The sequence below is a fragment of the Triturus cristatus genome, chromosome 6 (genome assembly GCF_964204655.1).
Source record: "Triturus cristatus chromosome 6, aTriCri1.1, whole genome shotgun sequence".
Taxonomy (NCBI): Eukaryota; Metazoa; Chordata; class Amphibia; order Caudata; family Salamandridae; genus Triturus; species Triturus cristatus.
This window is the reverse complement of record NC_140589.1, coordinates 113,753,666-113,897,844: the sequence shown is the minus strand read 5'-3', so window position 1 is coordinate 113,897,844 and position 144,179 is coordinate 113,753,666.

Sequence of the window (144,179 nt, the reverse complement as noted above, 5' to 3'; positions counted from 1 at the left end):
TCGCGCCAGAGCAGGGGCAGGTAGCCCCTGAACCGGTTTGAGCTGGCATATGCACAGAGGAGCCTATTGCTCCCCCAGTGCAGGACTTCAAAGCACTCTAGGAGTGCACCCACCCAGCCCCAATACACTAAATCCTGTCTGGAAGGTGGTGACACCTCCCTGTGACAGGATGCCTATTGTTGGGCCTCCTCCACTGTGTCAGCAGCAGGAGGGCAGCCCAATGTCTGTACTGGTGGCATCCATTTTGTGATGCCAGGGCTCTTTCAGGATTCTACCGTGTTTCCACAGTAGGTACATGTCTATCCCTCTAGAAGGGTGGGATCATACTCCCACACCAGTTACTGGTGTGGGGGTATGATTCCAAAGCATTTGACACCAAACACGACATGTTTTGATGCAGCCATTCCAGAGTTAGCATTTACCGCGAGGTTATAATGCGCTTAAGAGTATATGGTTTAACCGCATCCACAAACAGCTACAGAGAATAGACTCTGAGAGCTGCAGAGGGGCCCTGCTCAGGCAAAGGCACCCCCTCACATGAAAACCAAGCACCCTGCCCTCAGAATTGATAGGGCCTGCCTTAGGGGTGACTGATAGGTTGATATGTGTGTGTGTAAGGTGAGATATAGGGAACCTATACCTCAGGGAGGAGTGCTAACACTACCTCACCCAGGCTGCAGTAGCAGGCCTGTGGTGTCAGATTTAGTCTGCTTCCCAGGGGTGGTATAATACATGCTTCAGCCCCTGGTAGGCCTATGAAGTACCTATGCCCTTGGTACCTAAGGTACTATATACTAGGGGCTCATAAGGTACCACAGTATCCAATCACTAGTGCATCTAACATGCACTCCAAGTTGTTTAGAGAGAGGCCGGGGCCCTGATTAGCAGGGTCCCAGCCAGACTATAGCCAGAAACCAGTGTATATATCAGAAAAAAAGTGGGGGCAACATAAGTGCAGATCCTACTCTCCTACACTTCCCCACGTGGGGCGGCTATTGCGGTGCGCCTGTGACTTATTCAATTTAAATACCTTCACCGGGTTTACTTTACCAGGGTTAGGCTCTGGAGGGCGTGCCTGGTGGCTTCCCCAGAGTGTCTCCATTGCGGGCAGGAAGAGGGGACCCTGATACATACCATATAGCACTGCACAGCGCTGGCTCGCTTCTGGAGGGGGGGTGCTAGCTTGTCTCTCGGGGGTTCTGGGGTGGGAGCTTCCGCACTCACCGAAACTAGTTCTCCATGTGATGGAAGGGATTGGGGGCAACATCTATAAGCGACATCTCCTGCTCCTAGGCTTCACATTAGCAAAGAGAGATATAGCTAGGGCCTGGAAGGCATTGGTTGCCCCATCGGTCTCGTCCTGGAAAAATGGCCTAGACTTTAGTATGGGCCTCGAGCTCCCCATGTTTGAGGCTAGAGGGTGCCCTAGGAAGCACTATAAGATCTGGAGGCGCTGGGCGGATTATCGAGGTCTGGAGCTGGAACCGCCGACGGGGGACCGGGGTCGTGACCCAGAGTAGCTGGTTGACCTCTCCCGTTCCTTGCATTTCTGTATGTGTGGCTCATGATCCATAAATTGATAATGGTATTGTGGCTGTTGAGCTCTTGTGTGGACTGATTGTAGCCTGGGTCAGCTATATGTTGTTTCGGACTATGGACTCGGGGGGACGGTGGGTGGCTGGTTGGTTGGTTAAAGGAATTGATTTTATCTGTATCGCCTTTCATATTCTCCTATTTGTCATTATGTAAAACGGTCAAAGTCCTTGTCTTTTGTGTCTCTCATGCGGCAGTTGTCTGTGGGATTCAGAGGTCAGCATTATACGTGCTATTTTGACAAATAAAAGCTGTTTAAAACAAAAAACTGATAAAAAAAGATTTTAACATAAAAAAATGTCTTTTACCTTTTTATACTTGCACTGCTGGCAACTTCTTCCTGCCTGTTCTCATGCTTGTTTGTAATAATTATTTTTGTTATGGGGGAGCGGGACATAAATAACGGGGGAGTGGAGGATGGAAAACAGTAATTTAATTAGAACACGAGCAGCGGACAGACACTAGGGGAGAATCAACAGATGCTAGATTCCAAGGGCAGACAGACGTGATGCTTAGGTGGTGCGCAGATGCAAAATGGTGGTGGTGAATGATGTTTGGTGCTCAGGTGGTGACACTATATGGTGTGGATTGGAGGTATGTTGTGGATTTGTGGAGTTGAAATAGGTTGTTTTGTGTGTAATTATGTGGTGTGTATTGGAAATGTGTGGAGTTGAATTGTGTGGCCTGGAACAGTGGTGTTGAGTGAAATAATGCTTAGTGAAATTGTGTCATGGTGTGGAGTGCATTTATGTTGTTTGGTGGTATGTGGTATTGAGTGCATTTATGTGGAGTGTATTTATGTTGCATGAGTACAGTGCAATTATGTGGCGTGTAATTATGTGGCACTGAGTGGTAATATGTGGAGTGTATTTATGTTGCATTGATCAGAATGTAATTATGTGGCTTGTAATTATGTGGTATGTGGGGTGTATTTGTTGCATTGACTAGAGTGTAATTATGTGGCGTGTAACTATGTCACACTGAGTGGTATTATGTGGAGGGCATTTATGTTGCATTGAATACAGTGTAATTATGGGGCGTGTAATTATGTGACACAGTGTTATAATGTGGAGAGTATTTATGTTGCATTGAATAGAGTGTAATTATGTGACGTGTAATTATGTGATACTGAGTGGTATTATGTGGAGTGTATTTATGTTGCATTGAGTAGAGTGTAATTATGTGGTGTGTTTTTATGTGGCACTGAGTGGTATTATGTGGAGGGTATTTATGTTGCATTGAATAGAGTGTAATTGTGACATGTGTTTATGTGGTACTGAGTGGTATTATGTGGAGTGTATTTATGTTGCATTGAGTGGAGTCTAATTATGTAAACCAAGCACCCGAGTGGGACGAATATGCTCAGACGTGAGTCCCGTGCTCTCCATGCCACTGGAATCAAGCTATCCTGGCTGAAGAGGGGTGAAACTCCGAAACCGGTCCTAGGATGCTTGGTTCCAGTCCAGGGAGGACCTGGCTTGGCAGTTCGGGCTGGGCTGTTCCCATGAGGCACAGGGTCAAGACTGATTTGCATATGGCTGAGTGCAAACTGGAATGGCATGGTGAGCAAAAAAACTATGGATTTAGGCCCAGATCTCTGTACTGGGGTGAATGTATGACATTGTTCTGCATTCTGTCCATCAACTGTTGTTTTTGTGAGTGTAATTATGTGGCACTGAGTGGTATTATGGGGAGTGTATGTTGTATTCAGTAGAGTGTAAATATGTGGCATGTAATTATGTGGCATTGAGTGGTATTATTTGGAGTGTATGTTGCATTGAGTGCAATGTAATTTTGTAGCATATAATTATGTGGCACTGAGTGTTATTGTGTGGAGTGTATGTTTTAGTCAGTAGAGTGTAATTATGTGGCGTTAAGTGCTATTATTTGGAGTGTCTGTTGCATCGAGTGCAGTGTAATTATGTAGCATATAATTATGTGGTAATTGTTGTGATACCCCAGAGCGCACTCCATCTATGCATGCACCCAGGATCTGGGGATAACACCCTCAATTCTGCTCGAGTTTAGCATAGTGCAGAACACAAGTCACCTTAAAAAATAACACTACATCACAACGCAGTGACAATAGACTTCTGTTCCCTGAAACCAGACATCACTCCGATCACTCATGAACTTTCCTTTACCTTTGCATAGTTCTCCGCTGCCTTTAGGGTAGGTTTGCGCTCTATGGATAACACGTATGTACATAAATATTGAACCAAAGCCATGAGGGCGGGTCAGTGCTAGGTATGTCATACACACGTGCACTGAGTGCATTTCACTTGCACAAGCATTTTGCAGAGCCTCTCGTTGGGTGGATGCGGTGACCACGTCTCTGTGTTGTTGGGTTTATTTCATTTACTGAACTGACTGCCTGTTCTTACAGAATACTAACTCTGGAATGTGGTCCAGAGTGACTGAATCATTTGACTCGATTTACAGTGAATTCAAACCAAATGCGTCTAATTAGTAAACTTGTGAACTCGAGAGAGAGGAGGGGGCTTAGTTCGAATAAAGGACAAGAGATGGGAAGAGATAATAGAACATTATAAGGAACACAGAATAGCAGGTTTAAAGAACAGGGTGGAAGAAAGGGTGAAACCGGGGTAAGAAAGGTCCCCCCCTGTGCATCAGTTTCAGGAGCAGACTCAGGACTTTTAGAAGCTGCAGCATCCTGCGAGTGGTGCGCGTGCACTCGTGTGAAATCTGACACAAAACAGATGGCACACCGCACGCTGCTGCTCGTAACCGCAAGCTTTAGGCCAGAGCGATTCCAAGAGGTCGTTTTCTAGGCTCAACCTAAAAAAAAAACTCCGTAGCAGCCACACTGTCCAATGGTGCATCACATGCAAATGAGGCTTGAACCGCACAAGTGGAGACAGAGTTCAGCATGGGCTCGGGTGGTGATGTTGTGTAATTTTGACGTCATTACGAAGCGCCGACTACAAGATATAGAACACATTTTCCTAGAGTTATTCTTAGAAAGTCATAATTTTATTTAGACTCAGGAAGGCGAATATATATTATGTCGACTTCCAAGAATACAACAAGAATAAAGAGCTACAATTCCATAAGTCCCAAGTTTTCAGATTCCTTAAGTGTGATGTTATGTCAATGTGCCCCCCGGTACAAAAATAAACAATCACCTAAAGCTGATATTTTTTTTAGCTCGAATCTGAACATATTTGAAATAGCAACTATAAATAGAAAGCACTTTTAGCTGTGTTATAGAGCTGCGTTAAAGATCCCTGACTAGTAATTAAACAAAGCAAACACAAGGAGATGATGGACAGAGCGCTGAAACTTTTCAGACACTCACCCCCAGTCGCAGATCTGGGTTGAATCCATCATCGTTCTTTAGCTCACTTCGCCACCCCAGTTCAGACCCCACAATTTGCAAATCAGTCATGACCCTGTGTCTCATGGGAACAGTCCAGCCCAAACTGCCAGGCCAGGTCTTCCCTGGACCGGAAACTATTCTTCCTGGGACCAGTTTCGGGGTAACACCCCGCATCAGCCAGGCTAGCTTGAATCCAGTGGCAAAGTGAGCAAGGGACCCATGTCTGGGCATACCTCGTCAATTTAGGGGAACAAACCAAACACAAGGAGATGATGGACGGAGCGCTGAAACTTTTCAGACACTCAACCCCAGTCACAGATATGGGTTAAATCCATCATCATTCTTTACCTCACTTTCGACACCCCAATTCAGACCCAGCCATATGCAAATCAGTCATGAGCCTGTTTCTCATGGGAACAGTCCAGCCCGAACTGCCAAGTAAAGTCTTCCCTAGACCGGAAACAAGCATCCTGCGACCGGTTTCTGGGTAACACCCCTCATCAGCCAGGCTAGCTTGAATCTAGTGGCAAAGTGAGCAAGGGACCCACGTCTGGGCATGCCTTGCCAACTTAAGGCGAACAAAGCAAACACAAGGAGATGTTGGAAGGAGCGCTGACACTTTTCAGACACTCACCCCCCCTTTACATCTCTGGGTTGAATCCATCATCGTTCTTTAGTTCTCTTCGCCACCCCAGTTCAGACCCAGCCATATGCAAATCAGTCATGACCCTGTTTCTCATGGCAACAGTCCAGCCCGAACTGCCAAGCCAAGTGTTCCCTGGGCCGGAAAAAAACCCAGATGGATTTAGGTCCAGATCTCTGTACTGGGGCGAATGTATGACATTGTTCTGCATTCTGTTCATCAATTGTTCTTTTTGCATTTGTCACCCAGAGTGGGACGGGTATGCCCAGACATGGGTCCCGTGCTCTCCATGCCACTTGAGTCAAGCTATCATGGCTGATGAGGGGTGAAACCCTGAAACCGTTCCTAGGATGCTTGTTTCCAGTCCAGGGAAGATCTGGCCTGGCAGTTCGGGCTGGACTGTTCCCATTGGGCACAGGGTCAAAATTGATTTGCATATGGCTAGGTTCAAACTAGAATGGCATGGAGAGCAAAAAAACGATGGATTAAGGCCCAGATCTCTGTACTGGGGTGAATGTATGACATTGTTCTGCAGTTTTTTCATCAATTGTTCTTTTTGCATTAGTAATTAACCAAAGGCAGAAAAGTAATGTTACAAATGAATGCATACAATTTTCTTTAAAATTTCTGTTTAGTATTGTGTTCAGGCCTTTGCAGACTTCTAAAACAAAAACAAATGGGCGGTATTTTTGTGTTGTAAAGGTGGCAACCCTAGTTACATGTCATTATCTTATTCACATAGCTGCCATGTTTACCGCTTGCTCGTATGTGACATTTCCATGTTTTCAGTGCACGTGTATTGACATTTCAATTTTTTTGTTGTTGGAGTTTTCTATAGGGCAAACTCGACCCGAAGGTATTGGTGCACTTTACATGAGCACCAGTTACATTACAAAAGGACACATTCATTTTTCAGTAGGCACAGGGAGAGTAAGTGATTTGCCTAGAATCACAGGACATTGAGCCTACGCCAAAACTCAAACCTGGTTCCCCAGCTCCAAAGTAGGCAGCTCTGGCTATAAAGTAACACTTTATTTAAAATTAAACAAAGCAGTTATGTCTCTTTAATTAGATAAACTACAGAAATTGCTCCTTTTCTATAATGGATTAGCCTAGAAATGTCCTTAAAACAGCTTCAACATCATTCAGTACTTACCATTTCCAACATGACCTGCTTGTAAATTTGTAAGGGAGCTCTCATGCAAGCAAAAATGCGTTGTTGAGAAATTAGGTTGAGTGACCCGCCCTCTAACAATGTCAAAGATAATTTAAAGGGCATCAAGAAGCAAAAGGCAGTCAGTGTCCTTGTTTACCTTCAGATTAGTGGAAACTTTATCTGCCTTGCCCAGATGCTTTTCAGCAGTGCAAGTGTAGTAGTCAAAACTTGGTACAAGGTACCTTTACAGAGTGCAGCTTCAGATAACAGAGAAAAATGCCACTGTTAACAAAGTTCAATTGCGCCCTTGCATTCTTACAACAGGTTCTGCCACCTGTCAGAATTAAAAGCATAAAGCACCAAATGGAAGAACAAGTTACTTACCTCAGTAGCGCTTAATCTTGTAGAGACTATCTAGCTGCATATATTGCTTACCTTCGAATAGTCCCTAGATTCCAGACTTGATCCAGAAAATCTTGAGCAGTGCTTCTGTGCACCAGTAGATGGTGTGGACTGGCTCCACGCCAGATGAGATGCCAGCGGTGCCTAAGTAAGCACCACACCAGCACGCTGAACTCAGTTTCTATGTGACTGTTTCCACTCCAGAAGCACTGAGCCACATCATGGTGTTGTGACTGGTGTGTCAAAACTACAGGCTGACAAGGACCTCTGTAAGTGTAGAACCTCTAGTTCGCAGACCGCGGAGGATGGGCTTAGCACAAAAAGAATTTTGCCAAACAGTTTTATAAAAAGTAGTCCAAAAAAGGACGGCGGTAGCTAAACTCTGTGTGCATTAGGGGTGTCCCCTAAAAAACTTGGGGGGTTCAAACCCTGTAGTTCCGGTCACAGGCAGATGTCTGTGATTGTCCCCCATCTAGTTTGCTTATGGTGCTTGGAGCCTGGCCACAACTCCAAGGCCTTCCCAGACTGCCACGCAGTGATCCCCAAGGAGGTCTGGGAGCATGCCTTGAAGCTCCTGGTCACCATTAACCCTGCTGGTGATTGGTTCTTTCTCCCATCACTGGTGGTATCAAAAAGACGTTCCCCATTTCAAGCCGAGGATCTTCGTTGTTGTCCATGATCCTGCACTGATGATACTTGGCCAGCCCAGTCCACTGAAAAGATACACACACAAACAAATGACTTAGTTAAATCATGTGTTCAGTAATACATAGCTTTTAATCTACTGCTGACAATGTGGCCATTCTACCCAAAAAATCTCTATTCTATGCTGTGATCTGAAAAGGATGTGAATTAGAAGTAACATTAGTAGCTGGTTCACAATATAGATGAGGTTTTACCCATTCCAAGTATGTTGAAGACCTATGTTATGGAGGTGTGAAGAATGCACTATCAGCCGGGAGGGTATCCTGGCACTGAGCAGGTGTTAGACAAGTCAAACATAGGGCCAAATGTAAGTACTCAAAAAGCTAGGTCTTTAGTTTCTTGTGGAATTCAAGAAGTGAGGAGGAGGCTCTTCTGTGTAGCAGCAGGCTGTTTCATGCTTTAGGAGCGATGTACGAAAAGGCTAATCTCTGTTTTCCTTATGTCTAGGATGTGTGCAAGTAGGAGCTTGCATGAGCGGGGGTGTCTGGAAGGTTTGTGAAAGCAAATGCCACTGTTGAGGTATGCTGCACCAGTATTATTTAGTTCTTTGTAAGTGTGGGTGTGGAGTTTGAATTGTGCTTGTTTATGTATGGAGAGCCAGTGGAGCTCCTGCAGATGTGGTGTGATGCGAATGCGTGATTTTGGCCGCCGAGTTCTAAATGGTCTGCAGCCTTCTGGTGGCTTCTTTTGTTGATTCCAGCATAGAAGGTGCTCCCGTAGTCCAGCTTGCTTGTTACGAGAGCATGTGTGGCAGCTCTCTGAGTGTTAATTGGGAGCCATTTGAAAATCTTCCTCAGCATCTTCAGGGTATGGGAGCCTGAGGCAGCGATGACGTTGACTTGGGCGGTCATGCCGAATTTTTTGTTGATGCCGATCCCAAGATTCTTGGCATCCCCCATGCCAAGAATGGGTGCCAAGGGGGTGGGGTGGATGTTGGTCCTCGCTCTGTGGTGGAGTCCCACAGTGAATGGCTCTTCCCAAAGAATACGATTTCGGGCTTGTCAGTGTTCAGCTTCAGACAGCTGATCTTCATCCAGTGGGTGATTTCAGTCATGCAGGCATTGAACTTGAGCCGGGTACTAGGCGTCTTGTCCATGAGGGAGAGAATGAGATGCGTGTTGTCGACGTAGGAGAGGACTTTGATGTCGTGAAAGTGGATGACAGAGGAATCGTGTATTTGTTGACGAGGTTTGGGCTCAGAGACAATGCTTACGGAACCATTAGAAATGTAGCTTCACAATAAGTTTCACACACGGTTTGTCTTAAAGTAAACATTTTTAGCACCAGCCTACAAAGCATTGGTAATGATGTAGAACTGGTATATATTTGTGGACTAACAAAGTTTAGCACACTATTCATTAAAATGTGTGAACCTACTAAATTAAGCATCGCATACGTATGCTGTTTAGGCAATAAGGTAAAGGTACATGTTGTCAGGACTTCCCTAGTGCCAATAACATGTAAGTAGTCAAGATAAAGAAAACAAACAATAAACATGCATGTTATTAAATATGAACATCACAGACTTTCTAGCAAGTGCATAACATGTTAAAGAGTATAAGTTATATTATGAGAAAGTTCACAGGCAGCTTTCAGGACCCTCTGGTACAGTGGTGTCATGCGGGGGTGTCATGTATTGTATTGTGTTGCAGCATTTATATAGCGCTTACTACTTCTAAGTGGGGCATTGAAACGATTGCCTAAATGGGTAGCGTGCTTCATAGTAGGCTGCATGGTTGGAAGGATGTTGTCTTTGTTTTGATCTGATGTGGAAAGTGTTTCTATGCTGTGCGTGATGACCACCGAGATGCAGTTATGTTATGGGATGCAGCGGGGTGGAAAATGAAGTGTGAGTGACAGACCTGCAGTTTTAATGTCCTTCAGTGTGCTGGTACCTTTGAACAGCTCTGCAAGTCCCTGCTAATTCTAATGATACATCAAATTAGCTGGTCACTGCACTGGGTTGTATAATTTGAGATTTTGTGTATAGTTGTGGTCCTGATCTGGCATGGTTGGATAGCGAGAGCAACGGAGATATCTATTGGGATGGGTATTTTTATTATCAGCCCATATTTGGGTATCTTTGTGAGCTGTAAAGAAGTGGTCAGATTGTATAAACACTCAGGACATGCAGTGGTGAACTATACTAAAGTCCTCCACATTGTCCAGCAATGTTACAGATCTCGGCAGTTATTCCACGACTAAATTTGGTGATGTCTGTTTTTGGCTGTACAGTGCTGGTGATACTCAACCCTTATAGCAGTTATGTCCTAGTTAAAGTTAAGGGGTATGAGTTATAATTAGCTTCTGACTGCTCTGTATTATGGTTTTAGTATTATTGTGGGCCATAACCCTTATATAAGCCAGTACATAACTATAAAGTATATGTGACAAACCATAGGTCAGCCCTTTTAAGCTTGCCTGCCTATTGAAAACAGTTTGCTGATTGAGTTGTTTTCAGCTCATGGGTTGTAAGCTAAGGATTGCACTTGAAGGTGTAACTGTTTTCTGGACTCTGTTGCTGGGATGTCTGTGGTGCATTTATCTAGAAGATAGACATGTTTTCAACTGTCTTCTGAAGTGTATATGCTCATGGGTGCTTCAAATGTTGGCTGGTATTGAGTTCCAGAGCGAGGCAGCTTGTTCTGAGAAAGCAGTGCCTTCTACGGATTTCTTATGGTAAGGTGGTATGATATGTGGTACAAGCCTGAAGCACGTTTGGGTGTATCGCTTGAATTTAACTTGTAGGTATAGAGGTCCTTTTTATTGGGAGGCTCTGTGGACAATGCAGAGTGCTTTGAACATTGCCCTTCTAGCTATAGATAGCCAGCGGTGCGATTGCAGGACTAGAGTCATGTGTTCTCTTGGGTGACGTTAGAGATGAGGCCTTGCAGCAGTATTGTGAATAAGTTGTATTTTGCGTATGCTGAGTGGGTGTGTGCCAAGGTATAGGCTGCTGGCATAGTCAAGCTTGGAGATTATGAGGGTGAGAATGGCTTGCAGTTTATGATAGTTTGCACAGCATGGGAAGATGCAACCTAGTGTTTTAATTGAGTAAAAGGCACTACGTAACATTGGCATGCAATACTGAGGATAGGCTTGAATCCAGTGTTACTCCTAAATTTCTAATCTCTCTTGATGTTTTTAGAGGGGTGTGAAGTTCCTTAGGACATATAGTGGTAGGCTGGTACTTGTGCCATTGTCTGCAGAGCATAATCTCTGTCTTTGTGGTATTGAGCTTTAGATGGTTATTCATCATCCATGTGTTTATGGTACAAAGGCAGTCATCAAGTTGTGAATTGTAGAAGTCTTCGGTGCTATCCATTTTAAAAAAAAAAAAATGATTCCTGGGACATCTGCATAGTTGTAGCGAGGCTGGATGATTTAATCAGAGGATAACTTCGCCAGATTAAGATGGGGCAGCCAAGGGCAGCTTACAAACCCCATTTCCGTTACCCAGGGGGCTCATCAGGGTTGTGTTCTGGCTCCCACCTTGTTCTCTTTGTACTTAAGCAACGTGGTACATTTTCTGTCATTGCCCGCTACGGACGCTTCACCTTTGGCTAGAGTAATAATGCCTACTCTACTTTTCCCTGATCCCACACTTCTAGTGTCCCAAACTCCAAGTAGATTGCAGCGATTACTGAACCGTTTTAAAGGATTTTGCTCTTTGTGCAGCCTAGTAGTAAATGCAACTAAACCCAAGTACATGACTATCAGCCAACATAAATCATTCAAAGGGAGGATGGTACTGGGAGGAGCAGAGCTACAAAAAGTTGACGTCTTTGATTATTTAGGAATCAGGATATCATCCAAAATGTTGTTGAAAATGCACATTGATAAATTCTCCTTAAAACATAAACAAATTGTGGGCGCAATACTGAAAGAACATTTTTTGTTTTGCAGATTTATATAGCACTGTGGGAGGGATGGGCGGAAATAGAAGCTAGGAGGCTTTAGATGTTTATCAATGGTTCTGGTTTATTTGTAATTTACAGGCAAACCAAGAGTTCTTCTGGTATGGATGTCCTGGTGGGTGTTTGGAGGTCTTCTTCAGTATATTTTGGTTTCCTGGTGATTCCCTTCGGCTGTCCATACCCCAGTTTGCTCGAGAGGAAAGGAACAAAAACAGGATGGTGAGACTCAGGTCCTTCAAAAATATCCTAGCTCATAAGATGGGATAGGGTCCGTCACCACACCACATTGTGTTTGAACAGGGGGTTAATGCCAAGTTATCGTGGCCCCGGGCTTAACAGGATAGGGTCTGTCACCACACTACTTTATGTATGGAAAGGGGTAAATGTCTGGTTAACGTGACCCCGGGCTCAACAATCCATTCCACCCCGCCTTCTTTGGTGGGGGGGAAAACGAAATTCGAGTCTCTCAAAAGTTTAGAGAGAGTTTCACCAGTGACAAGTAATACCCCCAAGACATTGGTAAACAGTAAAGGAAAATAATGGTAGAACCCACAATAGTGGTAGAAACCAATAAATGACCTCAATAAAGAAATAACGTTAGGCGGCCAACTTGGGTGCAGTATGACCACCTATGCACTTCCTCCCCGTACCTTAATAAACTCTCCCCTCCTAATACGGTGCCCTCATTTCACCCGGTTCACTCACCATCCTAGCCGCAGCTCCCCTGAGCTACGGCAGCGCTTTCGCACCTCCTGGGGGAGGGGGATTCCTCCACTCCTCACTTCACTCCTCTCCGTCTTCCTCGTTCTCGATTCCTTCATCGTACCGGTTTCTCAGCTTTTCTTCCCGCTTCTCTTCTCTGGCGTCCTGCTGGTCCACCTCGCTATGTTTCCCGGCTTCTTCCACATTGAACTCCTCAGAGTCTTACGTCTCCGCCTGTTCCTCCTTGGCGCCCCTTCCTGATTGGTCTTTCTCCCTAAAGCCACCTCCTTCTTCCTGCAAGGGAGAGGTCGGGAGTAACTGATTAACCCTTTCCGCCACTTGGCTTTCCAATGTCTGCATTCTCTTCGATTTCCAGGATAGGTAACAGGGGTTCGGGGTCCTCCTTATATCCCCCTTCCCTAACTTTCTTGTTTACAAGAAAAGGGTTCAGGGGATACCTAGAGAGATAATCAGCACTGGTTTGCTCCTTTTTTAGGTCTCGTGAGCCAAAGGCTCGAAGAGACATTTTATATCTGGGCTTTTCAAAGTGCTGCCGTGGCCTAAAGCTACAGTGCACGTGAACGTGCACGCGCGCAGCGCCATGTGTCTTTCCTCCGTAGCGATCGTAATCACGATCACTTTCACTTTCGCGGGCTCCTCTGTTGCTGGCATTCCCCCCTCCCTTCTCGCCCAGCCCTTCTTGTTTCATGTGCCCTGACAAATGCCGTCGGGAAGACTTATACGCCACATACCCTTCTATATTCTTAGTATTACTGGCCCTAGGGGCCGCTCGCATCCCGTCCCGGCTGCACTCTTATTATGCAGATTAACCGCGGCTTTAATGCGCCCCCACCCGGTCCATTACTGTTATGGAAATCCTGGCCCGTGCTCATCTTGTGATAACGCCATCGTCCTCGGGGACACCGTCGACCGCTCCGACCCATCCTGCGGCGCGTTATCTGGCCACCCTCCCATGAGACCGGGACACAATCTTTTGCTTCCTGGCGATCTCTTCCGATCCACCGCGTTGACTCGAGGTGCCTCTGTTGCAAGCCTGCTGCCTGCAGCCTCGTCGGCCCTTACAGCCCCGGGACATGGCTTGATAGCGCCAAACACCACCGTTCTGGCTCCAGGTGCTAGTGCCGTCCTGCCTATGTTCGTCGCCTCCTCGCCAGCGTCCCTGCTTCTTTTCCAGCGCGTCAACTTCTTTCACGTTCATTCTCCTCCCCCGTGGATGTTGGATTTACAGTGCTATGAAGTGGCCACAAAACTGGTAGCAAGTGGGCTATAAAAATCAGGTTCTTGCAAACTTCAATTCTGTTGTAAGAATAGGATTTACACACGGGCTCCAGTGTACATTGTGGTAGTTTTGTTAGGTAAAATATGGTATTCGAGGAAAACGAAAGCCCTTTGAAGTATTTTAAACAACCAGGCATAAGTGTGCCGCGCTTTATGTACGAGTTGCAGCTTCAGAGCTGCATCTCACTGTGCTTTTCCATCACCAGCGGCACATCACAGCAGTCTGCGAGCCCCCACAGTAACAATGTTGTTCCTGCTTACAATTCACATGCTTTACTTGATCTTGCATTGCCTATAAGTGTTTGCTTCTTCCAGGATGTTACTTTTTTTTCCAAGCAGTATATTACACTTATCTCCCCTCCTCATAACCTAATTTCCATTGACTCGTTCTCCAGCACCGAGAGGTCATACCAATGGCAACAGGCTATGCAAATATGATCCCTCCACTTCAAATAAAAAAGTACAAAAACATTTTAAACGCCAACAGCTCTAACTTTAAGAAATGCGAGACCTATTTCATTGCAAATGCTTGTATACATAAGCGGTCAGTCAGGAAAGTGGGGCGGGGTGGGCTGCAGCCTCGTGCATTCTGTGGAAGGCAAGGGATGTAGTGCATTGTACTGCAGCATTTGTATAGTGCCCCTATGTGGCTTGCCTACATCTCGCTCTCAGCTGCCTCCAGGAATGCAAATATGGAGATATTAATCTCAGACAATAATGCCGCATTATCCTTTCCGAAACGTTTGTGTTGAGGCTCAGTTAATTAAGTCTGCAATTTAAACAGGTATTGCCTGATTGATTTTAAAACATCAGCAGTTTTTAAAATTCGCTGTACCCCATATATGCGACCTAAAAGCCTCCCATGGAGTACCACAGTGTTCCACAGACCCTACATTCAACTCAAAATAATCCACAATTGTTATTCGAATTTCTTTAGTGAAAACCACATACTATAGTGCCTGATGGAGAAAGAGAGGCACTATGACAACAGTTCCTTAAGAGAGTGGGCAGCTCCAGCACCACTGGGGAGTAACTTAATAGTGAGTTATTATAAGAGTCTTGTATAGCGCTCAGCTACCCGCACAGGGTTTCTTGGCGCTTTGGCAACAGGTCGGGTCTGGCAATTACAACGGAATCAGACCATCCACACTGCTACACGAAACACTGCTGCACGCCGCACACTACTGCACGCCGCACACTGCTGCACGCCGCACACTGCTGCACGCCTCACACTGCTGCACGTCTCACACTGCTGCACGCCTCACACTGCTGCATGCCGCTGCACGCCACACACTGCTGCACGCCTCACACTGCTGCATGCCACACACTGCCACACCGTGCTGCACGCCGCACACTGCTGCACGCCGCACACTGCTGCACGCCGCACACTGCTGCACGCCACACACTGCTACACAAAACATTGCTGCACGCCACACACTGCTGCACGGCACACACTGATGCAACCGGCACACTGCTGCACGCCACACACTGCTGCACACTGCTGCATTACTCACTGCTGCACGAAACTGCTGCACGCAGCACACTGCTGCACGCCGCACACTGCTGCACGCTGCTGCACGCCACAGTGCTGCATGCCTCACACTGCTACACGAAACACTGCTGCACGCAGCACACTGCTGCACGCAGCACACTGCTGCACGCCGCACACTGCTGCACGTCACAGTGCTGCATGCCACACACTGCTACACGAAACACTGCTGCATGCCGCACACTGCTGCACGCCGCACACTGCTGCACGCCGCACACTGCTGCACGCTGCACACTGCTTTTATGCGAGTTTATGCTACTGACATTGTAAATGACAATGCCTTTTATTTGTTTTAAAACCAAAACATAAATAAAAGGCATTGTAATTTTACAATACCAATAGCTCAAACTCTTATAAATGCGAGACCTATTGCATTGCAAATGCTTGTTTTCTATGATACGTGGTGAATCTAAAAGGTTGTAAGGACAGCAACCACCTTAGGATTCGATCATTATGTGCTTTGTTTCGGGCGAGCCACTCCAATGGTGCATGGTCTGTATATACAGTGAACTCCCTTACATCCAGGTAGTATCTCAGAGTTTCAATGGCCCATTTGATGGCTGAGACTCTTTTTCTATCACTGTAGTTTTTGTCTCGGGGAAACAGTTTTCGACTTATGTAGCTTATAGATTTCTCATTCCTCTGGGAATCACGTTGGGACAGAACTGATCCTATGCCATACTCTGAGTCGTCTGTTTGTAGGATGAAGGGGTTGGTGTAATCCGGACTAAGAAGTACTGGGTTGGTTGTCAGGGCCTGCTTTAAGCTAAGAAATGACTGCACTGCCTGTGGAGATGGTTGTTTAAGCTCTCTCTCAGCTCTTACTTCTTTCTTAAGAAGGGCCGTTAAAGGAGCTACTATTTGGGGAAAAGAGGGTGTAAATCTCCTACAATACCCCAGAATACACAGGAAGGCCCGGAGATCCTTTTTTGTGGCGGGGAAGGGCAGGTTTGTGATGGCTGCTACTTTTTCTTCTTGGGGCTTAATGTATCCCTCCCCTAAGAGATACCCAAGATAGTTCACTGATCCACCAGCCAGATGACTTTTGATGGGGTTTATGGTCATGCCTCCTTCCTTTAGGGCTTTTATTACTCGGCATAGATTAATTAAGTGTTTCTCCCAGGAATCACTGTAGATGATTATGTCATCAATGTAGGCGGGCAAGAACATATTACAAGGCTTAAGTAAGTATGTGGTTCATCAGTTACATCCTCAGCTTGGTAACAAATGGGCCACATGACTCACAATAGCCAGCTATATGCACTAAATATGCCTCTAAATCAACACCCATCGCTATCTGTCACTCAAGACAAAGGTAGTGTGGAACTGCTGCGGCAGGTGGGCCTAGTAGTAATGGGGGATCTATATTTTAATGGCACATTCATCACTCCTGAGGATCTCTCATATGTAAGTAACCAAACAATGCTATTCAGATTTGCATATCACAGACTCCGCGAGACAATAAAAAAAACGTAATCCCACCTATCCAAATGAGCCACCCACACTAGAGCTGTTACAGCTGATAATCACAAACCCAGACAATACTCACATAGTGGCGAAACTCTATAGGGCTATGCAAGCTGAACTAGGTGAAGGAACGCACAGGGCTCAAGAGAGATGGAATATGACACTAGCCGCACCACTGGAAGATGAAGAATGGCAATCCTGTTGTGCACTAACCGGATTACTCACTCCCAATGGTAATTTACGTATCATACACTATAAATACATATACCAAGCCTATCACACCCCTCTAAAGCTGCAGGAACATGGCCTACATGATGAGAGGCAAAATGCTGTAAATGTGGGATGGAACAGGCAGATTTTGTGCACCTTGCATGGTACTGTATCAAAGTCAGAATGTACTGGGAACAGGTAGTACAATTACTGGGGGAAATGTTAAACTGCAAAATGGAATGCTCGCTGAAACTTTGCTTACTGGGCTGTTTAACGCATTTGAAATCCGCTAAGAAAAAATGTGCTGCTATCGCATTGCTCCTCGCAAAGAGAAGAGTTGCAATGCACTAGGTGAGTAAAAATTCTCCCACAGTGGAACGCTGGGTAATGGACTCCATATACTACAGGGACAATTTCTTATTGTATGCAGAGGAGCTGCCGTCAGCTGCCAAACCAACAAACTTTTGGGAGCCACTCACCACTTACTTACGAGATCACCCTGACCTATTAAAAAAGATGTACAATGTGATTTGATGGAATAGCTACGATCAACTACATATGCTATTTGGCTATAAATATGTAAACTGCAAAAAGATGTACTGTGCACTGCTATGTTTTTCTGACATGCTTAGAATGTTTGTTATCAATGTTCTGTAATAACCAATAAAACATTATTAAAAAAAAGTATCTGGTTCATCAGTCTCTGAAAGGTGGCTGGGGTTCCATGCAATCCGAAAGGAAGCATAGTGAAGTGGTAGAGTCCCCCTGGTGTGGAAAAGGCCGTCTTTTCTTTGTCTTGTGCTCGCAAAAGTACCTGCCAGTATCCCTTGCATAGGTCCAGGGTACTGATGTATTGAGCCTTTCCTAACCTCTCAATCATTTCATCTACATGTGGTAAGGGGTATGCATCAAACTGAGATATTTTATTGAATTCTCTGAAGTCTATACAAAATCTTATGGAACCATCTGGTTTGGGCACTATTACAATGGGGGAGCACCATTCACTATTGGAGGGTTCAATGATCCCCATTTGTAGTATGTTTTGTATTTCCTTCTCACTGGCATCCCGCTGGGACTTGGGTATCCTATATGGTCGTAACCGTACCCTTTTCCCCGGGATGGTGTAGATGGTGTGTTGAATCAGGGAGGTTCTCCCTGGAGTCAAGGAAAACACCTCCTGAAAAGACATTAATCTTTGCTGTCATTCCTGGGAGGGTTTCCAGTACGTCTGGTTCAATACTGGCCTGAAAGGAAGGGGTTTGGTTCTGGGTCTGTCTCAACAGGGCTGGTCTGGCTCCTTCCCATTTCTTCAACAAGTTAATGTGATAAATTTGCGTGGTGTTTTTATTTGGAGGGTCCAACTCCAGACGATACGTGACTGGAGTCACTTTCTTAAGGATTTTAAAAGGACCCTGCCATTCTCCCAATAACTTATGGTCGGAGGTCGGCATCATCAAGAGAGCGAAGTCTCCGACATTGAGGGATCTTTCTGCACTCTTCTTATCATGTTGTTTTTTTTGTGCCTGTTTTAGGTGAGTTTTGACTATCTCCCTTATCTGGTGTAGGTGAGCTTTTAGGTTCCATACATACTCAGGGAGGGGTTTTTCCTTTGTTGTCCCAGTTTCTCAGCATTTCTTCCTGCTTCTCTTCTCCGGTGTCCTGCTGCTCCACCTCTCTGTGTTCCCTGGCTTCTTCCACGTTGAACTCCTCAGCTTCTTCCGTCTCTGCCTGTTTCTCCTTGGCTCTCCTTCCTGATTGGTCTTTCTCCCTAAAGCCACTTCCTTCTTCCTGCAAGGGAAAGGTCGGGAGTAACTGATGAACCCTTTCCGTCTCTTGGCTTTTCAATGTCCCCATTCTCTTCGATTTCCAGGGTAGGTAATGGGGGTTCAGGGTCCTACTCTCGGGGTCCTCCTCACAAGTGCGAACTCGACCCAAAGGTATTGGAGCGCTTTACATGAGTACCAGTTACGTTACACAAGGACACATTCATTTCTTGGTAGGCATGGGGAGATTAAGTGATTTGCCCAGAACCACAGGATGCTCAGCCGACGCCGAGGCTCGAATCTGGATTCCCAGCTTCAAAGTTGGCAGCTGTAGCTGTGAGGCTACATCCTCCACCCAACATTGTGCATCGCATAGTAAGCCAATCACTCCAGCCCTGCAGCTCTACGATTTGAAGGCAGTGGGTGCTACCATTTATGGAGCAGAGCTTTGAGGGTTCCAAAATTTTGCAGATATATCTAGATTTGAAAACACGTTTTTGAAAAATGTTGTCTGTATCCCTTGCAGTACACCAATATATCTGTTAAAACATGAGGTGGGGAGGGAACTGATCATAGACAAAGCAAGAATCCGACTTGTCTTGATCTGGAGGAGGCAGAATACCATGCCGAAACTAGCTTCTTTTGCTGCAGCCCTGTTATAGCTGAGCTGGACAGATTTCATAAAATAGATTTTGTAGGAAAGTGCCTCTTTTGGACATGGTTAGCCCTCACTTTGCCTGGGAAATGATGTAATTTTGATTGGAAGTGCACAGGATCCCTGCCAACCAGGTCCCCTGTGCCAGATCTCCTTCCCTAAACTGTACCTTTTGTTTCCACAATTGGCACAACTTTAGCTCACATATAAGTCCCTAGTAAAAGGTACCCCTGGTACCAAGGGCCTTGTGGTTAAAGAGGGTCCCAAAGGGCTGCGGCACAAATTGTGGCACCCAAAGGGACCCCTCATCAAGACATGCACACTGCCACTGCAGCCTCCGTGTCTTGGTGCAGACAAAACGGAAGAGTCTACATGGCACACATACCTGTGTGCCATGCCCACAGACACTGCACAAGATATAGGTAAGACACCCCTCTGGCAGGCCTTATCCCTAAGGCAGGGTGAACTATATCTCCTGTGAGGGCATATCTGCCTGAGCAGATATGTCCCTGCAATATCTTTGTCAATTCCTGGATATTGTAAGTGATCAGGGAAGCCATTGTAAATACATGGGCTGGACACTTGTCATTATGAGTTCCCCAGCTCCACGATGGCTTCATTGAAGTGTGGGATGTTTGGTACCAAACATCACAGCATAATTAATCTGCACTGATTCCAGTGTCAGATTCATTAAACATTGCACACAGAGGACCACTGAGAGGGGTCGCCTAAAACCTACCAATCCCTAGTGTGGTCACTGACTGGCCTACGGCAGCTTGCTACCACCAGACAGTGTTCTGAACTCATTGGGAGAGTGCCTACGTGCTCTGAGGGTGAGAACAATGCCTTTCCTGTGTGGAGGTGTTCACACATCCCCCTGGTCAGCAAGTGCCATCGGTGGCGGGGAGCGTCAAAGGCCTGGCTGCCTTTGTAATGTTGTTACACTGAACAACCTGGGTCTAGTACTGGGTCAGCAGGGATAAACAAAAGGCAAAACCACTCATTCTAACATCTCTTGGTTAGAGAAGAACCCTTTAGGGAACAGAACCCATCAATCACCAAAGAATCAGTGTATTGTCATCATCTGGGTCTGTCTCTCCTGTCACACCACACCAGAGCTAGAGAGAACAGCCTGGTCGCGGGTCAGGGGAGAAGGCGTACAAGGGTTGTAAACAGTACCAGAAATGACAAGAAAACAGTGGGTTCTCCTTCGTGTGAAAAGGGGTTCAAAAAAAGTGCAGCGCTAAATCAAAAAATGTGAATAAAAATGGCTAGAGAAACTCAAAAGTGCTTTAATCGGTAGAGCACCTCTGCCAAAATTAAAAAGCAAAATGGCAATTTAGCATAAATACATCGTCATTATGCTCATTGTCCATAGTATGTGGTCGACATGTTTCTGCCCACTGGGATCTACAAAGTATCGAGGGCATTCATCAGGACCTTAATATTGCTGCTACTATGAATAAGTAAAATTGTAAAAGTATATTAAATTACAGACATTCCTACCACCGGTTGAACTCCATGGATGTAAAAACCGGATACCTAGGGAAGTGGAAAAACATAAATAAGGAGATGCGAAGAGCTATCCATGTTGATAAGACCAGCAAACAACAGTATAAATATACCGCCATACAAAACACAAATTTTTGTGTTAGTAACATCTAAAAGTGTATTAGATTGCACTTACCCTACAAATGTGGGTGATACCCTCACCTCAACCTGGCTCTACTCAGGGAAGGGGGCCCCGCTCTGATAAAGGGGAAAGGAAAAAAGAAACACGGCTGTTGTAAAACATGCCTAGATCTTTATGTTCCCCATACCAAATGACTAAGAAGTATAAAGTTTGTCCATGTCTCTAAAATAGGTGGAGGCACAAAGTATGGCAATAAAGTACTAGTCAGGGTAGAAGGCCTCTAACCAGATAGAAAGAAAGAGCCCAAATACTCCATCGAACAATGTAGTTAAAGGGCCATTGAAAAAATCCAGAGGGTTATTGTAAAAACACTAATGTTAAGGACTCTTTAAGTTGTTCTAGAAAGATTATAAGGCATTACAAGAGCAAAAGCCAAGCTTACCTCTCCGTCGGTACCCCAGGGCGGTCTATGAGTAAAGACCAGAGGTACCGACCCGAGCAGAGGGGGAGTGTTTTTATAATGTACTAGATTGTAAACAGGTGAAGCTGTTTAAGCAAGGTGGCTTGAGAAAAGCCTGCAATGTTTGCAGCAGCGCGAGGACCCCAAAGCCGATAATAGGCACCGCGCATGCGCTAGAAAGTGATGAAAACAGATGAATCAGTTGCAGCCAATCTGCTTCGGCAAAGCGCGTTGAACAGACTGATCAGCTGGGCGGCTTCGGCAAAGCCTGCAGTGTTTCCAACAGCATTAGGACCCCAAATGACAATGGCAGAGTACTGCGCATGCGCGGTGACCGCGACGTGGTGCGCATGTGCCGTGCTAGAGACATCGGTCTACCACATCTCCGATAAACACAGCGCATATACTGAATGTAAAATTGAATGCGCATGTGCCGTAATCGAGGCGCTACAGTGATACATCTCGAATATAGTGGGTTCCCATTCTAGATAAATGTAAAGGAATTACGGTAAGCTCCAGCACCAAAAGCGGCCAAAGAACATAACCGCTATGGTCGCTATGTAAACTATATACATGAAGGGAGTTCCCAAAGCATAACGTGAAGTCCCCCACGAGGATAACATCTCAATCAGACAACCTCTACAAGTGCGTGCCCTTCATTAAAGCGTGTTTAAAGTCGATGGGCATGCGCTCATATCTATTTCAACATAGAGAGAGATATATGTATGTGGTGTGTAAGGTTTTGTCAGGCCAACGAAAAGAGAAGAAGGGAACTATTATGACTGAGTTCCACGCGATAACCATTATGATACGTTCAGTATGTTAGTGAAATGGGGTTCAATAAAGAATTCACAAACATGGTGTATTAGTGTTGAAGACTCTCCAATTGAACGTATCACACTCTATTCACACCATATTCACAGACAAGGCAAAGATTAGGAGGTGTTGACCAGGGAGTACTGGATGAGAAACGTACTCCTGATTATCACTAAGTTTAAAGCAAAAGCCAGGGAATATCGTCATTAAGTCCTGTGGTATCTGAGTGTAAACGGTACACCCATCTCTGTTCTCTACAGAGGAGAAACCGTTGGATATCCATGATGTGTTGGGGAATATGGGGTTGCTCCAATATTACCCACCGAAGATCTGTTTCTCTATGGCCTGCCAAGATGAAATGGTTGGTAAGTTTGGTGGCACTCTTTTTGCACCGAATGGTGCTCTTATGTTCTGCTATTCTGAGTTTAATTTTCCTCGATGTCATTCCCACATAGTTCATTTCGCAGGGACACTTGATAAGGTAAATGACCCTCTCGCTGTTGCAATTAGTGTGTTTATCAAGCCGCCAGGGTCTACTTGTGCCAATGTCAACCTCGGTGGTATGTGATGTCTGGGGACACACCGAACAGTTCCCACATGGAAAGTGACCTTTAACAGGGGGTAGGCCCCACAAGGACAGCTCCGCAGATCTCTGGGACGCTCGAGGGCGTGTGTGTATCAGCTGGTCTTTGATGTTCTGGCTCCTCTTGTAGGCAAATAGAGGAGGAGGTAAGGTCTTCCCTTCAATTTTGACCACTCTCCAGTTCTTAAGAATGCTCTTCTTAAGGGCGTTAGAATGGCTGGAAAAAGTGTTGACGCATGTTATCCGATTCTCTTCAGTGCTTGGATCACGAATCCGTTTTTCCAGGAGAGCCTCCCTGTGGTTGTTCAGAGCTCTCTTCATCGATGTTTTCACTGTACTCTTTGGATATTGCCTATCCAGTAATTGTGCAGAAAGTTGATTGGCATGTTCGTAATACTTGGAGTTGTTGAACAATTGCGTCGAATGCGGAGAAATTGCCCGAATTCTCCGCATTCGACGCAATTGTTCAACAACTTCCAAGTATTACGAACATGCCAATCAACTTTCTGCACAATTACTGGATAGGCAATATCCAAAGAGTACAGTGAAAACATCGATGAAGAGAGCTCTGAACAACCACAGGGAGGCTCTCCTGGAAAAACGGATTCGTGATCCAAGCACTGAAGAGAATCGGATAACATGCGTCAACACTTTTTCCAGCCATTCTAACGCCCTTAAGAAGAGCATTCTTAAGAACTGGAGAGTGGTCAAAATTGAAGGGAAGACCTTACCTCCTCCTCTATTTGCCTACAAGAGGAGCCAGAACATCAAAGACCAGCTGATACACACACGCCCTCGAGCGTCCCAGAGATCTGCGGAGCTGTCCTTGTGGGGCCTACCCCCTGTTAAAGGTCACTTTCCATGTGGGAACTGTTCGGTGTGTCCCCAGACATCACATACCACCGAGGTTGACATTGGCACAAGTAGACCCTGGCGGCTTGATAAACACACTAATTGCAACAGCGAGAGGGTCATTTACCTTATCAAGTGTCCCTGCGAAATGAACTATGTGGGAATGACATCGAGGAAAATTAAACTCAGAATAGCAGAACATAAGAGCACCATTCGGTGCAAAAAGAGTGCCACCAAACTTACCAACCATTTCATCTTGGCAGGCCATAGAGAAACAGATCTTCGGTGGGTAATATTGGAGCAACCCCATATTCCCCAACACATCATGGATATCCAACGGTTTCTCCTCTGTAGAGAACAGAGATGGGTGTACCGTTTACACTCAGATACCACAGGACTTAATGACGATATTCCCTGGCTTTTGCTTTAAACTTAGTGATAATCAGGAGTACGTTTCTCATCCAGTACTCCCTGGTCAACACCTCCTAATCTTTGCCTTGTCTGTGAATATGGTGTGAATAGAGTGTGATACGTTCAATTGGAGAGTCTTCAACACTAATACACCATGTTTGTGAATTCTTTATTGAACCCCATTTCACTAACATACTGAACGTATCATAATGGTTATCGCGTGGAACTCAGTCATAATAGTTCCCTTCTTCTCTTTTCGTTGGCCTGACAAAACCTTACACACCACATACATATATCTCTCTCTATGTTGAAATAGATATGAGCGCATGCCCATCGACTTTAAACACGCTTTAATGAAGGGCACGCACTTGTAGAGGTTGTCTGATTGAGATGTTATCCTCGTGGGGGACTTCACGTTATGCTTTGGGAACTCCCTTCATGTATATAGTTTACATAGCGACCATAGCGGTTATGTTCTTTGGCCGCTTTTGGTGCTGGAGCTTACCGTAATTCCTTTACATTTATCTAGAATGGGAACCCACTATATTCGAGATGTATCACTGTAGCGCCTCGATTACGGCACATGCGCATTCAATTTTACATTCAGTATATGCGCTGTGTTTATCGGAGATGTGGTAGACCGATGTCTCTAGCACGGCACATGCGCACCACGTCGCGGTCACCGCGCATGCGCAGTACTCTGCCATTGTCATTTGGGGTCCTAATGCTGTTGGAAACACTGCAGGCTTTGCCGAAGCCGCCCAGCTGATCAGTCTGTTCAACGCGCTTTGCCGAAGCAGATTGGCTGCAACTGATTCATCTGTTTTCATCACTTTCTAGCGCATGCGCGGTGCCTATTATCGGCTTTGGGGTCCTCGCGCTGCTGCAAACATTGCAGGCTTTTCTCAAGCCACCTTGCTTAAACAGCTTCACCTGTTTACAATCTAGTACATTATAAAAACACTCCCCCTCTGCTCGGGTCGGTACCTCTGGTCTTTACTCATAGACCGCCCTGGGGTACCGACGGAGAGGTAAGCTTGGCTTTTGCTCTTGTAATGCCTTATAATCTTTCTAGAACAACTTAAAGAGTCCTTAACATTAGTGTTTTTACAATAACCCTCTGGATTTTTTCAATGGCCCTTTAACTACATTGTTCGATGGAGTATTTGGGCTCTTTCTTTCTATCTGGTTAGAGGCCTTCTACCCTGACTAGTACTTTATTGCCATACTTTGTGCCTCCACCTATTTTAGAGACATGGACAAACTTTATACTTCTTAGTCATTTGGTATGGGGAACATAAAGATCTAGGCATGTTTTACAACAGCCGTGTTTCTTTTTTCCTTTCCCCTTTATCAGAGCGGGGCCCCCTTCCCTGAGTAGAGCCAGGTTGAGGTGAGGGTATCACCCACATTTGTAGGGTAAGTGCAATCTAATACACTTTTAGATGTTACTAACACAAAAATTTGTGTTTTGTATGGCGGTATATTTATACTGTTGTTTGCTGGTCTTATCAACATGGATAGCTCTTCGCATCTCCTTATTTATGTTTTTCCACTTCCCTAGGTATCCGGTTTTTACATCCATGGAGTTCAACCGGTGGTAGGAATGTCTGTAATTTAATATACTTTTACAATTTTACTTATTCATAGTAGCAGCAATATTAAGGTCCTGATGAATGCCCTCGATACTTTGTAGATCCCAGTGGGCAGAAACATGTCGACCACATACTATGGACAATGAGCATAATGACGATGTATTTATGCTAAATTGCCATTTTGCTTTTTAATTTTGGCAGAGGTGCTCTACCGATTAAAGCACTTTTGAGTTTCTCTAGCCATTTTTATTCACATTTTTTGATTTAGCGCTGCACTTTTTTTGAACCCCTTTTCACACGAAGGAGAACCCACTGTTTTCTTGTCATTTCTGGTACTGTTTACAACCCTTGTACGCCTTCTCCCCTGACCCGCGACCAGGCTGTTCTCTCTAGCTCTGGTGTGGTGTGACAGGAGAGACAGACCCAGATGATGACAATACACTGATTCTTTGGTGATTGATGGGTTCTGTTCCCTAAAGGGTTCTTCTCTAACCAAGAGATGTTAGAATGAGTGGTTTTGCCTTTTGTTTATCCCTGCTGACCCAGTACTAGACCCAGGTTGTTCAGTGTTACAATATTTGGTTAAGGGGATTCACAACCTGCTGGTCTTTAAAACCTTTCCCTTGGACCTTCTCCCACGTTTTTTGTTGATACTGCCTTTGTAATGTGACACCCGCCTCTCCTGTTAGAGGGAGTAGGCCCCCTTCCTGTCCTCACCCCCTTTTTTGGCGAGAGGACAGACAGGAATTCTTTGCAAGATTAGGAAATGTGCCCCCCCCTCTGTCAACTCCACCCCTCAGGTGCTAGAGGCGAGGTGAAGTACAATTTTCAGTTCCCACCATCTTTAAGATGGTGGAACTTATCAAATCAGGGCTAGGTCTATGTTCCCCTCCCACAGGTGGTGGGCATACTAGAGGGTGTAGACATCCTAGGTAAGGGACCCATTGGTCACTACCTGTCACTCCTTTGAGACACCCCAAAATCTAGTATTTAGGTGGCATCCCCAGACTCTGAACTTCAGTTCTGATGACCTATGAAGAGCCGGACACTAAACAGTCTCACCAGCAGAGAAGACTGCAGAAACTAACTGACTTGGCCCCAGCCTTATCGGCCTGTCTGCAGCCTGTGACGATCCTGCACCATAAGACGGTCCGTCCTGCAGCCCAGTGACCTCAAAAGTCTTGGGAGGATTGCCTGCCTTCGACAAAGATCAAGACTCCAGATATCAGCATACCTGTTCACCAAGCAGCCATCTTCAAAGAAAAGACTCTGTCACCTGAAGAACTGCAAAGCCTGCCCCCCAGTTCCACCTTTGCACCCGATGCCTCTGGCCCGAGTCCAAGTGGCCCACCGGTTCCAGTGCGGTTCCCCAGCGCTCCAAAGCCCGAGTACACTGTGAGCTGACCGCTCCAGAACTCCTTGACATCACCTCTAGTCACAGTTTGAGTGGACTCCCATGGGTGGCACAATACCTGCTGCAGCCCATGGGAGACCCCTGCTGTACCTATGCCCTGGGTACCTCAGAACCATATGCTAGGGATTTATAAGGGTATACTTGTAGACAATTGTGGATGTACCAAAGTACTTACCAGAGCCAATATAGGGGAGAGCGCACAGTTGCTACGGTCCGGATTAGCAGGATCGCAGCAGCCTACAGTCAAAACACGCTGACACCAGGCAAAAAGTGAAAAGCAAAAAGCAGATCCTACTTTGCTATACCCTCTGCAGGGCTTGGACCAAATGCCCAGAAGACCAGTAGTTGAGGCCTCATTAAATGGCAGCAAGGGTTCCAAAGTCGAGACGCCAGGCTGTAGGATCTCAGTCAAAATATTGGTCTTAACCGCCAAAGTAGGAAACTGCAGGTCCAAGATCTCTAGGGCCCTACGTATCACCATGGCAAAGGAAGCACCCTCCTCCATAGCCAAGTTATGAGGCAAAAGCATGCCAGGCTCTGGAGGGGTATCCAAACCACTGGCATCACCCAGCTCCTCGTACCAGTCCATTTCTTCAGTATAAGGCTAAACTTCTAAGGGGTCCTGCGTCCCCTCCCAATCTTCCTCCATTTCTAGCCCCGCAAAATAGGACTGAGGATGCAACAGAGTCCGAGGGCTCTATCGGCGCCGGCCTCTGCTTCGGTGGACGCCCGGCCGGCTCTGAGTCGTCGGGGATGAGAATGGGACTGACGCGGCAGGCAGGTGCTGGCGACGTCCTGAGTCTCTGTGTCGAACGTGGCATCGGGGAAGGTCAAGGAGGTGCCGCCGGTGCCGGTTTGGATCCATGAGCGCCGGGGCTGGAGCCGCCATGGAACCCAATGGAACTCCTTCTGCTGAGCCTGTGGGCCCGAAGGTGCGCCAGGAGGGTCAGGCCTCCAAAAATGGAAAACATGGCATCATAAAATTCTTTCAATTGGGTGGAAATCGCTCCCTGTCCTGGAAAAGGAGGGAAACACAGAGCCGATCCGGCATACGTTCCCCAGAGTAAGGGCTCAAATGTAGAGACTCCTTATTGTAGTGTAGTTCCTATATCGCTGATAGGCTCTGTGCAGTGGAATAACATACACTATAGATTTGACATAGGACTAAGGTCAGTATGTCTCTATCGAGTACATTAAACTTAATTACTTGTGTGTGCCAGCTAACTCAGAGGTCACTCGAAACCTTTTGAATATATAAGAAGGGATTAGTCTCTGACAACCGCATAAACATGACAACTTTGTTTCCCTTTCGAATCGGAACAATCTCAGAATCGTGAAAACAATAGATAACAGTTTCACTCAGTCAATCGTGCATGCTTCGTTTCTACAGAGTTGCACAGAAATAGAGAGACGGGCGTTTCAATAAAAGAGTTTATTGAACAGTCTTATTTCTCATGAAAGAGATATGAATTGCTACAATCGTAAGACAGACTGCGATGTACAATATGTACAAGGTTAGCAGTAAGATAAAATAATACTGCAAGAGCACGGTTTATAGCTATGACATATATTAATCAAAATACATACATAAATAACTTAATGCTAAAATGTGATACTCATCTGATGCTTCTAATTTGCTCTACCCCAGTGTACCTAACCTAAGTGCAGTACGAGGTTTGAAGTAGGTGTATTTTCTAAAGTATAGCTAGCTATATTTTAGTTTAGCCAAGAGTTGCCAAAAGTTTCTTTAAGTTCTAGTCAGCTCCATACCTGAGAATGAGAAAGGTTGGAATCTCTTTTCTGGACTCGATAGTCTAACCCCCCACAAGGGAAGTCAGAGAGCACTGGAGCTGGATTCTCGGTGGAGGATGGCAGCGTCAGGTCAGTGCCTCAGGCTGGAACTCGATCTCCTTCCGAACTTGCCGTGGCAAACTGCGTAGTCTGGGTTGGATCAAATCCTCCAGGAACCGCAATTTGCCAAGGCAAGTGCTGGTATATTTATACCTTGAAGGTGTCTAGGAATGCCACTATTGGCGTAAAAGTCGGGCAGAGGAACGTTATGAATGAACCCCTAAGGAATAGATGTTCATGCATACTTAATGAGTTCTTGGAGTAATCAATTTTCAAGCTGAGGGAAATTCCTAAAGGCTTAAGGGTCTGGTTTTCCAAGAAGTCGTTGTGACGTGGATGGACGGATGTAGGTGGCTATGCCTGTATTTGGTTTGTACGGACAATGTCTAAATAAGGGCCGGATTTCTATGTCCAAATAAGGGCAATGTGAACTGTACCTATATAAGGGCATAAATCGGGAAACCTATATACGGACTCTAAATCTGCACACAACACCCACTCCAGTTTAGTATGAACGACGTTACTAAATCCTAAACATATCTTAAAATAGGGTATCGCATGGGTTTGCTAAAATAAGCTAAAAACATATCTAAAACCAATGTTCTGAAAATACATTACAAAACCATTGCTATGCTTAAAGTGTTGTACATTTTAAAGGCAATGTTCCATTCTAAGCATAGGATTACATTGGAATGCTAAATTAATGAACCAAAATATATACATGTGATGAAATGGCTCGTAAATACAGAAGAAAAAAGGAGCCGAAACCATTTCATATCAGGTTACATAAGTCAAATTGTTATTCATGACAAGGTGGCATGCTGTCCCTGGAAGTGTTTATCAAAGAATTCTGTTCTCTATGAATAGTTCCACTATAAACAGATAACTGTGCCAACAAATGCAAAAAAAATACAGATTTGGAGAAAAAAAATTATTCATAGAAAAAAAAGGTTCCAAAGTCAGTAGCATGTCTGAAAAAGAATGAAGGCCAAATTCAGAGTCTCTCCGGAACACTGTGTGCTTGAATCAAAAGTCGATGTGTGGGGATGGAGAAAACATACCATTTTCTAAACTTGTAGACAACAAGTCGTCTACCGTTGTGGGTGAGAGTTGGAATACCTCGTGTAGAAGATCAACAGCACAGAGATGCGAACTATCGCCTTCAGCATTGGAAGCATCAGCAATGTCCGTATTGGATGTTACCTGCGCGCCTGGTGTTTCCTCTCGTACCTCAGCAGTAGCGTGTTGCGTCTGTGAGATCTCAATGAATTCCGCCATCAGGATTGGTAGCCGCTGGGGACAACACATAGCATGGGCCGTTATCGGGTTCAGCAGAGTATCGATATCCGTTGGCATGACTGATGGGAGTGTCAGACAAATGTCCAGCACGCATTCTTCACCGCATAGCAGGCAGCGTAGAACAGGTAAGATGCAATCTTACCAGATTGGTCTGAATGACAGAAACCAAGTGGTGTTTAATTCTCGTAGACGAGGTAAACCCAGAATTTAGACGATGCGCTCACGACACCTCATCTTCAATAGAGTTCTTTCCATGGCGAACTGGGTGTCGCTGGTGATTTGGCTTGACATATCGTAGCAGTAGGAGAAAACAAGAGTATCCCTGCAACAAGTGTTAAAAGGAGTGGCAGTCCGCCAAACACAGAGTGCACGAAGTTTAGAAAAAAAACGATGACTGCTTGAAAAGGTGCTAATAGTCCTGCACACATGGTTGTAAATACATGTACAATACCGCTCGTATCAGACATGTTTATGATACGACCTAACATTTCTGCGAAATGCACAGGCCAGTTTGTATACAAAAGGGTATGTATCTCTGCAGAAGTCCTTGCGACTTGGAGGTCATAGGTTTCTTTGGCAGAGGTCAAAGGCACAGTTTTTTTGTAAAAGAATGGCTTTCATTCTGCTTAGATTATCAATTCGTATAGAAGAGATATTCAGTGAAGGCCATAAAGGCGACTCCCTGACTATGTCTATTTGTGGAAACAAGACTTGCATACAGCAAGTGACCCTGGATGTAACCGTTACTAGATATGGGATACCTGGCAGCATGCCACAGCAGCTGTGATCATTCAACATAATGTAACTCCCATTTGAAAATTGTTGACCAAAGATTGGATTAATCACTGCTGCCGGTGAACCGTGCAGGTGGCAGGATAAGTTTGTAGTGGAACCGTCACAGGCCCCGTGTAAATTAATACCCTGACAAAGGAGAGAACCGCCTAGTGCGTGTTCACAGTTTTCACCTCTAAGAAACACTTCACGTCCCCCACTCCAACATCTGTGTGTGTAAGTTAAATCCCAGGATGTCTTGATGTATTCTTTACTCACCCTTTCATATTTGCCTGCTGGTATATTTTTTAGGCAATACTGAAAATGGAAAGTCGTAACAGGCAGAGTAATCTTACCATGTATTATCCACTCAGTAGCTGGTTTTGTTGCCACTGTGAATGGTAATTTCTCCAGTTTTTCAATGCTCAGCACCGTATAGTCTGCTCCCCTTTGTGCCATTTTGATCAGTCTATCAGTGAGATTGAATTCTGAAAACAGTGACGTAGTGTTGATTAAACGCCAAGGCACATAGCCAGAACGTAGGTTTTGATGCGTCCAGCCTTATAGCATGATAGAATGTAGCGGAGACTGACCATGTTGCAACATGACCAAGTCTTGTTCCATGATGTCTATGACTGAGGATACAATGCTGTCCAAAGAATATATCCTGGACGACAGAGTCGTTAACCCATTGTCTACTACAGAGAGAGATTTCTCAAAATTAATACGGTCAATTTCTCGTATTCGTTCTGCAGTCTCTGCTTGGGTGACCTTCCATGCTTCATTATAACCAGCGCAGATACCGGCATATATGAAACGTTTCTGACGCGGTTTTCTTGGACCTAGCAAGAATTCCCTAAGGTCTGCGCCTTCTTGAAGTAAAGTTAAGTGTTGTTTTACATCCTCTAGTGTAGCTTTCTGTAGCCAATCAAGGCAAAGTTTCCCTACACTGTAAGTTGTTACTAACCCCGGATGCTGTCTTTCGACATAACGTGGGTCTGGCCTATGAAAGGAAAAACCTTGAGTTTTGTTCAGGAATCTATCTTTTTTTTTTTTTAACACACTTTATTATTTTTGTTTTGTCGGCAGGGTATCAACCACATCAGCATTACAGGTATGCATTTGCTAATGATCGTTAAAATAAAAGATAAAATAAACAATATAGTAATAAGAAAATAAACCAATAAAAAGGAGGAAAAAGACACAAGAAACAGAAAATACATTGTACCCATTATGTACAAGCACGGTCTTCGGAGCGTACATATGCAAGTAAAACCTAGTCTCGTCTCACTTTCAATTTAGAAATATATATTGCCATTCATAGGGTACCTACATACCTAAACCATTCAAATAACCTCCAGGAGTAGAAGATACTCTTAACATTTAACATAATAACCCCCCCCCCACCCCCCACCCTGCTCCTCGGTCTCTAAATCTCCCTATAGTACCAGTGTATAAGGTCCCTGGTCATACATACTATCATGTGTCAAGTGTCGTGTGGTGAATCGTTGCGGCCCTCTCGATCGCCGTAGGGCAAACACTGCTAGGGTTATCCGTCTAGTACTTGCTGGGGTCAGGGGCCGTGCCACTTACTGTGTGTGCCCTGTTCCCGTGGGGTGTAAATCCACATTTTTTAGGCCTAAGAGCATTACGTCCCAGGCCATCGCCATGGGGTGCTTCCACATTCCTTTCTCCTCTTCCCGCGTCAACGCAACACTCTACGCCCCCCCCCCCCATAGTACCACATCGGCCTGCCAGGCCGCTAGAGTGGGGCACCTAGAGGCCTTCCACTGTCTAGTAATTGTACGTATCGCAAGGATCAAAGAAAGGTCAAGGAAGCGCATTTGTGCTCGTTGAGTCTTGGTGCGTTTACGTAGTCCTAAGATACAGTCCAGGATGTCGTCTTTCACTTCTATATGTGTGACTCCGTGTAATGTCTGTCGAATGCTTTGCCAGTACGGGCATAAGCGTGGGCAGTTCCAAACCATATGGGCAAATCCCACCTCTTCAGAGCGACATCTAGGGCAGGTAGCTTGTGCCGTCGGGAACATAAGGTGTAGCCTCTTCGGAATGAGGTAGGCTCTATGTAGGATCATCGTTTGAATGAACCTAAGTTTGGCGTTACGCGACACTTTCTTCGGGTGTTCCACCAAACACTCCCAGTCTTTGTCCCTGAGCTCCCTGTCCGAATCTTCCACCCATTTAGCACGGAGATCGTGCAGCTGGGTGCCAACCTGGGCCCGGATTCCGGCGTAAAGCCATTTTATTAAATGTCCCCCTGCCCCCATATAGTATAACAAATGTACCAGTTCGTGCTGTGTCGGTTCCGCACGTTGAGGAGCCCACGTGTGTTTAATATAGTGTACTGTCGTGGCGTGTAGCAAGTAATGGCGGTCTGTGGTGCCCGTGACCCGCACAAAAGTGCGATGGTCCAGGAGAGTACCATCCCCAAAGAAGAATCCCACTGTTTCTACCCCGGCTGACTCCCAGACCCGCAAGCGATTTGTTGTCAGTCTGCCAGTAGGAAGAGGTATACCCAACAGTGGTATATTTGGAGCATATGGGATGTACTTTCCAGTGTACTGTAGGGCCTTTCTCCAACAGTGCAGTGCTAGTAATAGAAGAGGGGGGGCAGTGCGTGGTATCCGTGTCCCAGGCAGGAGAAGCATATGCAGAGAACCTCGTGTCAAGTCGTCTGGAGTGTACCCTATCTCCTGGATATTCCGCCCCGCCATCCAGTAGGACAGCCATTGTAGCTGACTAGCCAGGTAATATGCCTTAAAGTCAGGTACCCCCAATCCTCCTTTCCGCGGCGATAATTGCAATTTCTTAAGGCTAATCCTGCGTCTGCCCCCTCCCCAGATGAGGTCCAAGAGAATGGAGTCAAGTAGGTTGAACATGGCCTGTGGTATTATTAAGGGCAAATTGACAAAGTAATGTAATAGCCGGGGGAGCACCACCATTTTTGAGATGGCTATCCGACCCATCACTGACAGTGGTAGCGAGGTCCAGAATGCCACGCTAGAGCGCAGAGCCGTAATGGCCCTCATGAGATTACCATCTAATTGGTCCTTATGTTCTCGATAGACTTGAATCCCAAGATACTTAAACGTGTGGTGTGCAGTCGATAGTGTAGCCCCACCAAATGGGATCGCGTCTGAGTGGACGCCTTCCCGGAAGTAAAAGCCATATGATTTCCGATAATTAATGGCCAATCCCGAGATATTTTCAAAGGTACGGAAGAGAGACGGAAGTGGCTCGATATCCGAGTCTAGATCCCGTATATAAAGGAGGATATCATCCGCATAGATTGAGAGGACATGAGTATTACCATCCAACGGTATACCTATGTGGGGTGCTCTGGCTCTCAGCGCTATCGTCAGCGGTTCAAGCGCTAAGACGAACAATAGGGGGGAGAGAGGACATCCCTGCCGGGTGCCTCTATGTATAGTGTATGCATTAGAGATATGATTACCGGTGCATACTCTAGCCGTAGGGTCCGTATAGAGTAGCCGCACTAGTTTAAGGTAGTCCTCCGGGAGTCCGAACCGCCGAAGAGCCATAAGCATGTACTCCCAAGCGATGGAATCAAATGCCTGCCTCAGATCAAGGGTCAGGCAGCCTGCGGCAGGGTACGCGGCAGCGCCTGCAGTCATAATATAGTGTAATCGTCTAGTGTTTAGAGATATATTGCGATTTGGCAAAAATCCAGATTGGTCCTGGTGGATAAGGCGACACAGCAGCGGTTGTAGGCGGTTAGCTAGTACCTTACTTAAAATTTTGTACTCGGTATTCAAGAGGGAGAGCGGCCTATAATTACCCATGATAGTGATATCTCGTCCAGGCTTGGGGATTGTTATCACCGTTGCCTGCATGGTGGACTTCGGCAAGCAACCTCTCTCTAGGGCCACTCGGTACATTTCTTCAAGTTTCGGGATTAATGTATCCTGATATGTATCATAGAATTCAGGGGGTAGGCTATCCTGCCCCGGAGCCTTATTATGGTTAAGTCCCTTGATCGCTGTCCGGATCTCCACCTTGGTAACAGGCCCTGTCATTCCTTTACGGGTCTCGTCCGAGAGCACCGGCAGGGTGAGCTCTTGAAAAAATGCATCCCGTTGGGCAACATCGAGTTGCGTTGGGGCTGCGTATAACTCACTAAGGTAAGCAGTAAAGGCCAGATTAACCTCGCCCTGTGTAGAGACTAGGCCACTAGTCGGGGTCATAATCTGCGTGATCGTGGGTGGCTCTGGGCTGTCCCGCACCAGGCGGGCCAGTAGCGCCCCAGCTCTGTCAGCTTCAGCATGTTTACGCTGTGTGAAGGCTTTATAGTCAAGGAGGCGCAGGGTCTCTAGAGTCTCGGCATGCTTAATGCGCGCCTCTTGTAGGGCCTCCGCCTGCTGGGGGTCAGTCACCGCTTGAGACTCTAGCGTGTTCAGTTGGAGTTCAACGTCCACAAGGCTCTGATGTGTCTCCTGTCTTGCTCCCACAAGTTGACCCATTGTCGATCCTCTCACCACCACTTTCAAAGCGTCCCAGTCCACTAATTTGGAGGAGGCCGTACCCCAGTTGTCAGTGAAATAATTAGTGATAGTCGTTGCCATCTGGGCTCGGAACGGGGCATCCTCCAGTAGCTGTGGCCAAAGCCGCCAAGTGGGGATGGGGGTAGGTGTTCGGCCCCATTGTAATGTGAGCTGTATGGGATTGTGGTCAGAGAAGGTCTTCACTAGGTATGTTATTTGGCTTATTTGGGGAAGCACATTGTTGGAGCAGAGAAAACGATCTATTCGTGTATGCAATAAGTGTACTGGTGAATAGAACGAGTATTCCTTGTGTGTAGGGTGCATGCATCTCCAGGCATCAGACACCCCCCACCCATCTATCCACGAGTTTAGGAGTTCAGCCTGTTTGCTGCTCGCCACACCATTTACTGGTGGGTGAGAGCGGTCTAACTCTATATGAAGGATGGTGTTACAATCTCCCCCCAGTAACCAAGGAATAGAGACCCATCCCGCCAGGGCCATACCCAGCCTATAGAAAAACTTGTCCTGATCAAAATTCGGAGCATAAAAACAACCCAGTACCACCGGCTGTCCATCCAGTGTGCCCTTCAGCAGCACATATCGACCTTGATCATCTATGCGCCTTTCCGTCTCCACAAAGGGGACCCCGTGCCTAATCCAAATCGCTGCCCCCCGTGCAAAGGCTGAGTAGTTAGTGGAGTGGATATGCCCCCTCCACTTCCTACGTGTCTTGTGGGCCTCCGGCTCGGTAAGGTGCGTTTCCTGAAGAAAAGCAATGTGGGTCTTGATCCTTAAGAGGTATGCATGTACTCTGTGTCTTTTTTGTATGGCTCCCAGTCCCCTGACGTTCCAGGATACTATATTATAGGTGCCCTCGGTTCTACGAGAGCCGGCCATGGCGACGATATGCATATGGACTCCCTTCTGCCCAGGGACCTGGTATCTACCGTAGACCTGGAGAAACCCACCCCTAAACTATGTCCCCAACCTTCTGTGGCGCAGCCTAAGAACTGTGCTGGGCCTAACATAACGTAACAAATCAAACAACAAAAAAGAACGGTGCGTTCGCTAACTTGGGGCCTTGTGGTGAATACGGTGGCAGACACCTGGCGGCTCTACAGAACCCAGGGGAAACATCATACACAGAATTACCCGTCAGAGTGTCCCGTCCGGCATAGGCAATCCCACACCCCCGTCCGGAATTTTCCCCTTCAGCTCGCCCTATGGCAGCCCATAGTAGGCCACACCATAAGCGTCAATATGCGGAGGGGGGCTTCAAAGAACCATAAGTAAATAAATGAATACATTAATGTAGAGATAGAAATCCATCTATCCAAAGTACTACAAGAAAACATATTGACGTTGGAGTAGTCCCTTATCCCCCACCTTCCGGAACAACCCCCACTCCATCAGAGAGCGGGAGCCCATAACCCGGCTAACTCCGAGCTCCCCTCAGCCAGCAGCCTGTCCGCGGCAATACATGATTCCAGCAGTGCTGTGGATCCTGGGCACCACTGTGCATCAGGAGGAACCTTCAGGGCTTGGTCAGGTGTCCATCAGCTCATCCACGGTTTGCGGTGTCACCGAGGGAAATAAGTTAATGCTGTATTCGGAGCCCGAGTGGGCAGTATCCTCCTCCGTATCAGACTGCGTTTTATTGGTGTCATCACATAGGATCTCCGCCAACGCCTCTGCTCTACCAGCCATTTGTTGTTCCCTCGGTGGGCCCCGGCCCTTGCCGCGTGGTGACCCTCCTTGCTGTATGCAGCGTCATGGGTGATTCCCGGATCGCTCTTGAACCACTCGCTGTAGGCCGGAGGAGCCGTTTTGACTAGGTTCTAAGTTCAGCACTTCCAGCCAATCTTCCGCATCTTGCGGGCTATCAAAGAAGAATGTCTTTCTGTCATGAATAACTTTCAAGCGGGCAGGGAAAAGGAGAGCATAAGACAGTTGGACCAGTTGCAACTTTTTCTTGACTGGCTGAAATGAGGCGCGTTGCCGTTGGACTAATCAGGAATCTATCTTGACAGCTTTTTGTTTCTAAGGGCCAGAGCAACCATTATTTCCATTCAGGATCTGATCTGTTGTGATGCAAAATATTATGTACGTCGACCTCCCCCTGTGTAGTTGTTTCACTTGTAGGTGCAGGTATAGACGGAGTGTTCATGTCTTTTATCTTGGCTATGCCAAGGCATGATGTTTGTTGGGCAGTGTCGTTCAAAAACATAATTTGCTCAGGTATGATACAGGCTCTAAACAAAGCTTCTATTCCCTGTACTTGCCAATCTTTAGTACCCCAGACAGTTTTTCTCTCAATGTTGTCTTTCCAAAAGTCATAACCCTGTCTAGACAGTTGGGCAATAAAGGCTGCAGAATAAATCTGTTTGGTATTCGATACATACTTTTCATTTCTGTCTTATTGATATTCTTAAAGTAAAATGTCTCTGGATTCGAGATATTAAACGCGGAAAAATATGGAAATTTCATTGCAAATGTTTTTGAGCTAACCTTTGGTGGCATAGGACAATGTTTTCCCATTGGTTATACATTAATACATTTCTATACACAAAAGAGACAGAAACTTGAATGCACCAAATCATTTAGTCAGGTCAAGGTTATTAATATTCTTCGGGTGCCAAGGATCATGAGGTTAAATACCCCTAAACTCCCTTAGGATCAAGATCCTACAATATGTCAACAAATCACTGCGATCCAGCACTCCACAAAATTGTTTTATGATCATATAATATATCAGTCCATTCAGCAGGTGTTGTTTCAAAATTATTTCTTTATTGGGTTCTTCTTCTCTTTACAAGTATAAAAGACACATACAGCGTAGCCGACGCATTTCGTCCCAGAGGACTTCTTCAGGGCTACAACAAACAGATACAAAAATATCTTACAAACATGTTTACATAAATATATACAATTAAAACATTATTTAATCCTATTGCTCTATATATACATTTTTCCTATACAGAAAATACTAAAACACCAGTTAATATTCTGCAACTCCTTTGTGCATACATCTTTCAGATAGCTACAAAGATCCATGGTTGACCTTGAATTCTACACCTGCCAGTTTGAAAGTTATCCTAATTTTTGTATTTATAATTCTTCCTTTGAGTCACTTTCAAAGAAAATACAGTTCATTTTTGCAAGACCATTTTCTTTCGAATCAAGTGAAGGCATATGAACACAGCTATTACTCTCTTCTTCAAGTACCAAGGGTGTTTTTCAATTTATAAAACCCATTGATATTTCATACATCATACAAATGTTATTAATATACATGATTACACATCTAAATATCTCATTGTCTTCCATCTTTTCTAATACTATTTTTTAATAGTCGTGAATATGTTATATGCTCTTACCAAAATTCTGAAGTATAAAGAGGGCTTTATCTTATTCCCCTCCAACATCACGAAATGTGACTAAGCCTTCCTCTAGTTGGCCAGACTAAGTAGGTTGCCTTAATATAGAGAAGAGAAAGAGGAAACAAATATATATATAATATCCTGTCCATTAAGTGATTTTGTATTGATCCCTTGTTACAAATGGGTTGAAAAAACCTTGTGCATACCTTTTTTGTTTTATTTGATCGTTCTTAGTTCTTCAAGTTGTTTTTCACCCGTGTACAATTAAAGTAATATCTACAATTTATAGAAAAAAGGAGACAATGGAAGCTGAAAGGATGTACCATTACTGCTCAAAAATTTCTCAAAACGAATGGACAGAGGGACAAAGTCTTTGTAGCTGAACTAAATCTCCCATTAATTCAGACTAAACGCAACAAAAACAAACACAGTGTCCTACCAATTGGGTGCATTCAATATGATCTTAGATCATTCTCCTATTAATACAAGACCTTTGATATTATCAAAATTGAAGAGTTTCTATATATTTTATTAGACCCATTTAATCATCATTAGGGGAAATTGTAATCAAATTCTTTTTTTAATTGTAATGCTTTTATGATAAATTTTTATCGAAATAAAGCCTTTGACTGACTGACACATGGCACAGCGTTTAGTTTAGTTCCATATTTAAATAGCTATAAATCCTAAATGCGGTAAGACTTACCAATGTGTAGAAGCAGATTCCCTCCGTCAAGCGGTCCAGGCAATAATGCGCTTGGTTTGTAAGTTGCTTTAAATAAACATACAAACGCTCACCTGTATCGAGTTAAGATTGTAAAGAGGTATAATTGTTAAACACGGGGCCGCCATCTTGTAACGGAGTGTTTAACATCAATAGTGTGTTACCGCTATACTTCCCAAATAGTGTTATACTTGGAGATGATGACCATAGTGGTTACAACAATACAGTTGTTCATAGTCTGATGAACCTTGTAAATATTCATTATTAGTAAATGCAGTTGCCATCTCTAGATCAGACATCATAATATTAACAGTCTCGAAGTCCCAATCATTATAAAAAGGTATTGGAGGTAATAAAGTCACTTAATGAAATTTTAAATAAATGTGGAATCTTCAAAAGCTCTGACGGACCAAAAATGTCATATTCGGTTTTGTCCCAAACTATACCATATGGTATAGGAATCGCTGTGATGTTCACTGCTGACAAGTCTCTTGCTTCACGATGGGATGATTTGTGTGGCTGGAGAAGTAAGTTCACTCTTTTACTTGCTGTGTCCATTTGAATATATCTTCCATTAATCAGCATACCCAGAGTTATTACCAGAGCTAACCAAAATAGAAAAAGAATATTCCCAAAACAATCCATAGTTCAATCCATGGTGAAACCAGATAAATCATTTTCAGTAGATGAAAAAAGTCTGTTACTCGTTCTTTGAAAGTTCTTTGTACTTGCGTCGTTTCAGGCTCGCTGGGATCCTCAGAAAACGTATCAAAGTTCATGAAATAGCCAGAAGCAGTTCTGTCAATGGTTGGAATTGCATCCGTATTTGATGAAATTGCTGGAACCAGTTGATCACTTGTTACTTCGTTGTAAATAGGTATATGTGGACGAACTGTTGGGTCTCAAGAGGTACAAGGTCCATAGCATTGTTGCTTAGTCCTCTATTTCTTACTGTCGAATCTTCAAAGGTGACGAGTCTCTCAGTTTGAACCTCTTGGATTGTAGCTAGAGGAGTGTGTCTGCTACATTGGCGGAGTCCACTTGGCCTACTGTTCAGTATTGGCCATATAGTGTGGTTTGATCAGGTCGATGGACACAAATCTTTACTCCTTTTTACCAGCAAGGGGCGGCAAAAGTACTGTTCTTGATCCGTGGATTGCTAGGACAGGTACTGGTTGTCTGTAAGAAGGCCCAAATTCCTTCTTGTCCGTGATGTTTTCTCTGACTAGATCCCCAAGCGTTGGGATCCAGACGGACCTTGCTGGGACGGACGGATTTTCTTCAGTGGTGTTTAGCTTCTGGATCACGTTGCTCTGTTGCTTTCTTAAATCATTTAAGTCCTGTAAAACAGCCAAACGATCTTTGATATCAAATTGTTTTCCACCACTGTGCCTTTCATATCTAAGTCCGGAACCAACATTCTAGTCCCAAACAGGACCTCATATGGAGTACCACCCCTTAGAGAACTTTTTGGCAAGTTGTTAAGTGCGCGTTGGACCCCATATAAATGTTTGACCCACCCATCACCCGAACCGAAAACCCTAGCTGTTATAGACTGCTATGTGTCTCAGTTTTTAATTTCCACAACAAAATTTCCCTCAGGATGAAACTGAGAAGAATACCGCAATGCTACGCCCAGGCTGGCCATGGCTTCTTTGTAAGCCCTAGAGCTTAACGCAGGACCCTGGTCAGAATGTAGTGTGCCTATTGTGTATGTGCCGATAAAGACTCGCAAATCTTTTATAACAGTTGGAGCGTCAGCCGAGCGCTGAGGCCACATCCATATGAACCTAGACTTAGTGTTTCTGGGATTGCATTTGTCCAAGAGGGAAACATCCTTTACCACGCAACCATTACAACGCGGTATGGTTACATCGTGGTTTTTACAACGAAAGTCGTTACACCGACTTGCACTGGAGGGCGCTCTAGACTAAGGAATAGTGTGCATTACTATTCCAACACCTTCCCTACTGTACGTAGACTGGAGTTGGAATAGTAATTCACACTATTTCTAAATCCAGCGCCCTCCAACGCAAGTCGATGTAACGACTTGCGTTGTCAAAACCACGATGTAACATACCACGTTGTGATGGTACGTGTTGTACCATCATACATCCGTCCAAGAGGACGCCTGCACGTAGATAGTTTAATGCTGTCTAATAATGGTGTCTGAACTGGGCTGGCTATGTTGTAGTCAAGTATCTGGTGGCGTTCTGTACTGCGATCTCTATTGCAGTCTATGCAGTTATTAATGAAGATGTGAATAAAAGTATTCATCCCTGGCCACCAGTACATCTCTTTTAGTTCCTAAAATTATCTTTGAGATCCCCTGATGTATCAGACCCTCTCCCAGATGCGCTTCGTAAATCAAAGCTGCATAACGTTCCCTGTTTGGAATTTCTCTATCCCCCACTCCAGGGATTCGAGCAAACGGAACACCATTCGCATCAATTATATATGAGTATTTGAGTGGAAACCTATTAGGTAATGCCGCACTGCTGCCTTTGCTTGATGCATTGACAGCCGCATTATTTCGCTGTCTAATTTTGTTTTTGAACGAGTGATTGCAGCTACGGAAGCTGTTTGCACAGCCCCTTTCACGGCTTCATCAGCCAATGAATTCCCTTCAACGTGAACGCCATCACGTTGGTGACTCAGAGTGTGCATCACGTGAGTGTTTTGTAGTCCGTTTCGCAACTGAACTTCTTGTTCCCAAAGCAATTTGTGCTTGATTGTGCCACCTTTTGCATCTTTGAAACCATTTTGAATCCAGTTCTGTAAATATTCATTGTAAGATTGAACACAGTAAAAAGAATCACACACTATGAGTTTGGGAAATTCGCGATCCGTGTTTTCAAGTGCCATCTTGAATGCTTGTAGTTCAGCTCGCTGAGCTGTACAATCTCCTAGAGATTGGGTTTTTGTGACCATTGGTCCGAATTTGCCATCTCGCATGCGACCTTTAACGATAGCACACGCTGCACTGTCAGCTTGTTTACTCCCCGTAGCGGGCTGTGCAGATCCGTCAGTATAGATTATAAATTCGTACTGGTCAAGAGGGAGAATTTCAGAAGGCAGAGAACATTCGTGTTCATATTGCAGGAATGCTTGTGTTTTTAAATATGGATCAAAAACGTATTCAACATCAGTTGCAGCAAGAGAATTAACCCTTTGTATCCATCTTGGATGTAAAGCTTTTGCATTTGGAATGCTAGCCTTTGTAACTGCCTCTAAGGCTGGGACAGGAGTCACGACCATAATGCGTTTCCCCTGTGCTAGGGCTCTTTCTTTTGCTACAGCGGTTTGAACTGCTGTCAGATTTTTTTCTTTAGAAGTGAATTTCATTTCTGCTTGTGTATACAAGTGGGATTTGAATGCAATTGGTACTTTTTTCATCTTCGTTAAAAGTTAAGTAGGTGAATCCGCATTAACCTGGAATTATTCGGATCGCTAAGTTGTGTACGTTTACGCGTGTTTGCAAGTGTTTCGTTGCTAACATGTCTGTTTGGAGTGAACCCAAAATTTCTGTGTTTTTTTGTGTCCAATGTGTGATTTTAAAATCAGGTTTGAATAATTCATAGAGAGGTTTAACCCTTTCTGCGTAATTTAAAATGTAAGTTCTTCCAAAATTCAGGAAACCTAGAATAGTCTGTAAATTTTTCAACGTTTTCGGAGGTTGGAGCAGCGCACACTATTCTAAAAAGTTGGCTGCCAGGCTTTTGCCTTCACTTGATAGATCATATCCTAGGAAAAGAATGTTGAGGTGGGCAATTCTTGACTTCTTAAAGTTGAATTTGTAACCCTCTGAGGAGAAGCCCAATATTATGGTGCTCACCCTGTTTGAGTGCCTATCCAGGTCATCGTCGGTCAGATAGATATCATCGACATATGACAATGCCTCGTCATCATAAGTTTGTAGTAACTCTGTTACTCTTGCTGAGAATAACCCTGGGCTGTTCTTGAATCCCTGGGGCAGTCGACAAAATTGACGCTGAGTACCCATTATTGAGAAAGCGGTCAAATATCTGCTTTCTAGTGCAATATATTGACAAAAGAAACCATTTGAAATGTCTAATGCGGTTTTATATTTTTTACGCACAATGTTATTCATTAATGCTGTACTATGTGCATTTTGCACTGCAAATGTTTTGCAACAAGAATTTGAGTGTCTGTAATCCAAAACTAGACGATATGGTTTGGAGACAGGAAACAAAGGATTGTTCATTGATGAGGTGCATGTTTCAATCACCCCCTGATATTCAAGTTGATCTAAGATCTCCCTGACCTGTTTTTTAGCTTCTTGCTTAAGTGGGTACTGCCTTTGTACAGTTGGTTGATTTTTTAACTGTATTTTATGGTGGGGTGAGTCCTCATCCCAACCTACATGATTTTTATTCAGTGCTGGGGCTTGGACTACTGCCCATTTCCTGGCTAATGTATATTTTAAATGAACTGGAATATGGTTGGAGAAGGCAGGCATAATTATGGCCTCGCCATGTGGGCACTCCCTGACAAACTCTGGTGGCCAGTCCTGTTCTGCTAGAAGTATATCATAACTTTGAAAGATGCTCCCAAAAGAGTCCTTTCACTTTTGTTGGTATGTCTCCCTCCATCCGGACTGTTATTTCATATAACCTATGTGGAGAACGAACCCTGGTGTCTACAGTCTCAACGTGTATGTCTTCATTCAAGTCCAAGGTCTCCAGAAGTCCCTTCAGGTCCTGAGTTGGGTTCTCAGTATTCTCTGCATGTCTGATCTTCAGACCTGCTACCTTTTTTTGGGGAGAATTGAGATTTTGCTTTATTTTTCTGAACGTGCTGATCGTCTTTGGACTTCACGCGGTCTTCCTTGTTTTCTGACCGTCCTCTTCTTTCGGATATCTGTGACGATTTCTGAAAGGTACGAGAGGAATGTGTCATTATCTTGATATCTGTCCGCTTTTCTCAAATTATCCCTATTCCTGAGGTTGTACCTCCTTTCAGAGGGCTCCTTTTGTGGAGGAGACCTGCCTTGGGAATGAGAACGCTTCTCTTTGGAATTCGGTTTGCTATTTTCCCACTTCTTTTTAGAAGAGGTAGGAGTGTTTTTAGTAAAGACCTTATCAGGACTTTCAGACAGTTGTGATTTAACTGGTTTCCCTCCCAAACTGTCTGCCTAATTCCTCATAGGATTTTTCAATTATTCTGACTAGTTCTTGAGGTTGTTCTGTTACATCAAATTCCCTTAGTTTTTGGCAGATCGCCACTGATGCTGCTTCTCCTTTAATATTAGATAATATTAGATAATATTATTGTTGAGACCTGGTCGAAATTTTTAAGTAGCTTCATACCTAAATTCAGAGCAGGCTCTGCCCCATATTCGTTTTGAATCTGTTTCAGGACATCAGTTATTACCACCATAGATGGAACACCATGTGTTTTTGTGTAGATAGCAGCAAAGACTGTGCCCCAAGTGGTGCAGTCTTCTAGATGTGGTGTGATCCCCATTGGTAAACAGATTGTTAGAATTCTGTGTTTCTCATAAGGGCTAGTATTAGGGAATACTGCTTTGATTTGAGTAATTTTTTGAGCTATCCAGAACGGAATTTGTTCACGTTTTGTGGGCATTTTTCCCATGACTGCGTGTAAAGTCTGTGGAGTAATTTTTAGCGTATTCCCCTGATGAGGGGCTGGATTTTGAATTGTTAACGGTGGTTGGACTGTGAAAGTCCTCATGACATATTGAACCAATTGTCTATAAATTTTGATCAGCTCCTTGAGTTGAGCTAGTAATTCTACATCTGACATTTCTTCAATGTCAGGATGAGGTGTGTAGCCGGCTAAAATTGGCCATGTTGCTCCAGGGCTACCTAGCGGACTGAGCCGGGTAAAGTGATTGTAATGTTTTAGGGTGCCTTTAAACCAGAGCTCATGCTCCTGGTATGAGAGTGGAATTTCAATATCCTCGAAAGGAATATATTCTTCAGGTTGTTCATCTTCTTTGTAGAAGTGAAACTAGTGTGTTACTGGATTTGATTTTGGAAATACCATCCATGAGTAGAATACCCCTGTCTGGTGGGATTCATGTGCCTCTATCACGAAAACTGCTCTACCACCTTTTGGTGTTAGACCATGTTTTATAAGTTTTAGAGTGATGGCTCTCCTTAAATTTGGATGGATGATTATAGCATCCTCGTCGGTTTCTTGAAATCCTGTACGATTAAAAGCTGCTGCGACTTGGTTGGCTACAGCCCCACCAGCATCGGTGTTTGTGCCGTTTTCCGACATGTTGAATTGAAAAATGCAGAGCAAGTTTCAAGGGAACAAAGATAAGGTGCACAATATTTTGGAACACTGTATCCTTCAATGTTCTACAAAACCAAACAGCTAAAACATAGGACTTTCGTCCTACTCAGCTATGGCGGATATTATCCCTACCCACTCCAGACGTCTTATGCAGTTTTATGAGTAGAGGATCTCTGAGAAAAGCACGACTGAGTTACTTCAGTATCTAGCGTTAAAGTAGTGCCTTGCCAAAACGTTGGGCGCCATGTAGTGTAGTTCCTATTTCCCTGATAGGCTCTGCGCATTGGAATAACATACACTATAGATTTGACATAGGACTAAGGTCAGTATGTCTCTATCGAGTATATTAAATTACTTGTGTGTGCCAGCTAACTCAGAGGTCACTAGAAACTTCTCGAATATACAAGAAGGGATTAGTCTCGGACAACCGCATAAACATGACAACTTTGTTTCCCTTTAGAATTGGAACAATCTCAGAATCGTGGAAACAATAGATAACAGTTTCACTCAGTCAATCGTGCATGCTTCGTTTCTACAGAGTTGCACAGAAATAGAGAGACGGGCGTTTCAATAAAAGGGTGTTCGAGCCATATGAGCTGCAGATTATACACTGTGCATAGATCGCCATCTGGTGTTGGGCCCGGATGTTTGCAGTTTGTTTTTCCTCTTGGAAAGTCTTTGGAAGACACGAGGTTGGTGACTCCTCCTTTGGTTCGTATTGCGCATGGGCTTCGGCTCCATCCTCAGATTGTTTTTTCCGCCATCGCGCTCGGATGTAATACTTCGCGCTCCGGTTTTGAACTTTTCCAGTTCAACGATCGACGCAAAAATCCTCGGTCATCGAGATCCTTCAGATAATAAATCATCTTAATCTCCTTCTCTTCGGCACTTCTTCGATTCCGGTCGTCGACGGCGGCCTTCGGGCCTATTCCGGCTCCTGTCTCGGCTGATGGAAAGAACTCCCTTCAAGAAGTGCCCTCGATGTGGGTCCAAGTTTCCCCACACCGATCTTCATGAGGTGTGCAACCTCTGCCTCTCCCCTGAACACGAGGCCCGAGACTGTCCCGCCTGCAAGTCTTTTCGCTCTAAAAAGACTATTCGAGATCGACGGGCTAGACGCAACATGGCGCACTCCTCGACCTCCACTCCAGTCGACATCTTCGGGGATGACGTCGAAGCTCCGGGACAGCAGAACATCGAAGAAGACGACGACCTAGTCAGTGCTTCCGAGGTCGACAACTCAGATGTGGAGGACATCACCCTGGCGCAGAGGGTCGTGAGTACAATACCCCCACCCACACCAACGCCGATACCCAAAAAGGCTTCGGTCACACCTTCGCCTTCGGGCCTAGGCAAGACCAAGGATGCTGCTTCTCACACCCCACCTTCGGGCCCGGTAAAGAAGCCTATTAAGCCTTCCAGCAGCTCGGGCTCGAGCCAGCTGACCAGCGGTACCGAAAAACACCCTTCGGTGTCGAAACCTGCCCTTCCGGTGCCGACCAAGCATCACAAGGCCCTCGGCACCGACACTCCCATGCCGAAGCCCTCTTCGGCACCGACCAAAAAATCGGAGGTCCCAAAGAAGCACGGCTTAGACAAACCTAAAAAGCCGTCGGCCCCGAAAACTTCAGCGCCGATCGAACAACCAGTGTCGCCAGAACTTTTTACACCGGATCCTCTGCAAAAGACACTCACCAAGGATCCAAAAACTGGACATTTAACATTGTTTTCAAAAAAGAGACACTTGGACACACCAGCTCCACATCCACCACCAAAGAGGAAAGACACTGCTACCTCCCCTTTCAGAGTGCCTTCCCCACCTCCTCCACCTCCTCCACCCTCCCCACCTCCACCCTCTCCACCCATGCCTCATCGTTCCCCAACCTTGTCTCCTGTCCCAGATGATTTAGGAGACCCTTATTATGATCCAGCAGATGTGCCACAAGACCCCACCCCTACTGGATCTCCAGACCCATGGGACGACTATAACAATCCGGACATCCCAGATGTCCCACAGGATGACCTTTACCCATCTAGGCCATCCCCACCTGAAGATTCGTTAGGCTTTCACCACCTACTACAAAGGGCGGCACACTACCACAGGGTGGAGTTACATACAGACCCAGTTGAGGAAGATTTTCTCCTAGACACCTTCGATAATACACATAGGTCTACTGCCATTCTACCTATGTTAAAGGGAGTAATCAAACATGCACCGGAGGTTTTTAAAGACCCAGTCAGGGCCAGGGTCCTAAACCCCCGTATAGAGAAAAAATACAAAGCCGCCCCCACAGACCCTTCATACATTAAAGGCCCTGCACCATTGGATTCCCTAGTGGTATCTACAGCTAGGAAGCGCTCAAATTCTCAGGCGTCAGGCGAAGCACCACCACCTGACAAAGAGTCCAAGCTCCTAGACGCGTCAGGGAAGCGCACTGCGTCACAAGCCGCCAATATATGGCGTATCGCCAACACGCAAGCGCTATTGGCCAGATACGACAGGGCGCATTATGATGAGCTAGAGACCATCATGCACCATCTCCCTGAAAAATACAAGAATAGGGCTAATGAATTGATCCAAGAGGGAAAAACAATAACTAATACCTCTATACGCTGTGCCCTAGATGCAGCAGATACAGCCTCCAGGGCCATAAACACCAGTGTCCTTCTCCGTCGCCATGCCTGGCTCAGAGTTTCAGGTTTTAAACCTGAGGTACAAGCCTCTATATTGAACCACCCATTCGACCAAGATCATCTATTTGGCCCAAAAGTTGATGAAGCCCTCGAAAAGATGAAAAGATACTGACTCGGCGAAATCCATGGGAGCCCTACAGTCACACACTCCTAGGCGCTCTTTTCGCCGCTCTTCCTATCGGGGCACGGGCAGGGGCTACTCCTCGGATAGTGCATCCACATCATACAAATCCCCTCCTCAATCTACCTTCACAAAGGGTTCTCAAAGAGGCGGATACAGAGGCAATAATAATAAGGGCAGAGGCAAGACAAATACCGCCCGCTCTGCCACACCGCCTACCCAATGACTTTCCCACGCTCCCTCCAGACCATTCCACTCCGGTCGGGGGCAGAATACAACATTTCCTTCACGTCTAGGAGATAATCACCTCAGACAGATGGGTGACCCAAATTATTCATTCAGGGTATTGCCTAGAATTAACATCTACCCCCCAAACATTCCACCCAGGCAACGCCCTATGTCTCAAGAGCATGCTACGTTATTAAAACAGGAGGTAATCTCCCTCCTGCAAAAACAAGCCATAGAGCAGGTCCCCATCAACCAACAAAATTTAGGGGTCTACTCCCTGTACTTTCTGATTCCAAACAGAGACGAGACTCTACGACCTATCCTAGATCTCAGACCTCTAAATACGTACATACATTCAGACCATTTTCACATGGTAACCCTTCAACAGGTTCTTCCACTCCTCTCCCAGAACGACTTTCTCACCACTCTGGACTTGAAAGACGCATACTTTCACATCCCAGTACACCATGCTCACAGAAAGTACCTCAGATTTGTAGTGGACGGGCAACACTACCAGTTCAAGGTGCTCCCGTTCGGGGTAACAACAGCACCAAGGGTATTCACCAAGTGCCTAGCAGTAGTGGCGGCACGCCTCAGAAGACAGCACATTCACGTCTTCCCATATTTGGACGACTGGCTAATAAAAGTCACGTCCTACGAACAATGTGTGCAACACACCGCCGCTACAATCCAACTACTTCACCAGCTAGGCTTGACAGTGAACCACCAAAAGTCCCACCTGGTACCATCACACACAAAACAATACCTCGGTGCTACCATAGACACCTCAAAAGCCATAGCCTGTCCCAATCCTGCCAGGATTGCAAACATACAGGCTCTGCGTCAGAAATTCATATTTCAACACTCTCTCCCAGCAAGAGTGTTTATGCAACTGATAGGGATGATGGCCTCTTGCATTTTCATAGTGCCCCATGCAAGACTCCAGATGCGTCCACTCCAAGAGTGTTTAGCACGCCAGTGGAACCAGGCCCAGGGGCAACTGACAGATCTGGTGTTGGTAGACGGTCGCACCCATCGCTCTCTGCAGTGGTGGAACACCACAAACCTTTCCAGAGGTCGACCGTTCCTGGACCCGGTTCCACAAATAATCCTAACAACAGACACATCGCTCTCCGGCTGGGGAGCTCATCTGTTACATCTCACAGTACAGGGCACATGGACGCCGCAACAGAAGTTACTCCACATCAACCATTTGGAGTTACTCGCAATCTTCCTAGCCCTAAAATCCTTCCAGACGCAGATTTCAGGCAAGGCAGTCCTCATTCGCACAGACAACATGACTGCCATGTACTACATTCAAAAACAGGGGGGCACACACTCTCCACAGCTCTCTCAATTAGCACAGAGCATATGGAGATGGGCAATTCCACAGAAAATCTTTCTCCTGGCCCAACATGTCCCAGGAGTCCAAAACACCGTGGCAGATCTGCTCAGCAGACAAACGCAACAGATTCACGAATGGGAACTTCACCCACAGGTTCTTCACCCATTCTTTCAGAAGTGGGGGCATCCGCACATAGACCTATTCGCCACCCACAAAAACAAAAAATGCCCAAGCTTCGCCGCCAGATATCCACACACATTGTCCAAAGGCAATGCGATATGGATGAACTGGTCAAACAAATTTGCATACGCTTTTCCACCTCTCCCACTAATTCCATTAGTGGTGCGAAAGCTACAACAGCATTCCCTAACACTGATCCTAGTAGCTCCAACATGGGCCAGACAACCGTGGTACACCACACTGCTGGAACTCTCGGTAGTACCACACCAAAAGCTACACCTCTCACCATGCCTCCTAACCCAGAACCATGGAGAGATCAGGCACCCGGACCCAGCTCAGCTCAACCTTGCGATCTGGCTCCTGAGGTCCTAGAATTCGGATACCTTAACCTTCCCCCTGATTGCATGAATATTATCAGGGAAGCTAGACGCCCTACTACTAGGGCATGCTATGCTGCAAAGTGGAAAAGATTTGTAGTTTACTGCCACAACAACACAATCAACCCTCTAAATGTGTCCATACAGCATATCATATGCTACTTGCTCCATCTACAAAGGTGTAACCTAGCATATACATCCATTCGATTACACCTTGCAGCAATTGCTGCTTACTTACAGACCAGGCAGCACCTATCACTTTTCAGGGTGCCTGCCATCAAGGCCTTTATGGAAGGCCTCAAAAGAGTAATTCCACCCAGAGTACCACCCTCACCTGTCTGGAACTTGAATATAGTTCTCACAAGGCTAATGGGAGTATGGGACCCCCTTTCGAACCATTACATAAATGTGAGCTGCAATTTCTCACATGGAAAACAGCATTCCTAGTGGCCATCACTTCCCTTAGAAGGGTTAGTGAAATACAAGCACTCACCATACAGGAACCTTTTCTTCAAATGCATCAGAACAAGGTTGTACTCCGCACCAACCCAAAATTTCTACCCAAAGTAATTTCTCCCTTCCGTCTAAACCAGTCGGTAGAATTACCAGTCTTCTTCTCACAACCTCAAACAGTTGCGGAAAGGGCTTTAAACACACTGGATGTTAAAAGGGCCTTACTTTACTACATCCAAAGAACACAACCTTTCAGAAAAACCAAACAGCTATTTGTCTCTTTCTCTCCACCACATAAAGGCAACCCTATTTCTAAATCAGGGATAGCTAGGTGGATTGTAAAATGCATACAGATTTGCTACCACAAAGCAAAACGAACGCTATCTGTTCTCCCTAAAGCCCACTCTACAAGGAAGATAGGGGCTTCTATGGCTTTTCTAGGAAACATACCACTAGATGACATCTGCAAAGCAGCGACATGGTCAACACCGCACACTTTCACAAAACATTACTGTGTAGATGTGCAAACCAAGCAACAAGCTAGTGTGGGCCAGGCTGTACTAAAAACACTGTTCCAAACAACTGCAACGGATGCCGGTGGTCGCCGCTAGGGTTGGGTACTGCTATATAGTCTATGCACAGTGTATAATCTGCAGCTCATATGCCTCGAACGGAATATGCTACTTACCAGTATGCATCTGTTCTTGGCATGTAGAGCTGCAGATCTATACACGCCCACCCGCCTCCCCGGCTACCTGTATCTGTTCCAGTCTATCTTATTTAGATACAACACACCTGGGTTTCTTTACTGTTATTACTACGCTCCATCTTTCCCTGCTGGCGAAAAACAATCTGAGGATGGAGCCGAAGCCCATGCGCAATACGAACCAAAGGAGGAGTCACCAACCTCGTGACTTCCAAAGACTTTCCAAGAGGAAAAACAAACTGCAAACATCCGGCCCAACACCAGATGGCGATCTATGCACAGTGTATAGATCTGCAGCTCTACATGCCAAGAACAGATGCATACTGGTAAGTAGCATATTCCTTATTAAACAGTCTTATTTCTCATGCAAGAGATATGAATATGAAACAATCGTAAGACAGACTGCGATGTACAATATGTACGAGGTTAGCAGCAAGATAAAATAATACTGCAATAGCATGGTTTGTAGCTATGACATATATTAATCAAAATACATACATAATTAACATACTGCTAAAATGTGATACTCATCTGATGCTTCTAAATTGTTCTACCCCAGTGTACCTAACCGAAGTGCAGTACGAGGTTTGAAGTAGGTGCTGTTTCTAAAGTATAGCTAGCTATATTTTAGTTTAGCAAGAGTTGCCAAATGTTTCTCTAAGTTCTAGTCAGCTCCATACCTGAGAATGAGAGAGGTTGGAATCTCTTTTCTGGACTCGATAGTCTAACCCCCCGCAAGGGAAGTCAGAGAGCACAGGAGCTGGATTCTCTGCGAGGAGGATGGCAGCGTCAGGTCAGTGCATCAGGCTGGAACTCGATCCCCTTCCGAACTTGCTGTGGCAAACCGCGTAGTCTGAGTTGGATCGAATCCTCTGGGAACCGCAATTTGCCAAGGCAAGTGCTGGTATGTTTATACCTTGAAGGTGTCTAGGAATGGCACTATTGACGTAAAAGTCGGGCAGAGGAACATCAAGAATGAACCCCTAAGGAACAGATGTTCATGCATACTTAATGAGTTCTTTGAGAAATCAATTCAAGCTGAAGGAAATACCTAAAGGCTTAAGGGTCTGGTTTTCCAAGAAGTCGTTGTGACGTGGATGGACGGATGTAGGTGGCCATGCCTGTATTTGGTTTGTACGGACAATGTCTAAATAAGGGCCGGATTTCTATGTCTAAATAAGGGCAATGTGAATTGTACCTATATAAGGCCTTAAATCGGGAAACCTATATACGGAATCTAAATCTGCACACATTATTTGCCTCGGGTGGCGGTCAGGGTGAAGTCCAAGCATGCTTCAATTGCTTGTGTGTTTTTGTGGTGCTTCTTACCTGACCCTTTTGAGGACTTCGAATGGGAGGATGTAGACTTGGAACCCCCGGAGTGGTGCGCTGACTTTTCTCTCGAGGGAACAAGACCTCTGAGGAGACCTCTGAGGTGCCTGATGCCTACCCGCTAGTAGCTTTAGGGACAGCTCCCTCAAAGCTTTAGCTGCCATGGCCCAGCAGTCGAAGCACAACTTTGGGTCGTGGTCACCCTCCAGGCACCAAAGACACATGCGGTGGGGAGACGTGACAGACATGGCGCGGTAACAGGCGCCACACGGTTTGAATCCCAAGGTCTTTTTAAACATGATGGAGTACCTAGACACCAATTAAAAAATGTCGACAAATAGTCGAAAAAGGTCTGTCAAAAAATGACAAAGTGTGTCTCTCTTGGGCAGATCTGCGCTGGCTGGCGTGGAAAGAAAAGCACTGACACCAGCGTACCGAGGTGGCACCGTTATAGACACAGATGTCATGATGACGGACACAATGCCAACGACGTCATGCGGAGTCGACTGATACCACCTATCAGCACGTAGGGGTACTGCTAAAGAAATACCTTCCAGATCCAGTCTGACGCCAGGGAAGTTCAAAGGTAAGGAATTTACAGCTAGATGTCTTTATCAGATCTTTAGTTTACTAGGGTAGGGTACACACTACACTAATACCATGTCATCTATTGACGAATCCAGTCAGACTCAGGTGTCTGGGTACAGTGCCCTTAGCTTCCAGGAACTACGGACACTGTTTAAGGCTAGAAAACTAAAGACAGGTGGTAAACCTACTAGGTCTTTTCTCATAGAGTTACTCATTCAACATGACCTCCAGAATTCTGGAAGGCCACGTGGGAAAAAAAGACCTTGATGAGGAGGATGACCTTGCAGGAAAAGAGCAAAAGGTACTTAGTACTGCTGGCTCTGTCACTGGACATGGCCATGATGAGTCAGAAGAGACTCCTATGGACAACCATATACCTGCAGAGGGAGGTACTGATGGTACAGAAGAGGGCCACAGAAGTAGTCCCATTTTTTTCTCCCCCTGGGTTATTACTCAGGGTTCCTAGGAGCAACAGGTCCGCCTCATCCTCACTCTCCTCAGCATCCTATGCTGGGTCCATCCACTCTAACAAGGAGGAAGCTTTAGATAGAGCATACAGCATCCTCAGATTTGAGAAGGCAAAACTCAACTTGATGAGGGAGCAGCTGGCTCGTTGTATGGAATCCCTAGAGGTAGAGAGAGAGAAAGAATTTGGGGTTAGATTCCCATGGTGGCAGCACTAGAGACTCCAGAGGCCGGTAGGAACACTTTGACACTAGGAATCTTAGCAGGACAGTCCCTCCTTATAAAACTGTGGATGACATCCACAAATGGGTTGCTGCACAGGAAAGGGCCTGTGAAGTCCAATGGGTCCCCCAGAAGCGGGGGCAGCTATCCTGTGCCTCTCCGTTTCAGACAAAGGCAGAGTCAAACTTTGGCAGTTAGAGAAGCAAATGCAGACAACTACCAGGTCTTGAAAGAGGCACTCATTGAAGATTTAGGGCTTACCTGTGAAGAAAACGGAATTAGGTACAGAGATACCAGAAAGGTGACCTTATGAGACTGGGTTGATTTTATAAACTGTGCAGTCAAGGCACAGGAGGTCAGGGTGCTTGGTTATAAGTGTGAGGGTGCCCCTGCATAAGCTGTACACCCCTACAAACCCCAGAACCGATTTTTCCGGCTTTGTAAGTGCGGTCAGCCATTTTTAAGACACATAGTGGATTCAGTCATTAAGAGATGTCCACCTATATAGTGGCGGCACCGAACCCATACATGTATGGACATGTTGGACTCATACCCCATGTAGGAAAGAAGGACCTGCTTTCATGGTTACCCCCACTTTCTGCTGGTGTCATTCTGTTTTCTGGCGAGTCTGACTGGGATCCTGTAAATCAGGACCCCAGTCACTGTGCTCTCTGCCAAAATTGGACTATGGTAAGTACTTTGGTACCTTCCTGATTGGCTACAGGTGTACCCTTCTAAGTCCCTAGTATATGGTACTATGGTACCCAGGGCATAGGTACACGTCTTCCATGGACTGCAGCATGTATTATGCCACCCATGAGAGACCACTCAAACTGTGACTACAGTTCTGCCATTCCAGTATGTGTGAGCTTGTGCTAGCACCACTCACCACAGATATAAGTTTCTTTATATCTGAGGTCACTGCACTCACAAACTATAAGTCACTTCTAAGGCAGGCCTTTCAATCCTGAAGGCAGGGTGCTTGGTTCTAAGTGTAAGGGTACCCTGCATGAGAAGTACACCAGGAAGACTCCTGCTGCTTGTCTCGTCGTCCTGACAGTCTTCTGTGTCATCTGTGCCTGTGCACCATCCAGGTTCTTCTCCAGGCCTGTGGGCATCAAAGACACCAGAAGGAATCTCCCTTGGAGTGAAGGAGTCATTCTCCGGCATCTGCAGGCACCACAACTAAGCTGACCGGTCTGCTGCTCCTGACGTCTCCCGGACTTCGAAAGACATAGCAATACAAGCTGTGGTTCTGAAACACCCTCGAGCCCTGCACTGTCTACTCAGCACGTTTGAAGCCATTATCCCTCGTTAGAACCGCTGGAGCAGCATCCATGTGCTCTGCGTTGACTTGCCGTTGTCAAGGCTTGTTGGCCCTCTTCTCCAGAGATCTTCGGGTTCCAAGAAGCTCCAGCCTCCAGCATCTCTTGCTACCAAGATCTTTGTTCTCACCGCATCCTCTGCATCCTTGGTGAGCTGCTCGAGGTCCTCTTGCGACTCCTGTGCTTTTGGCCTGTGGGTCCTCTTGAGGGTCTTCTTTGGCTCCAGTGGGCTCCCCTGTTTGCTCAGGGCCTGCCCTGACTCTCCTGTGCTTGGTGAGTTCCTTGGACCTTGCTGGTCCCGACACTGCACATTCTTTTGCTTTCCTCGTCTGTTGCTGCTGCCAAGTCTTGATGGTGCTCCCGTCGGATACTGACCCCCTGGTTCTCAACTTCGGATGCGGGAAAGCTCGCGAACGGCTCCTGGTCTTCCACAGCGTCGCCTGGTCCTTACAGCTTCAGTGACACGGTCACCGTCAACTCTCCAGCAACTTCCGTCATCGGTGGTCATTGGTCTTCCGTGCCACCTGGTCACTCCCAGGTGGCATAGACACTGTCCACTCTGCTTGCAGGTACTCCTCTTCAAGAATCTACCCTTGGATTCCATCAGACTCTTTCACCCTCTTCGCTAATGACATCTTCACCGACGTCCTGCATTGTGGTCTACAGCGGTTTCTGACATCACTTCGCACCTAGGCACCTGTCTTTCTTGGTGTAGGTATTATGGTTCCTGGTATATCCACAGGTGGGGTGACTCTCCAACCTTCCATCTACTTCTGGGTTTCTCCAGGATCTTCTGATAAGGGTCCTTTTTGAAAACTGTAAACACGACTCCCTCATTGACTTGCATTGAGTACGCGGATGTGTTTCAACTTTGCACATGGCCTCCGTGGGGTTCCTGGGTACTTACCTTGGGTAGTTACTTGGGTCCCCAGATCTTCTAAGACTTCTGGGTCAAGTCTCGACTTCGGTTGCAGTTTGCATTTCACTTTATTAGTATATGGTTTGGTCTTCCCCTGGAGACCACTGTGTAATTGTGCTTACTTACCTGTTTTACTATTGAAATATTGTGTGGGTTGTGTTTATATCTCTGGGTGGGAGATATACTAATGGGTTAGTGAGTGTGTATAATGATTAACTTTTTATAACTACACTGTGTGTTTCTTTTTCACTTAACCTACACTATATGATTAGATCTGGTAAAACAAGCTGCTTAGCACTCCTTCTGGAATAAACCTGAAGGCTGCTCTCCACAGCTACCACTTAAGAGAGCTTTCTATGGTTGTCTAAGCCCACTAAACTCACCATAAGTGTTGTCTGGATTAGTGCAAGGGGCTTTACTTAAATAAGTGTGCACCATATACTAAGCCAGCCTCCTACACCCCAACACCGATTCCAGTGTTGGAAGTATGATCCCATGTATTGGGGGGCTCCTTAGGAGCCTCCTCCTGTACTTCCAATACCAGCCTTTCAGGGTCTGCAAGCTAGTGCTGCTGCTGACCACAGACACAATTCTGCCCTCCTGCTGCTGAGCTTGAGCAGGGGAAGGTAGTACAATAGGTTTCCTGTCACATGGAAGTGTGACCACCTCCCAGACAGAACCTGGTGTATTGGGCTGGGGTGGGGTTGCTTGCCAGTGCCACCAGGTTGCTTTGATGGGCACATTTGGTGCCCTCCGTGCATACTCCAGTTTGAGCAAGTTTGGGGAGACCTTGGCTCCTGCTCGGGTGCAAAACTGATCAAAGGACATGGGAGTATCATCCCCCTCTACCAAGCCACACCTCTGGGAGGGACCCCCGAGTTGTTTCAACCCTTTCCTTAGGGTACTTATGGGCTTACCTGTGAGTGGGTCCTTAGATTTGTCGTGGGACAAGACTCAACCCTGAAACTACATCGCTCTTCAATCGACTGGACACTTAGACTTCGACTGAAGCGGAGACTGCACCAAGGAAGGCTCCTGCTGCTCCTGGTCTGATCTTAAAGTCTTCTTCATCGTATGTGTCTGTGCTTCTTCCAGGTTTTTCAACAGACTTGTGAGCATCAAGGAAACCCAAAATAATCTCCCTTGGAATGAAGGAGTCATACCCCTGCATCTACAGGCACCGCAACAAAGCTTCCCGGTCTACTGCTCCTGTCGTCCTACGGACTTCCAGAGGCACAGGCACACAGATAGTGCTTCTGCAACTCCCGTGAGGCCTGGCCTGTCCTCTCTGCAATTTTGAGGACAGTATTTCTCTTTGGAACCATTGTGACCAAAACCCTGTGCACCACGTCGACTTGCTGTTGCCAAGGCTTGGTGGCTCTGCACTCCAGAGATCTTAGAGATACATGAAGCTCCAACCTCCAGCATCTCTTCCCTCCAAGATCAGTGTTCTTACCACATCCTCTGCATAATGGGCCTTAATCTTTAGTGAGCTGTTTGAGGTCCTCTTGTGATTCCTGTGCCTTCGGCCTGTGGGTCCTCCTGAGGGTCTTCTCTTTTTTCAGTGGGCTCCCCTGCTTGCTCTACGCCTGCTCTGACTCTCCTGCTGTTGGTGAGTCCCTTGGACCTTGCTGGTCCCAATGTTGCTCCTTTTCCGTCTTCCACACCAGTTGCGGCTACCAAGGCGTGTTGGTGCCCCCGCCACACACCGACCACCTAGTCCCCGACATCCGCCGTGTGACAGTTAGTGCTTGGCTTCTGGTCTTCCTCAGCATCGCCTGTTCCTCACAGCTATAGTAAGAAAGTCACGGTAGACTCATCTGAACCTCCTGACATCGGTGGGCATTGTGTCACCGTTCCTCCTGGTCACCACAAAAAGGTATAGGCTCTGTCCCCTCTGCTTGCAGGTTCTTAACTTCCAGAATCCCCCCTTGGATTCCAACCGACTCCTTCACAGTCTTCTCCAGAGGCATCTTCATCAAAGTCGTTCATTGTTGTCTACGGCAGGTTCCGACGCCACTTCACTCCATGCACCTGGGTTTAGGTAACCTTGTTCCCAGGGCATTCACAGGTGGGGTGGCTCTCCAACCTTCTCATTTTCAAAGGGTTTCTTCAGGGTCCTCTGGGAAGGCCCCTTCTTCAAAACTGTAACCGTGACTTCTCCATTGACTTCCAATGGGCACGCAGCTGTGTTTCCACTCTGCACACAGCCTCAGTGGGGTTCCTGGGTCTTTCCCTGGCTCATCTGTGTCTTCTAGTTCAAGTCCCATTCCCATTCCCCTTTGCAGTTCACATTCCACTTTTTTAGTATATGGCTTGGTCCCCCTGCAAATCTCTGTATTTTGTGCTACTTACCTAGTTGCTTTTGTGGAAGAGGTGTGGCGCAGCAGCCAGGGTGCCTGACTCCGGACCACGGGGTTCACGGTTTGAACCCCAGTGCCAGCGGCCGGTTAGCCCAGCACCATGTGACTCCGGGCAATAGCTCGCTTAATCTTCCCGAGGGCCCCCAGCGCCGAGACACCTCTTCGGAGGTAGGTGTGCGCTTTACATATGCTGGTATTTATTTAAAGTATTTCTGTGTATTGTGTTGATATCTTTGGTTAGGAGATCTACAAATGTGATAGTGGTATTGTGTTGTAATAAATAGACTTATTTTATCTAAACACTGTGTTTTTTCATCTAATCGTACGAGTTACTTACCTTCGATAACGATGTATCTGGTAGAGACGTTGTCTAGCCGTAGATTCCTTAACTTAGAATATCCCCAGGCGTGAGACTGGATCCGGAAATCTCTGCGCCCCGGGGGACGGTGCCACACGACCCCGCCCTGACGTCATCCACGTATGTGATGTCAGCGAGGTCATATAAGTCCCACCCGGCGCGCTGACGTCAGTTTTCTTCGGAGAAACTTTTCCGCAGCACAACACGGAGCCACCAACAAGAAACTGTGAAAGTATGGGAACAGTGTACGATGGATGAAAAATCCATGAATAAAGGAGGAGGATGGTGGAAGACACCATCAGAAAGACAGAATAGACATTGCCTACACATATAAGTGGAAGCCATGAGAAAGAACCCCGCAAGCGAAACGGAAGCCCCTTCTCGAGAGCAACAAGGGAAGAACATCTCGACAAAAAGAAACAGACTAATAGTGCCATGTGGAACTGTGCCATCCAATAAGAATGGAACACAGAAAGAACAACAGTCCACTGTAGGAAAGAATGAGAAGACTGGCCCTCCCCCTCTAAAAACAGAGGTAGGAAACAGAGCACAACAGACCATCAAAGAGGATAACCACGAGGAGACCAGGACCCGAGGTAGTAGAGCAGGCAGAAGGGAAGGGAACTGGAGAGGAAAACCAATCTCCTCGTGAATCAAAGGCACCAAATAACAGAAAGAAGCCCCCAGCAGAGGCGGACTGTATATGAAAGCACCCAGAGGAGTGCAACAATCTGAACCCCTGTGAGATATAACCCAATGGCAACCGAAGAGGCCAGCAGAAAACACCACTAGACAAGGTCTTCGCAGAACGGGGAGGCTGGGTGGGCGTTAAGTAATCTGCGGCTAGACAGCGTCTCTACCAGAGACATTGTTACCGAAGGTAAGTAACTCGTACATCTGATGGAGACATCTAGCCTCAGATTTCTTAACTTAGAATAGATACCACAGCCATACCCAAAGGGAGGCGGGTCTGCGACAGGACAACAGAAAGCGTCAAGCATCTGATCCGGCAACAGAGTGACGGATAAGGGGGGGGGAAGCTGTGGCAGAACAGCCCAACAGCAACCCCAGCAGCACGAAGAGCAGAAGTCACAGGATAGAAGACATCCGAAAAACATACCAGAATGGTGCCACACCATACCCGTATAAAAAAAATGACAGGTAGAACGGCATGAGCCCTATACCAGAGCAAGGAAAGAGAGAGAGAGAGCAAGAAGGAACACTCCCCGCTAAATGGCGCACGATAAGTGCATTGACCCAAGATTGAAAAGAACTCGAACAGATGTAACCAGTGCCTAACAGACTAGTCTATAGAAGGCAGCCAAAGGAGCCGGTGGCAAGAGCCCAAAGGCAAGAGCCAGAACTTGAGCAATGCGTAGGGAAAAACCCTGCAGGACAAGAAGCATGCCAAGCGCACACCCAACCCCAAAAGGGGTAAGGAGGGACAATAGCATCAATCTCTGACCCGCCGAAGCAGGTAGAATATTTTGCCTGCAAAAGGCCAAAGAGACTTTAATGCGGCGTACACAGGAACAGAAGAGTGCCCGACTGGGCAGTATGAGGTTAAAGTGAGAAACAACCCATAACATAGACTTGTAGACAGTAATCAATGACCACTGCCATCAAAAGAACTGTCCCGCAGGCGTAGCTGCAACAAGAGTAGGCATATCCGAAGGAAGAGGCCAAAAACACCACTGTAACGAAAGGTGGGAAAAGTCTCAGAATCCAAGACCAACACTCCAGAAAGACACGTACAGCGTCGAACAACAAAAAGGGAGCATATGTTAATTTGGAAAACCACTCCAGTAAGCAGAAGCAAGAAGGAACCCATGGCCAACTTGCAACATATCAGAAAAGCCCCCCCCACACATGGAGATATTGGTCCAGCCGTCACAGCCTCGACAAGAGGTAGCGACGTAGGAAGAGGATAGCAAAGCAACCGGCATGTAGACATAAATGTATAAACATACAATTATGCAGAGACAGATTGAGCCAGGAGCATGAAAATGTATATACCGGACCATACCTAGAACAGTAAGGGCAGGTAGGAGCCGTTTTAGAAGAGGAGACCATGAAACCTCCAAAGGAGGTCGATGACCATGGCGAAAGCAGATGGCACCAGGGAAAAACATAGAACACCGTACAACGGACTACCAAGCGACACATGGAGCCCAAATGACCTCCAGGCCCAGGTGAGATAAGCAAGGCTATATAATAGCATACAAGTACCCCACATGGAGTATGTATACCCCAAACAATAGGGGACACCTCTTAAGGGAAGAAGCCAGGCCAAAAGATTGCAGTAACGAACCAAACTCGTGAGCTGAGTTCCGAGCCGTAATAACATCACCGAGCCAAGCCACCAGCTGAATACCACAGTCAGAGGACACAGCAACCTGTGGAACACGGCCACAAAAGGCCAACAGGCAGCTGAAAGCAAAACGCATCCAAGGGATGCCAATCAAAGGGTAAGCACCCTTGACCACAGAAAAAAGAAGACGTAAGGCTCACTGGCCATAGTAAACACAGAGTGTATCTAAGGATGCGAAATGAAAAAACACCATAGAAGACAGGCCCAAAAGGGCCTAAGTGGGAGGACGAAAGCTTGCCAGGAGCCGGCAAACCGATGACTCGGCATGAGCATCAAGGAGCAAAACCCCATTAAAGGGTAAGTCAACCAGTCGCTCCCGGATATTTTCAGGGAAGACGCTATCTCGCAACCAAGCGTGACGCCTTAAGGCAACAGAGCTCGCCATGGCTCGGCCCAAAGAATCCGCAGTACCTAAGGCTGAACGGATTGTGAATTCGGCAAGGTCGCGGCCATCCCGGATGAGGCGAAGGAGGTCAATGCGAGCACCTTCAGAGGTGGCAGTATGCAAAGACTCTGCAGAGTCCCACAGGGCAGAGGTAGCCCGAGCCAAAACACACACTGTATTTAAGGACCGTAGGGCGGCACTAGTGGATGCAAAGATGTTCCTACCCCATGACTCAAGCCACCTGGACTTCTTAGAGGGAGGAAGCGTTAGAGGGGGCAGAGAAGGAAAGGCAGTCTGCAACACAAACCCCTGCACATCAGGGTGCACAAAAAGACAGACTGGATCATGTTGAGCTGGACGGTGGCGGTGCAAAACTGAACGAGCCACCGGGTCACTTGACGCAGGTCGGACCCAGGTACCCAAAAAGGCATCATAAAGGGAAGCCTCAAAAGGCAAAAGCGGCTCCATATTTCCAGATACACGGTGGAGGACCTCAAGCAAGGGGTCCACAGACAAAGGGGTGGAGGGGGGTTGCATATTTTGAATGCGGGTAGCCAAAGAGACCACTCTCAAAAAAGCCGCACCAGCCTCGGTAGCCCTCCGTGGAGGGGAAAACAGCTCATCAGAGGGGGAGGGTTGTAAGCTGACCATCCCAAGACACTGAGGGTGCACCCAATGCTCCACGGTAGGAAGCCCCACGGAAGAGTGAGAATCCTGACGGGGCTCCTGGTAGGCGAACAGCCTGCCAGATCTGGGAGCTCCTGAGGAGGCTCCACAAATTCCAAGTGGGGCACTGGCAAGACTAACTCCGGTGATGCCGGGCGGGAGGGCGTCTCCAAACTCTCTCCAGAGGCCTCTATAGAAGAGTCCAGAACCCAGCGTTGACACGGCACCGAAACTAACCCGGTCGGTGCCGTTTGTGCCTCGTCAGATTCCGACTCGGCAGCATCCAGGGTCGAGTCAGCTTCGAGTCGGCGCCGCCCGGCACCGAAACTATGACAAACTCCCCCATCAGAAGAAGGAGAGGGCACCGGGGCTGGCGAGGCAACCTTCCGACACCGTCCCGGCATCGGCTCAGCCTCATCCAGAACAGGCTCCGATTCCGGAGAAAGGAGCGGAGGCGAGCCTCCGGCGCCGGGACGGCCCCGACCTCGGCTCCGAACAGGCAGCCGCCTGCCCGGAAGGCTGGGGTGTGCACAAGTCAGGGCTATGAGCCCCGGCAACCACTTGCGGCACCACAGGGAGCCCCGCGGGGCCGTGCCCTAACGACTCCATGTGGAGCATCGAGGGGGACCCACCTGGGTCGCGCTCTAACGACACCACATCTCCGACGTTCCTGGGAGGCAAGGGCTCAAGAGGCACCGGGGGCGAATCCGCCGGCGAGGCCGTCGGAGACCCCACAAGAAGCGGAGGTCTCGTGGATGCCCAAGGAACGGGAGAGGACCCAAGGGATGCCTGCAAAGCCGTAGCATAGGCCTCCATTTGGGCCCGAGTTGCCCCTACACCCGGAAAGGGTGGATAAAGGGGGAGTGACAGTCGGGAGTGCACGTTCGGAAATGTCCACGAACCAGCGCCCCTGACAACAGAAGAAGGTGAGGTCGAAGACCTAGGCGACAAGCGCCTTGACTTACCAAGTGGAGAACGACAGCCCCAGACCCCAGAAGGCGATCGACGACGGAACCGAACAGAGGAGGGGACCTGCAGCCGATGATGAGGCCGGGGGGCGAGACGACTCCGACCGGGACAGCCATGCCGAAAGAAGCTTCATACGGCGCTCCCACCGAGACTTAGGTTTCAGACGATGGCAAGCGTCACAGTCCGTGGAGTCATGGTGCTCGCCCAGACACCACATACAAATAAGATGCGGGTCAGTCGCGGACATTTGCCGCAAACAGGAATCACAAGATTTAAAGCCCGAAGGCATTGCACACTGTTCTTGATGCCAAGCATCTAAAATGAGGCCTGAAAACAGGCCAGAGGAGCTCACTCCGGATCTGCGTTGCACGCAGAAAAGAAGAAAAACTGACGTCAACGAGCCGGGAAGGACTTATATGACCTTGCCGACGTCACGTACGTGGACGACATCAAGGTGGGGTCGTGTGGCGCCGTCCCCCGTTGCGCAGAGGTGCTGCTGCAAAAGATTTCCGGAATCAGTCTCACGCCTGGGTATATTCTAAGTTAAGGAATCTGCGGATAGATGTCTCTATCCGATTACACTGATAATACAAGCTGCTTAACACTCCTTCAAGATAAACCTAAAGGCTGCTCTCCACAGCTTTCAACAATAGCGCTGTCCTTCATGGAGGGGCGTCTCCCATTTGCACTTGAAATAGCGTAATCGCAGTGTGATAAAATTTCATGCAATTTTTTGCTTAGTGTTGTCCAAATTAATTTTTATTCATTTTTTTAATTTGTCTTTTTTTCTTCAAAGATCAAATCCATGTTTATATTAACAAAGCGTAGTCAAATAATCCAAAATGATCCAAATATATAATTGTACACAAATCAGATTTGTTTCGGAATACCCCAATGCATTTCGGGCCGTAGCTCTTCCTCAGGGGCCGTATATCTGTAAATGTTGCAAAAGTGTATCTGTCAGTCAGGGTACAATCAATAATGAATGGTGACAGTCAGAGTGATAGGTCGTGCGGTGTGAATTTCAAACGAAAGTGATGGTGCTCATAACAAAATGTCGTGATTGTCAGAAATGTAGATGAAGAGAAAGTTTATTCTTGAAATGGTGATAACAAAGAGAAGCAAGCCCAGAAAAATATAAATATAAGTGGCAAATGAGACCGTAAAAGAATGTAGAATAAACCTAATGTGAGAAAAAAAACGATACTATAGAAGTTCTTACTTGTATCAGTAACGTGACGATTTGCGCGTATTCAAATATTCAGAAAAATAGTAAGTGAAATGTCAAAATACAAAATATCCGACTCTAATAAATGCCAAAAGTTATTGTGTTGAATCCTGCCAAATCATGTCTTACCTAAAATATACGAAAGAGTTCTCTTCGAAAAGCGAACGTGGTCTGCTTTCGGGTAGTGCGTGAGTCAATAGACGGTGGCGCACTTAAGGTGATGTAGAAGATCACCTGACTAGTATAACTCAAAAAGCAACAGGGTGTGAAAATATAAATGAGAATACAGAACAAAGAATGTTGATGATAAAGTAAGAAATTGAATCAAAATTCGCTATTAAGCGGCACGTATATTTACCACGGATCACGTGGTTAATAGAAATAGAAGAGTTTGTACTTCGTAAAAAATAGCCTACAATAATAAGCTCCTACAATGAAGATGTATAACAACTAAAATGGAATGAAAAAGTAATATTAAAGAGAAGAAAAATTAGAATTATTGGAAAAAAATCACACAGAGAGGATCGACCAAACAAAACGCCATGTAAAAGAAGAATCTGTAGTTCAAAAAGCCGAAGAAAAAGAGATAAAAAAAATCGAAAGTGTGACCATGAACGTGGTGGTCCTGAACCGTGTGTGTATGTTAAAAATTTAGAATGTTAAGAAATGTGAGAGAAAATGTTCAATGAAGATGGTGATTGATGTATGGTGGAACCTGTAATAAAGAAATGTGCAACATAAGGAAAAAAAGGAGGGTGAACAAGGGTGTATGAATGAAAACAATCATCAAAAACCTCTATTCAAAGAGTATACATATGAGTGCAACTTTAATAACACAAAATACAAAGTGTGATTCTCCATCCTGTAAATCAATGATGGATTTACAAAAATGTTCATATTAGCCAAATTATATGTTGAATCTCATAGAAAGCAGCTAAATTTGAGTTTTTCATTCAATCCATTGGGATTAGTGGTGTTCAAGCGGTAAATCCAAAATGTTTCTCGCTGTAAAAGGAATTTTGTGTGGTCGCGACCAGGAGTTGGTATAATTTGTTCAAGGACACAAAAACGTAATTGGCTAACGTTGTGTTTGAATTCATTAAGGTGAACAGCCACTGGTGATTTGGAATTTCTGGTGCGAATGTTGGACTTGTGTTCGTTTATACGAATTCTTATTTTTCTCTCAGTTTTGCCAACATATGCAAGTCCACATGGGCATTTAGGAAAGTATAAAACGTTGGCACTGTTGCAGTTGGCAATTACCTTTTGACAAAATTAAGTGCGTCTGTTTTTAATCTGTTTCATGCTCTCCACAGCTACCACTTTGAAAGCTTTCTATGGTTATCAAAGACAACTGAAACCATCATAAGTGTTGCCTGCATTAGTGCAAGGTGCACCAATTGAATACGTGTGCACCATATAAGCTAGCCTCCTACAGCCTTGGCCCAAATCCTGCTCTTTTTCTAAAAACAATAATAATACTAATAAGAAAGCTTGGTGCTTTGCTTGTAAGACTAAGGGACATACGTCATCAGATGCCATATGTCCTAAGAAATGCCCCAACACTGTTACTACTTCACCTTGTGCCCCTAGCAGTAGCACTAGTAGCAGTACAACCACCAAGGGTGTAACTGGGTTCACCTTGGGAGCTACATTGAGCTCCGGCATAGTCAGAGAAGTCATTGAGGCTGCACTGCTTTCAGAGGGCGGCACTGATCTTCTCACTTTAGCTGCCTGGCCTCCTAATATGAGGAACTACAGGCAGCGCCCCCTCATTAACGGTATTGAAGCAGATGCTTACAGGTAGACACAGGTGACTGTGTCCCCAATGTGGGTGAAAATCTGGTGTTAACTGATCAGATCTTACTTGGGCACACTTACCAAGTGACCAATACTGATAATATCATAAAGTGCCACCCCATGGCAGTAGTTAACCTTAGCTGGTGGGGTGGGGGGGTCAATGGCCCTAAAAAGGCTGTGGTATCCTCAAACATTCTTGTAGAGTGTCTCATGGGCAATGAGTCGGAGACTTCAGCATGGGCTGATGAAGAGTTAAGGACTCATACAGCTCCACTTGGTATATCTGAAAGTTTTTTTGTGGCAACTATAGCACAGGCCAAGCAACAGGGAAATCACCAAGCAGTGGAGCCTGAATTTATGGCCCAGACTGCTACCAGCAAGGGAGGTAAGAAGGGTAAGAAACGACCCTCCCCCCCAGACCATGTGAGGATCAGTCTTTTCAGGAAGATGATCTTGCCCCTCATGAAGGAACTGCCCAAGAGGTGCTTGGGCCTGACACCGTAGGCCTCCTGAGAGAAGGGGGACCCTCCAGGGAGGAAGAGAGCCTGGAGCAGAAATCCTGCCCCCCTCTTGAAGACCTGACACAAAAACCTGCTGCAGAAGAGGCAGGGGATGTCAGTGGATCCCATAGAATTTACAAGGAAGATCGACTAGTATATTCTGAGTCTAGGTTCCCCAAGCCTGGTGCAACCAGGACGTTGGTCATTCCTCAGAGGTTTAAGGAATTCATCTGAACGCTGGCACATGACATACCCCTTGCAGGACATCTTGGGCAAGGCAAAACCGGGGACAGGCTTGTTACACACTTTTACTAGACCCACATGTCTGACGAAAAGAAGGAGTTTTGTCACTCCTGTGTCACCTGCCAAGCCAGTGGTAAGTTGGGTGGCACTACAAAGGGCCCCTGAACCCCACTACCAGTGGCTGGGGTCCCCTTTGCGAGGGGAGGGATTGGCATAGTTGGTCCACTAGAACCTCCAACAGCCTCTGGAAACAGTTCTATCCTGGTGGTGGTGGACCGGGCCACCAAATACCCAGAAGCTAGTCCCCGTAGGGCCACTACAGCTCCTGCAGTGGCAACATCCCTCATAGGGATCTTTTCCAAATGGGTTTCCTAAGGAGGGGGTGTAAGACCGAGGTGCAAACTTCATGTCTGGCTACCCAAAAGCCATGCGGAAAGAGTGTGGAGTAAATTGTAATTTTACCACACCTTACCATCCACAGTTCAATGGGTTAGTTGAAAGATTTAACAAAACCTTCAAAGGTATAATTCGTCGTCGAGCGCAGAATAACAAACATTGTTAACGTCAGCGACCATACCCTTTCCGAAGATGAGGAAAGGATCCTCTGAAAAGGCCTAGGCTTCGTTCCAACACCTATGAATGACCCTTTTACCCTAAATACTGAACTGGCACAATTTTTTTAGGAAAATAAAACTTCGTAATCACTTTGGAGATTTAAGAGAGGAGCAGACTGAGAAGACCTGCACAGGTCTCAGGAAGAAGTCCACGTTTGTACCTCCGACTCAAATCATTTCCTGTCACATACTAGCATTTGAGCAGGTAGTAGAGAAGATCAACTTCAGACAAGATGAGGGCTTCTAGAACCTTACCAAATTGGAACGAATAGCACTTGAGGGACTCAAGAACAACACAGACCTAACAATCAAACCAGCAGACAAGGGAGGCGCCATTGTCTTGATGAACAAAACCATGTATCAAGAGGAGTGCAATCAGCTACTCTCTGACGCAACCAGCTATGAAAGACACTCGGATGACCCAACATCACGCCTTACTATGAAGATCAAAGGTATGGTGGATGAAGCACTATGCAATAATTGGATTACAAAGCAAGAAGTGGATTTCCTCGTGAGTGAAAACCCTAGAACACCAAGGTTCTATACCCTCCCCAAAATTCATAAAGGGAAGATGCCCCCCTCCACCCCCCAGGTAGACCAATAGTCTCTAGCATCGGATCTGTCCTCGAGCCTCTCTCACAGTTTTACGACTGGTTTCTCAAACCAATTGTACAAAAGTTTCCATCCTACCTAAAAGACACAAAAGATGTGCTGTGCCTCTTACAAGATTTAGAAATTAACACCATTGAGGATATCTTCATTACCATGGACATAGAGGCCCTGTACACCAGTATCCCACAAAGATGGAGACTGGCAGTCATGAAAGAGATTCTGCTGAACACGGAATGGGATTTCCTCACTCCCCGACATTTCATTATGGATGAGGTTTCCCTAACAGAGAATTATTTCGAATTTGAAGAAGTAATTTTCCATCAGATCTCGGGCACATCAATGGGCAGTACCTTCGCTACGAGTCTCGCATGCCTATACGTACATCAATTCGAGGAGGACTACATCTTCAATGAAAACATTCCTTTCACTGAACAGCTTAAAACGTGGAAACGCTATATCGACGACGTTTTTATAGTGTGGCAAGAGGATGAGGACACAGCAAAAGCCTTTGTAGAATGGGTCAACACAAAGGATCATCACCTTAAATTTACCCACTCCATCAACAAAAATCACGCCATTTTTCTGGACATAGACATCAACATGACAGCAGGTGGCATTAGCACAAAAGTACATAATAAACCAACGGACGAAAACAGTCTACTGTTGTATGAAAGCTATCATCCAAAAGTCCTGCGTAACAACCTACCAGTTGTTCAATTTCTTCGGGTACGTAGAAATTGCTCAGAAACAGAGAATTTCATGAAGCAAGCGGATGAACTCGAGAAGAAGTTACTGGATCAACACTATCCTAAAAAAATTATAAGAAAGGCCAAGAAGAGGGCCAGTAACAATAATAGTGAGTCACTATTAGAAAACACTAACAAAGAGAAACCAGACCGAATCGTGTGTGTAACAACATATACACCAGTGTCAAATACTGGCATATTCTGAACGGTGCGGAAAAACATTGGGAACCCCCACTGTTTGCATTTAAGAGGGGCAAAAGTATACGGGACGAACTGGTACATGCTAAAGATTCTTCAAGAATGAGGGAAGACCAGGTTACCCTTTGGAACACACAGAGGCCCACTGGACACTACGCATGTGGAGGTTGTGTCGCATGTCCATTCACTGTGACTACAAAAGAAGTAGACATTGGGACAAGCAACCCTTAGAAACTAAACAACTTTAGCAATTGTAAAACCGAAAACGTGGTATACCTGCGCACATGTCCTTGTGGCCTTATGTATGTGGGCATGACCACCAGGAAGATTAAAATCCGCATTAACAAACACCGTAGTACCATACGTTGTAAGAAAACAAATACCAAACTAACGAGGCACTTCTTGGATCATAATCACAAAGCTAGTGATCTCAAGTGGGTAGTACTGGAAGTAATGAAGAAAAACAAGGCGGACCTGACCAGACCACTCCATATCAGAGAGCAGAGGTGGGTATATTGTCTTCGGACATGGGAAAATGGACTCAACGACGAGATTCCTTGGTTACAACTTGCGCAATAGCGTGTGACTCACAAGCACACCAATCTAACCTATCCTTCTTGGAGAGTAGAACAAAATCCTAGCTGGCCATTTTATAAAAGCTTGATGCTCAGCTAGATACTCAGTTACTACACCGCACCTTACATCAAAGTGATTTTACCATCTAGAACCTAACCAAATGATATATGGATTTAGCCACATTAGACAGGTACTATGACAACAAATTACCTCTCCTTCTTGATTAATTGATGGTTTTTGTTCCGCAATATTATAATGACACAGGCACGATCGATGAGTGACACACAGTTGTGTTACACAGATTAGCACTGGCCACTCGTTGATGAATTTTCTTTCTTTGAAGTTTTCCCTTGGACTTATGATCCATATTTGCATAGTTATTTTATAAATGACTGACAGTGTGTAGAGACTCGGCAAAACTGGCACCAGGGAACATTTAGCAGGCCGTTTAAGCAAGCGCGTTTCCAGTACTGTATCAGGAGCAATGAGTTTCCCTGTCAAATGTGCATCACGAGCATGCGCACTCAGCAGTACAGCAACAGTGCTGCTGGTGCGCACATGCACTTTTCTTAAACACTTCCCCTAAACACGGAGTGAAGACGGGACCACGCCCGCTCCTCCAGCACCGGAACATTGTGTCAGGCAATCCCGGTGCGGACACCGGATGTCCTTTTAAGGCCACTTTTCGTGTATACTCCACTTCAGGCAGGTCAGGCAGCACTTTTTATCATTTAGCAGCACTGTCTGGAGACACCAGATCATTACATAACCACAGCCAATTACATCTAATTAGACCGCCAATTACCAACGGCAGCCTAGCGCGAACACTATAAATAGCTAACACTCGCTCCTTTCACTTATCATCGAGAAGGTGAGGAGCATACATCTAGGTGCAAACATGGAGGACGCACCACGGAACAGTAAGAGCTTGAGAGAATTGTAGTGTAGCGTTCTAGTCATCGCGGGGTTGCGCGATGACGTAGGACGCGGCGGCCATCTTGGCAATAACGCGATTAGCGCGAAGCCGAGGAGCTGATCGGACGTCTCCCGGCGCTCTCCATATAACATGAATATATAAGTAATAAAGTTAATTACTTACACAATAACCGTGCCGGAGTCCTTTATAAAGGTGGAGCCTCACTAACATTACAACTGGCGACGAGGATGGGATGCTTAGGAAAAAAACACCCAGGAGCAGCCCAGGAACCACGTGGGACAAGGGGCAGCACACCTGCTACCCGAAGAAGTTGAGGCCGACTCATGCAGGCACAGAGAGTAAGGAGAGCGCGGCAGAGGGGAGCGCTAAGCCAACCTAGCGCAAGAACAGTCCAGAACACAGCTGATATACACAAGTCAACTGTAACCAGTGCAAGCAACCACGTGCAATAGGGGAAGGAAGTAACCACCTACCCACACCCCAAGGTACGTGGAGAAGCGGAAGGGGGCAAACGCAATAGGACAGGCACTGCCCACAAGGTGAAGAGCAGTGGGTCAAGACAGCGACTGGGAAGCACAGAGGCCATAGACCTCGTTCGCGAAAGACAGACGGAACGCCTGAGGCCCTGGCGGAGCAAGCAGAACATAGATCAGGGGGTGGGGCTGCGTTGCAACAGAGCCCCCCACGCCTAACCAAGCAAAACGCGCCAGGCAGCCCAAGGGGTGAAGAAGAGTCACCGGGAAGAAGAGCGGTAAAGTGTGCTCCACCGTCCTCACTCACGACACCCATTCCATTCCTACTAAAACCAGGAGATCCATCAATGAAGTGGGAAGACTGGAGAGAATACTTCATGAACTATCTGGAAGCCCTGGAGGATGATAATGGAGAAGCATTTCCCAGCAAGAGAAAGAAGAGGATATTACTTCACAACCTAGGTCCAGAAGGCATCAGAGTGTTCCAGAACATAGTCCCGACTCCACGACAAGCGACAGATGATGACGTGTTCCAGTATGCTATTGATGACCTGAATAAACATTATAGGCTAGCAGTGTGCACGTCCATAGACCGATACAACTTCCAACAGAGGAAACAAGCAGCGGGGGAGTCCATAGACGAATATGTGGCAGCGTTGAGGAAATTGGCGGCCACGTGTAAATTTGGCACATTACACGATGAATTCATCAAAGATCAGATCGTAATGCATACCACGAACGCGCCGATCCAGGACAAGCTGTGGGTTAATGCAGACGCGACTTTGAAGGAAGTCATAGCCATGGTGAAGAAAGCGGAGCTGTCGAAAAGATGTGCAGAAGAAGCGAAAAGAGGGACAGCCGCTAGGCCCATGGTGAACAAAGTCACCGAAACAGAACCACCGGAAAAAGGACGCCCAAGTCAGCACCGGCGAAGAAACCGGGTAATGAAAGCAAGAACACGTGTTATAGGTGCGGCAGTCTGTCACATCCAGCCTACGACAAGCGATGTCCAGCCTTTCGAGCCAAATGCATGTTTTGCGGGATTGTAGGGCACTACGAGAAGGTATGTCTCCGTAAGCAAAAGAAAGCAGCAGTAAAATATGTTGCACAAGAAACAGAGGTGGAAAGTGAAGGTGAAGATGAAGAAGAAGATGGCGTGTTGTGTTTAGAAGAATACATACTGGGAATCAACTGCAACCGTTCTAAGAAGCCCTAGTGCGACCTGGTGATAGGAGGTATACCGATAAAGATGGTGGCAGATTCAGGATCCCCGTACACCATAATACAGAGAACGGTATGGGATGAACACTTCAAAGAGCACCTAGGGCATCACATGGAACCTCCAGATATTCGTCCAGTAACATTCACAGAAGACCCTATTCCTATGGTCAGATACAGAAGATTGAAATTCGAATTTAAGGAACGAAGTGCAAGATGCAAACTATATGTGGCGGAAAAAGGCCCGTCAGTTCTGGGGTGGATCGACCAAGGAGATCTCAGAATACAACTGAACCCCGGAGGCGCCACACAAGTCCTGATGACCAGCGAAGAACAACAAACGGTCGCAGGAAAACTGAAAGAAGAATTTCCCATAGTGTTTGGAGGCAAGGTTGGCAAATTAACGAAATTCACACATAAGATCGATCTCAAAGCGCATGCGAAACCGGTGTGCCTCAAAATGAGAAATATACCACTAGCAATTAGAGAGAAAGTACAACAAGAATTACACAGACTAGAGGACAACGGTGTCATAGAACCGATAACCAGTGCGGAGTGGTTGGCCCCCTTGGTAGTAGCAATGAAACCAAACGGCAAGGTGCGTCTGTGTGTAGACTTGAGGGAATTGAACAAAAACATAATAGTAGAAAATTTCCACTACCAAGGATAGACGAAATGCTAGCGAAGACCAAGGGGGTGAAATGGTTCTCTACCATCGACCTCACCTCAGCCTACCATCAGATAGACCTGCACCACACATGTCGAAAACTGACGTCGTTCATAACCTCGTTCGGATGCTACCAGTTTCGCAGGATGCCATTTGGACTGGCCTCGGCAGCGGCCGTATTTCAGAAGCTCATGCACAAGCTATTCAAAGATGTAGAAGGCGTTCAGTATTTCCAAGATGACATCTTGGTGATGGGCAAGAACAAAGCAGACCATGACGCCAAGTTGTCCAAAGTCCTACATGTCTTAGAGCGCAATGGGCTCACAGCAGAGTGGGACAAATGCCGGTTCGGGATGACATCGGTCACGTACTTAGGGCATGAGATCAGCGACCAAGGCATCACACCCAAACAATCCAATGTCAAAGCAATATGTGATGCGCCATCCCCGGGGTCCAAGGAAGAAGTCAGGTCTTTCCTAGACATGGCTGGATTCTACAGCAAATTTGTACTGCATTTCACCACTAAGACACACCACCTACGCCAACTCCTCAGGGATAAAACAACCTTCAAATGGACAGAGGAGACTCAAGAAGAATTCCAGAAGATCAAGACAGATATCAGCCCAGCAGTTCCCTTGAGCGGATATGATCAGCAAGCAAGATCAGTATTGACAACAGATGCGAGTGAAAGGGGCCTAGGAGCAGTCCTAATGCAAGAGACGAAGGAAGGGGAACTAGCCTCCCTCAGCTTCGCATCCAGATCCTTATCACCTACGGAGCAAAAGTACAGTGTAATAGAAAAGGAAATGTTGGCAGCAGTCTGGGCCATGGAGAAGTTCCGCCAATTCTTATGAGGGACAAGATTCAGGATAAGAACAGACCATAAACCTCTGGTCAAAGTCCTCACATCATCTGGACATGCCAATGCGACCCCCCGTATCGCGAAAATGACTTTGAAATTATTGGATTACAGGTATGATGTAGAACACATCCCAGGAACCAGAAATAAAGTAGCAGACTACCTCAGTCGTGCCGCGGCCATGGAGGGAGCTCCGAGTGAATCTGAAGAGGAAGACCTTAGAGTGGCGTTCACGGAAGAGCACGAACGAGTGATAAGCGAACAGGAGTGGAAGAAAGCGTACGAGACCGACACGGACATCGGAGCGGTTAAACGGTTCACACTTGGGGGATAGCCTGAGAAGAGACATATGGAGGCAGCGATCAGGACATTCTTCGAAGTGAGAGAGGAGTTATCAGTATGTGACCGAGGGATCTTTCTGCGGAGAGGTGAAAAGGTAGTTCCGCCCAACACGCTGGTGCCACGCTTACTAGCCATCATACACAAAGGACATCTGGGCATTGTAAAAACGAAGCTCAGGGCGAAACAGATGTACTGGTGGCCGGCAATGGATAACCAGGCAGAGAGGCACGTGCGGGAGTGTGATCAATGCCAAATAGCGGACAAGTCCCAAAACCTGATGCATCCACCCTTAGGGAAAATCGACAAGCCCATTAACCCTTGGGAAGATCTGTCGATAGACATCTTGGGCCCAATATTGGATAACCAGGGAGTCCAGACATACGTAGCGGTACTTGTGTACCGGTACTCCAAGTGGCCAGAAGTGGACATACAGGAAGACATGGACACTGACAAAATATTAAAATTTCTCACAACAGTTTTCCTTAGAGAAGGTATTCCACGCTCTCTCCTAAGTGACAATGTGCCTCAGTTCACGTCGGGAAAATGGAATGTGTACATGGGAAGGAATGGAATAAAAGTCAAACATACTTCCATATACCATCCAGCAGGGAACGGATTAGCCGAGAGGTTTAATAGAGTCATCATGGGCTCGATACAATCAGCGATAGGAGCGGGGAAGGACTGGGAGAAAGAACTAAAGTGCATGTTGTGGGCATACAGGACTACCCCGACCAGCACAGGATACAGCCCCGTCCAGATTCTCAGAGATCGAGACCCATTCAGGAAGGACAATGTTGTCTGGAAGGAGCGCACAATCACGAGCAAGTGGTCTCCAGCTGTAGTGCAACATAATCTGGAAAAGGCACAGAGAATATATACCGAACATTTCAATAGGAGGAGAAATGTCAAAGAGACGGAGTTAGAGAGAGGAGAATGGGTTTGAGTCAAACTAGACCAGTTAAGAAAAAAAGGCGACAGCAAGTTTAGTGCACCCATGCAAGTAGAGGAAGTCTACAACCGAGCAGCCTTGCTGAGCAACGGAAAGGTTTGGTCCCAGGATAGGATGTCCAAATGCAACAAGATCTTGAGATGGAGTGAAAAAGAAAGTGGACAGACAGCAACGCCCCGGATACAAGAGACGGAGGTCAGTCCGGAGAGAGCAGGGACGGGAACAACCCGAGAAAGAGAGAGAGAAGAGGAAGTGGAGAAAAGGAATGATCCAGGAGCTGAGGAACATTCGGGAAGCACCACTGTGTCATCGTGCAGAGGAGTTCCCTGGAGTGTAGAAAGAAGTGGAACAAGGAATTCCCAAGAAGCAGCTGAGTACATCTCCAAGTCTCCGGTGAGGCGCACCCGTACGGGCAGAGCTGTGGTAAGATCGGTTTGTAGTTTGGTTTGCCCTGTTCCCATCATGCACTGGGACAGGTACAGACTAATTTGCATGTAGCCAGGTTCTGAGCTGGGATGGTGCAGTGAGCTAAAAAACGGTGATGGATTAAAACCATGATCTCTTGACTTGGTAAGAGTATTCTGCATCATTCAGAAACTCTGTCCATCACCACCCCCTTTTTCCCAAATCGATTTTATCCACACTCAGTGTGGGAGGGTATGCTCAGACGTGAGTCCCTTTCTCATTGCACCATCAGGATTCAGGCAAGCCGGGCCGACGAAGGCTGTGATGCCAGAAACCGGTCCCCGGAAGCTTGTTTCCTTCCCAGTATAAGAATTGGCTTGGTAGTTTGGTTTGCCCTGTTCCCATCATGCACTGGGACAGGTACAGACTAATTTGCATGTAGCCAGGTTCTGAGCTGGGATGGTGCAGTGAGCTAAAAAACGGTGATGGATTAAAACCATGATCTCTTGACTTGGTAAGAGTATTCTGCATCATTCAGAAACTCTGTCTATCACCACCCCCTTTTTCCCAAATCGATTTTATCCACACTCAGTGTGGGAGGGTATGCTCAGACGTGAGTCCCTTGCTCATTGCACCATCAGGATTCAGGCAAGCCGGGCCGACGAAGGCTGTGATGCCAGAAACCGGTCCCCGGAAGCTTGTTTCCTTCCCAGTATAAGAATTGGCTTGGTAGTTTGGTTTGCCCTGTTCCCATCATGCACTGGGACAGGTACAGACTAATTTGCATGTAGCCAGGTTCTGAGCTGGGATGGTGCAGTGAGCTAAAAAACGGTGATGGATTAAAACCATGATCTCTTGACTTGGTAAGAGTATTCTGCATCATTCAGAAACTCTGTCCATCACCACCCCCTTTTTCCCAAATCGATTTTATCCACACTCAGTGTGGGAGGGTATGCTCAGACGTGAGTCCCTTGCTCATTGCACCATCAGGATTCAGGCAAGCCGGGCCGACGAAGGCTGTGATGCCAGAAACCGGTCCCCGGAAGCTTGTTTCCTTCCCAGTATAAGAATTGGCTTGGTAGTTTGGTTTGCCCTGTTCCCATCATGCACTGGGACAGGTACAGACTAATTTGCATGTAGCCAGGTTCTGAGCTGGGATGGTGCAGTGAGCTAAAAAACGGTGATGGATTAAAACCATGATCTCTTGACTTGGTAAGAGTATTCTGCATCATTCAGAAACTCTGTCCATCACCACCCCCTTTTTCCCAAATCGATTTTATCCACACTCAGTGTGGGAGGGTATGCTCAGACGTGAGTCCCTTGCTCATTGCACCATCAGGATTCAGGCAAGCCGGGCCGACGAAGGCTGTGATGCCAGAAACCGGTCCCCGGAAGCTTGTTTCCTTCCCAGTATAAGAATTGGCTTGGTAGTTTGGTTTGCCCTGTTCCCATCATGCACTGGGACAGGTACAGACTAATTTGCATGTAGCCAGGTTCTGAGCTGGGATGGTGCAGTGAGCTAAAAAACGGTGATGGATTAAAACCATGATCTCTTGACTTGGTAAGAGTATTCTGCATCATTCAGAAACTCTGTCCATCACCACCCCCTTTTTCCCAAATCGATTTTATCCACACTCAGTGTGGGAGGGTATGCTCAGACGTGAGTCCCTTGCTCATTGCACCATCAGGATTCAGGCAAGCCGGGCCGACGAAGGCTGTGATGCCAGAAACCGGTCCCCGGAAGCTTGTTTCCTTCCCAGTATAAGAATTGGCTTGGTAGTTTGGTTTGCCCTGTTCCCATCATGCACTGGGACAGGTACAGACTAATTTGCATGTAGCCAGGTTCTGAGCTGGGATGGTGCAGTGAGCTAAAAAACGGTGATGGATTAAAACCATGATCTCTTGACTTGGTAAGAGTATTCTGCATCATTCAGAAACTCTGTCCATCACCACCCCCTTTTTCCCAAATCGATTTTATCCACACTCAGTGTGGGAGGGTATGCTCAGACGTGAGTCCCTTGCTCATTGCACCATCAGGATTCAGGCAAGCCGGGCCGACGAAGGCTGTGATGCCAGAAACCGGTCCCCGGAAGCTTGTTTCCTTCCCAGTATAAGAATTGGCTTGGTAGTTTGGTTTGCCCTGTTCCCATCATGCACTGGGACAGGTACAGACTAATTTGCATGTAGCCAGGTTCTGAGCTGGGATGGTGCAGTGAGCTAAAAAACGGTGATGGATTAAAACCATGATCTCTTGACTTGGTAAGAGTATTCTGCATCATTCAGAAACTCTGTCCATCACCACCCCCTTTTTCCCAAATCGATTTTATCCACACTCAGTGTGGGAGGGTATGCTCAGACGTGAGTCCCTTGCTCATTGCACCATCAGGATTCAGGCAAGCCGGGCCGACGAAGGCTGTGATGCCAGAAACCGGTCCCCGGAAGCTTGTTTCCTTCCCAGTATAAGAATTGGCTTGGTAGTTTGGTTTGCCCTGTTCCCATCATGCACTGGGACAGGTACAGACTAATTTGCATGTAGCCAGGTTCTGAGCTGGGATGGTGCAGTGAGCTAAAAAACGGTGATGGATTAAAACCATGATCTCTTGACTTGGTAAGAGTATTCTGCATCATTCAGAAACTCTGTCCATCACCACCCCCTTTTTCCCAAATCGATTTTATCCACACTCAGTGTGGGAGGGTATGCTCAGACGTGAGTCCCTTGCTCATTGCACCATCAGGATTCAGGCAAGCCGGGCCGACGAAGGCTGTGATGCCAGAAACCGGTCCCCGGAAGCTTGTTTCCTTCCCAGTATAAGAATTGGCTTGGTAGTTTGGTTTGCCCTGTTCCCATCATGCACTGGGACAGGTACAGACTAATTTGCATGTAGCCAGGTTCTGAGCTGGGATGGTGCAGTGAGCTAAAAAACGGTGATGGATTAAAACCATGATCTCTTGACTTGGTAAGAGTATTCTGCATCATTCAGAAACTCTGTCCATCACCACCCCCTTTTTCCCAAATCGATTTTATCCACACTCAGTGTGGGAGGGTATGCTCAGACGTGAGTCCCTTGCTCATTGCACCATCAGGATTCAGGCAAGCCGGGCCGACGAAGGCTGTGATGCCAGAAACCGGTCCCCGGAAGCTTGTTTCCTTCCCAGTATAAGAATTGGCTTGGTAGTTTGGTTTGCCCTGTTCCCATCATGCACTGGGACAGGTACAGACTAATTTGCATGTAGCCAGGTTCTGAGCTGGGATGGTGCAGTGAGCTAAAAAACGGTGATGGATTAAAACCATGATCTCTTGACTTGGTAAGAGTATTCTGCATCATTCAGAAACTCTGTCCATCACCACCCCCTTTTTCCCAAATCGATTTTATCCACACTCAGTGTGGGAGGGTATGCTCAGACGTGAGTCCCTTGCTCATTGCACCATCAGGATTCAGGCAAGCCGGGCCGACGAAGGCTGTGATGCCAGAAACCGGTCCCCGGAAGCTTGTTTCCTTCCCAGTATAAGAATTGGCTTGGTAGTTTGGTTTGCCCTGTTCCCATCATGCACTGGGACAGGTACAGACTAATTTGCATGTAGCCAGGTTCTGAGCTGGGATGGTGCAGTGAGCTAAAAAACGGTGATGGATTAAAACCATGATCTCTTGACTTGGTAAGAGTATTCTGCATCATTCAGAAACTCTGTCTATCACCACCCCCTTTTTCCCAAATCGATTTTATCCACACTCAGTGTGGGAGGGTATGCTCAGACGTGAGTCCCTTGCTCATTGCACCATCAGGATTCAGGCAAGCCGGGCCGACGAAGGCTGTGATGCCAGAAACCGGTCCCCGGAAGCTTGTTTCCTTCCCAGTATAAGAATTGGCTTGGTAGTTTGGTTTGCCCTGTTCCCATCATGCACTGGGACAGGTACAGACTAATTTGCATGTAGCCAGGTTCTGAGCTGGGATGGTGCAGTGAGCTAAAAAACGGTGATGGATTAAAACCATGATCTCTTGACTTGGTAAGAGTATTCTGCATCATTCAGAAACTCTGTCCATCACCACCCCCTTTTTCCCAAATCGATTTTATCCACACTCAGTGTGGGAGGGTATGCTCAGACGTGAGTCCCTTGCTCATTGCACCATCAGGATTCAGGCAAGCCGGGCCGACGAAGGCTGTGATGCCAGAAACCGGTCCCCGGAAGCTTGTTTCCTTCCCAGTATAAGAATTGGCTTGGTAGTTTGGTTTGCCCTGTTCCCATCATGCACTGGGACAGGTACAGACTAATTTGCATGTAGCCAGGTTCTGAGCTGGGATGGTGCAGTGAGCTAAAAAACGGTGATGGATTAAAACCATGATCTCTTGACTTGGTAAGAGTATTCTGCATCATTCAGAAACTCTGTCCATCACCACCCCCTTTTTCCCAAATCGATTTTATCCACACTCAGTGTGGGAGGGTATGCTCAGACGTGAGTCCCTTGCTCATTGCACCATCAGGATTCAGGCAAGCCGGGCCGACGAAGGCTGTGATGCCAGAAACCGGTCCCCGGAAGCTTGTTTCCTTCCCAGTATAAGAATTGGCTTGGTAGTTTGGTTTGCCCTGTTCCCATCATGCACTGGGACAGGTACAGACTAATTTGCATGTAGCCAGGTTCTGAGCTGGGATGGTGCAGTGAGCTAAAAAACGGTGATGGATTAAAACCATGATCTCTTGACTTGGTAAGAGTATTCTGCATCATTCAGAAACTCTGTCCATCACCACCCCCTTTTTCCCAAATCGATTTTATCCACACTCAGTGTGGGAGGGTATGCTCAGACGTGAGTCCCTTGCTCATTGCACCATCAGGATTCAGGCAAGCCGGGCCGACGAAGGCTGTGATGCCAGAAACCGGTCCCCGGAAGCTTGTTTCCTTCCCAGTATAAGAATTGGCTTGGTAGTTTGGTTTGCCCTGTTCCCATCATGCACTGGGACAGGTACAGACTAATTTGCATGTAGCCAGGTTCTGAGCTGGGATGGTGCAGTGAGCTAAAAAACGGTGATGGATTAAAACCATGATCTCTTGACTTGGTAAGAGTATTCTGCATCATTCAGAAACTCTGTCCATCACCACCCCCTTTTTCCCAAATCGATTTTATCCACACTCAGTGTGGGAGGGTATGCTCAGACGTGAGTCCCTTGCTCATTGCACCATCAGGATTCAGGCAAGCCGGGCCGACGAAGGCTGTGATGCCAGAAACCGGTCCCCGGAAGCTTGTTTCCTTCCCAGTATAAGAATTGGCTTGGTAGTTTGGTTTGCCCTGTTCCCATCATGCACTGGGACAGGTACAGACTAATTTGCATGTAGCCAGGTTCTGAGCTGGGATGGTGCAGTGAGCTAAAAAACGGTGATGGATTAAAACCATGATCTCTTGACTTGGTAAGAGTATTCTGCATCATTCAGAAACTCTGTCCATCACCACCCCCTTTTTCCCAAATCGATTTTATCCACACTCAGTGTGGGAGGGTATGCTCAGACGTGAGTCCCTTGCTCATTGCACCATCAGGATTCAGGCAAGCCGGGCCGACGAAGGCTGTGATGCCAGAAACCGGTCCCCGGAAGCTTGTTTCCTTCCCAGTATAAGAATTGGCTTGGTAGTTTGGTTTGCCCTGTTCCCATCATGCACTGGGACAGGTACAGACTAATTTGCATGTAGCCAGGTTCTGAGCTGGGATGGTGCAGTGAGCTAAAAAACGGTGATGGATTAAAACCATGATCTCTTGACTTGGTAAGAGTATTCTGCATCATTCAGAAACTCTGTCCATCACCACCCCCTTTTTCCCAAATCGATTTTATCCACACTCAGTGTGGGAGGGTATGCTCAGACGTGAGTCCCTTGCTCATTGCACCATCAGGATTCAGGCAAGCCGGGCCGACGAAGGCTGTGATGCCAGAAACCGGTCCCCGGAAGCTTGTTTCCTTCCCAGTATAAGAATTGGCTTGGTAGTTTGGTTTGCCCTGTTCCCATCATGCACTGGGACAGGTACAGACTAATTTGCATGTAGCCAGGTTCTGAGCTGGGATGGTGCAGTGAGCTAAAAAACGGTGATGGATTAAAACCATGATCTCTTGACTTGGTAAGAGTATTCTGCATCATTCAGAAACTCTGTCCATCACCACCCCCTTTTTCCCAAATCGATTTTATCCACACTCAGTGTGGGAGGGTATGCTCAGACGTGAGTCCCTTGCTCATTGCACCATCAGGATTCAGGCAAGCCGGGCCGACGAAGGCTGTGATGCCAGAAACCGGTCCCCGGAAGCTTGTTTCCTTCCCAGTATAAGAATTGGCTTGGTAGTTTGGTTTGCCCTGTTCCCATCATGCACTGGGACAGGTACAGACTAATTTGCATGTAGCCAGGTTCTGAGCTGGGATGGTGCAGTGAGCTAAAAAACGGTGATGGATTAAAACCATGATCGCTTGACTTGGTAAGAGTATTCTGCATCATTCAGAAACTCTGTCCATCACCACCCCCTTTTTCCCAAATCGATTTTATCCACACTCAGTGTGGGAGGGTATGCTCAGACGTGAGTCCCTTGCTCATTGCACCATCAGGATTCAGGCAAGCCGGGCCGACGAAGGCTGTGATGCCAGAAACCGGTCCCCGGAAGCTTGTTTCCTTCCCAGTATAAGAATTGGCTTGGTAGTTTGGTTTGCCCTGTTCCCATCATGCACTGGGACAGGTACAGACTAATTTGCATGTAGCCAGGTTCTGAGCTGGGATGGTGCAGTGAGCTAAAAAACGGTGATGGATTAAAACCATGATCTCTTGACTTGGTAAGAGTATTCTGCATCATTCAGAAACTCTGTCCATCACCACCCCCTTTTTCCCAAATCGATTTTATCCACACTCAGTGTGGGAGGGTATGCTCAGACGTGAGTCCCTTGCTCATTGCACCATCAGGATTCAGGCAAGCCGGGCCGACGAAGGCTGTGATGCCAGAAACCGGTCCCCGGAAGCTTGTTTCCTTCCCAGTATAAGAATTGGCTTGGTAGTTTGGTTTGCCCTGTTCCCATCATGCACTGGGACAGGTACAGACTAATTTGCATGTAGCCAGGTTCTGAGCTGGGATGGTGCAGTGAGCTAAAAAACGGTGATGGATTAAAACCATGATCTCTTGACTTGGTAAGAGTATTCTGCATCATTCAGAAACTCTGTCCATCACCACCCCCTTTTTCCCAAATCGATTTTATCCACACTCAGTGTGGGAGGGTATGCTCAGACGTGAGTCCCTTGCTCATTGCACCATCAGGATTCAGGCAAGCCGGGCCGACGAAGGCTGTGATGCCAGAAACCGGTCCCCGGAAGCTTGTTTCCTTCCCAGTATAAGAATTGGCTTGGTAGTTTGGTTTGCCCTGTTCCCATCATGCACTGGGACAGGTACAGACTAATTTGCATGTAGCCAGGTTCTGAGCTGGGATGGTGCAGTGAGCTAAAAAACGGTGATGGATTAAAACCATGATCTCTTGACTTGGTAAGAGTATTCTGCATCATTCAGAAACTCTGTCCATCACCACCCCCTTTTTCCCAAATCGATTTTATCCACACTCAGTGTGGGAGGGTATGCTCAGACGTGAGTCCCTTGCTCATTGCACCATCAGGATTCAGGCAAGCCGGGCCGACGAAGGCTGTGATGCCAGAAACCGGTCCCCGGAAGCTTGTTTCCTTCCCAGTATAAGAATTGGCTTGGTAGTTTGGTTTGCCCTGTTCCCATCATGCACTGGGACAGGTACAGACTAATTTGCATGTAGCCAGGTTCTGAGCTGGGATGGTGCAGTGAGCTAAAAAACGGTGATGGATTAAAACCATGATCTCTTAACTTGGTAAGAGTATTCTGCATCATTCAGAAACTCTGTCCATCACCACCCCCTTTTTCCCAAATCGATTTTATCCACACTCAGTGTGGGAGGGTATGCTCAGACGTGAGTCCCTTGCTCAATGCACCATCAGGATTCAGGCAAGCCGGGCCGACGAAGGCTGTGATGCCAGAAACCGGTCCCCGGAAGCTTGTTTCCTTCCCAGTATAAGAATTGGCTTGGTAGTTTGGTTTGCCCTGTTCCCATCATGCACTGGGACAGGTACAGACTAATTTGCATGTAGCCAGGTTCTGAGCTGGGATGGTGCAGTGAGCTAAAAAACGGTGATGGATTAAAACCATGATCTCTTGACTTGGTAAGAGTATTCTGCATCATTCAGAAACTCTGTCCATCACCACCCCCTTTTTCCCAAATCGATTTTATCCACACTCAGTGTGGGAGGGTATGCTCAGACGTGAGTCCCTTGCTCATTGCACCATCAGGATTCAGGCAAGCCGGGCCGACGAAGGCTGTGATGCCAGAAACCGGTCCCCGGAAGCTTGTTTCCTTCCCAGTATAAGAATTGGCTTGGTAGTTTGGTTTGCCCTGTTCCCATCATGCACTGGGACAGGTACAGACTAATTTGCATGTAGCCAGGTTCTGAGCTGGGATGGTGCAGTGAGCTAAAAAACGGTGATGGATTAAAACCATGATCTCTTGACTTGGTAAGAGTATTCTGCATCATTCAGAAACTCTGTCCATCACCACCCCCTTTTTCCCAAATCGATTTTATCCACACTCAGTGTGGGAGGGTATGCTCAGACGTGAGTCCCTTGCTCATTGCACCATCAGGATTCAGGCAAGCCGGGCCGACGAAGGCTGTGATGCCAGAAACCGGTCCCCGGAAGCTTGTTTCCTTCCCAGTATAAGAATTGGCTTGGTAGTTTGGTTTGCCCTGTTCCCATCATGCACTGGGACAGGTACAGACTAATTTGCATGTAGCCAGGTTCTGAGCTGGGATGGTGCAGTGAGCTAAAAAACGGTGATGGATTAAAACCATGATCTCTTGACTTGGTAAGAGTATTCTGCATCATTCAGAAACTCTGTCCATCACCACCCCCTTTTTCCCAAATCGATTTTATCCACACTCAGTGTGGGAGGGTATGCTCAGACGTGAGTCCCTTGCTCATTGCACCATCAGGATTCAGGCAAGCCGGGCCGACGAAGGCTGTGATGCCAGAAACCGGTCCCCGGAAGCTTGTTTCCTTCCCAGTATAAGAATTGGCTTGGTAGTTTGGTTTGCCCTGTTCCCATCATGCACTGGGACAGGTACAGACTAATTTGCATGTAGCCAGGTTCTGAGCTGGGATGGTGCAGTGAGCTGAAAAACGGTGATGGATTAAAACCATGATCTCTTGACTTGGTAAGAGTATTCTGCATCATTCAGAAACTCTGTCCATCACCACCCCCTTTTTCCCAAATCGATTTTATCCACACTCAGTGTGGGAGGGTATGCTCAGACGTGAGTCCCTTGCTCATTGCACCATCAGGATTCAGGCAAGCCGGGCCGACGAAGGCTGTGATGCCAGAAACCGGTCCCCGGAAGCTTGTTTCCTTCCCAGTATAAGAATTGGCTTGGTAGTTTGGTTTGCCCTGTTCCCATCATGCACTGGGACAGGTACAGACTAATTTGCATGTAGCCAGGTTCTGAGCTGGGATGGTGCAGTGAGCTAAAAAACGGTGATGGATTAAAACCATGATCTCTTGACTTGGTAAGAGTATTCTGCATCATTCAGAAACTCTGTCCATCACCACCCCCTTTTTCCCAAATCGATTTTATCCACACTCAGTGTGGGAGGGTATGCTCAGACGTGAGTCCCTTGCTCATTGCACCATCAGGATTCAGGCAAGCCGGGCCGACGAAGGCTGTGATGCCAGAAACCGGTCCCCGGAAGCTTGTTTCCTTCCCAGTATAAGAATTGGCTTGGTAGTTTGGTTTGCCCTGTTCCCATCATGCACTGGGACAGGTACAGACTAATTTGCATGTAGCCAGGTTCTGAGCTGGGATGGTGCAGTGAGCTAAAAAACGGTGATGGATTAAAACCATGATCTCTTGACTTGGTAAGAGTATTCTGCATCATTCAGAAACTCTGTCCATCACCACCCCCTTTTTCCCAAATCGATTTTATCCACACTCAGTGTGGGAGGGTATGCTCAGACGTGAGTCCCTTGCTCATTGCACCATCAGGATTCAGGCAAGCCGGGCCGACGAAGGCTGTGATGCCAGAAACCGGTCCCCGGAAGCTTGTTTCCTTCCCAGTATAAGAATTGGCTTGGTAGTTTGGTTTGCCCTGTTCCCATCATGCACTGGGACAGGTACAGACTAATTTGCATGTAGCCAGGTTCTGAGCTGGGATGGTGCAGTGAGCTAAAAAACGGTGATGGATTAAAACCATGATCTCTTGACTTGGTAAGAGTATTCTGCATCATTCAGAAACTCTGTCCATCACCACCCCCTTTTTCCCAAATCGATTTTATCCACACTCAGTGTGGGAGGGTATGCTCAGACGTGAGTCCCTTGCTCATTGCACCATCAGGATTCAGGCAAGCCGGGCCGACGAAGGCTGTGATGCCAGAAACCGGTCCCCGGAAGCTTGTTTCCTTCCCAGTATAAGAATTGGCTTGGTAGTTTGGTTTGCCCTGTTCCCATCATGCACTGGGACAGGTACAGACTAATTTGCATGTAGCCAGGTTCTGAGCTGGGATGGTGCAGTGAGCTAAAAAACGGTGATGGATTAAAACCATGATCTCTTGACTTGGTAAGAGTATTCTGCATCATTCAGAAACTCTGTCCATCACCACCCCCTTTTTCCCAAATCGATTTTATCCACACTCAGTGTGGGAGGGTATGCTCAGACGTGAGTCCCTTGCTCATTGCACCATCAGGATTCAGGCAAGCCGGGCCGACGAAGGCTGTGATGCCAGAAACCGGTCCCCGGAAGCTTGTTTCCTTCCCAGTATAAGAATTGGCTTGGTAGTTTGGTTTGCCCTGTTCCCATCATGCACTGGGACAGGTACAGACTAATTTGCATGTAGCCAGGTTCTGAGCTGGGATGGTGCAGTGAGCTAAAAAACGGTGATGGATTAAAACCATGATCTCTTGACTTGGTAAGAGTATTCTGCATCATTCAGAAACTCTGTCCATCACCACCCCCTTTTTCCCAAATCGATTTTATCCACACTCAGTGTGGGAGGGTATGCTCAGACGTGAGTCCCTTGCTCATTGCACCATCAGGATTCAGGCAAGCCGGGCCGACGAAGGCTGTGATGCCAGAAACCGGTCCCCGGAAGCTTGTTTCCTTCCCAGTATAAGAATTGGCTTGGTAGTTTGGTTTGCCCTGTTCCCATCATGCACTGGGACAGGTACAGACTAATTTGCATGTAGCCAGGTTCTGAGCTGGGATGGTGCAGTGAGCTAAAAAACGGTGATGGATTAAAACCATGATCTCTTGACTTGGTAAGAGTATTCTGCATCATTCAGAAACTCTGTCCATCACCACCCCCTTTTTCCCAAATCGATTTTATCCACACTCAGTGTGGGAGGGTATGCTCAGACGTGAGTCCCTTGCTCATTGCACCATCAGGATTCAGGCAAGCCGGGCCGACGAAGGCTGTGATGCCAGAAACCGGTCCCCGGAAGCTTGTTTCCTTCCCAGTATAAGAATTGGCTTGGTAGTTTGGTTTGCCCTGTTCCCATCATGCACTGGGACAGGTACAGACTAATTTGCATGTAGCCAGGTTCTGAGCTGGGATGGTGCAGTGAGCTAAAAAACGGTGATGGATTAAAACCATGATCTCTTGACTTGGTAAGAGTATTCTGCATCATTCAGAAACTCTGTCCATCACCACCCCCTTTTTCCCAAATCGATTTTATCCACACTCAGTGTGGGAGGGTATGCTCAGACGTGAGTCCCTTGCTCATTGCACCATCAGGATTCAGGCAAGCCGGGCCGACGAAGGCTGTGATGCCAGAAACCGGTCCCCGGAAGCTTGTTTCCTTCCCAGTATAAGAATTGGCTTGGTAGTTTGGTTTGCCCTGTTCCCATCATGCACTGGGACAGGTACAGACTAATTTGCATGTAGCCAGGTTCTGAGCTGGGATGGTGCAGTGAGCTAAAAAACGGTGATGGATTAAAACCATGATCTCTTGACTTGGTAAGAGTATTCTGCATCATTCAGAAACTCTGTCCATCACCACCCCCTTTTTCCCAAATCGATTTTATCCACACTCAGTGTGGGAGGGTATGCTCAGACGTGAGTCCCTTGCTCATTGCACCATCAGGATTCAGGCAAGCCGGGCCGACGAAGGCTGTGATGCCAGAAACCGGTCCCCGGAAGCTTGTTTCCTTCCCAGTATAAGAATTGGCTTGGTAGTTTGGTTTGCCCTGTTCCCATCATGCACTGGGACAGGTACAGACTAATTTGCATGTAGCCAGGTTCTGAGCTGGGATGGTGCAGTGAGCTAAAAAACGGTGATGGATTAAAACCATGATCTCTTGACTTGGTAAGAGTATTCTGCATCATTCAGAAACTCTGTCCATCACCACCCCCTTTTTCCCAAATCGATTTTATCCACACTCAGTGTGGGAGGGTATGCTCAGACGTGAGTCCCTTGCTCATTGCACCATCAGGATTCAGGCAAGCCGGGCCGACGAAGGCTGTGATGCCAGAAACCGGTCCCCGGAAGCTTGTTTCCTTCCCAGTATAAGAATTGGCTTGGTAGTTTGGTTTGCCCTGTTCCCATCATGCACTGGGACAGGTACAGACTAATTTGCATGTAGCCAGGTTCTGAGCTGGGATGGTGCAGTGAGCTAAAAAACGGTGATGGATTAAAACCATGATCTCTTGACTTGGTAAGAGTATTCTGCATCATTCAGAAACTCTGTCCATCACCACCCCCTTTTTCCCAAATCGATTTTATCCACACTCAGTGTGGGAGGGTATGCTCAGACGTGAGTCCCTTGCTCATTGCACCATCAGGATTCAGGCAAGCCGGGCCGACGAAGGCTGTGATGCCAGAAACCGGTCCCCGGAAGCTTGTTTCCTTCCCAGTATAAGAATTGGCTTGGTAGTTTGGTTTGCCCTGTTCCCATCATGCACTGGGACAGGTACAGACTAATTTGCATGTAGCCAGGTTCTGAGCTGGGATGGTGCAGTGAGCTAAAAAACGGTGATGGATTAAAACCATGATCTCTTGACTTGGTAAGAGTATTCTGCATCATTCAGAAACTCTGTCCATCACCACCCCCTTTTTCCCAAATCGATTTTATCCACACTCAGTGTGGGAGGGTATGCTCAGACGTGAGTCCCTTGCTCATTGCACCATCAGGATTCAGGCAAGCCGGGCCGACGAAGGCTGTGATGCCAGAAACCGGTCCCCGGAAGCTTGTTTCCTTCCCAGTATAAGAATTGGCTTGGTAGTTTGGTTTGCCCTGTTCCCATCATGCACTGGGACAGGTACAGACTAATTTGCATGTAGCCAGGTTCTGAGCTGGGATGGTGCAGTGAGCTAAAAAACGGTGATGGATTAAAACCATGCTCTCTTGACTTGGTAAGAGTATTCTGCATCATTCAGAAACTCTGTCCATCACCACCCCCTTTTTCCCAAATCGATTTTATCCACACTCAGTGTGGGAGGGTATGCTCAGACGTGAGTCCCTTGCTCATTGCACCATCAGGATTCAGGCAAGCCGGGCCGACGAAGGCTGTGATGCCAGAAACCGGTCCCCGGAAGCTTGTTTCCTTCCCAGTATAAGAATTGGCTTGGTAGTTTGGTTTGCCCTGTTCCCATCATGCACTGGGACAGGTACAGACTAATTTGCATGTAGCCAGGTTCTGAGCTGGGATGGTGCAGTGAGCTAAAAAACGGTGATGGATTAAAACCATGATCTCTTGACTTGGTAAGAGTATTCTGCATCATTCAGAAACTCTGTCCATCACCACCCCCTTTTTCCCAAATCGATTTTATCCACACTCAGTGTGGGAGGGTATGCTCAGACGTGAGTCCCTTGCTCATTGCACCATCAGGATTCAGGCAAGCCGGGCCGACGAAGGCTGTGATGCCAGAAACCGGTCCCCGGAAGCTTGTTTCCTTCCCAGTATAAGAATTGGCTTGGTAGTTTGGTTTGCCCTGTTCCCATCATGCACTGGGACAGGTACAGACTAATTTGCATGTAGCCAGGTTCTGAGCTGGGATGGTGCAGTGAGCTAAAAAACGGTGATGGATTAAAACCATGATCTCTTGACTTGGTAAGAGTATTCTGCATCATTCAGAAACTCTGTCCATCACCACCCCCTTTTTCCCAAATCGATTTTATCCACACTCAGTGTGGGAGGGTATGCTCAGACGTGAGTCCCTTGCTCATTGCACCATCAGGATTCAGGCAAGCCGGGCCGACGAAGGCTGTGATGCCAGAAACCGGTCCCCGGAAGCTTGTTTCCTTCCCAGTATAAGAATTGGCTTGGTAGTTTGGTTTGCCCTGTTCCCATCATGCACTGGGACAGGTACAGACTAATTTGCATGTAGCCAGGTTCTGAGCTGGGATGGTGCAGTGAGCTAAAAAACGGTGATGGATTAAAACCATGCTCTCTTGACTTGGTAAGAGTATTCTGCATCATTCAGAAACTCTGTCCATCACCACCCCCTTTTTCCCAAATCGATTTTATCCACACTCAGTGTGGGAGGGTATGCTCAGACGTGAGTCCCTTGCTCATTGCACCATCAGGATTCAGGCAAGCCGGGCCGACGAAGGCTGTGATGCCAGAAACCGGTCCCCGGAAGCTTGTTTCCTTCCCAGTATAAGAATTGGCTTGGTAGTTTGGTTTGCCCTGTTCCCATCATGCACTGGGACAGGTACAGACTAATTTGCATGTAGCCAGGTTCTGAGCTGGGATGGTGCAGTGAGCTAAAAAACGGTGATGGATTAAAACCATGATCTCTTGACTTGGTAAGAGTATTCTGCATCATTCAGAAACTCTGTCCATCACCACCCCCTTTTTCCCAAATCGATTTTATCCACACTCAGTGTGGGAGGGTATGCTCAGACGTGAGTCCCTTGCTCATTGCACCATCAGGATTCAGGCAAGCCGGGCCGACGAAGGCTGTGATGCCAGAAACCGGTCCCCGGAAGCTTGTTTCCTTCCCAGTATAAGAATTGGCTTGGTAGTTTGGTTTGCCCTGTTCCCATCATGCACTGGGACAGGTACAGACTAATTTGCATGTAGCCAGGTTCTGAGCTGGGATGGTGCAGTGAGCTAAAAAACGGTGATGGATTAAAACCATGATCTCTTGACTTGGTAAGAGTATTCTGCATCATTCAGAAACTCTGTCCATCACCACCCCCTTTTTCCCAAATCGATTTTATCCACACTCAGTGTGGGAGGGTATGCTCAGACGTGAGTCCCTTGCTCATTGCACCATCAGGATTCAGGCAAGCCGGGCCGACGAAGGCTGTGATGCCAGAAACCGGTCCCCGGAAGCTTGTTTCCTTCCCAGTATAAGAATTGGCTTGGTAGTTTGGTTTGCCCTGTTCCCATCATGCACTGGGACAGGTACAGACTAATTTGCATGTAGCCAGGTTCTGAGCTGGGATGGTGCAGTGAGCTAAAAAACGGTGATGGATTAAAACCATGATCTCTTGACTTGGTAAGAGTATTCTGCATCATTCAGAAACTCTGTCCATCACCACCCCCTTTTTCCCAAATCGATTTTATCCACACTCAGTGTGGGAGGGTATGCTCAGACGTGAGTCCCTTGCTCATTGCACCATCAGGATTCAGGCAAGCCGGGCCGACGAAGGCTGTGATGCCAGAAACCGGTCCCCGGAAGCTTGTTTCCTTCCCAGTATAAGAATTGGCTTGGTAGTTTGGTTTGCCCTGTTCCCATCATGCACTGGGACAGGTACAGACTAATTTGCATGTAGCCAGGTTCTGAGCTGGGATGGTGCAGTGAGCTAAAAAACGGTGATGGATTAAAACCATGATCTCTTGACTTGGTAAGAGTATTCTGCATCATTCAGAAACTCTGTCCATCACCACCCCCTTTTTCCCAAATCGATTTTATCCACACTCAGTGTGGGAGGGTATGCTCAGACGTGAGTCCCTTGCTCATTGCACCATCAGGATTCAGGCAAGCCGGGCCGACGAAGGCTGTGATGCCAGAAACCGGTCCCCGGAAGCTTGTTTCCTTCCCAGTATAAGAATTGGCTTGGTAGTTTGGTTTGCCCTGTTCCCATCATGCACTGGGACAGGTACAGACTAATTTGCATGTAGCCAGGTTCTGAGCTGGGATGGTGCAGTGAGCTAAAAAACGGTGATGGATTAAAACCATGATCTCTTGACTTGGTAAGAGTATTCTGCATCATTCAGAAACTCTGTCCATCACCACCCCCTTTTTCCCAAATCGATTTTATCCACACTCAGTGTGGGAGGGTATGCTCAGACGTGAGTCCCTTGCTCATTGCACCATCAGGATTCAGGCAAGCCGGGCCGACGAAGGCTGTGATGCCAGAAACCGGTCCCCGGAAGCTTGTTTCCTTCCCAGTATAAGAATTGGCTTGGTAGTTTGGTTTGCCCTGTTCCCATCATGCACTGGGACAGGTACAGACTAATTTGCATGTAGCCAGGTTCTGAGCTGGGATGGTGCAGTGAGCTAAAAAACGGTGATGGATTAAAACCATGATCTCTTGACTTGGTAAGAGTATTCTGCATCATTCAGAAACTCTGTCCATCACCACCCCCTTTTTCCCAAATCGATTTTATCCACACTCAGTGTGGGAGGGTATGCTCAGACGTGAGTCCCTTGCTCAATGCACCATCAGGATTCAGGCAAGCCGGGCCGACGAAGGCTGTGATGCCAGAAACCGGTCCCCGGAAGCTTGTTTCCTTCCCAGTATAAGAATTGGCTTGGTAGTTTGGTTTGCCCTGTTCCCATCATGCACTGGGACAGGTACAGACTAATTTGCATGTAGCCAGGTTCTGAGCTGGGATGGTGCAGTGAGCTAAAAAACGGTGATGGATTAAAACCATGATCTCTTGACTTGGTAAGAGTATTCTGCATCATTCAGAAACTCTGTCCATCACCACCCCCTTTTTCCCAAATCGATTTTATCCACACTCAGTGTGGGAGGGTATGCTCAGACGTGAGTCCCTTGCTCATTGCACCATCAGGATTCAGGCAAGCCGGGCCGACGAAGGCTGTGATGCCAGAAACCGGTCCCCGGAAGCTTGTTTCCTTCCCAGTATAAGAATTGGCTTGGTAGTTTGGTTTGCCCTGTTCCCATCATGCACTGGGACAGGTACAGACTAATTTGCATGTAGCCAGGTTCTGAGCTGGGATGGTGCAGTGAGCTAAAAAACGGTGATGGATTAAAACCATGATCTCTTGACTTGGTAAGAGTATTCTGCATCATTCAGAAACTCTGTCCATCACCACCCCCTTTTTCCCAAATCGATTTTATCCACACTCAGTGTGGGAGGGTATGCTCAGACGTGAGTCCCTTGCTCATTGCACCATCAGGATTCAGGCAAGCCGGGCCGACGAAGGCTGTGATGCCAGAAACCGGTCCCCGGAAGCTTGTTTCCTTCCCAGTATAAGAATTGGCTTGGTAGTTTGGTTTGCCCTGTTCCCATCATGCACTGGGACAGGTACAGACTAATTTGCATGTAGCCAGGTTCTGAGCTGGGATGGTGCAGTGAGCTAAAAAACGGTGATGGATTAAAACCATGATCTCTTGACTTGGTAAGAGTATTCTGCATCATTCAGAAACTCTGTCCATCACCACCCCCTTTTTCCCAAATCGATTTTATCCACACTCAGTGTGGGAGGGTATGCTCAGACGTGAGTCCCTTGCTCATTGCACCATCAGGATTCAGGCAAGCCGGGCCGACGAAGGCTGTGATGCCAGAAACCGGTCCCCGGAAGCTTGTTTCCTTCCCAGTATAAGAATTGGCTTGGTAGTTTGGTTTGCCCTGTTCCCATCATGCACTGGGACAGGTACAGACTAATTTGCATGTAGCCAGGTTCTGAGCTGGGATGGTGCAGTGAGCTAAAAAACGGTGATGGATTAAAACCATGATCTCTTGACTTGGTAAGAGTATTCTGCATCATTCAGAAACTCTGTCCATCACCACCCCCTTTTTCCCAAATCGATTTTATCCACACTCAGTGTGGGAGGGTATGCTCAGACGTGAGTCCCTTGCTCATTGCACCATCAGGATTCAGGCAAGCCGGGCCGACGAAGGCTGTGATGCCAGAAACCGGTCCCCGGAAGCTTGTTTCCTTCCCAGTATAAGAATTGGCTTGGTAGTTTGGTTTGCCCTGTTCCCATCATGCACTGGGACAGGTACAGACTAATTTGCATGTAGCCAGGTTCTGAGCTGGGATGGTGCAGTGAGCTAAAAAACGGTGATGGATTAAAACCATGATCTCTTGACTTGGTAAGAGTATTCTGCATCATTCAGAAACTCTGTCCATCACCACCCCCTTTTTCCCAAATCGATTTTATCCACACTCAGTGTGGGAGGGTATGCTCAGACGTGAGTCCCTTGCTCATTGCACCATCAGGATTCAGGCAAGCCGGGCCGACGAAGGCTGTGATGCCAGAAACCGGTCCCCGGAAGCTTGTTTCCTTCCCAGTATAAGAATTGGCTTGGTAGTTTGGTTTGCCCTGTTCCCATCATGCACTGGGACAGGTACAGACTAATTTGCATGTAGCCAGGTTCTGAGCTGGGATGGTGCAGTGAGCTAAAAAACGGTGATGGATTAAAACCATGATCTCTTGACTTGGTAAGAGTATTCTGCATCATTCAGAAACTCTGTCCATCACCACCCCCTTTTTCCCAAATCGATTTTATCCACACTCAGTGTGGGAGGGTATGCTCAGACGTGAGTCCCTTGCTCATTGCACCATCAGGATTCAGGCAAGCCGGGCCGACGAAGGCTGTGATGCCAGAAACCGGTCCCCGGAAGCTTGTTTCCTTCCCAGTATAAGAATTGGCTTGGTAGTTTGGTTTGCCCTGTTCCCATCATGCACTGGGACAGGTACAGACTAATTTGCATGTAGCCAGGTTCTGAGCTGGGATGGTGCAGTGAGCTAAAAAACGGTGATGGATTAAAACCATGATCTCTTGACTTGGTAAGAGTATTCTGCATCATTCAGAAACTCTGTCCATCACCACCCCCTTTTTCCCAAATCGATTTTATCCACACTCAGTGTGGGAGGGTATGCTCAGACGTGAGTCCCTTGCTCATTGCACCATCAGGATTCAGGCAAGCCGGGCCGACGAAGGCTGTGATGCCAGAAACCGGTCCCCGGAAGCTTGTTTCCTTCCCAGTATAAGAATTGGCTTGGTAGTTTGGTTTGCCCTGTTCCCATCATGCACTGGGACAGGTACAGACTAATTTGCATGTAGCCAGGTTCTGAGCTGGGATGGTGCAGTGAGCTAAAAAACGGTGATGGATTAAAACCATGATCTCTTGACTTGGTAAGAGTATTCTGCATCATTCAGAAACTCTGTCCATCACCACCCCCTTTTTCCCAAATCGATTTTATCCACACTCAGTGTGGGAGGGTATGCTCAGACGTGAGTCCCTTGCTCATTGCACCATCAGGATTCAGGCAAGCCGGGCCGACGAAGGCTGTGATGCCAGAAACCGGTCCCCGGAAGCTTGTTTCCTTCCCAGTATAAGAATTGGCTTGGTAGTTTGGTTTGCCCTGTTCCCATCATGCACTGGGACAGGTACAGACTAATTTGCATGTAGCCAGGTTCTGAGCTGGGATGGTGCAGTGAGCTAAAAAACGGTGATGGATTAAAACCATGATCTCTTGACTTGGTAAGAGTATTCTGCATCATTCAGAAACTCTGTCCATCACCACCCCCTTTTTCCCAAATCGATTTTATCCACACTCAGTGTGGGAGGGTATGCTCAGACGTGAGTCCCTTGCTCATTGCACCATCAGGATTCAGGCAAGCCGGGCCGACGAAGGCTGTGATGCCAGAAACCGGTCCCCGGAAGCTTGTTTCCTTCCCAGTATAAGAATTGGCTTGGTAGTTTGGTTTGCCCTGTTCCCATCATGCACTGGGACAGGTACAGACTAATTTGCATGTAGCCAGGTTCTGAGCTGGGATGGTGCAGTGAGCTAAAAAACGGTGATGGATTAAAACCATGATCTCTTGACTTGGTAAGAGTATTCTGCATCATTCAGAAACTCTGTCCATCACCACCCCCTTTTTCCCAAATCGATTTTATCCACACTCAGTGTGGGAGGGTATGCTCAGACGTGAGTCCCTTGCTCATTGCACCATCAGGATTCAGGCAAGCCGGGCCGACGAAGGCTGTGATGCCAGAAACCGGTCCCCGGAAGCTTGTTTCCTTCCCAGTATAAGAATTGGCTTGGTAGTTTGGTTGGCCCTGTTCCCATCATGCACTGGGACAGGTACAGACTAATTTGCATGTAGCCAGGTTCTGAGCTGGGATGGTGCAGTGAGCTAAAAAACGGTGATGGATTAAAACCATGATCTCTTGACTTGGTAAGAGTATTCTGCATCATTCAGAAACTCTGTCCATCACCACCCCCTTTTTCCCAAATCGATTTTATCCACACTCAGTGTGGGAGGGTATGCTCAGACGTGAGTCCCTTGCTCATTGCACCATCAGGATTCAGGCAAGCCGGGCCGACGAAGGCTGTGATGCCAGAAACCGGTCCCCGGAAGCTTGTTTCCTTCCCAGTATAAGAATTGGCTTGGTAGTTTGGTTTGCCCTGTTCCCATCATGCACTGGGACAGGTACAGACTAATTTGCATGTAGCCAGGTTCTGAGCTGGGATGGTGCAGTGAGCTAAAAAACGGTGATGGATTAAAACCATGATCTCTTGACTTGGTAAGAGTATTCTGCATCATTCAGAAACTCTGTCCATCACCACCCCCTTTTTCCCAAATCGATTTTATCCACACTCAGTGTGGGAGGGTATGCTCAGACGTGAGTCCCTTGCTCATTGCACCATCAGGATTCAGGCAAGCCGGGCCGACGAAGGCTGTGATGCCAGAAACCGGTCCCCGGAAGCTTGTTTCCTTCCCAGTATAAGAATTGGCTTGGTAGTTTGGTTTGCCCTGTTCCCATCATGCACTGGGACAGGTACAGACTAATTTGCATGTAGCCAGGTTCTGAGCTGGGATGGTGCAGTGAGCTAAAAAACGGTGATGGATTAAAACCATGATCTCTTGACTTGGTAAGAGTATTCTGCATCATTCAGAAACTCTGTCCATCACCACCCCCTTTTTCCCAAATCGATTTTATCCACACTCAGTGTGGGAGGGTATGCTCAGACGTGAGTCCCTTGCTCATTGCACCATCAGGATTCAGGCAAGCCGGGCCGACGAAGGCTGTGATGCCAGAAACCGGTCCCCGGAAGCTTGTTTCCTTCCCAGTATAAGAATTGGCTTGGTAGTTTGGTTTGCCCTGTTCCCATCATGCACTGGGACAGGTACAGACTAATTTGCATGTAGCCAGGTTCTGAGCTGGGATGGTGCAGTGAGCTAAAAAACGGTGATGGATTAAAACCATGATCTCTTGACTTGGTAAGAGTATTCTGCATCATTCAGAAACTCTGTCCATCACCACCCCCTTTTTCCCAAATCGATTTTATCCACACTCAGTGTGGGAGGGTATGCTCAGACGTGAGTCCCTTGCTCATTGCACCATCAGGATTCAGGCAAGCCGGGCCGACGAAGGCTGTGATGCCAGAAACCGGTCCCCGGAAGCTTGTTTCCTTCCCAGTATAAGAATTGGCTTGGTAGTTTGGTTTGCCCTGTTCCCATCATGCACTGGGACAGGTACAGACTAATTTGCATGTAGCCAGGTTCTGAGCTGGGATGGTGCAGTGAGCTAAAAAACGGTGATGGATTAAAACCATGATCTCTTGACTTGGTAAGAGTATTCTGCATCATTCAGAAACTCTGTCCATCACCACCCCCTTTTTCCCAAATCGATTTTATCCACACTCAGTGTGGGAGGGTATGCTCAGACGTGAGTCCCTTGCTCATTGCACCATCAGGATTCAGGCAAGCCGGGCCGACGAAGGCTGTGATGCCAGAAACCGGTCCCCGGAAGCTTGTTTCCTTCCCAGTATAAGAATTGGCTTGGTAGTTTGGTTTGCCCTGTTCCCATCATGCACTGGGACAGGTACAGACTAATTTGCATGTAGCCAGGTTCTGAGCTGGGATGGTGCAGTGAGCTAAAAAACGGTGATGGATTAAAACCATGATCTCTTGACTTGGTAAGAGTATTCTGCATCATTCAGAAACTCTGTCCATCACCACCCCCTTTTTCCCAAATCGATTTTATCCACACTCAGTGTGGGAGGGTATGCTCAGACGTGAGTCCCTTGCTCATTGCACCATCAGGATTCAGGCAAGCCGGGCCGACGAAGGCTGTGATGCCAGAAACCGGTCCCCGGAAGCTTGTTTCCTTCCCAGTATAAGAATTGGCTTGGTAGTTTGGTTTGCCCTGTTCCCATCATGCACTGGGACAGGTACAGACTAATTTGCATGTAGCCAGGTTCTGAGCTGGGATGGTGCAGTGAGCTAAAAAACGGTGATGGATTAAAACCATGATCTCTTGACTTGGTAAGAGTATTCTGCATCATTCAGAAACTCTGTCCATCACCACCCCCTTTTTCCCAAATCGATTTTATCCACACTCAGTGTGGGAGGGTATGCTCAGACGTGAGTCCCTTGCTCATTGCACCATCAGGATTCAGGCAAGCCGGGCCGACGAAGGCTGTGATGCCAGAAACCGGTCCCCGGAAGCTTGTTTCCTTCCCAGTATAAGAATTGGCTTGGTAGTTTGGTTTGCCCTGTTCCCATCATGCACTGGGACAGGTACAGACTAATTTGCATGTAGCCAGGTTCTGAGCTGGGATGGTGCAGTGAGCTAAAAAACGGTGATGGATTAAAACCATGCTCTCTTGACTTGGTAAGAGTATTCTGCATCATTCAGAAACTCTGTCCATCACCACCCCCTTTTTCCCAAATCGATTTTATCCACACTCAGTGTGGGAGGGTATGCTCAGACGTGAGTCCCTTGCTCATTGCACCATCAGGATTCAGGCAAGCCGGGCCGACGAAGGCTGTGATGCCAGAAACCGGTCCCCGGAAGCTTGTTTCCTTCCCAGTATAAGAATTGGCTTGGTAGTTTGGTTTGCCCTGTTCCCATCATGCACTGGGACAGGTACAGACTAATTTGCATGTAGCCAGGTTCTGAGCTGGGATGGTGCAGTGAGCTAAAAAACGGTGATGGATTAAAACCATGATCTCTTGACTTGGTAAGAGTATTCTGCATCATTCAGAAACTCTGTCCATCACCACCCCCTTTTTCCCAAATCGATTTTATCCACACTCAGTGTGGGAGGGTATGCTCAGACGTGAGTCCCTTGCTCATTGCACCATCAGGATTCAGGCAAGCCGGGCCGACGAAGGCTGTGATGCCAGAAACCGGTCCCCGGAAGCTTGTTTCCTTCCCAGTATAAGAATTGGCTTGGTAGTTTGGTTTGCCCTGTTCCCATCATGCACTGGGACAGGTACAGACTAATTTGCATGTAGCCAGGTTCTGAGCTGGGATGGTGCAGTGAGCTAAAAAACGGTGATGGATTAAAACCATGATCTCTTGACTTGGTAAGAGTATTCTGCATCATTCAGAAACTCTGTCCATCACCACCCCCTTTTTCCCAAATCGATTTTATCCACACTCAGTGTGGGAGGGTATGCTCAGACGTGAGTCCCTTGCTCATTGCACCATCAGGATTCAGGCAAGCCGGGCCGACGAAGGCTGTGATGCCAGAAACCGGTCCCCGGAAGCTTGTTTCCTTCCCAGTATAAGAATTGGCTTGGTAGTTTGGTTTGCCCTGTTCCCATCATGCACTGGGACAGGTACAGACTAATTTGCATGTAGCCAGGTTCTGAGCTGGGATGGTGCAGTGAGCTAAAAAACGGTGATGGATTAAAACCATGATCTCTTGACTTGGTAAGAGTATTCTGCATCATTCAGAAACTCTGTCCATCACCACCCCCTTTTTCCCAAATCGATTTTATCCACACTCAGTGTGGGAGGGTATGCTCAGACGTGAGTCCCTTGCTCATTGCACCATCAGGATTCAGGCAAGCCGGGCCGACGAAGGCTGTGATGCCAGAAACCGGTCCCCGGAAGCTTGTTTCCTTCCCAGTATAAGAATTGGCTTGGTAGTTTGGTTTGCCCTGTTCCCATCATGCACTGGGACAGGTACAGACTAATTTGCATGTAGCCAGGTTCTGAGCTGGGATGGTGCAGTGAGCTAAAAAACGGTGATGGATTAAAACCATGATCTCTTGACTTGGTAAGAGTATTCTGCATCATTCAGAAACTCTGTCCATCACCACCCCCTTTTTCCCAAATCGATTTTATCCACACTCAGTGTGGGAGGGTATGCTCAGACGTGAGTCCCTTGCTCATTGCACCATCAGGATTCAGGCAAGCCGGGCCGACGAAGGCTGTGATGCCAGAAACCGGTCCCCGGAAGCTTGTTTCCTTCCCAGTATAAGAATTGGCTTGGTAGTTTGGTTTGCCCTGTTCACATCATGCACTGGGACAGGTACAGACTAATTTGCATGTAGCCAGGTTCTGAGCTGGGATGGTGCAGTGAGCTAAAAAACGGTGATGGATTAAAACCATGATCTCTTGACTTGGTAAGAGTATTCTGCATCATTCAGAAACTCTGTCCATCACCACCCCCTTTTTCCCAAATCGTAAGATCGTTGAAGTACAGAGACTTTGAGATGGGAGAAGGGAACGAGTCCAACAGTAAGTAGCATGAGAGACATTACCTTATGTGTGAAATGTATATCCGTAAAGGGGGGAGATATGTAGTGTAGCGTTCTAGTCATCGCGGGGTTGCACGATGACGTAGGACGCGGTGGCCATCTTGGCGATAATGCGATTAGCGCGAAGCCGAGGAGCTGATCGGACTTTTTCCGGCGCTCTCCATATAACATGAATATATAAGTAAAAAAGTTAATTACTTACACAATAACCATGCCGAAGTCCTTTACAAAGGTGGAGCCTCACCAACATTACAAGAATGTGTGTGAAAGAATGTGCATTTTGTCTTTGTGTTCTTCAGTCCCCCACGCTGCACTAAACTATTGAGTCTCAAGGATGCATTTATTAGAGTCCTCATCCGGCTTTTCCTTTTTTCTCCTCATTATACAGCGCTTGACCAAAGGGGTCTTCCCTCCAATGGGGCAATTTGATCCCATTTCTAGGGTAAGCATTGTGGTTTACAGTTTCCACAAACCAATTAGTGCACAGATGAGTGTCACATTTGCTGCACTTATAGCCACTCACTATATCTGTACATGTATGTGGCTGATTAAAAAGTTTTTCAAAAACGTTGATCTTGGTGCCATTTTGTATTGTACTTATCTGTTGTTCTTTCTTACAGGCTTGAACGCATTAGTCATATAATTGTGGGGCATGATCTAGATCACCCCACCTAGTGGAACCCTCTTACCACAGTCTGGTAAGAGTGGAGCCCGTTTTTGAATTATTTAGGTCCTGATGAATCCCATGGACCCTTCTGGGCCAAATGGCAGAAACTTGTCGACCATATACACCATGGTGGGGGGGACAATAGAATCCCCAACACACCCACTATCCATTTTAATTACCATATAGATGCCAGTTATATTAAAATTGGTTTGGCATCTATAATGGCCTTTTAATTTCACTTTTTGTTTGTAAGGGCCCCCACTTAGTTAAGAAGTGCATCCCTGTTGTCAGGTGTATGCGTGCCCTCTATCAAACCACGTTTTTAGAGGGCGAGGACTTGTCAATGATGAAGCATGACACCAGGTGGTGTGTGAGACCTGTCTTTCACTTTTTGTGAGATGCCTGCACTCACAAATTAACACTGTAGCACCTAGGTCACCTGACTGGGAGCGGCTCTATTTGTGCTTAACATAATTATGGGACTATCTGACAAGCTCAGGAGGAGAAGGGATGTCCTATTACCTTGCCTTCTTTTTGCCTAGAGAGCCGTTCCACAGAAGGGAGTGGCTTACAGTCTACCTGAACTTGTGTTTGGACATCCAGTTAGGGATCCACTTTGTCTACTGAAGGAGGGATGGGAGCACCTCTCAAACCATCCAACCAACATATTGTAGTCTATACGCTAGGCCTGTGTTCACGCATAACTGAGTACACGAAAAAGGCCAGCAAATAGAACTTCAGAAGTTATGGCATGACCAAAAGGCTGTTCTGACTCTTTACCAGACAGGGCAGAAGGCATGGGTGTTGGAGCCTGTGGCCCTAAGACAAGTAGAGTGTCCCCCATACCATCCTGGAGAAAAAGGTGAGGTCACCTACCTGGTGGATCTAGGTACTCTTACAAACATTCATAGGGTACTTCATGTGAACCGCCTGAAGCCTTACTTTGACAGGGCTGATATGAGCTTGCTCATGGCTACTGATGAAGGACAGGAGGAAGAGAGTGAACATCTCCCTGATCTCCTCTCGCACAATCCTGTTGATGGTTCAGTAGATAGAGTAGTCTTGGCAGTCAGCCTCTCTGAACAACAGCAAACTAATTTTAGACAGGTTCTCAGCTAGTTCCCACAAATCTTATCTCTGACACTCAGTCAGATTACCTGATGTACCCATGAAGTAGACACAGGTGACAGTCTGCCTGTCAAGAATAAAATGTACAGGCTGCCTGACCATGTCAGAGATTGCATCAGGCCAGAGGTCCAGAAGATGCTAGAATTGGGGGGTCATTGAGCCTTCAGACAGCCCTTGAGCTAGTCCAGTAGTCCTTGTGCCCAAACCTCATTCCCATGGCAGAAAGAGAGAGATGAGGTTTTGTGTAGACTACAGGGACCTCAGTGCAATCACAACGACTGATGCCAATCTTATCCCAAGGGCCGATGAAGTTATAGATACTCTGGCTGCTGCCAAGTATCTCAACATCTGACTGCAGGCTACTGGCAGAACAGGCTCTCAGATGCTGCTAAACCCAAAACTGCATTTTCAACCATGGCTGGGCACTACCAGTTTACAGTAATTCTCTTTGGTTCCAAAAATGCACCTGTCACATTCCAGAGATTGGTGAATCAAGTTCTGTCAGGCCTAGAAGAATTTAGAGCCGCATATCTAGATGATGTAGCTGTTTTTAGTTCCACCAGGCAGGATCACCTGGCCCATCTCAGTAGTGTACTTGAGGCCCTGCAGAAGGCAGGCCTTATTACCAAGACCAGCAAGTGCCAGCTGAGGCAGGGCAAGGCTGTGTACTTGGGCCACCTGGTAGGTGGAGGCCAAGTTCAACCACTGGAGAGCAAGATCCAAACCATTGTGGATTGGGTTGCGCCCACTATCTAGACTCAGGTCAGAGCTTTTCTGGGCCTGACTGGGTATTACAGAAGATTTGTTAAGGGTCCATTGTGACACCCCTCAATGATCTCCCCTCCGAGACGCCGCCTAAGAAGGTGAATTGGACAGTTAGCTGTCAAGAGGCATTTGATGCCATGAAGGCCACGTGCTCAGCTCCCATTCTGCACACACTTCAGACAGATGACTCTGAGATAGAAATAGGAGCAGTGTTATCACAACTTAATGAAGTGGGCCAGTATCAACCGGTAGCTTTTATCAGCAGAAGGTTCACCTTTAGAGAGAAACTTTGGTCAACTATAGAGAGGGAGGCCTTTACGGTGGTCTGGGCCTTGAATACATTGAGGCCATTCCTGTTTGGCACTCACTTCATTGTTCAGATAGACCACAAGCCCCTCCTATGGCTCAAACAGATGAAGGGAGACATTCCTTAACTTTTGAGGTACTCCATTTCCCCACAGGGAATGGACTATTCATTGGAACATAGACCTGGGAGTAACCATGCCAATGGAGATAAACTTTCCAGATATTTCCACTTAGAAAATGAAGACTCAACTGGGCAAGGTTAGTCCTATCTTATTTTGTTTGGGAAGGGGTTATGTAAGAAAGAAGATCTTTCTGGCTTACATAGCCCCACTATTTGCCTGGTGTCATTGTGTTTCGACTGTAGTACACTGGGATCCTGCTAATCTGGACCCCGGTGTCGATTGTCTCTCTCCTCAATTAATCGTTAAGTACTTTGTACACGCCACAATTGGTATACTGGTGCACCCTTATAAGTCCCTAGTATATGGAACTGAGGTACCCAAAGCAGTGGTATACCAGGGGTCTCCCATGGGCTGCAGTATGTATTATGCCACCCATGGGAGCCCATGCAAACTGTGTCTGCAGGTCTGCCATTGCAGCCTGGTAACATGGTGCACACACCTTTCATTCTAGATATAAGGGTGGGAGAATCAGCAGGAAACCCAAGTGAGGAAGAGAGGTGTGCCTACCTTTGCCAACACCACCTCTCAGGAGGGGGAGGCGAGGTGAAGTACAAATCTCAGTCCCTTCCATTATGAAAATGAGGGGACACAGCCAATCAGTGAGAGGCTCATGCTCCCCTCCCACTGGAGGGTAGGATAATAGGGGATGTACTCACCCCAAGGAAGTGACACATTGGTTCCAACCTGCACACCCCTGTAACGCCTCTACATTTACTATTTAGGGACAACCCCGAACCTTGCGTCTGTTGATTCCTGTAACCAACGAAGAAGAAGGACGGAAGAAGTCACGCAGCAGATGAGACTGTAGAGAAGAACTGACTTGGCCCCAGCCCTACCGGCCGTCTGCAGTTTCCAGAGATCCTGGGCCAAAAGTCGACTTGTTCTGCAGCGGGTGACCTCATGAAAAGAGAAAAAGTCTCTACTGTCCCCAAGACTTTCGCTCTTTTCATGTGAATAAACAGGATCAGGAAGAAGTGACTTTGAGATATATGCCTTGAAAAAGCCCTTGGCGGGATAGCCCGATAGGAGAAACATGTGCCGGCTGTTCATTCTCTTTATATTTTTTGATCTTGCGTTTCCATAATCAATTAAATGAGGAATCATTAATACATTGACATAGTAATTTGGAGAATTTATTCTAGGAACTATTGCATAAAATGCAAGAGCTGCCTCTTTTTTGACAAGAATATATAGAGAGCCAGTTTCCTACAAGGAGTCACTCTCTCTGCATCTGCAGGCACCTCAACGCTGACAAATGGTTTGCTGATCCTGCTGTCCCACGGGCACCTCCTGGCTCTGCAACACAAGTGGTGGTTTGTTGGCTCCCCAGAGGCCTGACAAGCTCTGCCTGAAACTTGGGAGGCTGTAATCCCTCTCCAGCCAACATGAACCACATCCCTGTGCCCTGCGTCTGTTTGCCATTGCCAAGGCTTGTTGACTCTCCTGACTGTAGCTCTTCCAGCTCCAAGAAGCCCCAGACTCAAGCATCGCACAGCTTTAAGAGTGTCGTCCTCCCTATCGACCAATCTCGTTAATTAACGTTGAGGCAAAAGTACTGGCAAAGCTCCTAGCTTCTCGCTTGGTGTCAATAATCCCTTCGTTGGTCCATGCGGACCAATCCGGGTTTATACCGGGGAGGAACACGGCTTTAAACATTCGCTGCGTTAATAACGTTTTGGGGCGCCAAGCCTTTATCGAGGAAGATGCAGTAGTACTCTCTTTGGATGCCTCTATGGAGTTCGACTCTATAGAATGGCCTTATCTTTTCGAGGTGCTGAAACACCTGGGGTTGGCCCGAAATTTCTGGGGTGGATCAGGCTTCTCTATATGGACTTAAGGGGCCAGGTGAAAGTCAATAACCGCACTTCTAGAGTTTTTCCGTTGGGTAGAGTCACCAGGCAGGGCTGCCCCCTATCTCCCCTGATCTTCTCATTGGTTTTTGAGCCACTGGTAAACTGGGTGAGAGGGGACGTCTCAATTAGAGAGCTGAAATGGGCGGAGGGACACAAAGATAGAATTTCATTGTATGTGGATGACATCCTGCTATATTTAGCGTCCCCGTATGCTTCAATAGACGCACTGTGAACATCTTCATCAACTTTGGCAAATATTCAGGATAAGCCATCAATTGGACCAAGTCGGTGCTATTTGTTCTTCGGGGTCCTGCCAACAGGCTCCCTCGGGGCTGTGAGATTGAAATAGCTCTAGAAGGATTCCGCTATTTAGGGGTATATATTACACCAGATCCCCAACGCTTCTATTATAAGAATTTGTCCGTCCCCCTAAAAAGATTACGTAGTGATGTCAAATATTGGAGATCTTTGCGTCTAGCTCTGCTGAGCAGAGCTGCTCTGTTTAAAATGCTGGCTCTTCCACAATTCCTTTATATCCTTCAAAATTGCCCCTACAAAGTCCCTGACTCAAACTTTAAATGTATTGAAGGTGAGGCTCGATTGCTGCTATGGGACGGGGGAGCGCCTCGTATAGCGCTACACAAACTGACTAAAGTGTGGTATGATGGTGGGATTGCTCTCCCGGACATCAGACTTTATTATTCGGCCTCACAGTTAGTGGTAATAAATCACTGGCTGTACTGTACCCTGCGTATATGCTAGATAGATATTAGATGGGAAGGGAAGGGTGTCTAGGAGCTCTATATACAAAGAGCCGGAGGGGGAGATACGTGGGCCCTACCGTGCAGACGGTCGAATTTTGTCATCAGGCAAATAAACGCCTGGGTTGGACGAAGGTGTTAACTAAGGTCACGCCCTTATGGTCTACTCAGACACTTGGGCTCTTGTGTTTTCAACCGGGCTTTGATAAACAGGACACAATTGGTATTGTTGCGGGGATTCTGCTCATGCACAGAACTATGCGCAGGAAACCAGGACCTAAGTGAATTGCGGTGTACCAAAAACTCACCTCAGAACCTAGAACCCCAATCCGACTAGCATCAGTCTCCCATTCGTCCTCCGTATCCTCTCGGAGCTCCCAATGTATAGACAACCCAGAACTAGCGACTTAGAGTACTCTCAGGAATGGTGGGAATCAGAAATACCTGTTTGTTATTATTCTCATATCAGTCCACAACAAGAATAATCAGAGACACGGTAAAGTTTAAAATGTTTATTTTATAAACTACGTGTCCTAAGATGCAGTACTTTGGCCAACATAAGCAGACAAATGATTAAAATTAAAACCATCAGCATTGTCACAATACCATAGAAAATGAAGGGAAAAATCATATTACAAATGATAATGGAATACAACCACCCTCCCTTCACTAGTGAGCTAGTATTATTATACTAATAGAAGGTCTCTAGGTTTGAATGGGGAACCCCATACCGTAAAGATCAGATTAGGTGAATCACATCACAGGATCAGCTTTGCTCAGCGCCTGGAAAAGTTCTTCTCCAGAATGTGTGTCTAATGCATGCAAACTGCATTATTAAAGGCTCTCGACTTTCAGATATTTGCAGCTGTGTGCGTGTTATGGCTAGAGCGGGACCGATCAACCTGAACTCAAAAACATACATTGTTTGGTGGCTCAGACTGTTTCTGCACACAATGTTCAGACCAAGGTCGCAGTGCACGTCTAGGGATGTGAACAACAGACAGTTCTCAGGTGAAGAAAAGGCAAGCAAGCAGCTTTCAAATAATAACATCTATCTGCAGTGTCGTGTGCAAAAGCAGCAAAAGTGGCAAGATGGCGTTTCTAACATCTAAGACACTTCTGCTAACATATCAATGTATGTATCTAAAACGCTGCCTTCACTACACCCTCCCTTGATCGGACCACGAACTATTAGGGGTACAATTAAAAGAACGCAGAGTTCAAGTTCGACAGAGCGGAACCAAGTGCATGTATCCAAATAAAGGGAAGTGAAAGGTCGAAGAAAAAAATGAGAAAAGAGAAGAAAAATGAAGGGGAAAAAAAGGAAATGGAAATTCGTAACATCTTGCAAAGGCTCAGCGAGCTGAAATGTCGAATCAAAAAAAAAATGTGTGGGTTGTACAAGCAAAGTTGGATGACATCCAAGTTAATCCATCAACGTGTACGCACAGTAAGTAGCGACAGCTTCCAAGAGGAAGTCATTGGAATGTTCTGTAAAAGTTTCCGCCATCCAGTCTAACAAGGTAAACAAACATACATGTTCCTCGACAACTGGGGCCTCTAGCACAATCTGAGGACAACTGGTGTGTTCTTCAAGATAACTTCTTGCCAAGAAGTCATACGCTGCCGTACAGATGTCCCAATTCCCTAGGACTCCATGTGCTGCTCCACAGGCCATAATCCTAACACCAGAACAGTCCAACTCATGAGCCACTAAGGGACTCATCAGTCAAACATAAACCGGGGCAGGAGACACCGAGTTTGACAAGCACAAATCTAGAGCCCATTCGAAAGGACAATCTAGGCAATGAAAAACAGGCTGCACGCAAGTAAAGTAGGAAAACCGGAAGGACAATCCATAGGCTATACTCAGGGTTGCCAGTGGTAATGTTCCGTAATATTCAAGCATCCGGTTACGAAGATGGAGCAGCCTGGACAGGCTGTCGTGTGACACAAATTTTGCAGCCATTGCGCTGTAAGCAGACCAACAACAGCACACCAGCCGTGAGGGCGCGAATCAACGGGAGCCCGCCAAAGACGCTGGTAAAAATAGAATGAAAAACGCCGGTATCACACCAAAAATAGTTTGGAAGGAGGTCACGAGGCCGGAGCCTACAATTTTGAAAAAATGCGCCAAGCCAGTTGTGGACGAGGCATTAAATATAGTTTGAATCAGGGCACCGAAATGCAGTGGGAGATCAGTATTTAAAAGCGCGTGCACCTCTGTGCGGGTGTTTGCTACGTGAAGGACAAATGTTTCACAGGATGAAGTCAATGCGACTTCTTTTTGAGACAATAAAGCCCTTATTCTGCTCATCTTGTTGAACTCTGCTTTCAAGGTTGGAATGGAAGGCCAGATTGATACATCCAGCCTCCCATTCGGGGGTGGAAAAAGGAAATTTTTACAGCAGACTACTCTCTGTGATACAGTCACAATGTAGGGAATTCCCACTAGCATCCCGCAGCAAGCCTCGTTGTTTAAAAGCAAATAACCACCATTAGCTAGCAACGTGAAAGAGGGTGTAATAGCTGGCACTGGAATCCCTTTCAGGACGCATGCTAAATTAGGTGCCTGGACATTGCACGCGCCATGTAATTGGATGTGCCTACAGACTACAGAGTGATCAGGTGTGGAAGTGCATTCCTCACCCTTCAAATAAACTTTTCTACCTTCGCTCATGTACCTATATGTAAATGGAAGTGACCAAATTTCATGCAGGAAAGCCGTACCCAACGGTTCATACCTGCCTAGGGCTTAATGTTTCATGCACAAACTGAATTAAACAAAGGAAATGGTAATGTGATTAACCCATGCATAAGCCACACAGCGGAGTTCAATTCGGCCACAGAGAAAGGCAAAGGTTCTAACTTTTCAATATGCAGTAATGAGTATGTTGCATCTTTCATGGACATGAATTGTTGTTTCGCAGTTAGATTAAAGGGAAGGAATAAAGATGAAGTATTCATGTAGTCCCAGGGGACTTTCCCAGCCTTTAACGTTTGCAAAGTCCATGCAAACTGCATTATAGAACGTAATTGATTTTGACCATGATACAAAACAGACATATCATCCTGCACAATATCAACAACAGATGAAACAATATTATCTAATGTGTAAATTCTGGAAGAAAGGGTGTTAATGCTACTATCGATAACAGCTAGTACTTTTTCCAAATTGGCTTGATCAATGGCTCTCAATCTGGAAGCCGCTTCAATTTGAGATAATTTCCAAACTTCGTTATAAACAGCATACACCCACATTTTGGACCTGCCACCTACAGGACCCTTAACAAAATCATTCAACTCTATTTTGTCATGTAATTTAGATAAATGAAGTTTAACAGATGCCAAGGTGGAATGTTGCAGCCAAGATTGGCATAACTTCCCCACAGAGTAGGTAGTAACAGAATGAGAAGATTCAAAGCGTGGGTCTACGCGAACCTGCGTCTACCCAGGTTGCAGACCCAGAAAACGATGTTCACAGGAATCGGAGCTCCTCTGCCAATTTAACCATCCTTCCGGATTTAATTTGGATATATTGAAGGATGTATTAGTAATGTATGACTGCAACGCATCAAGGGACAGATCTGTATGATTATCCCAATTTGGATAAGCACCCAGATCCGGAATAGAGGGAGAATTCAATTTTTTAGAGGTAGCCAATCCAAAGCAGGTGGTCTGAAAAATAGTTGAATTCAAAAATAATATGTGGTTTGGGATGAGGCAGACATGATGCAAAGGTTCCGTTCCTTGTACCTGCCATGTTTTTGAACCCCAAACAGATTTAAGATCAATCGTAGCTTTCCACAGATCATAACCCCTGACCGCCAAATCATCCATAAAGGATGTGGAATACAATAATTTGGTGTGTGTCAGCCTAAGCTTCGAGGCAGACTCTGCTGCCACTTTAAAATAAAAGGCGGCCGGTTTCGAAACACTGAAATCAGTAAAATGGGCAAATTTGTTCACTAATGTGCTGGAGCTGACTAGCATTGGCGTTGGACAATGTTCCCATTGCGTATAATTGACAACATTTCGATACGTATTGGCCTTATGGAGGAAATGATTGCCATAATGTTGATAGCAAAACAGCTCCCCATAATTAGCAGTGTCTAAATACAAATCTTCAGCATCAAAGGCGGCATAATATTTCAAATCAGAAAATAGTGCCTCTATGGCCTGAACGTCCCAATCATCAGAGCGGATGTTTTGTTTAACAACATCACCCACAGAAACACGAAGAACATTCGGAATATTAATAACCTCAGTGGATCCATGAATTTGAAATTTAACAGCATCCCACACAATCCCATCTAACACAGGCCAGGCAGTAATATTCACAAAAGTCTGGTCCCTCTTCATGATGTGTGATGAGGAGTGGGGGGCCAAAGTTCCATCAATTAGTCTAATTGTAGATCTTTCCTTCAGGTAGTGTCCAGTCACAAGACGAAAAAATACCACCACAAATCCAATAGACATAAACAAAAAAATGCATATGAGCACCAGCCAAATGTAAGTCCAAGGGGGAATTAAAAAATGTCTTTTAAACCAAACAGCAAAAATAGAAACTATTGCTGGAGCACTGGAGGCCATAGAGTTAGTGTCAAAGGAGAAACGTGACTGGTTAACCGCGGTTGATTGTAAAACAGCCAATGATACATCTGCGGGATAAGCATACTCAGTATTTTCAGATGGACCACCAGCCGGTGGTGGCAACAAAGGATTAGTAACTGTATACATCTCGATGGCAACATCAGGCAAGGTGGTAGAATCCGGAGCCAAAACAGAATTTCTCAGCATCGCAGGGCAAGAATCAGCTGGAGTCATACTAAGAAGAATCGGCCACTCGCTGTAGTTTGACATTGTCAATGGAGATGTACCTGTTATCCTTGCGACCAGGAAGTGGAGGTAAAATGACTGTTCTTGTACCCTGCACGCCAAGCACTGGAACCGGGGCACCATAAGAGGGGCCCAACTCCTTCTTCTTCTCCACCTTCTCACGGACCAGGTCTCCAACTCGAGGTAGCCAGCCGACTACCGGAATCTGGAGCGCAGCATCAGATGTGGAGGGCAAGTGTTCTTTTGCGAGACTGTTTCTGGTCTCTTGTAGATTCTGCAATACAGCACAGTGATCCTATACGTCAAAGGGTGAGGCTGACGCCGCCATGTCTAGACCATCAAGGTACGGGACAAACATTTGTATGCCAAAGAGCATCATGTATGGGGTCCGCCCACCCAGAGACCTTCTAGGGAGATTATTAAGTGCATGTTGAACGTTATACAGATGGGCTAACCAGTTCCGGCCAGTGCCTAAAACCCTGGCAGTCAAGGACTGCTTTAAGTCACGGTTCATTCGCTCCACTACACTATTACTCTCAGGTCGGTATGGAGACGAAAATTTGACTTGGACCCCCAAAGAGTTCATGGCTTCTTTGTACGCCTTAGAGGTGAACGCAGGGCCCTTATCATGATGAAAGGTACCACACGCAAAAATTCCCACAAAGACATGCAAATCCCTTCTGACAGTTCGAGCATCAGCACTCCTTTGAGGCCGCAACCAGAGAAAACGTGTGCACGAATCCACTGCAACTAAAATGTACTTGTACGCAGTATCAGAGGAGAAAGGACCGCAGTGATCTAAATAAACGCACCGAAGTGGTTTATTAGATATGTACAACTGAGTTTGTGGAGGGTGCTCAGCAGTCGAAGGTTTAATCTGCTTGCAAATGTCACAATCAAGAACATAAGTGCGAGTTTGTTTATACAATCCGCGCCACCAGTAACGCTGTTGTAATTGAGTAACAGTAGCTGACACTCCGGCATGGGCAGAGGCCATACCCTCGTGAGCCGCTGTTATCAAGGAAGGCCTGCAGTCCGCGTTGGGAATCAATCTGTCACCAACGTCGTTAATTCTCACATACGGGACGTTATCAGGACTAGATATGTCGCCACTGCTTATTTCGCTGCTTCGTCAGCTAAGCTGTTGCCGACAGCATGGACACCAACTCGCTGGTGACCAAGAGGGTGAATTACATTCACGAGTGGCAGATGCTGTTTAAGTTCTGCCACTCGAACCCAAAGCATTTTATGCTTGATTGTGCTACCTTTGGAATCGCGATATTCATTCTGAGACCAAAAGAATAGATTGTTGTTAAAAGACTGAACACAGTAAAACGAGTCACTCACTATAAGAGTAGTAACCCGAGGATCAGCAAACTCCAGTGCAAGCACCAGAGCACGGAGCTCTGCCAACTGTGCGGTACAATCACCCAATGACTGCGTATGCACGACATCAGATCTGAATTCTCCATTCACGAATGTACCCGCCACAATTTTGCAGGCTGCCGAATAGGCATGCTTCGATTCCATCGCCGGTTGCGCGGAACCGCCAGTGTAAATGACACAATAGTAATCCTCAAGTGGACGCAAAGACAGAGGAGCCGGATGAACTAATTCATACTGCAAGTACTCCTGAGTCTGTAATGAGGCATGTTAGAATGGGGAACCTCTGGTTGGCACAGGTAGGTACTTGTGACAAGCAGTGGTCCCTTCTTCTATTCAGGGCGAGAGAATTACCCCTTCAGAACAACCCCTGCTCACCCTATAGGTAGTGTGGCGCGAGCAGTCAGGGCTAAACTTCAGGGCGCTAGTCAGTTAAGCATTTATGATCACACACAGTAAACCACAACGATCCCCCACAAATGGACACCAGGCGTAAGTTGTATCAAAAATACGGATGCTTTATATAAAAGATTCTTGGTTACGCAGGCATGTACAAGACCATCAATAACGGTTGCGAAATGGAAGCCACAAGATGATAATTAGGCACTGTTCTTTTCTTTGGTAACTTCTTTAATCACGAGCGCTTCGCAGGGCTCGGTTCGAGTCGGTCCAGTCACGATGATGCGCAAGGCACCCGGGATACAGTGATACGGGGAAATCAGAACGTTGCGGACCCCGAGTCCGATAGAAAGTTCACTGTACCTGGGAACGTGCGATGTGCTTGGACGAGTCTTCGGGGGAGATGCAGGTTCTGCACCTCGTGGGTCTCCGGATCAAGAATTCAGCGGGCGGCTCTCGGTAGACAGGTGCGGCCCAGGGCCTCCGACACGGACTGTGCGGGAGGTCACTGCGAAGGGCGGCACGGTCAGACTCAGGCTGGGAGGTGAAGCGGGGCGGCCGGATACGTTACGACGTACGGGCGGCCGTCCGAGGCTTGATTTCACTTCCCAATTAAAAATCCGGCGGGAGGGCGAGAGGGCACCAGGCACGCTCCAGTGGCAGGCAGGTGACAGGGAAGCGGGGCGGCCAGCCTCGATGGGTCCAGAGCGACTCAGGTAGAGCGGGGCTCTCGGCGAGGGGAGGCGGCCAGGCTTCTGGGTGTCACGGCCCTAGGAGGGGTGGCAAGGTGCGCAGAGCACTCCGGCGGGAGAAAGCACACGGCTCGAGTTCTCAGACGAGCGGAGACACGGTGAACCCACTGGTCCTGGGGTTCAGTTCAGGGGGCAAGCTCTTCTTCCAAGCCCTTGGAGATAGTTGAAAACAAAGTGCAAAGTCTCTTTCAGTCTTTTCCTCTCCTTCCTCAGCAAGGCACCTACTGCAGGCCAGTCCCTCAGGTCAGGGAAAGTTACTCCTCCTTCAGCTTCTTCCAGGTCCTTCTAGTCGGGCAGAGTTCCTTTGTGGTTCAATCTGGATCTGATTTCTTAGGAGCCAGGCTCCCACTTTTATACAGGGATTCTTTTGTTCTTTAGCGCCAGGGGGCCTGGGCCTGGCTCAGTCCAGTCTTGGAGCACTCTGTTGTGGTGACTTGGCTTGTTCCTTTCAGCAGCAGGGCAAAGACATCAGCCGCTCCACAGGGGGCGGCGCCGGCTTTGTGGTGGCAGAGCACAGGTCTATTCAAGAGTCAGGGTGTACTCCTCCCACCCATCCTGGTGTAATCTCTCTACCCACCACCTGGCAGCCAACCTGTCTCCTGGAATCCCCCAGCCCTGCTCCTGTACTGTTGCTAGGCAGAACACACACCCACAGCAGAGGCGGACTGAGATGGTCAGGCACGCAAAGGCTAACTTTCTAAAAGTAGCATTTGCAAACCCAGGATATTAAAATAACCTTTACTAAAAGATGTATTTTATTATCCCGAGTTCAGGCATACTAAACATGACTTTCTACCATGCTCTCTGAGTCCACTGGGGTCACAACGTGTAGCGATCCCAGCAGCCCATTCTGGCCTATGGAGAGCAGGTAGCCTTCAATAGTGAAAAACGAAAATGGCTGTAATTCACTATTAAGACATGCCACACACATCAGGGCATGTCCTACCTTATGCCTACAATGCACCCTGCGCTTAGGCCTACCAGAGGGGTGACTAACATGTAGTTAACGGAAGGTTTAGGGACGGGCAAGTGGGGACACTTGCTTAGTCAGCGCGACGGTACCAGACCGCGCGCAGGTTCTGCAGTGGCAGACCCTAGACACATTTTACCTCGCTGCTTCGGTGGGTGGCACAACCAGTGCTGCAAGCCCACTAGCAGCATTTGGATATACGAGCCCTTGGCACCCCTGGTGCACTCTACTAGGGACTGATAGTAAACCAAATAAACCAAACGTGGAAGTCAATTCACATAATACATTTTACCATAGGGAGCACTTGCACTGTGGCACTGGATGGCAGTGGCACAGTGCCCTGAGCAGCTAACACCAACACAAAAACACATTGAGGCACAGACAAAAATGGAAGGGTGACCCACGCCAATGGTGCCAGGTCTAACAAGGCATCAAAGATATAGGTGAAATCTGGCGATGTCAACGAAGTGGCCCATTGTATCCAACGTGGATGCGAAGCTTTACAATTAGGTACACTGGCTTTCGTCACTGCCTCTAGAGAAGGATATGGTGTAACCACCAACATGCGTTTTCCCTGCGACAGCGCACGTTCTTTAAGATTCGCCATCTGCACCGCAGTCAAAACTTTTTCAAGCGTGGAAAAGCGCAGTTCAGCCGAAGTGTACAAGTGTGATTTGTAGGAAATGGGGACGGTATCGCCCTCAGTGAACGTTAAGTACGTGAAACCCACCACGCCTGGCACAATTCTTATTACCAGGTTAGTGTTATCACGTGTCAGTAAGTATTTCGAAGCAAGAAGATCAGCCTGCAAAGATTTCAAAATAGCTGAATGCTCTGGCAGCCAACTCGATTTGGAAAAAGTAGGTTGTACCAAGGCATAATCGGGAATATACGTACGACCGAAATTCAGAAAGCCCAGCAAAGACTGTAATTTTTTCAGTCTTGTAGGAGCACGCAAGCATGCGCACTTCTCCAGAAAGTGAGGAGCTAACCCTCGACCCTCATTGTTGAGCTCGTAGCCCAAAAACAACTCTGTATACTCTGCAATGTGAGACTTCGCAAAGTTGAATTTGTAACCGAAGTCTGCAAACATAACAATGATGCGATCAACACGACACAGATGCGGCCACAACTCGTCTGTGAGATAGATATCATCAACATACGAGTACGCATCAGGGTCAATGCTCTCTAACAGAGAGACAACACGTGCGGCAAAGATGCCAGGGCTGTTTTTATAGCCCATGGCTAATCTTTTAAACTGTTTTTGTTTGCCGCCTGAAGTAAACGCTGTCCATTGACAACTAATAGAGGACAGGTCATGGCTGTAAAAGCCATTGGATATGTCAAGTGTGGTCTTTTTCTCACGAGACTATCAACGAGGGCAGAACTGTGGGTATTCTGTACAGCACACGTCCGACAATGAGAGTTCAAATGGTGGTAATCCAAAACTAGGCGGTACGACCCATCAGGCTTCGTTACAGTGAATAAAGGATTATTCATTGGTGACACACAGGTTTCAATAACACCCTGATAATCCAATTGCTCAAGGAGTTCTGCGACGTGAGATCTAGCTTTGCGGCGCATGGGATATTGGTGCTGCGGCTTGGGCATAGACCGTAAAGGAATCTCATGGCTTGGTGATCATTTATCCCACCCAACTTGAGTACGGTGCAGAGCCGGGGCAAGCACCTGAGCTCACTCTTCGGCAAACCTTTCAGCGTGCTCCTTTGGCACCGTGTGCGCAAAGGACAGGAGGATTACATCCTCCCCTCTAGGAGCATCCAAAATGAAAGCCGGGGGCCAGTCTGCCTCCTCTAAGAGAATGTCATAGGAAGAGGTCAGATTATCAAAAAAAATCCCTTGTATTGTACGTTTTATGTCACCTTTAATTAAGAGGACTATGTCATATAGTCTGTCAGGGGGAGCCACTCTAGTATCCGCAGTTTCTACAGTTATGAACGTATCAGTTGCTGTCGCCTCCAGATATGGACGCAGTGCTTGCCGCACTACTGTAACCTCCGCTGCGCTGTCGAGCAGCGTTAGTGCCCATGTCAGGTTCCGAAGCTGCGTTCTCACTATCTGTGGCATACCTCACTGTTAGTATAGCAACTTTCTTCTTCTGAAACGTGGGACGTTGACGTGCAAATTCGTCCTGCTTGCCTTTACCGTCAGGCTGACGAGGTTGCTCACGTCCTTGTTGGGCACCCCGACCTTTGCCACATTCTCCGCCACTGGACTGTGAGACCGATGTTTCCTGTGAAGAACGAGGAGAACGTTGTTCAGTAACCTGAAATCTATCAGGTGACCTAATACTAGTGCGATCACGCAAATCGTATGTGCGTTCACCAGTCGCCTGTACTTGAGACGCAGGACGAGACCCCTGTTTCTGTTGCTGCTTTCCCTGTTTCTTTGTTCGCCAGTTTTGTTTAGGAAAAGTTGACAGACGAACTCACCTTAGTTTGCTGTATTAAGTCTGGAATGACAATAGTTGGTTTAATCCCTAAACTGCTGCGGCCAATAGTTCTATAAGCTTCCGCAATAATTTTAGGCAACTCTCTGGGCTTATCGAGTTTATTGACGCAGGCTAAGCCATTAGCCACTTGAAATTGTACCGCATCCCCCTTGAGATTACCAAGGATGAGAGTGGCAACTACGTCAAACACACCGACAAGCCGCATTCCCAACTCGACTGCCGCCTCCGGACCGTGTAGATCTTGAACACGTTTGATGACGGAGGGAAGCACGGCCATAGATGGGGTGCCAAAGCACTTCGAGTAGACCGCTGCAAAAACCTTACCCCAGTTGTCACAATCTGACACCTCCAGGACCAAGTCTTTCTGCAAACTAATGGTGAGGATCCTGTGTTTCTCCACAGGAGTAGAGTGCGGAAAATCTGCTTCCAGCTGGTCAAATTTCTCAGCAAGCCAATAAGGCAAACCGTCCTTATTTTGGGGGCGCTTGCCCATAACCGAATTAACCATGACGGGACTAATAACAACCCCGGCCTGGCCAGCTGGCTGTCCTGCAACAGCAGGTGCCCCCACCTGCACGTTGCGAGAGACGTATTGCACTAAAGCCCTATACACAGTAATCAGGGCTCTATGGAGGACACGCAACTCATCCACCGCAACATTCAAATATCGAGGATGAGGCGTAAATCCGGCCAGCACCGGCCAAGTGGCCCCTGGAATTGACAAAGAGCCCATTCTAACCGGTGTAACCGCATGGGGAAGGGCACCATTAAACCAAATGCGATGCTGCCAAGACGAAATAGGAATTTCCTGCGTCCTATATGGTGTATAGTTTGCTGGGAGCCGCGTGAGAGTATAGGAGTGAAACGTATCATCATCCGCATTCACTGCCGGCATCGGGGAACAGCCATTATAACGCGGTTTTTACCACGCAGTGCAGTTACATCGCATGCGTTACAACGCATGCGATGTTACAACGCTATGCCATTACAACGCAAGTCTGTACATCGACTTGCGCTAGATGGCGTGCTAACATTACAAATAGTGTAGTTTACTATCCCAACACCTTCCCTACTGTTAAGTGGACTGGAGTTGGAATAGTAAATTACACTTTTTTAATGTTAGCACGCCATCTAGCGCAAGTCGATGTAAAGACTTGTGTTGGAATGGCATAGCGTTGTAACATCGCATGCGTTGTAACGCATGCGATGTAACTGCACGCGTGGTAAAAACCCGCGTTGTAATGTCATACATCCGCCGGCATCGTCACCCAAGAGTAAAACAACTCGTAGGAGTAGGACGCATCGGCACTCACCACAAAAATCACGGCCATCCCATCGTCCGGCACCACAAACTGCGTCAAATGATGCCGCAGAGGTGTACGGCTATGCGCTGCAATATCGACCGCCATAAGGACACAGAGTAGAACAACAATGGATATTACAGTAGCACAAGGGTTCAGAAATATAAAAAACCTTTTTAATTAACAAGCTTGAGGGAACCTATCATACAAACAGGTAGGTTAAAACAGTCACTCCCGCTATCCAGAAACAAGAGTGAGGGTGTCGTGGACTAATATAAGCACAACTAAGGCGTTTCAAATCAGTAGACTAAATGTTAGGTGCGCCATGTTGCGGGGATTCTGCTCATGCACAGAACTATTCGCAGGAAACAAGGACCTCAGTGAATTGCGGTGTACCAAAAACTCACCTCAGAACCCAGAACCCCAATCCGACTAGCATCAGTGTACCATTCGTCCTCCGTATCCTCTCGGAGCTCCCAATGTATAGACAACCCAGAACAAGCGACTTAGAGTACTCTCAGGAATGGTGGGAATCAGAAATACCTGTTTGTTATTATTCTCATATCAGTCCACAACAAGAGTAATCAGAGACACGGTAAAGTTTAAAATGTTTATTTTATAAACTACGTGTCCTAAGAGGCAGTACTTTGGCCAACATAAGCAGACAAATGATTAAAATTAAAACCATCAGCATTGTCACAATACCATAGAAAATGATGGGAGAAATCATATTACAAATGATAATGGAATACAACCACCCTCCCTTCACTAGTGAGCTAGTATTATTATACTAATAGAAGGTCTGTAGGATTGAATGGGGATCCCCATACCGTAAAGATCAGCTTAGGTGAATCACATCACAGGATCAGCTTTGCTCAGTGCCTGGAAAAGTTATTCTCCAGAATGTGTGTCTAATCCATGCAAACTGCAATATTAAAGGCTCTCGACTTTCAGATATTTGCAGCTGTGTGCATGTTATGGCTAGAGCGTGGGTCGATCAACCTGAACTCAAAAACATACATTGTTTGGTGGCACAGACTGTTTCTGCACACAATGTTCAGACCAAGGTCGCAGTGCACGTCTATGGACGTGAACAACAGACAGTTCTCATGTGAAGAAAAGGCAAGCAAGTAGCTTTCAAATAATAACATCTATCTGCAGTGTCGTGTGCAAAAGCAGCAAAAGTGGCAAGATGGCGTTTCTAACATCTAAGACACTTCTGCTAACATAGAAATGTATGTATCTAAAACGCTGCCTTCACTACAGTATATCTAATATAGGCCATCTAGTGAAGAAGGGCAAAATCCTCACATTTAGTGAACTACAACAGAAATGTAAATTGGCCCACGGGGAATTATTCCGTTATTTGCAAATCCGCAATGCACTCCTGACAGCACTTCCGGACCTAAATACCCTACAGGATTCGTCACCTCTGGAGGACTGGCTACTCTCGGAGCCCATGCTAAACAAAGCCGTATCGTTAACGTATCGAAAACTTTGTAATAATCTGACAGATCCCTTCCAGGCTTTGCGGGACAGGTGTCAGGGAGATGTAGGACAAATTGAGGATGAGGACTGGCAGACAGCACTAATGTCTCCGAGGGAAGCAGCCATTACTCTCCATTTTCGTTTAATCCAATTAAAAGTCCTTCATAGAGCATACCTCATGGGAGGGACCCTAGTAAAAATGGGAACCAGACAGAATGCTCTATGTCTGCGAGGCTGTCAGCAAGAGACAACCTTTTTTCACACTATATGGGACTGTCCCCTCCTGCGTCACATATGGGAAGGGGCGACAATACAACTGCAGGGTGCCACAGAAAAAAAAATAACTCACACCAGCGCTGGAGCTTCTCAATATCTGGGATACTACTGATCTTACAGAAATAGAACCGCAAGTAGCCACGCTGGGATACACACTGGTCTAGAGAGCGATAGCAATGAAATGGGGGGCAGCAGAATGACCTATCGATCGGGCACTGGGCAGCAGAAATGGATAAATGCATGGTTGCTGAAAAAGAAGTGTATAAATCCAGAGGGTGCCCTAAAAAATGGGATAAAAAATGGGGACGGTGGAAAACACAGAGGGGGTTATGTACATCCCCAACGGTCGAACTGGATATGTCAAGGCGCAATCATCAGCTATTCAGATTGTAAGACCAACTGACTGTATAATGTTGTATCATGAGAACATGGAGATAGACTATGTATGACAATTGTGTGTACAAATGCCATGTGATGTTTGAAATTAATAAAAATCTATTTTTAAAAAAGAGTGTCGTCCTCCCTGCATCTCCTTCGACGTGGGCATCAATCTTCTGTGTGCTGCTGAGGCCTCCTTTCAACTCCCTGTGCCTGCTGCCAGATGGACCTTTTGGGATCTCCGTTGATTCCTACTGGCTTTCCTGTGTGCAGGGGGTGGTCAGCCCTGAATTACCCTTCCTGGGTTAGTCGCGCATAGCTGCTTCATCAAGACCTCCGTGCTACAGAAAGTACATCCAACAAGGGGTGGAATTGTGCTACTGCTCCTCCTGGACACCTCCGGATGGTTTGTACTCTGTCCCCTCTGCTTTCAGGTACTTCTCGTCCAGAATCCACGTTTACGTCCCACCAACTTGGTACACGAGACGATGTAGCTGCTGAACTTCCAAGATCCTCCATTGACATCAACGGTCAGTTCTGACACCACTTCGTGCCTCTCCAATCTTGCTTGATCCAACTGGTTTCCTCTGGAACTTTTGGGAAGGGTCTTAAAACAGTAAAATACTAATCAAGACTTTCCTTGTGTTATCCTATGGAAGTTTAAACTGGTGTAACACTTCTTCACCAGGGCGCCTGGGGGTCTCTAGCTACTTGCGTTTGGTGGTTCCGTGCTTTCCCTGGCTTCTTCAACCTTGGGTATCAGTCTGGTTTGGTTACTCACATCACATGCCATTTTTTAAAACTATTGTTACTATATGGTGTAGTTCCCCATAGGGGCCCAAGTGTTTTCCTATGCTTACTTACCCATTTTAAAGTATTTCTTTTTGTGTATTGACATCTCCGGGTAGGAGATATACCAAGTAGTTATTGTGCTGTGTTTAATAAATACAGAAGCATTTTTCTAACACTGGTGTGGGTCTTTCTTGTGTGTAAGCTTACTGAATAACTGTTGTGGTAAATGCACCCGCTTTACACCCTCCTGGATAAGCCTTAGCTGCTCTCCACAGCTACCCCTTCAGAGCTTTGGTTATCAGGAAGCACTACAACTATCACTAAGAGTTGCCTGGGCGACTCAGTGCAGGGTGTTTCACCAATAGGTGTACACCATATACTGAGTCCACCTCCCACACCCCCTGACACCAGGAACTCAGATTAGTCTACCTGGGTACCAAAGAAGGAGAGAAGAGAGCAGTCACCGCAAGAACTGAGGACTTACCCTGAACTTGGCATCAAACCCTGCCTTGCTGCTGCTACCTTGACAATTGCACTGACTAAGCTCGTCCAAGCTTCCAAGCCCGTTGAGGACGCTCAACAACCAAGCACCAGCTCCCTTGAGGTGGAGGAGCCATTTGCCTGCAGCTGCAGGCACCGACCGCACTTGTCCTGTACATCGACTTACCACCATCGGGTCTACTGAGGGAGCATCTTACCAGGAAGATGCCTTTGCTGCTCCAGGGGGGTCAGATCCGACTCCCTGCTGAGTTTGGAGGTACCAGCCTCCCCCCCCCCTCCAGGAGTTTCCCAGCACTAATACCCTGGGTACAGGACCATTTTCTACAACCAAGTCTTGTTGTGTGTTCAATCAAGCCACCACAAATGCCCAAACTGTTCTGCTGACGCTGGACTTCAGGATCAAGAAGCCAACATCAAGAGTGTTCCTGTTGTTCTGTTCTTGTTCCCTCTCCAGGTCACCAAAGCCAAGTGACAGCCTATAACTTCAGCAGTCTGCTGGACAAATCACCTCTGCGCCCGAGCCCCACAGCCGGGGTCCACAGAAACAGACTGTGTCCCTGAGCTCCAGAGACCCTCTCGAACTGAGCCCCCAGTTGGGTTCAGCTGGACTTGTGCCCACTTGCAGCCAATTTCTTAGAGGTACCCCTTCCATTGATTTTAATGTGTAGTGTTCCAGGCTACCATCGCGACCAGCACCTCTGCATTCGGACACCCAAAGGTAGGTAAACACGAACTACTGATGGTTCTTTGGACCTGGGCCCCCAAACACCTTAAGTACTGAAAGGTTTCCCTTGAAACCGTTTACAAGTATATGTATGTTGTGTATATTTCTCCCATAGGATAACATTACTGCATTGGCAGTGTCATTGCTAGGGGTGTGGGGGGAGGTGGTGGGGAGAAAGTCGGGTCTATCGGCTACCACAATCCCCCTGATCCCCAAGAACAAGTCGTTCATCAGCCACCACCCCAGCTCCTCCCTTCAAAAGGCGGCAAACTTGGGGGATGCCCCGGTGGCAATAGGTCTAGCTACGCCACTGCTTGTTCGAGGCTCATACCTCAAAACACTTATTCAAGTTTTTTTGTGCTCACTGTAAAAATTCATAACTTCAAAACTACTTACCTGATATCTTAGGTCTTGGAGTCTAAATTATAAAAATCTGTGTTATTTTTCTAAATTGGTCTCGGATTTTCAGAGTGAGTGTCTCATTTATTGACACTACCCACCACTAAGCCTAAACTGCTCGACCACACTACCAAAAATAGGGCATTTGAGATTATAATTTAAGCCCTCTAAACCAATAAGGGTCGTCTGTGCTTTTTGTACTGTGTGCCCTTGCATTGGCACCACCCGAAAAAGCCAGCTTCCTACATCCTCCAGTAGAGGGAGCTGCAGCTCAGGGCCTACAGCTAGGCTCTCTTCCTCCTCCAAATCTACTCAGGATTGTCATGCTCTCGGTTGGACTGCATCTTCTTGAACACCTCATAGGTATGGAGGGCTATCTGAAGATCCAGATTTGTGACCCTCTTCCCTGTATTCAACCCCCTCTCTACTTGCAAGGTCCCCTCAGCTAAGTTCTGCTGACGTTGTCAGCTTTGGTCAGATCCATCTCCAAAAGAGATGTGGAACTTAAATTTAGAAAAAGGAATACTAATGGACAATCCAAAACAAAGGAGAATTAAAAAAACTAAGGGGACATGAGACTCAAACCGAGTCATGGCGAACCACAAAAGCCACTAAATTAACTAAATTAAACTGTGCTTAACTCTCTGGTAGCTTGGCACACAAGCAGTCAGGTTTAACTTAGGGGCAATGCCAAAAGTATTTATGCAAACAAAAGGAGATGATGGAAGGAGAGCTAAAACTTTTCAGACACTCAACCCCAGTTACAGATCTGGGTTGAATCCATCATCGTTCTTTAGCCCACTTCGCCACCCCAGTTCAGACACAGCTATATGCAATTCAGTCTTGACCCTGTGCCTCATGGGAACAGTCCAGCCCGAATTTCCAAGTCAGGTCTTCCCTGAACCGGAAACAAGCATCTTGGGACCAGTTTCGGGGTAACAACCCTCATCAGCCAGGCCAGCATGAATCCATTGGCAAAGTAAGCACAGGGTCAAGACTGATATGCATATAGCTGCCCTCGCACGCTACTGTCAGTTCTGTACATGACTTTCCATGCCAGAAAACGCAGAGCCATGCAAGATACTGACCACTGGTGCCTTGAAACTAGGGCCCTGAAAGGGATGACCTTAACCCTAGAAATCAGTTCGCAAAACGGGGAGGATGGGTAGGACGGTAAGGAATCTATCACTACGAATGGTTCTTACAGATATATCATTACCGAAGGTAAGTAACTTGTTCATCTGAAAGAAACACATAGTGATAGATTCCTTACCTTAGAATAGATTTCCCAGCAATACCAACCCCGGTGGTGGGTCTGTGAACCAAGATCACACCAGGAAGTCTCAGAGAACAGAACAGCCAAAGAAGCCGTCTCTCCGGACTTGGCTGTCCAGGCAATAATGCTTGGCAAACGTGTGCAGTGAGGCCCATGTTGCTGGTTGACAGATGTCCTGGAAGGGGACTCCCCGGCCCAGGGAAGTTGTCGCCGCTGTGGCCCAAGTGGAATGGGCCCTCAGCCCTACAGGAGGTTCCTTTTTCGCTAAGGAGTAACAGGCCTTGATACACAAAACGACCCACTGAGAGATGGTTCGCTTGTGCACCGCCCGCCCCTTCTTAGCGCCCACGTAGCCAACAAAGAGCTGGTCATCCACCCGGAACTGCTTAGTTTTTAGCCAGAGAATAACTGGCTTTGATATACAAGACGACCCACTGTGAGATAGTCCGCTTGTGTACGGCCCAACCTTTTTTGGCGCCAACTTAGCCAACAAAGAGCTGGTCATCCACCCTGAACTGTTGTATGCGGTTCAAGCAAAACGAGAGCGCACGTTTTGGGTCCAGACGAAGGAGCCTCTCTTCCTCCCTAGAAGGATGCGGATGCAAAAACGAAGGTGGGTAAAGTGATGGTCTGCCTGATGTGAAAGGCAGTGACAACCTTTGGCAGAAAAGATGGACGTGTTCTGAGTACAACACTGTCCGGATGGACAGATAGAAAAGGAGGCTTACAAGAAAGAGCCTGCAGCTCACTCACTCTCCTGGCAGAGGTGATGGCAACCAGGAAAGCAGTCTTCAAGGTTAGCAGACGAAGAGGACAGTTGTGAAGAAGCTCAAAGGGAGCACAAATTAAATATGTTAGAACCAGGTTCAAGTCCCACTGTGGCATCACAAAAGGAATAGGAGGGAAAAGGTTAGTAATGCCTTTGAGAAATCTATTTACAACAGGGGACTTGAAAAGAGAGAGACACTAATAGTGTGTTGAGCAGTCGCTAAGTTTTTTCTGCAATGTTTTAAATGCGAATAGCAGCTGTTTTGCTTTTGCCTGCCATAGTGCCAGGTATTGCTTATAGTTGAGATGCCGGTCTAATAGTCCCACAGGTATTTGTATATTTCCACCTGGTCCAAGATATAACTGTGTACCGACCAGGTGAATTTGGGTTGTTTTTTTGTGAGGACTTGAAAAGCACATAATCTTCGATTTTAAGAAGTTAATGTCTAATTGGGCAATGGATGTATATTCTGCAAGCTGGGTGATCAACTGGGCCTCAAGGCACTTGGCTAAGCAGAACAATGTCATCAGCATATTGCAGGCTTGCTATTGGGGCATTACCCAGTTTTGGGAGGCCTTCTTGTGTTAAGTGAAGGTGGTTCTCTAGATACGCTGTATAGATGTTAAACAGGCAAGGGGCCAAGACGCACCCCTGTTTTAAGCAATTCGTGGTTGGGATTTTATTAGATAGACTTCGACCATCCCCCAATTTTATTTGGACCCACGTTCTTGAGTCGAGGTTGATGACCGCTTCAAGCAATTTTGCGGGAGCTCCCTAAGATTTAATTTTTACCCATAGCTTGGTTCTGGGAGCCTTATCAAAAGCGGCTTTAAGAAAGCATGCACGCAGGAAGAACAAGTTACCTACCTTTGGTAACGATATATCTGTGAGAAACATAGGTTAGTTATAGATTCCTTACCTTAGAATTACCCCCAGGTGTCAAACTGGATCCGGAATGTTTTCCTCAGCAGTCCCCCTGTGTAATGGAAGGTGGCGTCGGTCGACTCCGCGTTCGTCATCGGCATTGTGGTCACCAGGATGACGTCGCGGTAGTTACATAGATACCGCTCTTCCGCACTGACATCAGTTCTTTCCTTTTCCACACCAGCAAGCGCAGATCCGGCGAGAGCGGTACCTCCAGTCACTTTTTGACTGACTTTTTTGTGACTTTTATCGGCTTAGTTTTTTAGTCTCAACCGACTCCTGGTGTACGAGGGATGCCCAGCTTCAATGCATACGGTTCCTGTCACCGACTGATGTCGGTGACAGATCCGCACTGCCTATGCCTCTACTATCTGGAGCACAACCCCAAGTCGTGCTCCAACTGCCGAACCATGGCCCCAAAGTCTCTGCGGGAGTCGGTCCGAAAGCTCCTCGAGACTCGGCGTCGCTCAAGGTCCCGATAGCGTGGGAAGTCGAGGGACCGATCGCGGAGTCATCATCACTCCTTTTCTAAGTCTTCGCACTCGGGGTCAGGTTAGTCGAAGCACAGGAAGAAGTCGTACAAGCATCGTCGCTCTTCAACTTCCCCTCGTCCGTCGGCCGACGCGACGAAGGGTGTGGGTAGTACCCCTCCTGCGGCTCCACAAGTGGAGCCTTCAGGGTCGACTCCGGCCTTACCTCCCTTCCCGGGAGCGACCCCTGCCCAGCTTTGTAAATTTTACGAAGCAATGCACGCCATATTTGGGCAGCCCGACTCTGCCGGCGCGCCTCCAGGCCCCGCGGACTCGGCTGGGGGCTCTAGGCCTAAGATGCCGGCGGCTTCGGCCTCAGCACCGCAGGGGCCCCTTGGATCCAGGCCTGGATCTGGATCAGCACCGGTTGACCTCGTTCCGCCGGTGCCGATTCCACCGGCACCATGTCTGCAGCAGACGCCGGTTTCCACCCCGATGTGGACAAGAAGCCGGATCCGGCGCCGATGGGTACATTTGTCCCTGTGTTCCACCCTGGCTATTTTCAGCCAGATTGGCAGCCAGAGGAGGGTGACCAACTGTTTCTTTCAGATGCTTGATTTAGCGATGGCTTGGTTGGCCAGGAACGGGGCTGCTGATAGATTGGTTAGGGAGCTCATCCCTGCACGGAACCCTGTTTGTGTTTTAGGGATTAGGTTTATGCTGTTGACCCAATCCTCCAGGTTTGAAGCGTATATCTTGGCCTCGACGTCGATTAGCGATATTAGTCTGTAGGTGGTTGAGTCCTGAACACACCCCTGTTTTGTATATCAGTTGTAGGATACTTCCTCACCATGAGACTGTGATGGTACATGTCGCCAAGGCATAAGCGAATAGGTGGGTGGACCAAAAATCTGGATCTATTTTGAATAAGGCATTTGGCAAGCCATTTGGGCCCGGGGCCCCATCGGATCTTTGTTGTTTTATGGCATTCAGTACCTGCCTTTGTGTGATCTGTGGATGATACTCCGTTGGGTCAATCCTTGTTGTTGCATGTGCTGCACGTTATCTTCTGAGTAATTATCTTGGGACTTAGGGGGATTTGTCAATGGTAGGCAGATTTTGATATCTGTTTTTTATCTGTTTTTGAGCAGTGGGGCCTTGGGACTCGTTCTCTGGATGGAGGCCTGCTGGGTCACATAAGCTGTTTCGTGGAGTATTGCTGCACTGGAGTGAGACATCTTGTTATAGGTGGTTTCTATGTGGGCACTCCAGGTATGTTCCGTTATAGCTGAGCTAAAGTGTCAGTTTTTACCATTTAGTAAGATGTTAGTATTCACCCAGAAAAGTTTTGAGTTTCTTTGCTGGCTAGCATGGAGCAAATTTGCTCATTATATGTGCGCTTTGCCGCTAAGATTTGCCATTTTGAGGTCTCTTTTAATTTATGCTGTTTATGCAAGCGAGTACAGAGTCGGATGTAAGCCCTGGGAGCGCATGGATCAAAGATGTTTATTTAGGATTTTTTATCCTTCAGTTATGTGTGTACCAGGCTGCACAGTGCTCCCGGATACTTCTATGATGGCATGTATGTTGTCTTCATTCCAGGTAAGTAGTTTTAAATTGTAAGTATGGGTTGGTAATGTGAAAGCCTTGGCTTGCAGAGTCCTTTTTTGAATGTTAGTATAAGTGTTTGAGGGTAATGGTCGCTTTCTGGTTTTTCCTTTCTTTGAAAGTTGGAGATATAGGGGAACAGATCTGGGTCCGCCAAAGTAAAATCGATAGTTGCATCAGTTTTGTCCATTACTCTTGTAAAGGTTGCTGGACTATCCAAGGGGCCTCGTCCATTTAGTGTGAACAGTGATTGTTCTTTCAGTAATGCTGCACATCTCTTGGTCAACGTGCCACGTCTTGTTCTGTTGCCCTGCAGTACCTGTATGTGACCTGCTAGATTGTGTTCTTGGCCTTGCAATAAATTCATATTAAAGTCACCTGACAGAATTATGTTAGCATGTGGATAGGTGAATTTTAAAGTTCTAAGCGCAACAGTCAATAGCTGTATTTTGTTTTCCCTATGCTTGTGGGCTGGATGAATGTAGCTGTTCATAATTAGAAAGATAGTGGAAGATGAAACTGAGAGTTTGATGCATTGCATCAATGGCGAGTCTTAATCAATTTCTTCGTTTTCCCAAAGGATGTCAGTCGAGCTGTAAATCGATTAAGCTGCATTTTGCTTCTGTTATGGCTGGGTTGAAGTGTTCTTTGTAGCCTACAATTGGGGAATTTGTTGACTGACAGGTTTCCTGAAGTAGGAGAATATTGTGCTTTAGGAGGAATTCTACACAGTCAGCTTCATTGAGTTTGGAGCCTAAACCATTCACGTTGCAAGAGCAGATCTTGCAGCCCTGGACTGTTTTGAAATCTTTACGTGCTTTGGTTCAAGCTGCTCCGTGTTTCATGGTTAAGGGTCTGGCCTGTGGATTATCCTTAGATTAGATACTTGGGGCTGAGGTATTGTGATGGTAATTTGCCTTGTGGTTTGGTCATCGCCTTTGGTTATGCTAAGAGCGTCAGACACTTTTGCTCCTTTCAATACCCCCATGGTTTGATTGGACTGCTGTAGTGGGCTTGGGTAGTGGGGTAACCACCTTCTTTAGCTCAATGCCCCATGTTGCAAAGGATTCTCTGTGCTGCAAAATCTGTTCTGAAGTGAAGTGATCTGCCCAGGTTGCTATCGTGATTTCAGACCCCAATCAGTTGAGATTGGGTTTGAACTCTATTCTTTCCAGGTCTCTAGATTTAATGTGCCTCAGGGCTGGGAGGGCTTCCAGTAATTTTAATATTGTGCCTCTGTTCAATATATCATGGGCTCCCCTCGAGGTGCAGTGAGGAACCAGCTCTATCTTTTCATTACATGTGGTTGGGAAATTAGTCGGTTATGACTGGCACAGTCAGTGGGGGTTTTGTTACGTCAGTGATGCCTTGGTAATATGTGACTGGTTGTGGAAACCAACCTGTGGGGTTTTTGTGGGATGCATTCAAGGTTTTTTACTGATTGGCCCTCCAAGCCTCTCGACGTTTGTGATGTTGTCTCGACATCCTTTTCAATTACACGTCTCTGACGTGACTCGCATCCTGCTGGTAGCTGCGTCCGGATTATGAAATTCACTCGCTTTTGTTATTGTTTCCTTGTTAGGTTGGATTAAGTTGCTTTTTAGAGCGCCAGTGCCCTGGATTGTACTCTTGATGGTCTTGCGCATGTTCGGGGGTTTAAATGCACAAGTTACTTACTTGTGTAACGATATATCTGTAAGAGACATCAGTTAGTGATAGATTCCTTAGCTTAGAATATCCCCAGGCGTCAGACTGGATACGGAACGTTTTCGTCAGCAGTACCCCTGCTCGTCGGAAGGTGGCGTCATGCGCCCTGGTTTGTACTTTTGATTGTCTCGCACATGTTCGGGGGTTTAAATAGGGTATATATGTTACTTGTGGGTAAGGTTTTACTATTTTGTGGTTTTGGGCTTCTTGAAACGGCACCCTCTTTCATAGTTGTCAAAGTGTGGCCCAGTATACTAGTGATATTTGTAGCATCCCTGATGCTTTCTTCTCCTAGGTCTTTTTTGTTTTTTTTCATTGATATTTTGGGGAGGGGTGTCTTTTGTGTCGGCAGTGAATGTGGGCATTGTTTGTTTAATTGGCTTTTTTTTTTTTTTACTTTATTTTCATTTTGTATACAAACATGTTCCTGCAGCCACGAAAAAGAAGTAACATCTTGACATTGACAGCAGAGTCAGTACCATCATCATACATAGTAAGCTGGGGAGGCATGGCCTTATACAATGGTTCCTATCCTTTCACTGTAACAATCAGAGGGTGTATTCTAACTTCTCAACATCAACCTGGCTTAACCCCTTGCGTGCATCGGAGGGCTGGGAGCCGTTCGACATCACAGTGGGCGTGTGCGTCGGACGGCTCCCGGCGGTACTAGCACCCACCCACGGAAGAAGCGCAGGCACTCCCCTCGTGGGCCGCCCTTCAAGCTGCCCACGCCGGGGAAGGCAGAGGAAGCCCTTCCCCTGACCCCCCTCCACGTCATCCAATGACGTCAGCGCGCAAGGCACGCGGTTGTCATTAGAGGATACCAGATGCACTGGAAGCCATTTGCTTCCAGTACGTCCGGAGGAGAGGAGGTGAGTTTCTCCTCTGGGAGGGTGGGGGCTGTTTAAAAAGGCATCGGAGGAAACGAAAGGGTTTTCCTTTCCTCCAATGGCTTTTTAAGCATTCCTGCTGCACGATCGCGCCTGAGGCTGCAGGGAATGCTCAAGGTACCCATAAAGTGTATTGGGATGAAGGGCTGCTGTACTCAGAGGCTAGAGACCCCAAGCCTGGTGCTTCCAGGAGGTTCGTCATACCATTGAGTTTCAGAGGCTTCCTTATTACCTTGGCAAATGATATTCCCCTTGCAGGACACTTAGGCCAGAATAAGACTTGGGACAGACTTGTCCCTCACTTTCACTGGCTTCACATGTCAGAAGATACCAAGGAGTTTTGTCGCTCCTGTGTCACCTGCCAAGCCAGTGGCAAATCAGGTGGCACCACAAAGGCCCCCCTAATACCACTACCAGTGGTGGGGGTTCCCTTTGAGAGAGTGGGGATAGACATTGTTGGACCAATGGACCCCCAAACAGCATCTGGGCACAGATTCATACTGGTGATAGTGGACCATGCCACCAGGTACCCAGAAGCTATACCCCTGAGGACCACAACAGCCCCTGTTGTGGCAAGGGCCCTACTTGGAGTGTTCTCCAGAGTGGGGTTTCCAAAGGAGGTTGTCTCTGACAGAGGTGCCAACTTCATGTCAGGATATTTGACTGCAATGTGGAAGGAGTGTGGTGTTAACTCCAAATTCACTACCCCCTATCACCCACAATGCAATGGGCTTGTGGAAAGGTTCAACAAGACCCTAAAAGGGATGATAAAAGGTTTCCCAGACAAGCTTAGGCGAAGATGGGACATTCTTTTACCCTGCCTTCTGTTTGCTTACAGAGAGGTCCCACAAAAGGGGGTTGGCTACAGCTCTTTTGAACTTTTGTTTGGGCATCCTGTGAGGGGACCCCTATGTCTAGTAAGGGAAGGATGGGAGAGACCTCTCAGACAACCCAAGCTTGATATAGTGGATTATGTGCTTGGCCTCCGCTCAAGGATGGCAGAGTACATGAAGAAGGCTTCTAAAAACCTTGAGGCAAGCCAAGAACTCCAAAAAGCTTGGCATGACCAAAAGGCTGTGCTGACTGTGTACCAGCCAGGACAGAAAGTGTGGGTGTTGGAGCCAGTGGCCCCAGCAGCACTCCAAGACAAATGGTCTGGACCCCACACTATTGTTGAGCAGAAGGGAGAAGTCGCCTACTTGGTGGACCTTGGGACTCCCAGAAGCCTCCACAGGGTGCTTCATGTCAACAGGTTAAAGGCATATGTTGACAGGGCAGACATGGGCTTGCTCATGGCTACAGATGAGGGGCAGGAGGAAGAGAGTGACCCTCTCCCAGACCTGCTGACTCAGAACCCTGATGATGGTTCAGTTGATGGTGTGGTCTTTTCTGACAGCCTCACTAACCATCAGCAACAGGACTGCAGACAAGTTCTACAGGCCCATAGACATATGTTCTCACTGACCCCAAGTCAGACAAACTGGTGCACCCATGAGGTGGACACTGGTGACAGTCTGCCTGTGAAGAGTAAAATCTACAGGCAACCTGACCATGTCAGGGACTGGATAGAAAGGTGGGCAGGGGGGGGGAGTTAGCGATCATCTACAAGAACCATTTAAAAGTCCAGGTTAGGGCCATTGAAAACTTGCATGCAGAAGCCTTGCATTTTAGTATACTCCTTAAAGATACTAACGTTTCCCATGGGTTATTGGTGTATAGACCTCCCGGGCCTAGAACCGCGTTTTTGGAGGCTCTCCAAGTCCATCTGGAGTCTTGTACAGAGTTTGAGGCCTGCACAATCCTTGGGGATTTTAACCTGCATCTGGAGGCCGATAATAACTCGGACACTACGAGACTTCTGGACAGCCTAGAGGCCTATGGACTACATCAATTGGTGACAGCCCCTACTCATGATGGGGGCCACTCCTTGGATGGTCTCTTCTCTAGCCATCCAGATCTACTATATGTTAGGGCTGAACCCCTCCCATGGACCGATCATAGGGCGGTGTTTTTTAAGATTGGCCTAAAATCAAGGGCCAGAAGTGATCCCCACAAACCTACTAAGATCCTGTTTAGGAGATGGAATAAGGTCACCCAAGTATCCCTGGCGGAGGCACTGGGCAACTCTCCTCCTACCTAGGAGGATAACAATGATATAGCTGTCTCCCAGTTCACTAATTGGATTGGGGATGCTATTAACCAGGTTGCCCCCCTTCAGACAGCCACCAGGAATAGGCGCCCCTCGGATGCCCCTTTGTATGGCCCGGAGCTGAAATCCCTGAAGGTAGAATGTAGACGGCAGGAACGGCTTTGGAGAACTGAGTACAATATGGGTCATAAGCTAGCCTACAATCAGGCCTTGCACATATACAAGCAGGCCATTTGGAAAGCTAAGCAGGACTATTTCTCCCGTAAGATGTCCGAGGCTGGGAACTCCTCTAAAGAACTTTTTAAAACGGTGGCCTTTCTGACAAATCCGCAGCAGACCGACCAGTTCAGCCCAGATCAGGCCTTCTGCGACCAGCTAGCTACCTTTTTTCATACTAAGGTGGCCACTATTTACTATGATTTGCTAAATACACCGGGATCCCCTACTTTGGATTCTCAGCAGGAACTGCCCATATGTAGGCTGACTACCATTGATCTCTTAACCAGTAGGGAGGTTTCAACACTATTAGGCTCTATAAAATCTGGTGCTGCCTCCGACCCATGTCCCCCTTATATTATTCATCTGGTGGCGGACAGGATAGTGCCAAGTCTCATGACCCTAATTAATCAGGTTCTAGCCACAGGTACCTATCCAGACACCTGGAAGTCCGCATGTGTCAAACCCCTTCTCAAAAAAGCCTCTCTTGACCCCTCTGAACACAAAAATGATCGTCCTATCTCCGGCCTCCCTTTGATGGCCAAAGTCACTGAGAAGGCCATTAACCAAAGCCTGATGGGGTATCTGGATAAGAACGACCTGCTGGATAGGTCCCAGCACGGCTTTCGGCCCAGGCACTCCACAGAATCTGCCCTTATAACGGCAGCTGAGGGGATTCGGACGGCAGTAGATGAAGGGGGGCGAGCTATTCTCGTCCTCCTGGACCTGTCTGCTGCGTTCGATACCGTGAATCATGCGGTACTGATTAAACGTCTTAGGGAGGTTGGGATTGCGGGCCAAGCTTTGGCCTTACTTTCTTCCTTTTAGGACAAGAAAAGGCAATGCCTAAATTGGGCCCGGCTACACTCAGCAAATTTTGCTTTGCCTTGTGGCGTCCCTCAAGGTTCGTCTCTTTCTCCGACCCTCTTTAACATTTATGTCCGACCTCTAGCTAGTTTGGTCAGGAAACATGGCTTCATGCTGATTTCCTATGCGGACGATTCACAACTCGTGATATCCGCCGCTGAACATCCTGATCAAATAGCGGCCAAATTCCACGCCTGTCTTTCCGATGTGATGAAGTGGATGCATTTGAGCTTCTTAAAAATCAACACCGAAAAGACAGAAGTGATGGAGTTTGGGAAAGGTCCCTCAGTCTGGAACTCCCTCTGGTGGCCACCGTCGGCTGGGCAATGCCCTTCCCCGGTCATTAAGGTGAGGAATTTGGGGGTCATTGAATATGTCAGCTCAGGTCAATAGCCTAACGTCTTCATGTTTCTTTCTGCTTAAAACTCTGCGGAAGATCTTTCCTTACATACCGTCGGCGTTACAAAAGACGGTGATGGCCGCACTTTTCATGTCCAGACTGGACTATTGTAACACCATGTTTCTGGGCATTGACAAGTTTCAGGTCAGAAAGCTCCAATCCTTGCAGAATGCCGTGGTGCGGGTAATCCTAAATTTACCCAGGGGTTGTTCTACCTCAGCGGGAAGGAACTCTCTTCACTGGCTACCGGTTCAACAAAGAATCGAGTTCAAAGCACTCTGCCTGGTGCATCGGGCACGTTTTGGCGGGGGTGCGAATGATGGGACTGATAGGTTCCTACCTTACATTCCGCCACGTGCCCTGCGGTCTGCCAATCTTGGCCTAATCTGTATCTCCAGATTCAAACTAGCTAGATGGGGCGGTCGCTCCTTTGCTATTTGTGCAGCTAGACTTTGGAACCAACTGCCTGTGGATATGTGACACCAAGCTAGCTATCCCCTGTTCAAAAAAATGCTCAAACATCACCTTTTTCAGGTCCAACTATAATTCATCCTCCTGCGACTTACACACACCATAGCGCCAAGACACCTCCCGGTATTCGAGCGCTCTATAAGCCTTTTTTATACTTATACTTATACTGCATAAAGATTGAGGTACAAAAGATGTTGGAGCTGGGAGTCATTGAACCTTCAGAGAGCCCTTGGGCTAGTCCTGTAGTTCTTGTGCCAAAACCTCACACCCAAAATGGTAAGAGAGAGATGAGGTTTTGCGTAGACTACAGAGGTCTCAATGCTGTTACTAGGACAGATGCCCACCCAATACCTAGGGCAGATGAACTCATTGACAGATTGGCAGCTGCCAAGTTTCTGAGTACATTTGACCTGACAGCAGGCTACTGGCAAATCAGGCTAGCTGAGAGTGCAAAAGCCAAAACTGCGTTCTCAACCCCAGGAGGACATTATCAATTTGTGGTAATGTCCTTTGGCTTGAAGAATGCACCTGCCACTTTCCAAAGGTTGGTGAATCAAGTCCTTACAGGCCTGGATGACTACTGTGCAGCTTATCTTGATGAAATTGCTGTCTTTAGCTCCACCTGGGAGGATCACCTGGTCCACCTGAGGAATGTTTTAGAGGCCCTGCAAAAGGCAGGACTCACTATCAATGCCACTAAGTGCCAGATAGGGCTGAGCAAGGTTATGTACCTGGGCCATCTAGTAGGTGGGGGTCAGGTTCAACCACTCGAGAGCAAGATCCAGACCATAAAGGACTGGACTCCTCCAATTACCCAGACACAGGTCAGAGCTTTCTTGGGCCTGTCTGGGTACTACAGAAAGTTTGTTAAGAACTATGGGTCCATTGTGACACCACTTAATGACTTGACCTCCAAGAAAATGCCAAAGAAAGTTCAGTGGACAGTAAGCTGTCAGAAGGCATTTGATGACCTGAAGCAGGCCATGTGCACTGCACCTATTCTGAAAAGTCCAGATTACTCCAAAGAATTAATTGTCAAAACAGATGCTTCTGAGTTGGGTGTGGGAGCTGTTCTTTCACAACTGAATATAGATGGTCAAGACCAGCCCATTGCTTTTATTAGTAGAAGGTGGACCCCTAGAGAGAAACGTTGGTCAGCTATTGAGAGGGAGGCCTTTGCTGTGGTTTGGGCCCTGAAGAAGCTGAGGCCATACCTGTTTGGCACTCACTTCATGATTCAGACAGACCATAAGCCCCTCTTGTGGCTAAATCAGATGAAGGGTGAAAATCCCAAACTTCTTAGGTGGTCCATTTCCCTACAGGGGATGGACTTCACAGTGGAACATAGACCTGAGACTGACCATGCCAATGCAGATGGACTCTCTAGATATTTCCACTTAGAACATGAAGACTCAACTGGTCAAGGTTAGTTTAATGTCCCTAAGTTTGGGGGGGGGGGTTGTGTAGGAGAGTAGGGTCTGCTTCCTATGGTCACCCCCGCTTTTTGCTTTTGCTTCACTGGTTTTCGACTTAGATGTGGCTGTGGGCCTGCTAATCAGACCCACAGCCCAGATGTTCTCTCTCTAAATTCATACTATGTACTTTAGGTACATAACCCAATTGGTAAGGATCACCTTATAGGGCCCTGTACAGTGTACCTTAGGTACCCAGGACATGGGTGTACCCTAGGCCTACCAGGGGCTGCAGCATGTATTATGCCACCCCTGGCTGGCCTCCCATCATGACACAACTGGCTGTTCACTCAGCTGGGGCAAGGTCGTGTAATCACGCCTTGCTTAGGTGTAGTATTCCTATACCTACCTTATATATAGACACATGGGTAACCTTTCAGCCACTCCTATGGCAGGCCTTAACAATCCTGAAGGCAGAGTGCGTGGTAACATGTGAGATTGTGCTCCAGCATGAGCTGAGCCTGTCTGCAGCTTTCGGAACCATGTCCTTATAGCTGTTCTATGATATCGCCTACCATATACTCTTAAAGTGCCTTATAATCCTCGCGGTTATGGTAACTATGGTTTGGCTTTATCAAAACATGTCGTGTAAGGTGTCTAACACTTTGGAATACTACCCCCACACAATTTCTGGCGATGAGGATAGTATTCCCCCCTTCTAGAGGGAGAAGAGATGTTAAAATCCTACTTACCCGGTTAAAATTAACCAGAGCCCCAGCATCACAAAATGGATGCTGCTGCCATGGACACAAGTCTGACCTCCTGCTGCTGGGAGTCCTTCCAGTGAGGGAGGCTTGGACAATAGGTTTCCTGTCTTGGGAGGTGCTAGGACCACCCTAGACAGGGCTTAGTGTATTGGGGCAGGGAGGGATGAAAGAAACGAGACACTGCCTGGGGCACACAAGGTGTCCCATGCATAGTCCGGTTCAAACCGGTGCTGGGGCACTCCAGCCCCAGCCCTGGTGCGAGACTGGACAAAGGGAAGGGGGTGTAACCACCCCCCTCCCTGGTCCCACCCATAGGAGGGACCTAGCAGGTAACCCAGCCCCCCAGATTAGTATAAGAGTGGGAGCTGAGTCCCTAGGACTTTGGATTATCCTGAACTGAAACTAGACATGAAACTCTGGACCTTCGACATTCGACGACAAGAAGACTGAAGAATCTCCCTTGTGGCCAAGGAGTGGCCACCCTGTGCAAACAGGCACCAACAAGCGATCTGCTGTTTGCTTTGCCCAAGTTCTACGAGGAACCGACTGCAGAGCCTGACTAGCGCCTTGACTTCCAGACTTCTCCGACTCTGATCCACATCCACAGCCAAGCTGAGATCCGTGGAGGCGACGAGAGACGTGGGACCGGCTACCAGGGAAAATTAGCAAGTAGCTTCCAGCGCAGCTTCTGTGGCATCCTCGAAGTTGTGCTCTGGGGATTGAGAAGCCCCAACCCCGAGCACCATCTGCACCGAAGAATAGCCCTCCTCACTCCACGAGTTGTGCGTGGGGCCCTTCTGCCTTTTCCTGCTCGATGCGTCTGTCCGGTTGCTTGCCCGTTGGCTAGTAGCCTCAGTGATGACAAACCCTTGACTTTCACCACTGGTTTGGCTCCTCCAGACTGGCCCTTGCTTCCCTGTGAAAGAGAAGCACCTCAGACCTTCCTGGTCTGCACCTGAAGCGAATTTTCATTTCCGCGTGGGTTGCCTTTGCCAAGGCTTGTTGACTCCAAACGGGACGTCGACTCCGCCAGCAGCAAGATCGTTCGTGGGACAGCTCGTACCCTGGTTCTGGTCATCCTCAACGCCTCCTGGTCCACGCAGCTGCAGAGACAAGCTTCAAGACATCACCTGTGTTCTGCACGACATCGCCTGGTTCCTTCCTGGTTCCACACGGTCACTGGCTAGTGACCCAGATGTTGTCCCCTCTGCTTGCAGGTGTTCTTCCTTCAAGATCCATCCTTGGATCCACCGGACATCTTCCTCCTGGCCGCCTGCCAGCATCTGTTCTTCAGGCATCCATAGGATCCAGCGACGACACCCTACACATCTTCACACCTATGCACCCGTCTCCTGTGGGTGAGGTAACGCGAGTACTCCGGTGCTCCAGTGTATATTGACTATCCAAGTGTCTAAGTCTTTAGTTGCTTCCTCCTAGTTTCTTCGGAAGTGTCCTTAGTCTCCCTATTTCTAATTGCTACATTCCCATGGACTTTAATGTAACCCGCGTGTGTGTTTCCACACTGCACACGTTTCCCGTGGGCCTCCCACTTCCTAACCATCGGTAGGGTAGTGTAGCCCCAGCGATTCCCTAGGCCCTAGGCCTACTCCCTGTTCGTGACGTGGTACTTATACCACTTTCTTAGTATATGGTTTGCGTGGCCCCTGGGCCTAACTGTATTTTTCCTGTGTAACTTAACGTATGCTACTTAAGAAATTGTTGTGCTTAGACCTCTGAACTCATAAAGAGTGCTGAGGGTATATGTTAGAATAAATACATTCTAATTTTATATATATCTGGTGTGGTGTCCTTTCATTTGGTATTCAAGGGATTATAATGGTATAACAGGTGGCTTCACATGCCATACAGAGTTTAGCCTAAGACTGTTCTTGTCCATGCTACCACTAGGATAGCTGGTCTATAAGGTTGACTTTACAACCAATCACCATAAGGGTTGTTTGGACTGATACAAGGTGTACACTAGAACTAGTGACATCATATATCAGGCCAACTTCTCACATCCTTGTATGCCCGCGTCGTGTAGTCTGGTGATCAGTGTCCGGTCAGAGACGGTGTCGAAGGCTGCAGACAGGTCGAGGAGAATGAGGGCTGCAGAGTGGCCTTGGTTGTGGAGAGTGCATACGTTGTCCATGGCTGCGAGCAGGGCGGTCTTGGTGCTGTGGTTGGCTAGGAATCCGGATTGGGACGGGTCGAGGACGGCGTGCTCTTCGATGAATTGCGTCAGTTCGCTGTTGACTGTTTTCTCTTTCACTTTAGCTGCGAAGAGGAGGAGCGAGATGGGCCGGTGGTTTTTTAGGTCGGTGGGGTCGGCCGTGGGCTTCTTGAGCAGCGGCCTGACTTCGGCACGTTTCCAGTCGTCTATGAAGGTGCCTGTTTTGACGGTGGTGTTGATGGTGTGTTGCAGTTCGGGTGCCATTGCGTCTGTTGCTCTGTGGTTGATGTGCGGGGGCAGGGGTCGGTGGGGCCCCTGAGTGAATGCCTTTCATGACCTCGGCTGTGTCCTCAGGCATGATTGGTGTCCAGTTGGAGATGGTGGGCTGGCTGGTGTCTTGGGCAGATGGTGGGCTGGCTGTGGTGTCAAAGTTGTCGTAGAGAGTTCTGATCTTGAGGTGGAAGTAGGTTCCCAGCTTGTCGCAGAGGTTTTGGGACGAGGTGATGTCTGTGGCTATGTTGTGTGGGTTGGTGAATTGCTGAATGACACTGAAGAGTTCCTTGGCATTGGTGGAGTTGGCGAGGATTTTGAAATGGATGAAGTGCCTTTTGGTCATTCTGATCAGGTTGTGGTAGTCCGTCATGGCCTTCTTGTAGGTGGAGTTGTTGGTTGTCTTGGAGTTCCTCCAGTTCTTTTCCAGATGTCTGCAGGTGCGCCTGGCTTCTTGGAGGTCGGTGGTGAACCAGGCGGCTTTTCTGGGGCGTTGTCTGCCGGGGTTGCGTAGCGGGCGAGTTTGTCTGCACAGATGGAGATCCACGTGTGGAGTCCTCTGGCTGCAGTGTTTGCGTCGGATGTCCAGGAGCGGTAGCCTCAGGAGAGGGTGGAGTTCAGTTGTTCATCAGTGACCTTGCTCCAGTATCTTCGTGGCGGGCGGGTGTAGGAGAGTAGGATCTGCACTTATGTTGCCCCACTTTTTTTCTAATGTATACACTGGTTTCTGGCTATAGTCTGGCTGGGTCCCTGCTAATCAGGGCCCCTGTCTCTCTGTTCTCTCTAAACGACTTGGTGTGCCTATTAGATGCACTAGTGATTGGATACTGTGGTACCTTATGAGCCCCTAGTATAGGGTACCTTAGGTACCTAGGGCATAGGCACATCACAGGCCTACCAGAGGCTGCAGCATGTATTATGCCACCCCTGGGAAGCATTCTCAATCTGACACCACAGGCCTGCTACTGCAGCCTGTGTGAGGTAGTGTTAGCACTCCTCACAGAGATATAGGTTCCTATATCTCACCATACTCACACATATAAACCTATCAGCCACCCCTATGGCAGGCCCTATCAATCCTGAGGGCAGGGTGCGTGGTTTAGAATGTGAGGGGGTGCTTCTGCATTAGCAGGGCCCCTCTGCAGCTACCAGAGTCTATTCTCTATGGCTGTTTGTGGATTCGGTTAAACCATATACTCTTAAGTGCATTAAAATGCTAACTTTGGAATGAATGCATCAAGACATGTCGTGTTTGGTGTCAAACAACTTGGAATCATACCCCCACATCACTCCATGATGTGGGAGCATGATCCCACCCTTCTAGAGGGGACGACATGTAAAACGATAGAAATCCTATAGAGCCCGGGCATCACAAAATGGATGCCACCAGCACAGATACTGGGCTGCCCTCCTGCTGCTGACTGAAACTCACAGTGGAGGAAGCCCAACAAAAGGCATCCTGACACAGGGAGGTGTCACCACCTTCCAGACAGGATTTAGTGTATTGGAGCTGGGTGGGTGCACTCCTAGAGTGCTTTGAAGACCTGCACTGGGGGAGCAGTAGGCTCCTCTGTGCATATGCCAGCTCAAACCGGTTCAGGGGCTACCTGTCCCTGCTCTGGCACGAAACTAGACACAGGGAAGTGGGTGTAACCACCCCCTACCCTGACCCTCCTAGAGGAGTGGTCATAGAGCTAGTCCCTCCCCTATCTTCACTATAAGATAGCAAGCATTGCCATTGCAAAGCAGATAACCCTGGATGACGCTCTACAAAGAAGAATCCTGGCCCTTCGACGTTCCACTACCTTTGGAAGACAGAAGAATCTCGCTTGGAGTAAAGGAGTGACTCCCCTGCTTGGCAGGCAACAAAAATCTTAATCAACGGCTGCAAACTTTCCCGCTCCCGCCGGAGTTTGAAGTCCCTGCTGCCCCGGAAGTTGATTTCCTTACTTCTCGACGTCCATTGTGAGTCCCCATCAAAGCTGTGGCAAGTGGACCCCACGAGTGACTAGAAACAGCAATACCCGGGGACCGTGCACTATTGACAAGTGCAATCCCTTCATGACGTTCTACAAACTTGTACTTTGGACCATTTGTGGCCCAAGCCTCCAGCAGGTTTTGCAGGGAAAATCAGAGGCCTACCCCATCCCGAGTGACCGTGGACTCCTGTGAAACATTTCCTGAAGAGGCGTCTTCGCGATCACTTGCCCATTGGCTAGTGGGTCCGCCAAAGACTTTCCTATCAACTCAAAGAGCTCCCCTGGTTGCTCCAGGCCTGCCCTCACATACCTTTGCTGGGTGAGTCCCTCAGACCTTGCTGGTCTGCACCATCGACTTTCTTCAGTCTACACGAGACTTGCAGTTGCCAAGGGTTGTTGGCTCCAATCCAGTTGCCGACACCGCAGTCAGCTGTAGACATTGTGGGACACTCCGAATCCAGTTGCTGGTCATCGTCAATCTCTCCTGGACCTCGTGAACGAAGAGTCAAAACACCATCGATGACCTGAAATCACCCGACATCTGTGGTCATCCATCTTCCTGGCCACCGGTCACTGGCAAGTGACTTTGAACACTGTCCCTTCAATTTTCAGGTCTTCTGCATCTTGAATCCACCCTTGGATTCCACCGGACACTTCTTCAGTCGACGCAAGCAGCAAGTCTTCTTTGGTCTCCATAGAAAACAGCGATGTGACCCGACACCAAAAGACACCTATGCACCCGGCTTCCCTGGGTGAGGTAATTCGTGCACTCCGGTGCCCTAGTGTGTGTTGGCCCTCGAAGTACTTACCTTGTAAGTGGCTTGCTTGTAGACTTCCTCGAAGTACCCTAAAACTTTAAAAATCAAACTGCGACTTGCACCCTTGTAATCAATAGGGGAACCCGCGGCTGTGTTCACACACTGCACGCGTCTCCTGTGGGCCTGTTACTTACCTGCTACCACTGCAGTAGTGAAGCCCCAGAGATTCCCCAGGCCCTAGGCCTTATCATTGTGCAAGTCAACATTCTTATACCATTTTTTTAGTATATGGTCTGGTACGCCCCTAGGGCTTCAGCCATATTTGTGCTTAATTTATTGTGAAACGTTGACATTTGAATGTGTACCTCGCTTCTAATCTCATAAAGAGATTAGTAGAGTGTGTCGAGTAATAAATACATATATATTTGATAGATATACCTGTGTGGTGTCCTTTCATTTGGTAATTCAAGAGATTATAAGGTAAAACAAGCTGCTTTACATTCCTCTGAGACTTAGCTTGAATGCTGCTCTCCACAGCTACCACTAGGATAGCTTTCTTTAAAAGGTTGTCTTAAACCTATCTACCATAAGAGTCGAATTGGACTGGTGCAAGGTGGCCACTATAACTAGTGACCAGCATATGCCAGGCCAACTTCTCACAGCGGGGGGTTGGTTTGGGTGTCTTGGGTTTGTCGACGGTGAAGTGGACGCAGTGGTGGTCAGTCCATGATGGTTGCGTTGTGTGGCTGAAGTGGACGCTGTTGCCTGCAGCGAAGATGTGGTTGAGGGTGTGACCTGCTTTGTGTGTCGGTGTGGTGACAAGTTGGTTGAGTCCGATGTTGGAGAGGTTGTCACGGATGGTGGTGGAATTGAGGTGGTGGGGTTATCGAAGTGAAAGTTGAGGTCTCCAATGAGTATGTAGTTCATTGATGCGATGGCGTGGGGTGCGATGAAGTCGGTGATGGTCGTGGCGAAGGGTGTACGGGGGCTGGGGGTTCTGTAGAGTTCCATGGAGAGTGGTATTCAGGCTGGTCTGATCTGGAAATGCAGGTGTTTGGTGGCAGAGAGGGCTGGAGGTGGTGAGGCGGAGGGAGCTTTTGTGCGCGTTGGCGAGGCCTCCTCCTGGGTGGTTGGGGCAGTCCTTCCTCTGTTTTTTTGTATCAGTCTGGGATGGTGGTGTTAATGTCGCGGGTGGAGGCGACGTTGGTCCAGGTATCTGTGAAGAAGGCGATGTCGGGGGAGAGAGGGTTGAGTAGGTTCCAGATTTCTATGGCATGTTTGTGTACGGATCGTACGCTGAGGAGGATGCATCTGAGGGTTTTGTTGGTGTTGGCGTCGGTGGCGTTGAGGATCGGCGTGGTGGTGAAGGTCTGGTGGCAGGAGAACTGGCCGTGGGGCGTGCTAGATGAGACCTGTTGGCAGTTTGTGGGCCTTCGGGGTTTGAGTGCGAGAAGGACGGTGGAATCGTAGCGATGAATGGTCGTAGGACCAGAGTTCCTGGTGTTGGTTGCCGTTGGGGACGGGTGCAGGCTGGCTTACCTTAGGCGCCATTATGTAGGGGAGGGACAAGCAGC